Genomic DNA, 144179 nt, shown 5'->3' with positions numbered 1-144179 from the left:
ACACATCTCAGCCTATAATGTTTTCATATTTTGAGACTAGAACATCATCATCATCATTCAGTCCTAGAGAAAGCTTTACTTCTAGATTTTAAGTAGGAATAAATTGCCAGAAATGTTGAAACCAATCTGTAAATCAATAAACATCTTTCAGAAACATACCAAAAGCCGCAGTGAACAGTGGATTGTTGGAGCTGTACATACGTCAATCATTGTGCTGTTTAGTGAATCATCTGGAAATATGAAGTGTGTCTCTGCTACTCTAAGAAGGCCTTGGGGCAATCTGTGGTCAGGCAAAGCGAGGAAACAAGGGAGTCAACGTGAAACTCATTTTAATCAACCTTTTCTCCCCACACACAATAGGCTACATTTTGCTATCTAGTCCATCAGGATAACCACCTTTTGGTTTTCTCGTGCTGCAATCAGTTTGACTCTGTAAATCGCCTAACGCAGCACAAAGAAGTCTCTCGGAAGTGTGATAGAGAAGGAGGGTTCTGGAAGCAAGCCCATTTTGAATAAAATATGCTTGAAGATTAAAACCAGTTTTTGCCATTTAAAGGGGAAACAGGGCAGAATTTCAATCATCAAAGGTGCTCTTATGAATAGCAGTGTTAGCTTTGGATTGGAGGGTTTTTTTTTTCAGCCACTGAGGCAAATTAGAGAGATGCAGATGACATGCATCAAAGGCAGTCACTTATACTCAGGACTGTGTTGCAGTGTTGCCTGCCACACCGCCAGCAGCATCGAGAACAATTTCATTTCTTCATATTCTCCATCTCATCACTGTGAGAAAAGCTTGAAAATGTTACCAATCAAGGTAGTTCAAACATATCTCAGTCAATAAACCTGCCTTTAACGGTGAGCAAAGCAAACACAATTTCAGGGTTGTGAATCTCCCAGCCTGTTGTCTAATATTGACTCAATTGTGGGAATAAAGGGATAGAAGCAAATTGTCAAATCAGGTTTCTTACCCCTGTGATGGAGACTAACAGCAAACAAAACACATTCTCTCGTTAGTATTTAGCTGCGCTTCTGTGTTCAGAGTATTGGCTGCTTTTCCGAGCTCAAACCTGTAGCGACTGGCTGGATGCAGTCGGATCCTGAGCACAGCTGAGAGCTCTGTTCTATTTATAATGCACAGGGCACTTGCCTGTCCTCATGAATAAACCTTACTGGGATGAATGCTTCCCACTGGGACTACAAAATGGAAGCGAATGGGAGGGTAATATCCGTACTTTCATCACACCGAGGCAGAATACATCAACAACCTCAGCAAATAGGAAATACATTAATAGATCCACTCACAAGTGGTGGATATTGTCAGGTTTTATACTTTAGTGATAATATATCCTTGCTTAATGTTTAGGGTGGTTGTTGTCAACTAAAACAGAATAATCCAAAAGTAAAATGTAGTAGTGATAACCAAGAAAAATACTAGCTGCTGTAAAGTGGGTTAGGAGTCATTGCTAGTTTTGTAATGCTTCTTAGATGAACAGTGTTGTGTGTAATAATGGCTTGTCAACCAAAAATACATGGATTGTATGGTTCCGATCAATGCCTCTCAAACAATGAATAACTCTATTTATCTAGCCTACTTGTAGAGCTTAGAATAGTTAGCTAAAACAAATGAATAACAGTTTTTAATAGTCAGCTAAAATAATAAAATATTGGTTTGAAATAGTTTGCTAAAAACTATGGATAGCCAGTTTGAAATGGTTAACTTAATGGAGAGACATATCCTTATTTTCAGGTTCACACTATTATTCATATTGATGTATTTTTTTGTTTTTAGAATATTGCAAAAACACATTTAGTGCATGTCTCTTTAGGCCCCTCCTCCAGAAAACGGCTTTGATTGGCTCCCATGATAAAGATGGTTCACCTTTGTAAAGGTAGCTCTCAGATCAGGGGGTATATAGTCTATAACCCTGCCTAAACGTTGAGCTAAATGGATAACCTGAATAGTTTATTGGATCTCACTCCAGAGACCCAAATGTACGTGCACTGAAAAGTTTTCTTACCGTTTTTGTATTATGCCCCCTTTAAAGTAGTTGGTTAAATAGTTGAAATGTAAAGTTTCAGAATGAAAACAAACCTGACCAACCTTAACATGGACATTCAGATATATACAAAGACAGATTCAACAGTATTCACTTTTGCATAAAAGTGTTAAAGGGCCCCTATCATACTTTCCCTTTTCTTTAATGTGTTATTGGTTTTTGTACCTGTGGTCTGTACAATTAAAATACAATAATGAAACATGCATAATTTGGCCCCCTTTTAAATCTACTTCATTATTATTTTACAGAACATTTGGTGAAGAAAAACTTGAACTTCCTGACAGGGCTGTGAGGAACACCAGACAACATTTTTGGAACCACAGATTTTAAAGTATGAATCATTTAAAGCACTGCACTGCACTCAGTGTGGAGGCATTTTGTGTGTTAGAGTTCTTGGCTTTTTGACCTTAAGAGTGACTCTTTGCTGTATACTTTGTTCTATACAATTGTACTGCTGAGGATTGAGTGCAAGCAACAAGACACTGTTATGTGTTGTTTGTGATGAGGAACAAGCTCAGTGACCTCTAGATAGCAGCGTAGCAGAAAAGCATGCTCGCAGCATGATTCAGGAGGAAATTGTGACTTTAGCGATGGACTGAATATCCTGTTTTTGAATTGTAGGATATGTGTGTTTCTTAGACACAGAAAGTGTTCACCCTCAGGTGCACCCAGCATCCTGCTTAAATTACCCTGCATGCCTTATCTTTGAAAAATACTCTACAATAAATTACCAGGCTGGCTTCAAAATGTACTTTGAAAACAACAGAAAATTGCAGAATGATTGATTGATACAATGCTCCTTGTTGTTTGGACAAAGGAAAGGTCATATTTCACACACACATTATCTCTTTTTCATATTTAAAACCACAACGGCAGCCCCAATTTACTTTTGAATTCCCTCCGGCAAAGAACAAAACAGGAGGCTGACTTTGTAAACAACTGTCTCAGTTTTTTCCATCTCGGTGCTTTGATGTGACCCTAAGGTGATGCCGATAGGATTGACAACACGCTCCTGCAGGGCTTTCAGATTTGGAATAAATCACAGAGACAGGCCCTACCCTCTCGCTGAGGTGCTCCTGGACATTAATATATCTTCCATATAGCTCACTGCCCCAGTCAGTCCGTTCAGATGAGAAAAACGACAAGGTGCCTTGGGGGAAATAAATTGCATGCATGCAATTTACTAATACATGGGAGAAATAACACCTCATAAATGTCGGTAGGTAAGCGGAAGAAAGTGTAGATTTGACAGCGATTAATTTATTCTCAGCAACTCGCTGCTTTTAAATACAGAATGAAGGCGCGAGACATCACAAACCTAAATCAAGGATTACAGTGTCAGAACTGTAACAAATGAGAGACACATAAAATGGAGAGAGGAGACGTTTGATATAATACTTTTACATCAGAGAGTTTACAAATTGTAAAAGCACATAATAAGGTCAATGATAGCTGAAGCTCACACTGCGTTCCTCACATTGTCTGAAAGGAGGATAACTAGCAGTTATTATTTGATATCATTTTTCAATGTGGTTCTACTGACTTAAAACAGCTGAACAAATTCAAACATAAGCACCTCAAGCTCCTAATGTGATGTGGTTCTTCAGAAATAACCCTGAAATCTGTTGTCGATTTAGTTGTCATGCATAGGGAAAATGAACCTTTAATTTTTTTGTGTGTTATGTTTGATTAGGTTTTGCCAGAAACGGTCGCAGCAGGGGATTGAATATTGCTTTACACCCACATTAATGCAAAAACGGTTGGCAGATTATCCTATGGCTGCATCGCATCTTATTTCACGGGTAAATAAAGGATCAAGAACACATTAGAGACTACTCTGGTATTTAATCAAGTTACAGCTGAACACTATTTGCCTGACATGACATAATAAAGCTTTTCATTTCAAGTCGTTGTTAAGCATTTATGCCATAAATCACATGACCTCTCAAAATATCTCTTCCTTTTACATATTTTATGCTTCCTGCCTAATTTAAAAGAAGGAATTAGAGCATAAAATTACTTAGCTGTATGGGGGAGGAGCAGTGGACACACACATGACGTTACCCGTTTCCTCACCCCGAGCTGATGCCTACAAACGAGATGTTTCTTTTATTGCTGTGGAAAATGTTTCATTTAAAGCCTCCTTGACATTGTTGAAGTACGGTTTTCTTGAGGCAGATGTGGCAGTTTCCTTTCATGTGTTAACTTATTCAGCAGCAACAGATTCAAACGTTGGGGGATGAAGGATTACATGTAGCAGAATTAAAATAACGTGATTAATTCAGATGTAATCTGTTGCCAAAAAAGGATAGATTACAGTCATTGTGGAATATAAAATTCATTTGTAGATCATTTTAAAGACAGAAATGGAATTTTTAATTATATGAACACAAACAACGTTGTTCATGCTACACTTGTAATAAATTGTATTACGTTGTCCATCATATCTCAAATTTAAACTGACAACTACTTGACGCGGAATTGACAGAAATCAAATGATATGCTGATTTGAGTTGTCCTCTGAATTATGTATATCAATTGAAATAGACTGCACAGCCTCAAGTAAGATTAACTGCATCTGTGAGTCATTTTTAATACGCAATCAACAAAGAAATATGAAACCAACCATTAAAAACCAGGCTGCCTTTGAAAAATTGATTTGATAAATAGATAAAATGAGTTGCACCAATGTTTATTTGGCTGAAATAATGTGTTTACCGACAAAATAATTTGCGATAACATTTGTCAAGATATTTAGAATATTTGAAATCTAATAAAAGAGCTATAGGCCTATGTCAAAATAACTTAAAGCTTTGTAAGTGGAGAGATTTAAGGGTAATAACCGGAAAAGCATGACATGGGGCCTTTTAAAGATTACATTTTCACTAGCAGATGCATACTCCTCTGAGTCACAGTGCAGTGAACAACTCTCATGTTTAATTTTGTTTATTGTGCCCTTTGTTTAATTTAAAGTAAATGAATAACACTCCTTTGTGTGTGGTGCGTGGGGGAGGATGACAAACCAAGAACAGAAAGAAATATAAATTATTTAAGAGAGGCTGAATCATTTACAGGACATATCAACTGTAAAATATTTTCTTTTTTTAACATTACGGTTACTACTCACCAATATAACATGATGGGTCTCAGTTGAAACTAAGAGAAAATACATATTCGGGAGTGACCCCTCTGGCTTGAGAGAAATTATTATCTAACGGTTGACCAAGGATGAGTAGCCTGGAGTATCCTGAGAGCATTGCTTGTATAAAAATATATATATATCTATGACGCAGCCCACATTTAGACCAGGACTCAACTCCTGATAACAAGCAGCATTGTGTCTGCATAATTTCATTCACAGCATAAATAGCGATCTCAATGGAAGCAACATGTCGATGTGTTAAAAATACCACACAGGTGATAAATGTAACAAAGGGAAGAGTGTTTCCCCAAGCTGTGCTAGTGACAAAACAGCCAACCTAATTATTTTTGCTCTAAATAAAGGACTGTGATTTGATGTGGCTTGTCATTTCATTGCAAATTAAATATTGTTGTGTTTTTTAATCCTTATTCAACCAGACTTTAAATGAGGACGCTTCCCTTTTCAGTGCAAGGCCTGCTGGGGGAAAAGCAGAAGGGAATGCATTTGCACAGAAAGACCCACCGAGAAACACATATATATTTAACCACACGCACATACAGTATACACACAGCTTACAATAAAAGCCTCATATTCCCCAATGACAGGTTACACTTTGCTCCGTGATTTGCTGTAGCCCTGTAATCTTAATCTCTGTCTTTCAGATATATATAATGTCAGGACACGAGACTGCAGCTACACGAGGAAACACGCCTAATTTCTACCTTTTGTAAAGAAACCACAGGTTCAGTTCACTTCATCCACCGACACACACATGCTCCCAAGCAGGGTAGTATGTACGTTGAACCTTTTATATGTTAAAAAATTAGAGCAAATGGCATCGACCTCCGCAAGAGGAGTCACTTCTCAGCCTCCAGAGGTTCCAAAGACCAATCTCACAGCAGCATAACAGGATGTAAAACATGCATGAGTAGCTCGTAGCATCATGGGGAGTGTTAGCTAAGCCAGCCTTGACATCTCTTATATAATGCTAATGCAACTGTGGGATATAACCGGGCTTTTGCTGCGTCGTGGCGACTCCACCGCAGCTTTTTTCACAGGAAATATTCCATTTCCATGTTATTCCGCGTCATCTGGAATTATTCTTTTACTATCCTTCTTTTTTTCTCGCATAAATAAAATGAACGACCTGTGTGCCACAAATAGACTTAAATGCACTGCCTTGCTCCCAAAAGATTCATATGGTGCTCATTGCTCAGTCAGTCATTTCAAATGTGGAAAATTCATTACACACGCATCATTGATTTTAAGCTGCATTTGCATTGTGTGGAGCCTAAGGTGTTGACTGTGTTGGAGAAAAAACTGTTTCTATTAGCAAAGAAAACTCAAACTAAAGCAGACAATGAGCACTTTGTTTTGTAGCTTTTATGATAATATCTTTTTTGAGTTAACACAAGCAGGAGAAGATTCATAAAGATGACATTTCACACCATAGAGGCTTTGATTTTCTCAGGCCAGCTTGTTGAAGATTGATTGGTTTAATTCCAGATCTGGAGCACGACTGGCACAACAATTATAATGTTAATACTTTTGAAGAACTGTCACACAATGTGTCAGTTTCACTAATCAGGTTTTATTTGGTCTTTTTTCGAGCACTGCAGTGTTTTGTTTGGTGCATGCACTGCTGGATCAACACTGTCAGGTTGTGGGATTTAATGCAGTCGTTAAGAAGTCAAATGTGGCACAGCCTACAGCTGCACCCCTCAACCTGTCTGGCAACAAACCTCTAAACTTAAAGTGACAGACAGCTCTTTGGTGCAATGGAATGAATAAAGCCTTTACCTGGAAAAACTAAATTGCATCACAACCAGATGCAACACCAAATCTGGGCTATAATGGAGGGGCTCCCTCCCAAAACAGACTATAAAACCCCTTGTTGTTAAATACCAACTATGTGCAATATGTGCAATATATATATATATACAGGACTGTCTCAGAAAATTAGAATATTGTGATAAAGTTCTTTATTTTCTGTAATGCAATTAAAAAAACAAAAATGTCATACATTCTGGATTCATTACAAATCAACTGAAATATTGCAAGCCTTTTATTATTTTAATATTGCTGATTATGGCATACAGCTTAAGAAAACTCAAATATCCTATCTCTAAAGAATATCATGAAAAAGTATACTAGTAGGGTGTTCAACGAATCACTTGAATCGTCTAATTAACTCGAAACACCTGCAAGGGTTTCCTGAGCCTTGAAAAACACTCAGCTTGGTTCAGTAAACTAAATCACAAGTATGGGGAAGACTGCTGATCTGACTGCTGTCCAGAGGACCGTCATTGACACCCTCCATCAGGAGGGTAAGACACAAAAAGAAATTTCTCAAAGAGCAAGCTGTTCACAGAGTGCAGTTTCAAAGCACATCCACAAAAAGTCTGTTGGAAGGGGGAAATGTGGCAGGAAACGCTGCACAACCAAGAGAGATGACCGCAGCCTTAACAGCATTGTGAAGAAGAGTCGCTTCCAGAATTTGGGGGAGCTTCAAAGACAGTGGACTGAAGCTGGAGTCCAGGTATCAAAAGTCACTGTTCACAGACGTGTCCGGGAAATGGGCTACAATAGCCGTATTCCCATGGTCAAGCCACTTCTGAACTCAAGACAACGGAAGAGGCGTCTGACTTGGGCTAAGGAAAAGAAGCACTGGACAGTTGCACAGTGGTCCAAAGTCCTCTTTTCAGACGAAAGCAAGTTTTGTATTTCATTTGGAAGTCAAGGCGCCAGAGTCTGGAGAAAGGCTGGAGAGGAGCAAAATCCAAGTTGCTTGAAATCCAGTGTGAAGTTCCCACAGTCAGCGATGGTTTGGGGAGCCATGTCAGCTGCTGGTGTTGGTCCACTGTGTTTCATCAAGCCCAGAGTAAATGCAGCTGTGTACCAAGAGATTTTAGAGCACTACATGCTTCCGTCTGCTGAAAAGCTCTATGGAGATGAGGAATTCATTTTCCAGCATGATCTGGCACCTGCCCACAGTGCCAAAACCACCAGTAACTGGTGTACTGACCATGGCATTACTGTCCTCGATTGGCCTGCAAATTCCCCTGACCTGAACCCCATAGAGAATATGTGGGGTATTGTGAAGAAGAAGCTGAAAGACACCAGACCCAACAATGCTAATGAGCTAAAGGCCGCTATTGAAGCATCCTGGGCATCCATAACACCTCAGCAATGCCACAGGCTGATTGCCTCCATGCCACGCCGCATTGATGCAGTAATCCGTGCAAAAGGATTCCCAACCAAGTACTGAGTGCATTAATGGACATTTTCAAATGTTTGATTGTGTTTTGCTGTTATAAATCTTTTTTTTTTACTTGGTCTGAGGAACTATTCTAATTTTTTGAGATAGGATTTTTGAGTTTTCTTAAGCTGTATGCCATAATCAGCAATATTAAAATAATAAAAGGCTTGCAATATTTCGGTTGATTTGTAATGAATCCAGAATGTATGACATTTTTGTTTTTTTAAATTGCATTACAGAAAATAAAGAACTTTATCACAATATTCTAATTTTCTGAGACAGTCCTGTATATATATATATATGCAATAGCTCACGACAGGCCGTGGTATATGCTCATTATATCACAGCTAAGGGGCGTGGTTCGGCCCGACGCGAAGCTTTTCAGCTCAACTGTATACTGTTTTTCTCAGACGCGGAGGGATACTGACTTGTTGTGAAAAGTAATTTACAATTCTACCCGTGGTATACGCTCAGTATATCACGGCTAAGAACCAATCAGATTGCTTGATTTGACTTGTCCGTTTTATAAATATATACATATATGCATGCCGTAATAACTGTGCAATATATACCTCGCTGCTATGTCTTCAGAACTGTTACAGGATATGTATTTTGTAAATTGTGTAATAATTTTACTAATTTTTATATATTTTTTTATCTTTAATATTTTGTGTATGCATGCTTCTTAGTTAACATTAAACTGTCATTGACTCTTTTCTGCTGTAACAAATATGTCCCTCTGTAGGACAAATAAAGTTATTCGCACTACTTTCTGGGCCCTTTCTTGTATCACAACCATCCGCCGTAATTTAATCTCATCAACGCATCTGTGAAGTTTCCTTCCCATGGTGTAATCTATATCAGCGTTGTTGTCGCGGATCCTAAAGTTTCCGTGTATTTAACAAGAAAAAAACGTTCATTACCAAGATCTGACACACAATTAAAAGTGCGTATTTTACCAGGCTTCCCACTTTTTAAACTGCCTGTTTGTAAAATCACATTAATCAACGCTTGGTATTGAGATTAGAAGTTGGTGTTTTTAAACTTTAAATCACAATTTGCTAAAACGTCAGCTCTGATCAGCTGCTCAATACAGAACAGGAAGGAGGCTTAAATCATGGCGGTCGAAGTGTTATTATTTTCATGATTGACCCTCTGTTAGTGCTCTCCATTCTTGCATCAATTTAAGTCTCATTTCCTGATTGCATCCACATAAGATTTATTTGCATTTTGTTTACAGCAGGCATGGACAATTTCACTCCAGTGACCATGACATTGCCTCTCTGCAGGTTGGTGTAGTAGTGAGTTGGGAAACTGTCCAAAGAATTGGCTAAAGTAACCCGGCAACCTTCTAAAGTGCCCTTGAGCAAGACACTGCAACAGCTCCAGGCTCACTGCGGGAACAACACTGTGACCTCTATGGAAAAACTATTCCTCATTCAGGAATATGTGGTCTCTCATTCATCTAGGAAAAAAAAAAATTGAACTGAGCTCAACTCATGGGGAAATAATGTTCCTTACGTAAGAGAAAGGTTTTCAGTTAAAATGAGGAAATTGCCCTTGGTGGTTGCAATGATTAGTCTAAGTGCTAATCAATGTCATCCATAATTACTGAATGTTGCAATGTCTTTTGCTTTGTGGCTTGATAAACTGTTTTCCTATCTTGCCCCACTCCCATCACATTTTATTTTGTGTGTTGCTGGAGGACATAAAAACTGGGCTGTTCCTTCCCACAGGGAGAGGCCGGTCTCCAGGGAGAGTTATCAACAGGCAGCTGTGATTATCCTCCATCTGTTCAATTAACTGTCAGCTTTCTCAGAAATGAATGAAAAGGCTGAAAATATAAAGTACATTGATAAAGTCAGAAGACAAATTGAAATAGTAGCCTCATGCATTTAAAAGTGTGAAAAATGAAAATGGACACACAAAATGCAAACGGGGAAAGGAAAAGAAAGAAAGGATTTAGCTAATTTCCCGAGAAAAAATATGCATAATATCGATATCTCGCCTCTCTGACGAGCGATAAGGATAATGAGCTTTTCTTCCTCCTCTGCCGGGTTCAAGGAAAATCACATTCTCTATGTTACAGATGTAAGTCTCATTATCTGACCTGAGTTTATTCACTTCAATTCCCACAGTCTTTGCTCACTAAGCGCATCAGGCTGATTAAAGAACTTTTCCAGGGGACTAAGCCCGTTTTATGCGTGGGTCCAGCGTTATCACACCACAGCCCATGTGCTCTGGCAGTCAAACAGATAGTGTATCCCAAAGCTGGCTTTAACTCAGACAGCAGCTCATCACCTTCCTCCACTCCTCAGGTTTCCTCTTCTTCAAACAGAAATATACACACACACACACACACACACACACACACACACACACACACACACACACACACACACACACACACACACACACACACACACACACACACACACACACACACACACACACACACACACACACACACACACACACACACACACACACACACACACACACACACACACACACACACACACACACACACACACACACACACACCCATCAAAGCATCCATGCAGTGAAATGCACAACACGTTTGCAAAGCTATACCAAACTGAATCACACAGCAGCTCTCGGATGTCTGGTTTGCTTGTATTTTCACTCATATGTTTAAATATTTTCTCAAGAGGAGCAATAAATGGGTTTGTGCTGAAACCATAATAACTGTATCTCCATTCTGCAGACAGATAATACATTTTCCTAAGAAATTTGAATCAAATAATAACGCATTTGTCAAACTAAATTGCAAAATATTCGATGGTTCAAGTTTTTCAAATTTGAGCAATTGCTGCTTTTATCCCTTGAATATTAAAGAAAAAGGGAATCTTGGAACGACCATTTTAATTTGTATCCAAGCCAATGAAAGTAATCATGAATTAAAAAACAATGAATACAAAGACTATTCCATTTATACGTTAGGAACGTTTTTCCTCAGACAAACATTTTGAGAATGTTAATATTCTTGCAGTCAAAAAATGATGTGTATTAGGATATTTCTGATGCAATTATCCAATTACAAGTGATTTTCAGAAGAAAATTACTTTCAAAGGCTCTGGCATTTTGATGAAGACAACTCTTTGCACTACTGGGCTTGAACTCAATACAACAATTACACTTTGCAGGCAGTACACAAAGGGACTGTAGTTATGTAACTGAACGATGACACATGAAAATTACTACAAAGCAAGCACCCTTAAGGAAACTTTAAATATATATTTTATGTTTGTTGTCATAGAAACATAGCCAGTCACACAAGGCTGCCAGACGCTGATGGTCTGAGGCTCTTTTTGACGTTAAGCCGACCTGACAGTTTTTTCACTGTCCCAATGGAAGTAGGAAGAAGCCATCACACAGGCTCGATTAAACCGGATCTCCAAAACTATTTCACCAAGGAACACTGTCCTCTTTGGAAGTCAGAGACACATTTGCATAATGACATTTCCAACGAAAGAGGCCGCTGCAAGAGGATGTGTGTGATGTTTTGGATAACTACATTAAAGTATTAACCTCACTTTGGTGTTCAAAAACATTTGTTAAAATACACATTCTTATGAAACAAAATAGTTTTGCCAATATAGTGTTCATAACTTCACAAGAAATCTATGGATTTTTTTTGTTGGGTGTATTTGCAATAGCAATAATACTCAAAGAAATGCTAATTTTGCACTGGTTTGTCCAAAAATGTTGTATATAACAAACGTTAAAATACATACATACTTAAGAGATTGATCCTCATTGGACTATTGTGTGTATAAATAAAGGATGAAATGAATACATCACAGACACATAGACTACAACTTGTAAAAGAGGTGCCTTGGGAGTAGGTCTATTTAAGGCTAGACTATGTTTTGTATTTGATGAATAAATGCTGGAAAGATGATAAATGCAGCTATTGTTCATCTTCCCCACAAGGATTTCATTCCATCAATAGACAGAGTGATGTTTGTTTTGAGCAAAATCACTAAGTGCCCTATTATCATTCCAACTAGAGCAGTGCCCATGCAAAGCAGTTCAAGACAGGCATAATTATTGGTCTGTGTTATTGCTGCTCTCCTCAAGAACAGCTCATACAAATAACTTCATATTCGACCATGGGCTTCCTCCAGTCCTGTGCAATTCCCCTGCCATGACATAGTTGCATCACACTAGTCTTGGTTACTCACAGTCAGAAACAGAGATGAAATACACTCTGGTTCAGGGGAAAAACACACACACGAGTCACAGTTACTTACTTTACTGTCAGAAACAGCAGTGAAACACACCCAGTGAAACTAGTGATCAGAGCAAAACTTACACAATTTGAGTTGTATTGGCAGAGTGGTATTGTCCCTTAGGTTAACCGCTCCATGCTCGTTAATTTCAGGACGGCAAAGAAGAGTTCAGTTGGTGAATCGAACATCCATGTAGCGTTAGTGTTCCAACATCCATTTAACAAGAAGGTCCTGCATCAAGGTTAAAAGTTGATACAGGTTGAATATTGAGCTTGATGTGGGTATACCCTTTTGGCCTGACCAAGCACCGCTGTTGTTAATCACATTGACGATGGTGCCATTCGATTAAGAGTAGCAACCCATGTCAGTGAGTGAGCATGCACAGTAATAGAGTCCTGGTACTGGCTCACCTAAATGGAATGCAACCATCGTTAATGTTATTAATTTCACTATTAGATTGAATTCAACCAAACGGTAACCATACCCATAACGTTTGTAGTGGATCCGATGAATGTTTTCCGATATATCAAAGCATGGATGGACGAACAGACAGGCAGTTAGTAAGGTTTTTAGAGACCCATCTCTGCATCTGTTTACATTTTAAATGTTGCAGTTGCATATTCTGTTTATCATGAATATCAAAACGGCATTTTATTTCTTGGCTGGTTGGAAGGAGACATGGTGAATTAATCATTTGTGTGCAGATTGGTGGGACAGGCTTGGCTTCAGCTGGAGCTGTCTGGGATATGTAGGCAAGGCAAGGCAAGGCAATTTTATTTATATAGCACTTTTCAGCACGTGGCGATTCAAAGTGCTTTACAAAATAAAAACAAAATACATTTAAGAACAAATACAGCATAAACAACATTTATGGAGTGAGAGTGTGTTGGGTGGTAGTGTGCAGACCTATAATAACTGTTGTAATGTGACTGCTAAAATTCCGGTCTGAGTCCATCACTACACCCAGATTTCTCTCTTTGTGAGTTACTTTGTAGTCTGCCGACTGAAGCTCTGTGATTATGATGATTTTAATCGGTCCTTCTTTGCTCCGAAAAAAAAATGATCTCAGTCTCTTTTTTTTCAATTGGAGAAAGTTCTGAGTCATCCAGTCAGTGATTCGCTCAATGCACTTGCTCAGTGTTCTAATCAGAGAATAGTCTCCCGGTGTAATTTTGAAATAAATCTGGGTGTCGTCTGCATAGATGTGATAGCTTAGATCGCTCTTTTTAATAATTTCAGCCAGAGGTAGCATATAAAATATTAAAAAGCAAAGGTCCTAAGATGGAGCCTTGAGGAACCCCGCATGACATATTTATGAGGGTTGATTTGTAATTACCTATTGAGACAAAGTTTGTTCTGTCCTTTAAGTAGGAGCTAAACCCGTTTAGAGCTGTTGCTGAAACTCCCACCCAGTTTTCAAGACGGTCTAGTAATATGTTGTGGTCAACAGTATCAAAGTTAGCGCTGAGATCTAATAATACTAACACTGATATTAAGCCACCGTCTGTGTTCAAATGGATGTAATTTAAGGCCCTAACAAGAGAAGTCTCAGTGCTGTGGTTAGGTCGAAAGCCCGACTGAAACACATCAAAACCGTCAGTTAAAAACATGAAATTGCTCAACTGTTTAAAAACAGCTTTTTCAATCTATTTGCTTAAAAAGGGAAGCAAATTGTATGGGGAGAAGTGGACAGAAGTGTAACAACATTGGCCCTTTTTGTAATGTAGTATCTCAAGGACAGAGGGTGTCGTATTGTCATACTGATATTCTGTACAAACTGTGAAGTCCACTAAGACAAATGTAACATTTGTGATATTGGGCTATACTGTATAAATAAACGTTGATTGATTTTTAAGGAATTAATCACAACATCAAAGTTATAAATCGATGTTGGGATACAAGTCTAGCTTTTGTCTTCCTGGTTTTAATGGCTGCTCTAGCTGTTCTAACATTTTTCTTTACCCACTAAAGGTTTGTTGTAGCCACCTTATTGATCATTATTCAACATAACATTATTGTTTAAATATATTACGTGAGCACCAATGGTCAACCATATCGCTGCAATATGGATTTCGTAAAAGTATTGTGATATTAGATTTTTTCCATATGCCAGGGTGCTAACTTTGAACTCTGATAATACAATTATACCAAATACTTCCATTAATCATTTTTAGCGCTTCTTTCTAAATGCAAATGCATGTTTAGATAGAGATAAGCCATCTGAAATAGCAATTCAATAGCTAACTATGAATTGATCCCTGCTGTTAATTCACATTGTACATTCTGTGTGAGGTTGACTTTCCCTGTAGTTATGCTGTCTTCTAAGAGACTGAAAAATGTAATGCGATGGCTGGTTATCCCATGGACAATTATGAGGACTATTGTGAGACCGTTCAATTGTTTCAACGGGGGGATGCTTCGTCAGTCATTCTGTCCATAGATGCAAGCCCTAACCTGTAGAAGCTGTATTTGTATCGACTGCCAGATTGAGTCAGCCTCAGGGTTGAAGACTGAGCACCAGCGTCCCGATCATCACCAGCTTGTACACCATTTCTAGGTGGTTGGAAGCCCGGGGGGACGTGCAGGGAGCAGCAGGGGGTCTTGCCTCACTTCCCCTCTCCATATATGTCAGACACATGCAGGGAAATATGCCTCCAGTGTTGGATCAGTCAGGGGAAACCCCAGCACTCTCCTCATCTGGCTTTGGGGATCATAGAACATGAGTTAAAACGTGTAAGCACCACTTTTTTTGCATCCATGATAAATATTTAGAATGAACATTGAAAGGATTGCAGACAGCTGAGTTTTGTCAACTGGCCCTCAGCGCCCATCACGTCCCAAAAGTGTCCCTTGAACCACGCTTTTGATTATCATAGATACAGGATGTTACAAGTCAACATCCATTACTTTCTACTGTGCTGTTCAGTAGATTTTCGTTAGATCAGCAACATTCACATGCTGAGAAAAATTGGTTGAAATCAGTTTCAGCATCCTGAGGTCTTATCAGCTCCGGCAAGTCCCCTTTTTTTATTTTTTACTCTATCTCCGTATTGTTAAATGTTGCTACCTCTGCTAAAAAAATCCTACTTTTTCCCAACAACTTCATACTGGTTGTTACCGGGAGGTGAATGCTGATAACCCCATGGCATGCTCAGAGGGTATTATTCAAACTCACGCAGGCACACAGGCTTTAGAGATTGGCTGGCGGACTGTTGGTGTTTCAAACAGAAACCAACATGACAGGATCACATTTTTCTGATTGAGGCTGTGGATTTATTAATCTGTGGCTGTTGACTGGGTTTTATTTTCTGTCAGATGACTTATATTCCTGCAGCACGCCTGCTCGCTTTGAATCAGATTGCACCTTATCAGAAGGAACAGACTGCACCGTGCTATCTTAAGATACTGCGGCAGGCTGAGCTCTCGATCCAACACGCCGCTCGATAGGCACATTAGCCACATCATTATTGCAGGCCCAGTGACACTGCTGCTACTTTGAGGTAACCCCCTGTTGTCGGGCTTGCTAAATATCTAATTGAAAACCAGATGTTTCTCTCACATAAGCATTAAAGAGGATTGATCTGGAGCTGATGCCTTGCCCCCACTGTGATAATACCAACATAAACAAGTCCTCCAGATACAAACAGATTTCCATCTCTATCTCTCTCAAACAGAATGTTTCTCTTCATCGTGTACGAAACAAAATGTTGCACCTACTTGTAATACACCCTTCTGAGGTTTTACAACAGCAGAGAAATGATAATCCTATAAATTCCATGACTTATTTTACTAATGCTTCAGCCATGATTAAATATTATATTGAAAATTGCTGCTGCCCACAGCTAGAATGTATTCAGACAGAGTAATTTTATCCTGTGTGCACCTTCAAAATGGTCCCTTGTGATGAGCCCTGTGTCACTGCCCACCCATTTGCTGATAGCCCACTGGTCACTCACCAACTCTCTCATTTTCTCTCTGCAGTCTTTTGAAGCCCAAGACTGAAATTAAAGATCTCCAGATATACTCTCTGGGTTCTTCTTTCCTCTTCTTGCTCAGCAATTTAGCTCCTCAGACGCACAGTGACTTTTTTTGAAAAGGTAGGTAACTTAAATGCTATTATTTATTTAGCTGCATAATCTATGAATCTATGAATAATACATTCATTTATTTATGCTTTCAAAATGAGTCACAAAGTATTTCACAAGAAAATAAAAGCAGATGAATTAAGCAAAATTAGAAACAAAAAGAATATCACACAACATATCAATCACAGTAAAATGGTAAAGAGATGAGAACAAATGTATGCAGAAAAATGTGTATAAACATAGCATACACATAATACATAAATGTACTGATACATCACCACACAAACCGTATATAAATCAACATATAGAAAGATGGATAACCTTGGGAACATGTACAAATGCTATCGAAAAGCTTTTGTAAAATAATCTGCATTACTTGATGCTAGTATTTGTTTGTTTTTTGCTTGAATTCCCATTCAGTTAACCTTTTCTCCCTATTTTCAATAAAAATAACGCAATTGCAATCATAGTTGCTTTTTTTTATTTTGCTCTTTATAACAAATAACTATATCATGTGGTAATGTGCAATTAAGTGCAGTGTATATTGCATTTCAATGGTTTGAACGGTGATATATTCTTTTTGGTCAAATATCCCTTTTTTAAATACAATAATTATAAGGCAGGCAAAAGATAATTTCAAAATTAAGTTAATATAATAATGTTCAGGTTTCATATTTATATTTGCTTAGCTGGCCGGCTCTGTTGTGATTGATCAGGTACAATGTGTTTGACTGCTAGCCAATAGAAGCGCAGGTTATTACATAGTGGTGAAACTATGTAACAAAAGCAAAACAAAGGAGTCCAATCGAGGCGTTTCCCGCATGGAGGGATTGTGTTGGAGAGAATTTTTGCTTTTGCAGACCATTTACATGCACACAAACCTATAAAACAAACTACTGGAAAGGGAAAACCCCCAAAACATAAAATAGCCTCTTTAACTTATCATAGCTAAAACTAGGAGATCATTAACAGAAGTTAACAAGTCCAGGAAGGAGCAGTCAGGGTCAGAGTGGGCAGATCAGATAAACAGATTAACACATTAATAAATGACTAAAAATGTGTCGAGCTGACAGTAACACACAAGAGGATCTGGCAGGAACTAAGTGAAAGTGAACTGCTGAGGCGCTAATGAGGGAATGAGTAGCAGGTGAGGGGTATGAGCAGATTGCAAGTGTCGAAAGGAAGCCTGATCTTAAATGACCGGATAGTTAGAGATAAGGCCAATGCAGATGATAGCAAACTAAAAGTGGGTAGAATCCATGACAAGCAGAGAGAAAAAAAAGTTACATATTCCTAAAACTTTTTTCATGTGGTGAGATTGTAGCCGCCAACTACAGATAATAATCCCACTCAAATGACAGAATAAAATATATCTCCTGCCTGCAGTGCATTTCCTGAGAGCTTAACATAACAGCTATTGATTGCATTTGGGTGCACATCTGATGGCTTTTATAATTGTTAATATTGATGGCACTGCAGAATAATACAATGAAATTTACAAGAACACAAGCAGGGAAATTACGTTCTGTCTGCAGCCATGCTGTTAAAAGCATTAAAGTGTATTCATGGAGTGCAGACATGTCTGTCTACCTTATTACGAGAATAAATCAGCAGACCATAAAACAGTCAAATCATGTCCTTCCCTTACATCCAACACCGATTGATTCACCTTCCTACTCTGATAATATTATCCTCGTAAAATGAGACAAATTAAAGGAAATTGTATTTTTGCTTTGATGAGCAGCTATGGGAAATGCATCTTATGTAAAGTGCAATCCGTAACAGTCAGGAACAAAGAGTCTCCTCATGTAATCCATTTATAAATTGGAAGCTTTTAAATGACTGCACATCTCTTCATCTCGTTTAAATCGATAAATACATTACACAATCCTGTACCATGCCAACACATATGGCACTACTGTTTTCAGGTACTATGCACCTTTTAAATGGAATGAAAGGCAAACTTTCCCCAAAGTATGGTATTCCATTCAACTTGAAGATTTGTAATAACTATTTGTAATTCCTTATTTATTTTGTAGTTGTGTTTCTGTTTTGATGATTGTGTTCTTGTGCATGTGTCTTGCTCTTTAAAATCGTTACACTGGTTTACCGCTGCTGGTTTATAAAGCACTGAATGGTTTGGGGCCCAAAAACACATTTGATCTTCTGCTTCATTATGGACCATCCAGAACCTTCAGGTGTTATGGGTCAGGTCTGCTTTCTGTCCTCAGAGTCAGAACTAAAGAAGTAGCAATCAGTTATCATGCTCAATATATCTGGAACAAAGTACCGGAAAACTGCTGGTCCTTTTATAATGTGTTTCTGCTGCACTCTATCTTAATACTCTTAATGTTTTTCATTTTTTGTATAGCACTTTGAAAAATGCCTTGTGTTGAAAGATGCTTTTTAAATAAAAATATGCCTTGCCTCTGAGGTCTTTACGAAAAACAGATTTTAATCTGAAATATAATGCCTGAATAAATAATCATCAAATAAAATAAATCATATGAGCAGACTTTGAACACATAGTTAGTGCGCAATGTGACATCTGTTCTCTGATCTCTACTACATTTTGGAGCATTGTGTTGACCAGCTTAAAAATAAAGTCTCATACTTTGTTCTTACTTTGAACCGCCAGCCTATTCAATAATTTTTGTTTGTTTGTTTTTGCAGTCTGGCCTTTTGTGTCTCCCCTTCCAGATAAATATATGCTAATAATCCGTATGGTAAATAAATCAAGAAATAGAAATAGAAGTTAAAAGGCACCAGCGAAAAGCATGTGTCTCTCTGAAAACACTTTTAATGATGTATTCCTTTGAAATAAAGAAATCAAATCACCCGCCTCGGGCAATAGTCTGGAGTAGCGTGAGCATGATTGCAGAAAGCTTTTCAAAATGTCCAATCTAGGTTTTGGTACATTTACTTTGCATCAATTTACATTGTCCAAAGAGGAACAAGATTTTCTTTAAATCCATTTATTTTTCTGTCATCACCCAATTTCTGTTTGTTTGTCTGTTTGGATTATTTGCAGTCAAAAGCACAGACATGGCAATCTGTAATAAGTATGGGAGTAAACAAACCCCCCTTTTGCAATGACTGATATGTGTTGCTTACAAACAGCACATTGGGGGTGCAGCAATCTGGAAACATTCACTCAACAAGGGGTTTGGTTTAATGAGCGTGTCGTAGTTCACACAGCAGATGATAGACAATATTATTATAAACAAGCAGTTTGGTTAATAATGAGTCATCAAGCATCCCAACTGAAGGATCGAGACTTGTACAGTACCACAGGGGCAGAGCAGCTGTGTCACCTTCAGGTGTCCTACCCAGTCAGACAGAAGGATATTTTCTTCCCCGTTATTACTCTGTGAAATCGCTGAATTATGTTAACAACATTGAGGAAGTTCTTTCCACATTGCTTTTTGACCTTGTAGATATTTGCATCAACTCTACCCACTAGAGATGTGGTTTGTGGGCGTAGCTGATTTTAAATATTCCTGTGGTGTCTAAAGCCAAGGTAATGGACATTCTTTACTTTCTACTAGGCGTTCCTGGGTTCTTTTCCAGCATGCTGAATCCTTGTCCTAGGAAGGATGTCAATTATATTAGGCCTTTTATCAGGCTTTACAGGCTTGCCACATTTTTTGCAAATGTGTGAAGCACATGTGCTTAAACCCTGACTTTGAATGCTGACACAAAGCTGGATTCAATCCATTCTCCATTCAGCAATCAATTCAGCAAAATGGATATTCTTTCAAATTCAAAAAAGGGAAAAGCTTTTGGCATGACAACTATTATATAGAACCAGGAGATATCTGAGAGAGTACTGAACCATTAGCAAATGAGGCAGTTTCTATTTACAATTTGAATTGATTGGATTGAAAGCAAATCAACCCCGGCTGGCACATGTGGACATCAGTGACAGTAACCTGCCTTCCACAGCTTAAGAAGGAACAGCTATTCTAAACTACGCCTATTTTTAGCCCTGATGAGTGAAATAAATATGGCTTAATGCCATCACGAAGGTACTGTGATTATGAAACCTTGAGTGATTTAGGGGTGGCTGATAGCACCCTCTGAATAATAATTCATCTTCATGTGGGGATATTTAGTTGCTTCTGTATGACAGTGGAGACATCCACATTTTTAACAAGGCAGCCAGTCAAAGTGGAGACTGCATTGGTAGGCTATAGGATGTCAAAGTAGCTTGAAAATGAGCCTGTTGAAAGATAGTTAAAACCATGTAACTTAGCAAGTGCTGCCATGCATGTAATCCATCTCATTATCCTCAGAGCAGAGATGTTATCCTGCTGTCGCTGCAAAAGCGCCTCCTTGATGAGATGTAGCTGTTGGATCCACAGTTTGCAAAGATAGTGATCATAACACTTCGGCACATTTAAACTAGAGCTGAGAGTCGCAAAAAGCCAAGGGTGAATGGATGAATGTAGCTTTGAATATTGGAAAATATAGAAATCTGAAAAAAATGTGTGTCTAGAAATTGACACATTTTAATTAGGATTTTGATACTAGATGAAGCTCTAATTTCAGAAAATCATATAATAATAATAATTCATTTTAATAAGGAGCATTTACAAGTGGACAAGACAAATAACAAAATATACATGGAGACAAAAAAATAAAACAAAAACTGTGTGTGTGTGTGTGTGTGTGTGTGTGTGTGTGTGTGTGTGTGTGTGTGTGTGTGTGTGTGTGTGTGTGTGTGTGTGTGTGTGTGTGTGTGTGTGTGGGATGTGGCAGTCCAGCAAAAGAGAAAGGTTGTCGGTGATGTTATGCCAGAATTGCTTAACTGGTGTGCATTCCCATGTGGCATGCATGTAGGCAGGGCCGCCCCTCCCTACAGGCCGCCAATCACGCAGGCTGCATGGGGCCCCGCGTTGCGCAGGGGGCCCCGCCCAGAGGGCCTCAGCTGCTGTGCGCAGTTCTCCGCTCAGTTCTCCGCGCACCCCCTGCGAGAGTGAGGCCCATTCCCAAACCGCCCCCTACAATCTACCCCTACACCCTACCCCTCCGTTTGCGCGTTCACGCGGAGGGTCCGCCATATTGAGGGCTGTTCCAAAGCAACGAGTGTGGAGCGGTGTGGAGGGGGAGTGGGCTATCAAGCCCTCAAACAGCGAGGCCGTTTCTCAATCGCGAGGATACTGGCTTGATAGTCGCATACTTCCAAGTCACTTCCTTCAGAAACGAAGCAAGTATACTTCCAAGCCACGGCTTCGGAAAACAAAGAATAATGGAACAGGCTAACAAGTGTGCCACTCTCTCTAACGGTTTCAACATAAACTGTACCGAAAATAAATACCTCACGATGTGTATCTAATTATGAACTTGGTTTACTTTCACGAAACACATTTTTGGTGATAACAAATGCAACAAAGTAACATATTTACATGTTCTACGCCACTACATACTTACATTTAAATGTGTGCTGTGCTGCGTCGGTTCAGCCATTCTCCGCAATATCTCCGCTTATCTCACAATGTTGGGGCCCCAAGTTGGCCTTGTTGGCATTATTTTTGTTAAAAAACTAAATACAGGGAAATTACACGTTTTTGTATGGTTTTTAAGTATGTAAATAGGTTGATTTGTTTTGTGGAGAAGGAGAATCTATGGGAGACCACAGATACCATTTAAAGTGGACCTATCATGCTATATTTGAATAATATATTGTAGGGTCATACCTATATAAAACATGTCTGTGAAATCTTTTTTTCAAAATACCAAACAGATCATGAATTTTAGCCATGCCTCATTTCGCTCTATTTGCTCTATTCCAGCCCTGTCTTCACAAGGGCTGATTCTGTGGCAAATGAGCTGCAGCTGACCACGCCCCCCCCTGCAAAGGAGGGGGGCGAGGCACGAGCGTCATGTTACAATGCTGTTACCATGATGTTACCATGCTGTTACCATGCCACGGCAACCTCTCATTCCCCTGAAAGGTGGATAATTGCCCATATAGGCGGAGCTCCCCGTTTCTGACGTCAGAACAATTTCAAATCTGTATCAATCTGTATCAGCTCCATTGCAGCCCCGTTTTTAGAGATTTGGGTATGGAGGAAAGAGAGAGGGTTGTGTTTTCTGACACTTGGTGAGTTCACACCGGTAAGTTCACACCGGGGATGCATATTCATGTATAAAAGACGTACAAAAGTGCATTTTGCATGATAGGTCCCCTTTAAACAACTTCAGATCAGCTACAATTGTGCCTTGAAAGCTGCTAAGTAATAAACCCCAATTTTGTTCTGCAATACTGTTTGGTAGGACATTGTGAGTCACTATATCTTATTTTTAAAAGTACGCTTCGGTAACCCCAAATTCCTAATTTCTAAAAAGCTTCCAACTACATACAGTATCAGCATCCACAATGTTTTTTTAACTTGCAGAAATAATATATTGATAGCAGCGTGTAGGCTTCGTTCATGTCCCTGCTCCCATTGATTTTCGTTGAGATCTGCTGGACTATCCAGTTCAATAAAGTTATTTTTAACTACATCTCTAAACTGAATTTCAGAATGAGGGCCATTACCCCTGGATACCTGTTGCAACTTCACAAAAGGGGAAATGGTATAGATTTTGAGGACCTCTGCGACTACAAAAATATATCCAATCTTCCCTTCCTGGCAAAAATGTTAGGATGCACAATTTCTGGGCAGCTCAGGTATTATCCCTCGACACGCTCAGTCATTTCATCCTACTCAATGTTCTGGACATATCAGGAACTGCACTGAGGCGGTTTATATCGAACCTGAAGGTTATGTGTTGGGCCCACTTGTTTTCTGTATCACTGAAATGTTTTTTATCCCCATTGTATTAAATGCATATTAAGCGAACAACTTCAAACTATTAACAAATACTCCAGTATCTCAATTGTCTTGAGTATGACAACTTAGTGTCATGTTTAACATCCATGTATTGTCTTTATTATATATAACTCCATTGCAAAGATTAGCATTCTTCTTGTCACCACCTAATGGTGAAAAGTTGGCTAATGCCCTTGTTGCCTCGAAATGTTATTACTGGAAGGCTTTGTTCTTCATCCTTCCATCAACTAGTAGACGTCCCTCTTTTCCAACTTTTTTGCCCATATTCTCAAACATGTCCAACCAAACAAAAAATAAAGTGTACCACCAACCTTACTCTGGTTTCTGTTCTCTTTCGCCTTTGGAACAAAATCATAACACCGACATACAAAGTTGTTCACCACTCTGCACTACATTATCTCTGTGACCCTATTCATACTCAAAATACCACCCAGTTTGCTGAAGACATTATTCACCAACAATGCTGCAATCTGAAAACTACAGACGACGGATCCCCAACTGTGCTCTGCATGAAGAGCTCGGAATGCACTCTGTCTCCTTAGTGTTAAATAACTTCTTAAAACGCACCTTTTAAAACGTGTTTTTAGCAGCACTTGCTTTTAAGCATAACATTGTTTGTTTTGTGTATCACTGTCTCTACCTACATTGTTGTGTGTTTTTAAGCTTAGTGTTCTCATTTTGTAATGTACTTCATGCCTAGTTTCATTGTTTGTGCTTTTGTGCATGATGTTTTTCGTTTTTTATATCCTGTCTGGTGCTGGGGTCTAAAAACTAGATTTTGAACAAAATGTATGAATATTAATTATTGTTCATTCTTTGATATTGGACAGGTCAAAGAATTCCGTTAAATATGCGACATAAAACATAGAATATATGATTCATTTCATGAGAGCCCAGTGCAGATGTTCTCATTTGTATTTTCTCCTTTTGAAGTGCAGAATGTGGGCAGAGGTCAGGTAGGTATGTATATTAAAATACCGTTGTCCGCACTAGATACCTCATAAACCATTTATCTTTGGCCACAGAGGTATTTTACCTCCAATTTGTCCAACACTGAGGCACCAGAGGTGAGAGGGGCACCTATGACTTGTCATATTATCTTTTCTGGGATTTTCTTAGAACCCACTGACAGTTAAACTCTTTATACTTCCTCCTTTTTTATTTCGGTGATTTTAGAGCACTTGGTGCTACACTTGGTGCTACACTTGGTGCCAATGCCAGAAAACCAACATATTTGATTAGTCTCTGGAGAAAGAAATAATGCTTTGAAGAAATCAGCTGCCTCAACCATTGCAGTATTGGATTTTTTTTCTCGATGATGTGTGTGTCTGGGGCCATGACTGTGTCACCAAATGTCTAAATGGTATTTCAGTTGAGTCCCTTTTTTTTTAGCATGTCTTTTATATTTATATTCATTGTCTATACGGGTGGCAGGGGCACCGGAAGCAGGGAGGCAAAGGAGCCATTGCTCTAAAGTTGCATCTAAAATGAACGCGATCTGATCTAGCTGTGTATATTTTGTTATTTTTGCAAATTGATTGGGATGATAAGACAATTTCATTAGCTACAGGCAGCGATAGAGGCTATACATTGCATTAGGTACAATAAGCAGCACACATAACAGGAAGAGTTATATTTTAATCCAATCAAAGAGGACATTGTCACACCATTCAAATGTATCTATGTACATTACAACCAATACAAAAGCTTAGATTTGTTTCTTTGTTACGTTGTTCTTTGTCAGCCTTGATATCGCAAACATGTCAGAAGAACCAGCGCTTAATTTAATAAAATACAGTCAAGCAAAACTGAACTTCAACAACTTCAATGTCACATCCCTGACATCCACAACTCTGGAGTGGCCCTTCAACCCTAGAACCAGCGCAGCCAGATGAACCCCAAAGCAGCAGCTCTGCGACCGCTGAGACTGTCAAAACCGCCGGCATCGTTGAACAGAAACAGGCTGGTTCCGACTGCGTGGAGGTTTGTTGTCGGGACATTGAGACGGGTAAAGCTGCACAGCTAATTGTAGAAAAAAAGAAGACCGCTAGATCGTTTGGGAAAAGAGAAAGGTGCTTCAATGCAGAATGGTACAGAAACAGAGAGTAGTTAATTATTTGCAAAGCCACTAAATGAGCCTTCAGTGAAATATGCAGATTTGCTGCGGCTTGTAACTTTCCTCCAAATGTGGAGATGACAGCTTTGTAAATTCCGGACTTAATAACTGGAAAGAGTGCTCAAGCCTCCTGGACAGCCACGAAAAGTCTCATTTTCAAAGAGTGTGTTCAAAAAAAGTGCTCAAGTGCATAAATTGTTGTCTTCTTCTGTTTGCTTTAATACAGGCTACGTAGTTATGCAGCGCCCCCACTGCCAGTGAACGGAACTACTACAAGGAACCTTGTGTGCAGTTATTTCACAACTTTTATTATACACCTTGAAAAAATTACCGAGGTCCGGACCTCTGTGACCTCAATGGTGGACACTGGACTCGACTTTTGGTGGACACCGTTTGCAGCGTGATCGCATCATACAAACAGTCCTCTGTGTTTCTGAAAGAGAACAACGTGCAGACCGGGGGTAATGCTGCGGGAAAGGCAGCGTTACCCCCGACGAGGCATTTGAGTCCTGCAGGATTTCCACGTTAATATCAGTGTCTCGAAAACACATGTTGGCGACTGAAAGACATCCAGTGTTTGGTCCTTTTCCGGAAGCATCATACAGTGTCTCAACTGAAAAAGGACCACAAACATACACAAAATATAATGCAATTTTGAGATTTGGGGATATTTATCTCCCATTCTTTCACTTTTTCTGACATTTTCAACACCAAACATGTCTTTAATGTGTTTAGTGAACTACAGCAATCTGAAAGCCCGAAAGATATTTCGCTCTGTGCAAACCTTTGACTCTAATATGTCAACAACATGAAACAAGAATATGAACCTGGCTTTATCCAATGTACACACAAGAGTTCTACATCCTGACACATCCTTCATCTACACTGTCTCAACTGAAAAAGGGCCAGAAACACATTAAAAATATAATAACATTTGGAGACTTTGGGATATTTATCTCCCATTCTTTTACTTTTCGGGCATTTTACAGACCAGACATGTCGTTGATGTCACTGTTTACCAAACTACCGCTTTTTCTGAAAAATGCATAAAATTATGTAATAAATGTTAAATACATGGTTTATACATGTAATTACTGGGGTTCCATTTCTTCTGATTACCTCATTTGGGAGTGCACATTTTCAACGCGTGTAAGGTCTTAGCGATAGTATCCTGTTAGCTGTTGTGTTTTAGTGTTTTGTATATCTGTCTTTTGATGTTAATTAATCGACTCTCTTTCTCCAGGTGTCGGCACTTCCTGTCCGTGTGGCACCTGCTAGAGTGATTGTTGTTCCCACCCCTGATTGTGTCCACCTGTGCCCCATTGCCTAATTTGTATATTTAGTCCTTCTCTCCCTTTGTCTGGTGTCGGTTCGTCTTGTGATGTTGTTATCTCTATGCCTGTTTACCAGAGATTCATGTTACATTACCTAGTTGAACCTAGTGATTATATGGAGAATCCTAGTAGAGCCTAGGAGTCATTATGGATAGCTTTGTTTTTCTTAACAATAAAGAAGATTACCACGCAACGGAATTGAGCATCTGAGTTCTTACGAGGTCATCGTATCAGAACGAACCGACCAAACAAGATGGACTCAGCCGATTCCACAACGCTAAGAACGACCCTGCAGGTGCAGGGTAAACTCCTTCACCAACATGAGGAACAGCTGTCAGCAATTAACCAAGGGGTCCAGGGCTTAAATGTTCGTCAGGACAACTTTCAAGCTACTGTGTCCACGGAAATAAACCTACTGGCTGAGAAGATGTGGGAAGTACTCACTCACCTCGTGGCAAATCCTGGTGTTCCTGCGGCAGAGCTTTCCGGTCCAGCGGGGGTCGGGTCTGTCGATATTCCCATTCAAGTACCTGTGCATTCGCCTACGATCCGCCTCGCTTCGCCAGAGAAATTCTCCGGAGAATCTGGAAACTGTCGTCCTTTCCTGGTGCAGTGCGATCTCCACTTCAAACACCAGCCCGCAGCATTTCCCACCGATCAAGCTAAGGTAGCTTTTATTTTTTCTCATCTGACGGGGAGAGCGGAAGCCTGGGCAACAGCGGAGTGGTCCCGGTCCTCGCCTGTTTGTCAGTAGTTAAGACTGTTCGTGGATACCATGAGCAAGATTTTTGATCTGACATCACCCGGGAGAGAGTCAGCGAGAGCCCTGATGAACATTAAGCAGCGGCAGAGGAGAGTGGCAGATTATGCAATCGATTTCCGTACTTTGGCAGTGGAGAGTGGGTGGAACTCAGCGGCTCTCTTTGATGCTTTCCTGCATGGATTAGCGGATCCCATAAAGGATCAATTGGCTCCATTACAGCTGCCTGAAGATGTGGACTCACTCATCGCCATGGCTATCCGGGTTGATCAACATCTAGCTGAAAGAGAGCGGGAAAAAGGAGGGAATACAGAATCCACTCCACCTTTCAGACAGGAATTACCAAGGGAATACTACGTTTGGCAGAGGAATTCCCAGTCTTCATCTTCAGAGCGACAAGCGCCCCCTATCGCCGTGGAGGAACAGATGCAGCTCGGTAGAGCCAGACTCACTCAGGAGGAACGTCAGCGCCGTCTACGGGAGCAGCGGTGCTTCTACTGCGGTCAGCAGGGTCATGTTTCGGCAGCCTGTTCGACAAAAGATCAGGCTCCTCAGCGGGAAGGAAGACGTGGGTGAGCCGAGTGACTTCCTTCGACTCTCCGCTCAGAAGATTAATGCAGGTACAAATCAAACTTGGTGATAATACTATGACTCAGGATGCATTAGTCGATTCTGGGGCTGATGAGAGCTTGTTAGACTGGGAGTTGGCTAAAAGTTTAAACTTAAAGGTTGTTCTTTTAGATCAGCCCTTAGAGGCTATTGCTTTAGACGGCCGCCTTTTATGTACTATTACTCATCGCACTGAGCCCATGGTATTAGTCATAGATCAGGAACATTGTGAGCAAATAAGTTTTCATTTATTTAACTCTGCTCAACATCCTCTCATTTTGGGGTACCCTTGGCTTGTTAAACACAACCCTCACGTTGACTGGCAGACAGGAAGGGTTAAAGAGTGGGGGGATGAGTGCTCTCGTTCCTGTTCAACCAGTAAAACAGGGTTGTGTAATTTGCACAGATCAAGTAACTTTAAGCAGGGATCAGGCAATAACAGTGACATTTTTTCTAAGCCTTCTGACTTTCCTGATTTGGCTAAAGTCCTGGTGTGTTATTTAGACATCAAGGAGGTGTTTAATAAAACATGAGCTACTTCTTTGCCACCCCATAGACCGTACGATTGTCCCATAGACCTTCTGTCGGGCTCTACTATTCCCAAGGGACGGTTGTACTCACTTTCTGGGCCAGAAAGAAAGGCCATGAAGGAATATATCGATTCTTCACTTAACGCTGGTTTGATTCGGACGTCTTCATCCCCAGCAGCGGCAGGTTTCTTTTTCGTGGGGAAAAAGGACGGGACATTGAGGCCCTATATTGACTACAGTCCGCTAAATCAGATCACAGTTAAGAACAGATATCCCCTTCCACTCATCTCTACGGCATTCAAACTGTTACAGGGAGCCAAGATATTCACCAAGCTCGACTTAAGGAATGCTTATCACCTTGTGCGCATCCGGGAGGGGGATGAGTGGAAACAGGTTTCAATACGCCTCCAGGACATTACGAATATTTGGTGATGCCTTTTGGACTTTGTAATGCACCTGCTGTTTTCCAAGCCCTCATTAATGATGTGTTAAGAGATTTCCTGAATGTTTTCTGTTTTGTGTATCTCGATGATATTCTCATCTTTTCTCCAGATAAGAATACTCATGTTAACCATGTTCACCTTGTTCTGCAGAGACTCCTGACTAACCATTTGTTTGTGAAAGCTGAAAAATGTGAGTTTCATGTGAACACTGTGGCATTTTTGGGCTATGTGATTTCCCCTAACAAGGTGGAAATGGACCCAGCTAAGGTCAGTGACGTGGCTAATTGGCCAACGCCAGACACTAGAAAGAAAGTTCAGCAATTCTTGGGGTTTGCTAACTTTTACAGACGTTTCATACGTAATTTCAGTGCTGTTGCCTCTCCTCTCCATGCCCTTACCTCTCCCCATGTTCAGTTTGTGTGGAATCCAAAGGCAGATAAATCTTTCCTGGAACTGAAGAGGAGGTTCACCACAGCTCCCATCCTGACTGTACCTGATCGCCACCGACAGTTTGTGGTGGAAGTAGACGCCTCCAACGACGGCGTTGGAGCTATTACTGTCCCAGAAATCAGCGGGGGACAACAAAATTCATCCGTGTGCATATCTCTCCCGTAAGCTATCTTCTGCTGAGAGGAATTACGACGTGGGAAATCGGGAACTGTTGGTGGTGAAGATGGCTTTGGAGAAGTGGCGGTACTGGTTGGAGGGAGCGGAGCAGGATTTCCTGGTCTGGACGGATCACAAAAACCTGCAATACATCAGGAAGGTCAAACGCCTGAACTCTAGACAGGCCAGATGGGCTTTGTTCTTTAATAGATTTAGGTTCACTCTGTCATATCGACCTGGCTCGCAGAATGGAAAGCCGGATGCACTCTCCAGAATGTATGATCCTGAGCCAGTCCCCAAGAGTCCAGACCCCATTCTGCGGCCAGACCGAGTGATAGGGAGTGTGAGCTGGCCCATTGAAGCCAAGGTCAAACAGGCAAACAGCGGGAATCGTGTCAATAAAGGGTGTCCTCAGAATCGCCTGTTGGTTCCAGGGACACTTCGTTCTCAGGTGATTCATTGGGCCCATACATCTGTTCTTTCCTGCCATCCTGGAACCAAGAGGACCCTCTTTATGGTGAAACACAGATTCTGGTGGCCTGCTATTGGGAAGGATGTGGCAGAATATGTGTTAGCATTTCCTGTGTGTGCTAGGAACAAGACTTCTCGTCAAGCTGCGGCAGGTCTTCTCTGCCCATTCCCAACAGACCATGCATGGTCTGTTGGGAATGGGCAGAGAAGACCTGCCGCAGCTTGACGTAATTGGCCAACGCCAGACACTAGAAAGAAAGTTCAGCAATTCTTGGGGTTTGGTAACTTTTACAGACGTTTCATACGTAATTTCAGTGCTGTTGCCTCTCCTCTCCATGCCCTTACCTCTCCCCATGTTCAGTTTGTGTGGAATCCAAAGGCAGATAAATCTTTCCTGGAACTGAAGAGGAGGTTCACCACAGCTCCCATCCTGACTGTACCTGATCGCCACCGACAGTTTGTCACATTGCGTTGGACTTTGTGACAGGATTTCCACCTTCGGCAGGTTACACCACAGTACTCACAGTCATTGATCGTTTTTCCAAGATGGTATATCTCATCCCCATGTCCAAATTGCCTTCTGCCAGAGAAACATCACAGGCCATGTTGTCCCATGTTTTTCGTATCCATGGTTTCCCAAGCGATGTCGTTTCAGACCGAGGACCACAATTCGTTTCACGTTTCTGGAGGGAGTTTTGTCACCTGATCCAAGCCACTGTGAGCCTGACCTCCGGATACCATCCCCAGTCAAACGGCCAAGCGGAGAGGATGAATCAAGAAATGGAGACCTGTTTGAGATGTCTGGTGTCCCAGAAACCTACCACCTGGAGCAAACATCTGATTTAGGTTGAGTATGCACACAATACCTTACCCACATCAGCCACCGGAATCTCTCCTTTCCAATGTGTCCATGGATACCAGCCTCCATTGTTCCCGGGGCTCGAGCAGGAAGTTATTGTACCATCAGCACATGCTTTGGTTCGCTGCTGTCGCCGGGTATGGAAGGGAGTTCGCCAGATGTTGCAGAGAAGTCCGACCTGCATGAAAAGTTTGGCTGACCGAAAACGACGTCCATCTCATAAATACAAGGTCGGTCAACGAGTGTGGTTGTCCACTAAGGATCTTCCTCTTCACGTCGCCTCCAGGAAACTGGCTCCCCGGTTCGTTGGTCCATTTCCCATTTCAAAAGTTATTAACCCTGTTGCTCTTCGCCTATGTCTCCCAAAGTCCCTCAAGGTCCACCCCGCGTTCCATGTCAGCAAGCTGAAACCAGTTGTAGAGAGCAGACTGACACCACCTCCACCCCCCCGGGTCATCGACGGAGGTATCATCTATACAGTGAAAAAATACTGCCAGAAAGAAAGCGGGGTAAAGGGAGACGGTTCCTGGTTGACTGGGTAGGGTTTGGACCAGAGGAAAGATGCTGGATCCCGGGCAGCTTTATTGTCGACAAGTCCCTAATCACGGATTTTGACAGACTACGGTCTCAGGCTTCAAGGACGTCTGGAGTCGTCCGTAAAAGGGGGGGTACTGTAAGGTTTTAGCGATAGTATCCTGTTAGCTGTTGTGTTTTAGTGTTTTGTATATCTGTCTTTTGATGTTAATTAATCGACTCTCTCTCTCCAGGTGTCGGCACTTCCTGTCCGTGTGGCACCTGCTAGACTGATTGTTGTTCCCAGCCCTGATTGTGTCCACCTGTGCCCCATCGCCTAATGTGTATATTTAGTCCTTCTCTCCCTTTGTCTGGTGTCGGTTCGTCTTGTGATGTCGTTATCTCTATGCCTGTTTAACAGAGATTCATGTTACACCTAGTTGAATCTAGTGATTATATGGAGAATCCTAGTAGAGCCTAGGAGTCATTATGGATAGCTTTGCTTTTCTTAACAATAAAGAAGATTACCGAGCAACAGAATTGAGCATCTGAGTTCTTACGAGGCCATCGTATCAACGCCCAAACCTACCTCTTTTGGATTTGGAAAGGTTGGCATGTATGGCAACCGAAGCTAAACTGACCATCTTGACTACTTGTTGTTGCTATCCTATTGTGGCATAAGCCGTTTTCTACAGGCACATTTTACCGGCATATTTTTCATTATGATTCTACTTGTGATAGTCGGACATGACAACCTGTGCAGCCCATGTATTGATTCCATCCGATAGCTGCTCTCTACAATGATCAACAGCGAAGGGATGGTCAAAGTAAGGTACAAATAAACAGAATCACACAAAGCCTGGTTAGTGTTGCCTGAGTTTATAAAGTGTGTTTTTTTTTTTACAAGTGTCTGTGGTTGCGTTCTAGTCCCTTTGCTCAGCGCTACTGCTTGTTACAACTTTTATTTGCTGTACTCACCTTTAACTGTTAGCTCAGGTTAATCTCGCCCCCTCGACGTAAGCGTGACGTATGCGGTTCTTGCTTCTAGACCAACAATGTTTTGGTGCTTGAAACAAACCGGATTCTGGAGCTTAGAGGCGGCTCCGCAGCGGTGGGAACAGGAAAAAACTGTGCTTTTCAGGCTCTAGCTCCGAACCGGCCCTGGAAACACGTTGATGTGAAAGCCCCATCAGTTAGAATCAGGGTCTTGTTTAGGTTGGAGCTACTGGCCTTAACATTGTTATTCCTGTAATAGTACTTCAATCTACAAATCATATATGATAACGTCTTTAAAATGTGACTTTAAAATTAACCATTTGCTAATCCTCAATAAGTGTTTGCCTTTCAGAAAAGGAGACATTACCAGTCTATGTTTTGTGGATGAAACAATTACCATCCATTGCATCAAGTCAATACATTTGAGTGGTTTGCAACCATATAATTGCAATGTAACAAATTATTAGGCGAATTAGGTAAATCGGCCTAGCAGGGATGTACTGTATGTTAATTCAAGATGTGAATATGAGAATTATGCTTTATAAAATATGTACAATGTGAAGTAAGAATATAATTTGTTCTAACATTATCAGATATTATATACAGTAACATTGATGATCTATTTCAGTTCAAAACAAACACAGTTTCTGAGGAGACAGATTTTTCTGTCACTGTGCATTCATGCCAGGGGAAGTAATAGTTTGGATCAAAAGAGTTGTCTGCTCTCCAGGGAGAAAGACTTGGGTCTGGCCCAATGCAGATGTCATGCTACTCTGGACTGCTAAATCCTGGATTGCGTTTTTCTCATCAGCACTTTGCCAAACTACTTCCATTCTTTTTCTGCTCAATATTGACAGCTCATATTAGGTCACAGAAACCACAGATGCCATTTTTTATATTTAAGTCAGTTTTTGCATCACTGACAGAGGTGATGACAGAATGTGCGACTTAAGCAAATTAGGCTCACACCCTGTGCAACAGCAGTTATTGATATATGTTATGTGATGTAACTTAATTTAGTTGTTTTTCTACATGGTTCGTGTTTATAAAATGTGCCTTTTGAGTTTCATGAGATTGATATGAATTCAATTGTAATTGTGTTCCTATGTATCAATTGTGAATCGGATTGGAGAACATTGTGTTTGTCCAAAAAATATCACATGCTATCTGTGATCATTTTCACAGGTAGGACTGAAGTCTGATTCGACTGAATAGTCTATTTGTCTATTTGCTGTGGAAACTAAAAGTAAGTACATATAAGTGCTACTATATTTCTTAATTAATGCATTAGTAATACTATCATCAGCAAAATATCAGTAACTTTTCTCTCTGCAGTAAAATAAATGCAGCATCACCATTTAGTCGTAAGTGATGTGTTAATCAGTGAAACCCCTCATCTGTTACTTTCATTTATTCATTTATTTATGCATCTACAAAATGACTATGCAGAACCGTTCCTACATCTCCACAGTGGCTCTGTCCCGGCCTAGAGCACTGGCAAAATATCAAATGTTATCAGCTAGCCTGTAAATCAATCATAACCCCAGACACTCAATAAAGAGGGCATCAGAGATAATGAGTCAAAGGCAAGGGGCAAATATGGAGTTTTTTTTTGCCATTATGTATCACAGGAAGGGGATGGAAGCTTTTTGTGACAATATTTAGAGTAAAAAAACTTCAAACCCTTGGTGTGTGAAACAACTGCTGATCAGTGGGCTCCTGCAACTGGATTGCTACTTGTTAAGTGCCTTGCTCAAGCGTACATTTAAGGCAGTTGTCTTTAAAGGAGTGCATTTCCCTTCCTCCCAAATTGCCCATATCTCAAATCAGATTTAAATTACTACCTCATTGCTGCTGCGCTGACCTTTAAAGCTTTTTTTAAGTGATTATCTTCTCAAAGATAAATACGTATTATAACATCGAAATTGTAGATTCATAATGTGTATTTTATTCATAATCCTAGATACTCATGCTTCCTTATGGGATACCATGAATGTCTCTTTTTCCATGTTTGCCTGTTTCAGCTGCACACTAGCACATTCAGTTAACACGATTCCATTTGTCTAAAACCACCACTTTGGGATAAGCATGCAGAATTTCAAGTAGCAGTGGTTTCATTTTTCTTCGCAGATTTTTATCTGGCAAAATGTGAAGTCTTACAGTTTATCTTTATGCTCCATGTTTGACTGCCCTATTCTGGTTTGTATTGTGTTTAACAGGATTGTAGGCATGTTTATTAACCACACATCCTTCACTTAGATAGAGTATGTCTCATGTGGTATTCCACTTTACGCAGCATGATTTATGTTGCCGTGCCCCAATCACTATACTGACCCTAATAACCAATTGGCCCAGCGCAGTGCTCATTTTGTCATGCCAGATAATTTCTCTTGTTGTTCAGCAAATAATTCCGTGGTCCTGATAGTGAATTACAGCTAAAGACAGGATTTTGACCACGTGCGAGCAAGCAAGATGGTCTTGGCATGCTGTAATTATCTGAACTATTGTCCACAAGAGGGAAGTGTTATCACATTCATCCTCCCATTCATTACAGGCAGTACCTGCAAAGGCCTGATCCTGTTTGGTTGTTTCTGGAGAAATTGATGAACTAGCTTGGGAGTGAGGAGGAAGGAAGGAAGGATGGAAATATGGGGGTTAGTTACTGTTTGCCAACTCCATCGCCCATGCACATGCATACACACATACATAATTTAAAAAGTAAGAACATTCCCTTCAAAAGCACCATCCAGTTATTCTTCCCCTATTTTTAATTGACAACGTTACTTCACTGTCAGAACATGTAAGGATGGATCATATTTTAGCTTTCAGTGCCCCACCCTGACATGCTCGTCAGACTTGTGGTTCACATGAGGTCTGGGGTGCTGCAGGGGTCATACAGGGTATCCCTGATGTTTCTTTGCTTATGACAAATACAACACTTTCTTGCTTGATGAAGTAATGTAAAGGTTATGGCATAATAATTGGCACATGTAGGTGTTTTATTTCGAGTACAAATTGAGGCTTAAAAATATGAGATAATCCATAATCTTCAGTGTGGTTAGCTATGAATCTTCCTGTGCAACAGTACAGTATGCCCACAGAAACTGCAGAACACTGGTGCTTTGGGAAGACTCAAATGATTTAATTCCCATTTAAAATCAAGAGACTAAATACGAACATTGTGTGTGTGTGTGTCACCTTGGATAAGAGTCCAAACAACTCACAGACACACAGGCCAGGGCGCTGACAGGGCGCCCTTTGAGCATCAGATCTGACGACGCTGATTGGCGGAAATTATGTTTCGGCGGCATAGTTTACACAGAGTTTACAGATAGCAACAGTCAGCTTGTTGGCTGCTGCTGCTCTGGCTGAGGGCTCCTTTCTACCGCCCGGACGAGAGGGTGATGATACACGCTGCGGCCAGCCAGGAAACATGTGACTTATCAGTAACTTTAGACTGTAGATTATACATTTTACTGATACCAACTATATAATATTTACTTTGTTCTTTAAAAATAAAAATAAAATAAAATAAAAATATTTTTTTGAAATATTTTTTTTATTTATTTGTAATTGTTAATGACAATCAAACATGTGGGAAGAGGGGGGCGGCGCCCCTAGCGCCCCTATGGGCCGGCCGCCACTGCCTCTGTCAGTTTTGGTTTTGTTTCTCGTTTCCCTTCAGTCTCACTGAATTTCAGGATTTAGTCATATGAACCGTATTTCACAATGCATTATTTCCCTTCTGCATGACCGTACACGCTGCTGTTGTCCTGTTCCCACATTTCCACCCCGTACCTTCGATGGATCTATTTTAATCCTCCTATACTTGTTTTTCCATTTACGGACAATGTTATCACCTTCTGTTACAGATGGAGTCATTTTGACCTGCTAAAAAAGTTTGGGATTCACTTATTTAGGGGGGCTACCAAGGCTGATGTGTTTCTTTCAGACGATGCATTTGCTTTTTTCGCAGTACAATCCAGGCTCCTCCCTTGCACAACGTCACCCGATCCCGATCTCTCCGAAAGCGTCAGCGATAGTCAGGAACACACTGTAGTGGCACATCAGCGGGGCGGTGCGCATAGCAGGATAAAGCTACACTGTATTTTATCCACATAAAAAAAACGACTGAGGAAAGGGGGGTACATCCCACAATTTTCCAGAGTTACAACAACTTCACCGGCCTGCAGTGTCTGATCACTCCGACTGTCCGTGTCTGCAGACAACCGGGAACTTAAGGAACTAAAACAGGGACGGTGCCAGCAGAATATCTGTTAGGTGCTCTGTCAATATCAAACAGGGAAGATCGAGGCGACATTTCCCCAGAGGAACTCTTCCAAGTGTTGGAAACTTCCCAGCGCAGCATCGATCGAGGACCTCCCGCCCACTTTACCTCTGATCCACAATCCTGAAAGGAGAGAGAGAGAGAGTCCTGCAGCCGCTGCAGTGGATGGAGCAACAAAGGCTAGAGCTAGATGGTTAAACTGCTTTGATAAGAACACTCAACACAAGGCTCCATCACCTTATCGCCAAATCTGCAGCTGTAATTGGATCTCATTTTTTGGGAGATCCGGCCAGGTTCCACTTAGTGCAAACTCTGCTTCAGCCAACCACAAAAAAAGGAAGTCGCCGCAGACGTGAAATTGATGCTTTGTTACGGAGAAGCGCAACACCGATCCTCTAGTTTTGCGAAAGTCTCATACTGATCAGTGAGGGACTAGTTCGAGCCGTAGTGGGATTTGCAGAAGTTGCATGCTTGGTCTTTGTCGTCTCGAGTGAGCCTCTTTCACCCACTCTCGGCTTATCAGACCGGATCCGGATAGTTGAGGTGCCATGGCGATGTGTGTGGGGATGTGGATACTCCTGCTAGCCCTGCACGTCCAAGGTAAGCCGCATAATTTAAACAGGGAATCATTCGAGGCATATGTGCATTATTATACCATCCCCTCCCTGCTTCTCGGTGTGTGTGTGTGTGTGTGTGTGTGTGTGTTCGCGCGCGTGCATGTGCAGCCCTGCATGAATTGGTGGATCGATGTAATCTGGTCTAGTTTGCAACAACAGTGGGAAAATAAATGAGAAAATTGGAAAGTGTGCAGATTGAAAGCCACTCAAAAAAGCACTGCAGAATACTTATTTGGCTGCTATACAATGAAGTAACCCCGGCAGCAGGCAGATGGCGATATGCGAACCGTGTACTCTCCAAGTTTTCCAATATCTTATTGTGATGGCAAGTCAGAGTGGTTATGGATGACAATTGAAACTTGTGTCCTGTTATCATATGTTCTTCTCTCTCAGATTTATACTCCAAACTATTATAATTTAAGTTGATGATGTCCAATTCATTCATGTGAGAAACTGAGAATCAAATCCTAAGGCCTTTGCTGTTTGTTTTTAAATTCAATATTGATATTGTCTGTGACTCATAATGTGGTGACATTTGTCTTTCCAGTTCTCTACTTTGCCCTGAATACATAATAGATTATAGCAGACGGAGAGAGATGGAGTGTGTGTCTTTTGGGGGCGCAGGATGAGATGTTGAGGGAAGCACTGGTGGTTGATAAATGGAGTGATAATTTGACATTGATCCTCCTGACATTAAAGCTTCCTCGAGTGGGCCTAATTATTTAAACACATGCTCAGGAGGAGTATTTGACTGTTATCAGAAGAATAGCCATTATTCTTGTTAAATTGGACATCCTTCAAATTGGAAAACACAACAAGCTAACAGTAAAACATCATGCATACGCCCAACTGTGTTTGTGTGTGGGTGTGTGTTGTTTGTCATTCATTATCCAGAGGCGTTTACAGGCTTACTCTAAAGTTTACTCATTTGTTTACATCATGGACAAGTATACTCGGTCTGGCGCCTCTATTTTAAGAAAGAAATGGAAGAGGGTCAAGTGTGGTCAAGACATGTTTTGTATGTTACTGATGTCCTCATTTTCTCTGACAGGCTGCAGCTTGTACATGTTAACTCAATCTTACATATTGGTGATTTTTTTCTAGTCGAAAAACTGTTTTCTAGGACAAATGTTTTTCGTCACATCTCGGTTGTTTTGTTCCCCAACTCTTATGAGCCGGAGAACAAACCAAGATGTTAACCTTGTTCGCGGCGAGGCTCCTTGTGGCGTCATGTGTTTAAGACCGATTGATCAAAAGCCCTGTCTGATTTACATTGAGATGATCCCTTTGCTTGTGGAGAAGATCAGGATTAACTGGTTCCCTTGGGATTCATAGTGGAAATCTTTTGAAGCTGTTCAATCAAGGGAGTGGAAAAATATTTCAAAAATGGCTCTTAAAGCGTCCTGGAAATGTCTTATTTGAGCAAAGCAGGAGGTATTTTTTAAGCCTAATTAGACATTGCATGAATAACTTTGCTCTTCTTTTTTTTATGGCTGAGGGTTATTTCAAACCTAAAAGGACTGCACAATTCATGCTTTCAGGCATCTTCTTTAAGGGAAGGGCTTGGAAAACGATTTTATTGCAGCATTTGGTTTGGACCAATTTCTTTTGTGATGCAAAAACAAGAATCTGGTATTTCACCCTGAGGTTAAAGGGCGTTGCCATAAATGCCCACTGTCTTTGATGGCCTAATTGATATACAGCATGTTCCAGACTCTTCCCTCATTACAAATGCACAAACAAGTGGTAAAATGGCACTAACAAATGGAAGTAGCAACACAACCCTGTTGCAGCTATCCATCAGGGAAATCCATTTGTGCTTGTCGTGGCAATAACCATTTGTAGAAAAACACAAGAGTGCCAAATTCATAAACAGAAAATATCCCAAGCTTCTCGCCAAATAGATGATCAAATAAAGGGAACGTTGAGAATAATGGATCTGTGAATAGTAACAGCCGCTCTGCTTTCTTACATTAGCACTCGGCCTCCCCAGTTCTCCAGTCTGATATTTAATTGAGTGCGAATTGAGTTTGGAACCAGGTGGTTGTTTATGGCATGGCTCCATCCTGGGGTCCTGGTGCTGTGCGAGCACATATAGATATCACTATCAGCGGTGGGATGAAGAGATTTTCCAGCTCTAATTCCTAATTTGAGTTGAATTAAACATTTGGGAAATGAATGCTGAATGGTGGAGAGCATTAACTTTGAATGTAGTCTGTTCTTCAGGAAGGGAAATTATGCAGTTGTGTATTATAATCTTTGTAATGACTTGGCAGGCGTAACTCATTCGCCTGGAGACCCCTGTTGTTCAGTTCTGTCAGTCACTCAATGCAGTCTCTCATATGCGTTTTTTTTACAACACAGCTGCATTTATTTGAATCTTTAGGGTTAATTGCGCAGCTAACTGCCTGATTTCTATGCACAAGCTTGTCACTGTAAGCCTGACGCACATGAGTTCATTTTGACTTATGACAACCGGCATTCACATGGTGTGCTGCCCCAGTGTGTATTTGTTGTTCAGACTCCTTTTAGCAGCACTGAAGTCTACCTTTGTGTATGAAATGTCACGTACTTCGCCAGCATTGATTGAACAGTCAGGGGGTCCGAGCACAATGGTTGGCATGTTCATAAATCGTCCTGAAATAGATGTTTGATGTTGAACATTGAAACAGGCAGGAAAATGTTTCCTCCAATTGGGCATGGAGCGATGACCGCCAGACTATTGTAATTATCATTTGGACTTTCTCTCTTTTGAAGAAAAACTGTAATTGCCGGTCCATGGTATTTCACATTTCCTTTGGATGACAGTTGTGATATAGTGAAATAGAAAGAGTCACTGTGGGATTTGTTGGGCCTTGATGTTTTGAGTGTGAATGCAAATTGCTCTGATCCTCGTGCCTTTGGGGAGTCTCCCTTTGGTCCCTGTTGAGGTGATGGATGGGAGAGAGAGCCCCCGAGTCCTGGGAGACTAGCTTGAGGGGAGCTGACAGGAGATTAAGCTTCGCCTTCGCCGTAGAAACTAATGGAGCCACTTGGCCACTAAAACTTCATCTCTTTGAGCATTTAGCTCATTGTGGTTCTGCTGTCAGCTCTTTAGCAAATCCTCCCCCGAACACTGCATGAAATGTCTCTGCAAAGTGAAGTGGCTCTTTTTTTTGGAAATTGCCCTTCATTATTTTCACTGATTTCTTTGGCAACATTTTTAAAAGAGCTACGTGTTGTTGTGGTTGATCCAAAAGACACATTTTCAGCTCTCTTCGTGTGTTCACAGTCCTCATTTTAAGCCCCTTTGGTCCCTGCATAAAGGCTGCGTATTACAAAAAAGACATAAAACATAAGCACTGAACCTAAATAATGGAAAGGTTATGACAAAATGGAGTGTTCTCTGCATGAATAAGACTGCACAAATACTATTCAATGAGTGGCCTTGAGTGAGGTGCTTACGGTATGTCTCTGTGTTGATGAAATAGTTTGGATCTCTGAATAAAGACTATTTTAGGGGATATGAACAGATAGCCAAATATCAAAGTACTGTTGGTCCCAGACACTGGCTGTCTAGGGTTACAGGATATCTTGTTTTGTCAGAACATGCAGTTCAGTATCATATGTTTCCATTGGGTTATTATTTTGTCGTATAGTGTCTGTTAGGTGTCCTCTCCTTCTCCTCTGCTTTCCTCACACTACACTGTCCCCATGTTGGATCAGGATGGAAAACACGTTTATCAGGAAGCGGCAGCTGCAATTTTCTGCTTTTAAATCCCTGAAATTTGTCTCTGTTTCAAGTCGAAATGCAGGAACAGCTAAGTAAGGAACAAGGAAATCAATAACAGGGCTCATATCTCGCCATGAGCTTTTCTGATTTGGCATTAATCTGTCGGGTCGGTTTCTTTCTATTTAGCCGACCCTTGTCAAGGGATTAAATGGTTAAATTCTTGTTCTGCTCTTGAGAATGAGAATGTCATAGACTGAATACACCTTGTTCTGTATTTTCCTTGCAGTTTGTCAGATAGCTGTTCCAACATTGGAGGATAGGTTTATTATGGTTCCTGATTCAATGTAAATCTTCCTTGAAGAAAAAGTAAATAATCTCACATATCGGAGGGATTCTGACAGTCTGCACAGTTTCCATGTGACTGCGTCTTGGCTTGCCAATAGCTTTTTGAGTTTATTTGCACTATTCCTCCCCTGGAGCTCCGTTACTATAGTTTCTACTTGCATAAGTCATATCAGATAAAGACATATCATAATTATTTCTTTACAGCAACTGCATACATATCTGTGTCTTCCCGAGCCGTTAAGCTGCTTTTTTAATGCATCATTTAGACATTTATATGCAGTCGTCTTGTATTTTCTGCTTCACCGGTTTAAAATAAGAAATCTTTTGGGAATAGCATGCTTTGTGTCTGGGTTTACAACTGGGGCATTTAGTCACGGGTGGATCTGGGATTGAGAGAGTGAATAATTCCTTGTCTCTTCACTTAGGGAGTTTGCCTTTAAAATAAAGCAGATCTGATCAGTGCAACTCCCACCCCCCTGTGTGACTGCCTGAACAAGTCAATTTATAACAGGCAGCTGGGCTGATGGGCATGCATAAAACAGTAAAGGAGTCCTGAACTTTTCTGTGAACCACAAACTGAGGATGATGGTGGAAAATGTATCCTATGGTGTAGAAATAAAGTAGGTAGGTAGCCACATTTTCATCCAATACTAATGCTACCACCTTTAAGCAGGTTCAAATGTATATTGTATTCCTGTCACCTTATTGGCTTAATTCCTGTTACATTGGCTGCTCCTCTCTTGCTCTCTTGGCTCTACCTTGTGAACCAGTTGACATGGATTAGTTTTAAAAACTTGATGGACTAGTCCAAGCTGTTGCCATGTTTTCTGACTCAGTTGAATTTTGTGCTGACTTGTGCAGCCTTTTGACAAGAGCTGGCCTGCAGCTGCCTCTTACTGTCCTGGGTCGGAATCATTTATCAGCTGCCAGAGGTATTGGGCCAATAAAGGCCTTGAATTAAACATGTAATGGCGGTTTCTCCCTGACAACTCTGTCGATCTGATGTTCTTTGCCACTTTTATATAGATAAATATTATCAAAGTCAAATACAGTTTCGAAAGACAATAAAGTATTTAAAAACAATGTTTTATTGTCCGTTTATCTTGAGATCTCTGGAACTTTTGACACTCGACTGCTGAATAAACGGCTTTCCCATACTATAAAATAAACTTCTGCTGAAATGTCGGACTTTGTGACCGATCTAAGAAGGCATTCTAAACTGCCTCCAACCGAGAACCTCCGTGCCGCCTTCACAAAACATATCTGTCTGTCAATCCCATTACATGCCTTCCAGCTCACCCACATGCCATCCAACGACAGATATCCTCCAGGGTGAGGCTTAAATGGAATATTAGCTTGCAGAACACATTTGAATGAAAATATCGAGCAATTCTATAATGTAGCAGCGGTTTCAATCATGTGTTGCGGAAATGTTCAGAATCAAAGTCTTATCAGAATTTCCGTCACTGTTACAGAGCACCCAGGGTTTCGCGAGGCTCAGGGCTGATCTCTTGGCAGAACTTTACATTTTTCCCCTTTTACTTTATACCAGCTTGAGTGAATCCCCCAGCATCCCCTCCCGCTCTATCTCTCCTCTCCCCTTCCCTTCTTCTCCTGTCTCCTCGCTCTACCTTTGAGGACGCTGAGAGTCGGCTTGCTTAGCACTTGATACAAAGGGGGGTTTGTTTCATGAAATGTTTCCCTTTTTAATGAGTGATGGTTTTCACTCATTTAATATTCCGCACTGATATCTCTCCGGGAGCTGACTCTGCTTCAAAGCAACAGCGTGGTTGTAAATGGGAGTAGGAGAAGGGGGGGTTGGCTGCAACAGAGGTGGTGTGGGTGATATAAAGGGGAGGGGGGGTGCTTGGAAAACAAAAACACAGGTTTATTTATTCTCTCTGACATATAGCTAAGCTTTCCATGTGCTGCAGCTTGGTGCAAAGCTCCTTAGTGCCCTCATTCTGTGCAGACAGACGAGCAAAAGATGACTGATAGCAGGTCAGCTCGTTGTCTGTCATATTCTCCTCTGTGTGCGTCTTTCATTCATGCCTGCTCCTTTCGCCCGCTGCGATCGACTTTAAAGATAATTGCTCAATTCAAAGGGATCTCAATTGCTCAGGTGTAAACATTTCAGAGAATATTTCAGCCATTATATGTCACTCCACATGTGCCACAGCTGGCACCATAGTTTCCCGGTGCTTGCATTATACTGAGATTGAGGTCAACCAACAGGAGTGGTAGACATTCTCAATTTTTCACAGTGTTTGTTAGTGCACATGGTTCAACTCTGCTGTGAAAGGGATGCATATGAACAGAGATCGACTGAGGTTTGGCATTGATCCTTTCCGTTTTGTTTGTGGCGTCTATTGCCAAAGCAACTAATGTAGTCTGCTATTGATTCCCGAGTTTCAAGCCTGGCTGAATTTGACTTCAATTTTGCATTGTTTTCAGAAAATTAGCTGTTCCAAATGGCCTTCTCCTCCTTCCTGTATGCCCAGTTTGTAAAAAAGTTGGACGAGTGAGTAATGAAACAACTAGTCCCACCTCTTTGCGGGGAAAGGGTTTCTGTTTATCCTATTTATCTCGAGCTGTAACACACTGAATCTGCGTCAGCACTGCCCCTATTTGAACTATTGACTCATGCTACAAGCAGAGCTGTAGGGTATGGTTGTGCTGCGCTTAAACTACATTTACTCCTCTAAATGCAGTGCACTTATCAGATATACACTATCCTATATGCCAGGAAAGAGAAAGAAACAAGGAGAACATGCAGTAAGTTCACATAGAGAGTGCTCCTGCAGCATCCCTAATGTATTTTATCAGTGACAGGCAACGTCATGACCACCTGCTGCGGTACCAGTCTGACCTTTACAGTCCTTTTTATATTCTAGACCCAGTCCAATGTACGGTCCAAATGTGTATTTATAATATGTAAAATAAATTAGTATAACGTCAGCTGAAATATCTTGTTTTCTTATGAACAAAGGCAACGTTATGTCAAATTAGTTGCAATATTGATGTGACTAAGGCAGGATATGTTACAGTATAGAAGGAGTTAGATTAACGTTGGTATCCAATATGAGATAATAGTAGATTTTGGATTGCAAACCATAACACATTTATGTAAAATTACAAATATTCGAAAATGACAAAATACAGGTCATGATTTGTTATATTATTGCAGTTTATGTTAATTTGCAACGGTTTTGCATGAATCCAATTTCCTAGTGTTCTTTAAAGTACCAGACAGAATGATCCAACTTTCCAGAATTACAAAATGTTCAGTATTAAACATTGTATTATGTCCCTGTCATTGCAGCTCAAATTGTAGGTGTAGGGTTAGTGTTACAATTATTACATTACATGCTACTTGTTAGACGCTTTTATCCAAAGCGACTTACATACTCAATACTGTGGCCAATCCCCACAGGAGCAATTTGGGGTGAAGTGTCTCAGGGACACAACGACATGCTGACTGCAGTGGGGTTTGAACCTGTGCTCCCCTGATCCGAACACCAGGGCACCAGCCACTGCGCCACAGCTTCCCAATTATAATAAAAATGTATGTTATATTAACATCAGAAAAACAAAAAACCTTTGCCTAAGGTTATGGAATGACCTGACTTGGCATTGATGTTTTGTCGGTGTTACTTTTTCATATAAATACAAAAGTTGCCTATAAATGTCAAGCGAACCCCACCCATCTCTCTCCTCCTCGCTTCTTTGTGTTTCTTGCTGCTGAATAACTTTTGCCAGGGGTTTCCACATGAGAGCTCCCACTCTGGCAGCACACGTCCTGCTTGGGCTGCCGGCAGCGTTTCTGCCAGGGGGGCGTCTTGCCGTCATTTGACGCCCTTATTCAGCCCGGGACGAAAAAATATTAATAATTCGAGAGAAGATCGAGAGTTTTTATCGCTTGAAAAAAGGAAAAGGAAAAAGGACAAGGACATCCCTCTGTTGGAGGGGCAAAGGAGTCTGGTGGGATTCTTTTCGGAGTATTGAAGATCGTTTCCCCGACATCGGCGGTGCCTGCTACAGGACAACACGGAATGTGCACGATTTGGACGTGATGAGCGGTGCTAGTGGACCGCGCGTGAGCTGCGAGCACCAGAGCCTCGCAGCGGCAAAACTGAGGCTCCGTGGTAAACTGTGTTAACATGAAGAGCCGTTTGGGAGCCGAAACAGCCGGCGCTTTAAGAGAGCCGAGCCAAATGATCCGGCTCACTAACGTAAAAAGGCAGTATCTATAAGGGACGGCTCAAGTCAAAATCCAAGCACCCCCCCCGGTCTGGAAGGGGAATTAACCAGTCAGGAATCTGGAAAGGGCTTTGATACCAGTATAGGAATCACGCAGGGCCATTTTGTAGTTCACAGCATTTGTCAGTTGAGGCACGAAGATGCCAAATGTCACGTCAGGCCAGAGAAACAGAAGGTTGGAGGGTCAAGGGTCCCCCCCTCTCACGCCCACATGTCAAGCATGTGAGTTACACCATTTATACGATAATAAGTTATGCAGATATAAGTGGCAACAAGAACACCCACTCACTGACCCTGCACCCACGTACTGTAGCTCAGACTCTCACCCACCGAGTGTGAAAAGTGCAGTTTCCTGCCTTTATTGATGTATCTGAGTAAGACATCTCCTGCTTAAACCATATGTTCTCGGAGAATGGTAATATTTACCTGGGAACGGGAACTGGCATCTGTTCCCGGCACTGTGAATCTTCTTTGTCAGCATTAGAAAACTCAAAATAGAAGGTAAAGAGGTACAAATGTTGGAATGAGAAACTTGATATACAGTCTGTTTAATACCGCAGCAAAACCCTTAAAATACTTTCCCTCTTCTGGCCAGCAGACTCGTATACCTCAGGATGCCAAGCTTCAAATTGTTCTGCAGAATGGATTTAAGGATCCTACTTTCCTTCCTAAGTCGTGGAAGAACATTTGCAAGGGAAAGTAAAAGACTAAATGTAAAGAGGAAATGGATATTTACATGTAGACCATGAGGGGGGACGGGAGTTTGCTGAGGGTCATGCTGAATGAGGCTATGTTCTTGGGGTGGGGGGGCTTGTAGTTTGCCTTCAACTATTGTTCTTGGCACTGAAGTTCTATTTAGGCACATTGGGTCTGGTTGCTAGAAGAAAAGACTTGTGCAAATAAGAGTTCATTCAATTCTTTCCGGCTCGTTAGGCCTTTTTTCTTCTCCTATGCGGGAAGCCGGTGGACCCCCCTACACCAATTTATATTCTCCATTAAAGCTATCTTCAAACAAGCGCGTTGCCGGTTGCATAATTGAAGAATATTATGACACATAAAACAGTAAATTAAATTAAAAGCTCCGTAATGTGGCAAAGATCATATTGTCCTCGGAATTAGTTTAATTAAAGCTTTCTAAATTTGAGTAATGAGTGATTCAGAAGCTCAATCAGATCTTTCAAAGCATTGGGGTTCAAGTCAACATTGAATTGAAGTTCCTTTTTCAATAGACTGCTCAGTATGGGATAATAGTAGTGGCAAATTAATCTGATTGGATTTGCCCTTCGTCGCCAGGAATGCTTCAACCCTGCTGATGGTAACATGTTGGTGAAGCGAAAAGAAAAAAGAAGAAGCAATTCCTTCCAGATTGAGTGGCACTCGAGTGGAAGTAATTCTAAATAACAGGGGGCTGACTCTGTATGTCGTTATATGGGATTTGAAGAGTTAATCCTATTGATTGGGTGGTGGGATTTGTCAATGTAATTCTGGGGGGAAGTTATTCTGACTTCTCACTATGGAAGAGATTCATTGTGTGAGTTTCGAGGGCAATCCCCTGTCGCCCTAACCCCTCTTTTCATTCCCACACGGCTGACGCTTGGTTACTGGCGTGGGGTGGGTATTTGTTTTTGCTCCGAAGACTCTGGAAGGAGTTCACTGAGGCATGAACACACGTGTGTGTATGTGTGCGTGTATTGCAGAGTGCACACATGCATGTGTCCGTGCGCAGGCCCAAGGCAGAGGCAGCTTCACGTTGCCTGCCCTGCTCCCCCCTGATCCTGACCCACTTTCTTTCCCCCCGCTCCACGCTCCCTCTTTAATTGCCGTGCGGCACACTGAGGCCATCTGCTCGACTGAGGCCCGTCGCCATGGAGATGCAGGGAGGCTTTTCGGATTTGCTCTAGACTGACCAACAGGGAAATAGAGGTCAGGGAATGGGGGTAGGGTGTGGGACAGTCATCGGGGCACCAGAACTGTCTGACAGAGACTCATCTGACAGTACAAAAGTACAACTGTATTATTAAAATGAAGCAGTCAAATTAAGATTTTCTTAAAAAAGCATATTGTTATCGGGCAAAATGAACTTTTCAGGAAGTGTGATCCAATGTAATAAATGGCATGAGAAGTCTCCTAAAATGCAGGGGCTTAAAATATTAGATTTAAGCCTGACACCAATTTGAGTTATAATGTCCTAAACATAAAACATGAACTTCTTCACATGTATACAATTGTATTACTAAGAGTCGAGAGTGGGAAACAAACTTTACTGAGTACTGCAAATTACATTTTCATTCAATTTTGCCGTGTTAAGATTACTGTGTTGTCTCAGTCAGATGTGTATTTAGCATCGTCTCATCTGCCTGATTCGATCATACTGAGCTGTGTTCCTTCATCCTTGTGAGTGTCTTTGTATATTTTGATGCCCGTGCTTATTTCCTTCCCAATGACACGCCTCAGTGATGAAGCATTTGTGCTGTGTTTCCAATTAACACTCAGGCCTTTTTCAGAGCCGTGGTCTGCACGGCTAGGCCGCCTCTTTCTCCTTCGACTGTCAGCTGCACTTGGATCAAGACCGCTTTGCTGTGTGTTGTTTCAACATTCAGATATTCCATGCCTGTTCCACAGGATCATTTGGCCAAATAGCTAAATGTGGCCTTTTATTCCAGGAGAATGTTTTACTTAAATGGCTCTGATGGAGTCGTGCTTTGACCTCTGGCACATGCAAAGTGTCGAGCTTTGGGAGAAACTCTTTATATTTACTCCTCTTTTAAAGGTCAATATTGGTAGCTGTCATTTCTGAAGTGCCATTTATAGGTCAATAGCTCATTAGTATTCGGCAGAGTCAAATGCAGCTGCTGTCTTGTCTAAAACCAATTCCACTTTCAAGTTCAGAGCAAAGCCACAGGATTCAGATACACTGACCCAGGGCCCCGATACGATTAATATCACTTGGAAAATCTGGGCTTATAATACTCCAAAACTGTAACTAATGATTATTTCCCCAATGTTCCATTATAGCTAAATTGGCTGATCTTCCATTATATATTTATTTAGCTATAAAACTGAAAGAAATAATGAAAACTCCAAATTGGAAACACCATTTTTGGTATTTCTTCATGATCACCCAATGTGTGTCAGTTAATTTTCAGTGCTTAATTTTAAATAAATTGGCACATTGCTTCATCACTATAACATGAAGTACGCTACAGGAATTTCGGTTGCTGCAGGAGAGCTTTAGTTGGTGCTAATCACACCAGTAATGCGTGTTTGTCTGTCGTGACAGACAAGCTATGGAGGCAAGTGTACGCCCCCTCCATGAAATTCTACTTCATGGTGGTGTCTGAGTTACAGTGTGTTTCTACCAGATTGCTTAACAAGAGTCAGACCTCCTACGAAGGCTGTCAGAATCCACAGAATTTGAAGTCCTCACTATCTGCATAGATGCCTCACTCACACCTCTGACAGCTTATTTTGCTCCTCCATCACCTGCCAGTGACAGAGTAACACAGGAGGCTGTGACAGCGGGAAAGGTAGCTCTGTCAATTTAAACCCCAGCGAAGGCTTGATCTCTGAGGTGCCCAAATGTACAGTCGAACAAGACAATGTGCCTGTAATTGGACCAGTTCTTTTTCAGCAGTGTGAAAAGATAGAGACACCGTCAGTCAGCCTAATGCTCTCCAGTCAAGGTCACAATGTCGAGGGCTGAATGTGTTGTATTTGCTTCCATGCCCTTCGTCCTATCACAGCTTATGCAGCTGCTGCTGTGCAGGGTTGGGGTGGGAACGTGTGCGCTCTGCACCGTAGATTATCTGCTTTGAGAGATTAATCAAATCGTATGATGTTATGCTATGAAAGACTGACGAGTAAAGTTTCATCCAACCAGTCTTGACCACATTTGCCCTTTAAGCTGCGTTGAATGTCGCTGTGTTCGTCTGCTCGAGGGAAATAGATTTATAGTATGACATGAACGCTTGCAATGATGAGAAATAAACTGTCTTTCCAAAGGATTATGTCATGGCCGAGCACCGTGGATGGACCTAGTTAGTTGGAGTGTTTTTCATAGTCCTTGTTGTGCCAAACTCCTGATTGCAGCTTGAATGGAGGCCACGCTAAAGGAGGAGTCTAATTACTCTCCTGCTGACTACACAGTGGTGTCTTTTTGATTTGATTAACAAGGGTCTGTTTCCTGCTCGGTCCTCATTTGAACTGAGTTTATGGTATCATCCAACAGCGGACTCTGTACTCTGTAGCCAAGGCTGTTTATGCTCAGGATGCATATACTAAAACTATTTGTATTCCCTCTTTATAGACAGCAAGGGCAAGAAAGGTGATTCACAATTCACCAGAATGTCATCCCCTCCACCACTCAGCAGAATATTTATCTATTTCCCCCCCTCGATGCCATTTTGGTCTGCAAAATCCCTGGAGAGAAAAAATGCATTAAGCCACTCACTGTATTTACTTGTGTTGGATTGATGCCGATGTGTGAGGGCAAGCCAGAGAATGGAGGATGGGAAATTGATCATCAGTGAAGGACTGTCAGGGGAATGTTGACATCCACAACTGCTTTTCACACTTTGAGCTTGGAGAACCCATCAAGCAGAACCTCCATGCAATCTGAGAATACATCTACTTACCAAATAGATTAAGATGTTGCTGTTTATTCAGTCATACACACTTCAGTCTTGATTGTATGGAATCATTAACTCCCTCCCGGTTGTTCTAGTAAACCCAAGCAATTATACCTGGTTACTGAGCCCTGGTACACTTGTTAGTCGTGTCTCCTCTTGCTTGTTAGAGGTGCCAAAATTGTCATGCAGAGGGACAATCTTTTTTTCCCGAAAAGTATTTATTTGTGAAATATTTGGATGGATTGCAAACTTATAGTACCTCTAGGAGTGGAGTGTATGGCATTGATTTGGAAACACACAGAGAGAATAAACAAAGAAATCCCACAATTCAGCCGTATTGGCTCCAGTCATTACACATCCTAATGGTTTGCAGCAGTAGCATTTGCATGTGTCCATGTGTATAGAAGATTTTCCTAATTCCACTGCAACATATCAACTCCAAATCAACAGAACATTGACGTTTGGCTTGTTTCGTTCAAGGATAAAGATCGAAATTTCTCGGTGAGTCGCACAATTACAATCACCACAAGATACAAATAATCACGACAATCATAGGAGGAGGAAATATATAGTTACAGCTGGCTCTATGGATGGCCACATTGGTATTATTGAAGGAAATTAGGCTGAAGACTATATTACCTTAGAAAAAGGACGTGTGAAAAGTGATGGGTGGATTCGTTTTTTTACTCTTATCAAAGAGCGCTTTACAAAATACTCAATTGCTCATTGTGGAGTATGGGAATGGCGCATTTGCAAGGTAATCCCTGAAGCAGAGGTCTGGTTTATTTAACATTAACACAAAGAGCGTTTCAAAACTAAGCACAGCTAAGAGTCTGTATTCTTCAAAATACAGTTTGAATAATGAATGATATCCTTTTAAAATTCCCTGCGAGATAAACAAAAGCCAGGCATGAAAGGCTTATCTGTGTGCCTTTGAGGTCTGCCTTCCCACACACCTTGAAGAGGGTTCTCATCTGACAAATCTTTTTTATTCTCATTTTTTAATTTGAAATGGCCTGCATGCATTTAAGAGGTGAGCCAATGAAAACTACCATTAAAGGCTGCGTTATATTTTGAATTAAGGCATTTCAAGGTTGGGTAGGAGGATCTCCCAGGAATGAATAAGCCCTTTGTTCTGAATGTGTAGACTCATTTGTTTAGCTCATCTAGATGCAGACGGTACTGATTTTCACGCGGTAGATGAGAAATTAGACTTTACGAGGGGATTATAGGCATTACTGTTGCATGATGATACAAGTTTGTTTGAATGCACATAATTGTTGATTATGTCTCAATGTTTGCGGGAGTCCAAAACTTGCTCCCACAGGTTTGATGCCTGGATATTCAGGCTTCAATTTGGCAAGTCATTATTGTAAGTGAAATTGTGTTCTCAGATGAATTCCCTGGTTCAACAATCGTTTAAAAAAAAAAAAAAAACGAGAAATGCTGAGACTGAATTGGGTACACATTTTGATGCAGTCACTTTTAAAGTTAGGACGTTAGGAGACGACATCCTGCACTAGTTAATTCAGAGGATTAATTACATTTTCCCAATTAATATTCTTGACTGGTTATGTCTTTCAGATTATTCACCACCATGACTTAAATCTTAGATGTATCATTAATATTTATAGGAGATAGTCAGGAGCTGTCAGCTTCCTGTGAATCAAAAAGCTTCCAAAACTCAGGAACCGGTTGATGTGCAATAAATCAAAGAGTGATCTAGGAAAGAAATCCCACCCAGATGAAAAAAAAACATCCATTTAGAAATGTGTAACCTTCCTGCAGAGATACTTACTCTGTGATTTATTAGCACTGGGAGGTTGGCTCCTCCTCTTTCTATTATATGTTTTAAGTATTGGGGGAAATGAATATGTCTAAAAGACTGAATGAGCTCAGGCAGCATGGCCGCAACTCATGCATCACAATGGAGTGTGTGTGTGCAAGCTTTTTTTCTCATGCGTAGTCCCCCACACACACACAGAGCGCTGAGGTACTACTATACAATCCAGTCCCCCAGAGCTTGCTTGCATGTGTGGAAGTATTTTTAGTAACATGCACATACAGCGCTCCATGTTTCCAACGCGATGTGTCAGGACGGCATCATGTTAAGGATTCAGTCAGATGGTCCTTAACGTTTCGCCCAGAGCTCTGCAGAAGGGATGTGTTTGTACCCAGCGCTGGAGGCGGGTCACGTGCTGACCTCATTGTGTGCAAGAGTAAGTGCACTCTGCAACATCAGTGCGCAGCTCCCTTCCACATAATGAGAAAAGTGACTTATTTCTTATAGCTAATAGATTGATTTGCTTGCCACGAATATCCTAGACGTTTTTTTAAGAAGTCGGTGAGAGGCAGGAGGGAAAAATGAAAATGGACCTCTTCTCTGTAATATATAATTTTGTCATCCCTAGAAAGGAACTGACACGCTGTATTACTCTTCGCCTCACCACTCCCAACCATCCCTCACAGAGAGCTACAGTAGTGCTGCCCGGCTATGGAAAAGCACTTTGCAATGGAAAAAACACATTGCTCCTTCGTAAACACAGAGGTTAATGTCTTATTTACAGGTTGCACCCCCCACGGTTGACATGTTGGCACAGATGTTTCCCCGCCTACTTTGAAACAACACTGGCAAAGGTGATCCTAGACAGGCAGATCCATCTTCCGCCCTATCTCAGTGTTTTGGCCTAACGGAAGTCCCATATCCTCCTTCCTGGACCTTTTTAAAGATTGCAGCTGGCCTGCTTTCTTCACCGGTACATTAACTTCTGCAGCCTGCGTTGCTTCACTGGAGCAGATGCAGCCAGAAGAAAACAAAGCTGGCAGGCCAGGGGGTTAATCACACTCATTTTGAGGTCTGGCACGTTGTTGCCAGGTGTGTCACACTCAAAATACACTTGGCTTTTGCTTTTGTTGCTGCTCTTTGACCTCTGCATTTGACACCAAGTGCAGTATGTTTTTGTGGGCATGTAAAACAGGATCTATTCAAGATGGATTTTGTTACAGCCCGTATGTCAAATTTACATACAAGTCCTGCAAAATGGGCAGAAAGTGAGTCAAGAGAAGTTGTTTTGGAAAAAAAGTGAAACATTATACTGTTGAAAAGTAAACACATACAGTGGTCACAAGACACTCGGATATTTCGTCTCTGGATTTGACTGGAGATCATCAAATGGGCCCCCCTATAATTCTACACTCCGAGGGCCCAGTTGTGAAACAACAAAATACAGCAGTAACTGAATTGTATTGTAAGACGATTGACAAAACACCTTGAATTTGTTTCAGATATGCTTCTTATTACTTTGTGGGAACAGTTGCAGTTCTTTTTTGGGATAATGTTTTCTGTTACAACTTTATATGACATTTGATTTCACATAGTGTACCAGCGAGTATCCATCTTAGATTGTTATACAATACACCAGGGCTGCCTACATACACAAATATGTCTCCCTTCTCATTCACTGATTTGTGACATTCATATTGTATCTCAGAAAGTATTTCTTGTGACAGATTGTATATGAGTAAGGCCTGAGTTATACATCAATATGCCAGTGAGATCTTCTATCCATATCCACTCTCTGCAGCATATTTACTTTGTTTGCAAATGTAACCAGCAGGGAACAGACTTATTTCTTAAAAAAACGAATCGTAAACAACTACTTCTGGCATATTCAAGTCATTTGAGAATGTGATTGATACCTAGTAGGGAACATTAAGGTTGTCTTGTGGCCTTGTATTGTCACAACACAAAATGCGGAATGTTCCGAGCGGGCGATGCCGCAGTTAAATTGTTGTTAAATCTGTTACACGCTTATCGTTTCTCTCAGTTCCCAGTGATGCATGTGTGTGGTAAAATGCCAATTCGCTCATTTGAATGCCTGTCCTAAGACACAGCTGCCTACTTAGATAGCCAATGGCTGTGTTTTGTGCTGCAGCGTAGTGAGCCGAGTGTGGCGCCATGGAATTTGTTCTGACCGCCCAAGGCCTGGTCTGTCATGGTGTATCAGGCCAGCCAGTGGCCATGACTCACACATGAACCCCTGTGGGTGCTGAAGCTCACAGAGAGAAGACACAGGAGTTTAATGTTCAGCGCCCGGAAATACATTTGTCGTATTTTGGGCAAGGGGAGGAGGGGGAGTCAGGGCAGTGCTGATGCGGAGGTGTTGGTGAATATTTTCTTATCACAACAGCCGGTCCTGCACAGGTTTTTTCCAGAGAGTTATAGGTGCTCTTGTTTTCTCCGGGCATCCCAATCTCCAGAACCATCATGATGTTCCTCTGCATTTGGCAGAATTCCCCCTCTGAGCAAACAGCATGTCCAGCTCTGCTCTCTTTGGAATCTGCTTCTTTGGATTTTATGTTGATTTAGCTAATGTGTTTAGGCATTGGCCTTTTCTTTGTCTGCTCAGTCAGTGCTGTTCATAAAAAAACGCCATCTCTCTTGATTATTTTTAACAAATGTTCTGCTATTGCTAATTATACTGTGTCTCTTCTGTCCTTTTTCTGTGAAGTGGCCTTCAGCACAGCAAGTATAAAAGTTTCACAACCTGCCTGGCTTTTGTATTTTACAATCTAAAGATAGAGAACTGCAGAGAAATGTTCTTCGGATAATTACTTAAACCTGGACCTCTGAGACGTTTGCTGATATTCTTCCTGTTTTCATTCCCTTTGCCTGCTTTTCTGCTTCCTCTGATGGCTTCATCTCACACACTATTTTCAGAATCATATCCATCAATTGCGGCTCCCTGTTCACTGACAAAAACAGTGGCCGTTGTATAACATCATCTATCATCCCAGGGCCTTTGTTCAGCATCCTGTCTCATACGGGGGCTAGCAGCCAGTGTGAGGGTGGCATTCTATTTGACAGGCCAGTGCAGATGCTAAATGACAGTGACACAAAGAGGGGGCCCACCACGCATGTCCTGACAGGGCTGTTTTCCATAGAGATGAGGCTTGACTTGACTTAAAGGCCCAACCCAAAATCAGATTACTCCACCGCTCTTGTCACCTCTTTGGCCTGGTTTTGATGTTTGTCATTTCCCTCAATAGGAAACACTTTTCATGTGACTTCTGAATGTCAGATTAAACGTTTCTTTGAAGCTCACGCTGATTTCTTCCTCTTTGTGTTGCTTGAAAAATGATATTCATCAAGAGCACTTATGATGGAAATGGGTTAATAGAAATGTCATATCAGCTAGTCACCTTTTTGTTTTGAAAATTGGGCATAAACCATTAACTTGACACCATTACACTGCAAAGTATCCAACATGTAACATCAACTGTTTGTCCTGTTGAAGTGTCCTCGAGCTAGAAACTCAACCATTGTCTGTTTTCTTAGTCACCCTGGATTTGAGCGTTTGCCTCAAGAGTAAATGTAATGGTAATATTCATTATGGTGTTTCGGGTTTCCCTTGTAACCATTCTCTCTGACGCCCTGCAGGAGAACTGCTGCTCCGGAACCTATTGTTTAACTGAGAATATAAAACATCTGCAGTCACATCTATTGTTAGGATTTGGATACATAGATTTGTTTTACCACTGTATTCAGATTACACAGTCTTGCCATTTTCAAAGTTGTCTTTCTTGCTTAGGTGTGTCGTGCTGGTTTTGGATTCACATCAGCTTTGTTTGTGCTTGTGCAGTTACTGTATGAGCCGAGGGCTGTAATCTTGCTGGATTAGTGCTTTTTAAAGCTTTGTTGTCTCCAAAAATTCCATGTCATGTGACATTGGCTTCTATTTCTCCAAAATCTAATGCAAAACGTTTACATTTGGATGTCTGTCGAATGCTAATGAAGAACAGGTTGTTTTGCACGATCAAAAATGTCCAAATTTACCATCACAATGTGTTGCAAATATTTATCCAGCACCAGAAAGAGAATCATTACATTAATGGGCTCATTTCAAAGCTCTTTTTAGGCAACTTTGATGTCCAGTCAGACTCATTGTGTGGCATCCATTACAGAAAAGCAAAGCTTGCCTTGATTGGCCTCCTAGTGAAATATATGGAATATAAATGCAGGGTATTTATAGATCTGAGGGGTCCCTGTGAGGATGTGCCGCTTTGAACCTGACAGTGATGAGAACACAGATAAAAGCAGATGACACGCAGTGTTACATATGTGAATGATTTTCCACCTGGAACAAACACGTTGATACTTGCGTAACACTCATTGACGGTTGTTACTCATGTTTGTGTTTTCTGTGGTGGTTCTTCAGGGCTGAAGTCATTTTGTGTATTGCATCTAGGTTCAATCCAGGGATTATCTAAATATAAAAGATCCACTGCAAGACGTTTTGGAAATGTTCTCAAGAACATCCACCCTTGTTGGAAAGATAGTATCAGTAAAGCCTTGATTTCATTTCATTTCAAACCTTTTTTTATCCAGATTGGTCCCTTTGAGATCATAGATCTCTTTTTCAAGGGATACCTGCCTACCTTGATGAAGATATGGGCCGAGTTCTGGGAAGCATTACGTAATATACAACCTTTATTTACTTAAAGCAAGATCCAAATAGAGGAATAACAACATCACCAATACCTTGTGTTTTCTCTGGAACTTTCCCTCTTCACCTTTCCGGCAGCACACAAATAAAAACAGAATTGAGACACCTGAAATGTTGGATCTTTAACTTAAACATCTTCAACAGAACCATGCTTAAAATAAATTGGGAGAATGCTGTGTTTAAACTGCTTCGCCCTTTATTTTGTGGCCTTGCTTGCAACTAAGGGATTGGTCTTGTTTTTTTCCAAGAGTTGAACTAGCCTTTAATGAAAGGGGGCTAAAATGGTTGAGGCAATTGTCCACCTGTTTAGTCCCTGAGTAACCACTTTTATGACCTAGAGAGCCAAAAAGCTTTTGTTAGGGAGTAGCACTGAGCTTTTGAAGCTGAATTTCCCAACAGACAATGCATAGACACTGATGCCTTATAAAGCTGTCATTATCTAAATGGTTAAAGCGACACTGTGAAGGTGAGGGGTCTGCTTTCACAGAACATGTTGTTTTAGCTCAGCACAGAAAGAAGGACACCTTTTACTTGGTTTTGAATGGTGGAATATCAGACTTCTTTGTCTTTTTTTCTCTAAAGAGGAAATAAAAAGCTTCCTACACTTTTTAACGGCAGTATTTCAGACTCTTTGGGTATGACACCACATTCTCCTTTTAAAATGTACTCCACACTTGCCATTATGAAAATATATTTGATTCGCCGTGAACATAAAAATAAGCCTCAGTAGAACTGCCAACAATTCCTAATGTCTGCTTTAGCTTTTCGTAGCGCCTGACATTTGTTCCAGCATTAGCCATTTCTGTGTCGACTATGGAGATAATGCACCCAGAGAGTAGGATGATACAGGTCCTGCCTTGATGCGCACTTTCTATAGAAATGTTGCAAAACTAAACTAAACGCTGTTCATATCCTGCTTACTACAGGGTAGGCTGACTCATCAGAATGAGGGCTCAGTTTTCTCCTCCGGGTAGACGTTAACTATTCTTTGTACGTCCAGCCTTCTGTCGTTTATTTATAGTTATAACCCGAGGAGACTCTTTCAGAAGTCCAGCTTTGTGTCAGTCTGCATCACCCGATCCTTTAATGTAACAGCATCCCTCACTACTCCGCGCCATTCTTTGCTGCAGAGCTGAAATTCCACCCTGATCACTTTTTTTGTACATGCCACTGCACACTTCTGTTTGAAGAGGAAAACTAACAGCAATGACACAACAATCTTTTGATAGAATACCATAAAGCTTGTTTTTTGGTTTTCAGGAAATAAGGATTTTGAAAATGTCAGTTGTAACACTCTAATGGGAGACAGGTGAGAAGCATCTGAAAAGCCTGCTGCAGAATGCAAGCTGTTTCCTGTGACAGCTTCATCTGCGAAACCATATTCTCCAAGGGCTCAAAGCCTGCCCAGGGATCACTGGGACCGTTTAAGATTACATGTCTGCTGGCAGGGAGCAGCAGATAGGTGAAAATAATTGGCTTTGTCACCATCCGCCCCTACACCTCCCCTCCCCCTTTTACTCCATGCCGTGACGGCAAACAGAGTGACACGGCGAGGCAAGAGGAGCCAACCTCCCAACACCACCTGAGCTGCAAGTGCAGTCTGCAACGATGCTGCTGTGGCATATAATCAAGAGAGGGAAACCTTCTGCCCCTCTATGATTGGGTGTAAAAGAGGTTGCAGACCTAGTTTCATGCAATTAGTGGAGGGATGCCAGACACTAATGAAACCCAGAAGTGTTGGCAAAGCATTATGATGAGATTGTTGGGGCACAGGAACTACAAAAAAAATAGACTTTCCCAAAGGAAGGGTAGCACTGTACAGTATTTGAAACAATAAACTGGAATGGACGTGGGGGAAATTATCCACACAAAGCAGGCTTCTGGGTCTGGGGCTTATTAAGGAGGGGCATTGTGGGAAAGTGAGGCTGCTCAGTATAACATGATAACTATTATTGAAGTGTTGCAGATGGTTGGGCGCAGGGGAGCACTCTTGTGGGGAAACAATAGTGAATAGGAATTGCTGTAATAATTAAGCTCTAATTTGTGTTGACGGTGTTGATGCTTTAGCAAGACGCTCGGCCAAATCTGATAGGTGACAGCAGAGAGGAGGAGACCTTTTGTGTTGACACAAAGCCTCTCAGAGGGGGAGGGGGGCTGAACATCGCAATTTAGGGATTTATTACGGCTGCTTTAAATGTCACATTTTGAATATGAAGACCGCAAAAATGGCCATGCATAAGAAAGGCTGTATGCTAACGCTGTATTTCAAACAGGACTCTTAACAAGATCTGGCGGGTTTCCAAGTCGTGTAAAACTAGTGCTGGAACAGTCATGTGCAAGTAATTTGGCTTGTTTATGTACTTTAGCATTAACAAGGCACCCTGTTGAGTCGGTAGAGCAGTCACGTTGGTATGTGTTTCAGTTCACTTTTAGTTGAATTTAAAATAATAAAACAAGAGCGGCAACTCATTCTCAATTAATGTATTGATTAATCCGTCAACAGTTTGTGTGGTAAGTGGATTAATAGTTTATCCATAACATGCCTTGCCTTTGATATGTTTTGTTTGGTTGAGTCAACAGTCAAACAATCAAATATATTCAGTTTCCAGTGATGACATTTAAAAAGGAAAGAGCTAGATCCATCAAATGTTTTCCATTTTTGCTTTGCTTCAAGGATACATTGATTTACAATATTTTTTCAGCCCTAACCTAAACCTCAAAATAAGTAGAGGGATTTCAGAGAGCTGACAGAAAGCCATGTTTCAGTGTGATTGTAAAAAGTGATATTTGTCCGTAAGGTTGATACATTCTCAAATCTCCAATGTTTTATTCATGTCATGTTTATTAACATGGAGTCGTGCAATGAGCAGGCGTTGCAGAAAAGAAGGTGCAGCATGGGGCAGAAGTGTAACTCTGCTAGTTCAGCAGTACTTGGGTAGAGGTATAAGCCTTGGTTGTCTCAGAGCGGGGGTTTCTCTGTTAGCGAACCAATTAGAAGACACAAACTATCAACGGTCACGTACAGCCAGAAAACATAAATTGGGAAATGTCTGTAAGTGTAGCAGATGCTCCGAGTTACAGGGGACTTTAATGTCCCCCCCCCCCCTCACTCTGCAGCTATAGGCAGATCTGAACAATATCTCCGGTAGTCTCTTGAGTATTCTTTTTTTTCTTTGTTTGCACTTCCCCCTTAAGAATGCTGTGCTGCCAAAGTGTCACTGGGGGTTTTAAATAAATGATCACGATATGCACTTATCAGATGACAGCTCTGCATTCTCTGCACAAGCCACACTCCTCTCCTGGAAGTTCAGGTTTGAGCGGTGACAGGAAGGACAAGTCCCAGCCTGCACCAACAACGCCAAACCAACCGTCTCTGTCGAAACAATTACTCATAATACCAGGGGCTCAGCCCACTGAATAGGGCTCTTGTTTAGCTGTTGCCATGTAAATATCCCTCACATGAATCACTCTCGATACTCCTGGACCTGTACTCTACACAGACCGTAACATCTGTTCACTGTCAGCGAATAGATAGTGAAGGTAATATCCAACTAAACTGTGACCTTGAAGGCCCTAAAAATAACTCATAGTAAATCCATTTGCTCTTGAAAAAAAGGAAATGGATGCAGGAGCGAAGGAAGGCAAAGGTCCCTTCATAGTAAGGCTCTATTCTTGAATGTGCTGTTCATTCCCCAGAGGCACAGTGTCCTTGTAAAGATTTTGGGATTTAATGTGTGGTTAGAGCTTTAGCTTTTCTGACACGCTGCTCGTAATGGACAGTGGCAGTGGATGGGCTGTCAAACCTTGAAGCTTGTTTGCACAAAGCAGAGACTGAGGCGTGTTCGCCTGGCAGCGGCGAGCACTGGGGTTTTCAAGCGTCTCATATTGGCCATGTTCCTGGTTAGTGAAATGTGTAGAAATTATACGTGACTCTGGCCAGAGAGTAAGCTGCGGCAGAGGCAGCCACACCCGGCTCACCCACACGTCTGCGACAAACCGGAAAAAAAAAAAGAAGGAAAAGAGAAGCATGGGTGACATCAGCTGTGTACCAAGCTGTTTAACCGGTCTGTGGAAGGGAGTCATAATCTAGAAAAGCCGTTAAACTCACCCTCAGGTGGTTTGGACTGGTGTGTGTAAATGTGTACATTTGTTAAAGAGGGAGTGTATGTTCCATTAGGGATTTGTTTGAGTTTGGGAGCGTGTTGACTGTGTTATTTAGACACTATGAACGCTGGGGATTAGTCTGGTCAAGTTTGCACAAGTGGACCCGGCCATTGCTAAATATGGGTCAAATTCTTAGTATTGTGCAGGGGTAGTGATACATCTGTATTTCATGTCATGCTTGGAAGCAAGTGCTTTGAATAGAAAGCCTGAAGTATGTTCTTAGGATAATCCCAGGTGGATAAGAGAACAAAAAAGAGGATTTTGCGAAACAAAAATATCCTAACAAGTCAAGCCTTTTCTCTGTTTTTCTTAACAATGTGATTGACATGTGCACATTTCAGTGACTTCATGTATTTATGTGGGTAAAACCTGCTTCCACTTGCATACAGGCAGTGATCCGCTGCAGAAGTGACAGTGAGTGTACCCTAGAGGTCTAAAATGTGCTCACTTTCAACCAAATTTAGCAGAGTTTAAACCTAGACGTCGACACTTCTTTTGACCTGCCAATCATCACGGATTTCTGGGTTTCCTCTCATACTCCCATCTGAGTCGCTGGCTTCCAAATCTGCGACATGCAGCTTTGATTAAACAAGAAACATTACCCATTTACCCTATTTAAGAAGAGCTACAATTATTATTTTATATGTCTGACACCAATAACAACAATGTTTTTTTCTCAAGCTTACAGGGCTGTGTCAATGCCAGGTTGACTGCTGTGAGTGTGAACAAACATGTCTTAATATGGGAGGAGGAGGAGGAGGATCAGGGCCAACAGATTTTAATATAACTGTTAAAGTAGAGCTAAAGATACATTAATTCACTCTCATTATACCTAGTTTCACTGCTGATATGTTTACCTAAAACAAACATTACGTAAATGTGAAAACACAATGCTTTTCCTTCCAGTTTAAAAGGCATTCGGTCAGTAAACACTTTTATTCATCTAGTATTGTATTACTGTTATTAATTATTTGACTTCTGTCAAACAGAAAAACGAGTCATCCTCAAATAAATGTTTAAAATAAACTATCTCAGAACTCCAACGCTTACTGGCAATTTCACTTTCAAATAATATGGCTTTTGAAAGCAGGATCAGTTCTGAGTTATATTACCTCACCATTCTGAAATATTATAATTTCACACTACAGACCATGAAACAGCCTTATCTCACCAACCAGCCCTCGGGTCTGCTGAGGTGTTCACTGCTCTCTCCTGTCTCGTTCATAGTCCAATTATTATACAACACTTTACATTTACTGACCCTCATTTACATTTAATGTATCATATTTTCTATACTATGTGTCCTGGGTTCCTGCTCTATAGCCTTTTTCTCTGTCAACTAGCCAACAGTGTATTGCTTTATTGACCTAAACTAAACCAAAGGCTACCTCGCCTCTGAGTTATTGAACAAGGAGAAGATATAAAAAGAGTTCACATGCCTCCTTTGTTGTTGTCTTTTTGCTGTCCACGCATTTTATCCGACAACGTTTCCAAACAGCCTGCCCACAATAAAATAAAATAGTTTCATGAATATTGTTATCCCGTGGGCTGCTTACTCATCCTTTTACACCCACTTTAAACACCGCTATTTCTTCTCAATGGCACATCTGCTAACTGCATCTGTGAAGCGCGAGCCAAGGCTGGAAACCAGGTGTGCCACCAAACAAGACCCGAGTACACTGAGACTCCTTAATTCATATATTTTGTACAGGATTTATGTTTTCCTTTCAAACTCCAGCAAAGACAGCCTTTTCAAATAGCGTGACAAAAGCTTGTCAGATGTCAGTCTTGTCTTTTTTTTGTTTTTTATTTGCATTTTTTCCTTTTTAAAACAGGCGCATCCTTTTACTTTCTTATTTTATGCAAAAGCACTCTGCACCATATTTTTCTAGATGCAAGTAAAGGCAACAAAAAGAGACTTTTGAGATCCATATTAGCCACTATAAAAACAGTTTGAAGCTTAGAGGTATGTTACAGTGAACGGTAAAGGGAATACATATTTGCATTACATAAGTGTTCCCTCGCCATTTTCTTTTCCACAAACATTTAAAACATCCTCAAAGACATACCCAGGGTCCCACGTATATGCCTGTGACTTCAGATTGTATTTACAATCAACAACACCTCCAGTCCTGACACGTTGCTAGTTCTTTTAACAATGATCTCCACAGAGAGCCCACATTTACTCAACATAGAAGTATAAACAGCAAATATTGTTGGAATAAGGTTCTCACTTCATACTCTGCTTAGACATATTGAAGTGTCCTTCGCTTAGTAATGTGCATAGAAATGAATGGATTTAAGTATATTTTGAAATATAATGTGGCACATTTCAGAATAATTGAATGCACACTACAATATAAATGCACATTTTGCTTGATGGCCCTTCACTGTGCTTTTAATTAGCTTAATTCAATCATTCAGCTGGGTTCTCATCATGGTCTATAAGTAATTCACATTTTTATTCAGCTGTTCCTCAAGGATATTTTCTGCTGCTTTGGTTCCATAATGCAGTTCTAAGCTGTGCACTGATGCTCATATGAAAATGTGATGCACTACACGCTTGGTTCTCCCTCATCGCATCGCTGGGGCAAAACAATCCCATCCCTCTCTCACTGATCTGGCAACCCAGCTGTTTCTCTGCTCTCTGTCCTCTACATCCTGGTTCCACTTTCCCTTTTCTCCATGTCGCTTTAAATGTGGGGGAAAAAAAGCAAAAATCTTGAGCCTCTTTGACATCGGTGCGGTATTTCCTTCTAGATTTCAAAAGAGGCCAGTAAGAAGCTTTTGTGTCCTCTTCATGAAAAATGCAGTAACCTTGACTGACCTTTGGTATGTCAGGAAGTGCAGGAGCAGAGCAACATGGATTCTGGGTGCTTTTAAGAACTACCCAGGGGAAACTGCAGCACTGTCCTAGAATGCACTTAGATGCGAAGCTTGGTCTTTTTTGCTTCATGTTAAGCATTGATTTCAAGAGGCAAAATAGAATGGAATAAATGCATTTCTTCCTTATATGGTCTGAAACTATATTATATCCCTCTTAAACCAACAGTACGTTTCCTTTAAGGATCATCCTCTATGAAAGATATTGTCGACTAACTCTCGTACAATTTTGTTGACTGATCAATACGTTTATTTAATTGAATAATTTGTCTCTATGGTCTGATTGACTAGGATTTATTTAATCAATTTGCCTTTTTTCATGCTGGTTAATTATTTCCAAGAAACATGTAAGCACATCTCAGGTAAACACACACTTTAAAGTAGTGCTATTGCACAGCTATTTGTGGAGAAACACGGTTTTGTCAATATCAATTAAATCCCCTAACGGATGCATGGGTGTAAGTCGCCTCAGAATTTCCTTATTCAAGGACAGTCGATCCTTCTATCCCTCTCATTCCACTCTGCCAAACACAGATTCTTTCATCAGGAACTTCTCTGTTTACAGAGTGGGCGTCGCAAAAGTGCAGTATCTTGCTAAACACATAAAACGAGACAAAGGAGACACAGCGAATAGAAGCGCTGCCTGATGAAATGAATCTCCGAGGAATGAAAGTGCTCATCTCGGTCTTTCTTATCCCGCCGTTTGTCTATTTGTGTGTATCCCCATGTCTTTCTTGCAAATCTCCTCTGACTTCTTTCTTTGTGCTACTACTGTATGATACAGTCGAAGGATTCCTCGTACCCTTAGATGTGACATTGTTTTGGATGTGTGAATGAAAAATTAAAACAAAGATTTTCTTCTCTGTCAGTTATTGGGTTTTTCAACTGTTGGAGAAGGCCTTTTATTTTCATGTATCTGTTTCTGGATCTCCTGTCAGTCCTCCTCACAGGGTCTGCTACTTGACTCAGGCCATATAGTGTAAACATGTCAGAGTAAAAGCTCAGGGTGAGCAAGGTCAAAGAAGGACAGTGTGGCCTCAAGGAGAGGACACACACACAACCCGCAATATTGCTGAACTGCTATTTTATTCATGCTCTAGGTTGAGCATATTGAATAATTTGCCAAGATGAACTATAATACATCCCCTGCCCGTTATTTGTATTCATTAGAGGCCCCGTGTTTAGAAGCAGTCCATTTCGGGTCAATTCATTGTAAATAGAGTTGGACCCTATTTTCCCAACTTGCATCCATCCTGAAGTTGTTTGAATCTAAATGACTCTTTTACCGAATCATGAACTACATGTAAAACATTCTACTAATTTCAGAATGATGTGCAAAACTCTGGGAAGTATTTCCTGTGATCCATAATCTTGAAAAGTCTGCATTAATGTGGCGGTTTTTTTCTGGAAGCAGCTGGTTCAAGGGCATCTCTGCTAGATCTTTGAAGACAAACTACAACAGCTCTCCAGGAAAGAATAGAAAGAATAATCAGTTATTGGCAGACTGTTATGATAAGGAAGAAATATGGACAAATGTTAAAGGCATTAACCAAGTGACAGCTACATGTCCGATTACTTAAACCGTCAGTGTGGCCAAAATATAAATGTCAGCTCAGTCTGTGTCAAATTGTTGCCTATGATGCGTCGTCAGTGCCAAGCGCTGTAGATTTATATAATTCATGGCACAGTTTCAGAACTTGTATTACTTATAGTGACAAGTATTGAGCTAAACAGAGACCATTGTTGCAACTGCATGTCCTAAATTGACTTGTTAAACTGCTCGTGTCCTCCTCCTCGAAAAAGTATTCCGACTTGGCTCACTAACTCAGGATCCCCATCACTTAGGGACACACCAAGGCCCAGTTGATTAAAAGGCCATCATTCTTTTTGACATTGTAATCATCAGTATAGCATTCCATACGAAACACTTTCATACGTTATGACCAGGGATATCATTATATTCTTGCAAGTTCATTTATCTCTCTTGGTATTTGGAGACTGTAGAAAATGTAGATTTAAGCTGCTTTTCAAAATCAAAGCAACCATTTATTTTCATTTTGCATAATTACTTTTTTATATTCAGTAGCCTTCAACAACATATTACATTTCTATGTGTATTTTATTTTCACTTGGATTTTCTAGTTTTGAGTAGGCAGTGTTTCTTTCCATTGGCAGCTAAACATTTCGTATATATCCAACGCCAACAGTCAAGGAAAAATAAAGTAGGACATTGTTGTGTTTTCCAGCAATGAGTAAATATGCAACTCACAGCTGCTATGATTTACAATACTGCACAATAATTGATATTTATGGATATCAAATGATAAAAAAAAGTCATTTTTGCATCAATTTCCAGCCAGCTGGACCAGACCTGTGCAGACTTTTATTACACACTTATTGCACAAGTCCGGGAAAATACATTGACAATTTATGAACAGGAAGGTGCTACTCCAACTCCATGTATTAAAGCCAGCCTATCTAATACTTCTGAATAATGGTCACTAAAGCCACAAGTGACACTTATAGGGTAATGGTAAAGGATTAAATGTAATGTTTCAGTAGTTCAAGAGTCATAAATCAGCAAATTGACTACAAAACATCACTTTAATTGCAATATCTGTCTAAAGTTGGCTACTATTGCTACCAGAAAGCACTGGTCTTACCAGAAAAAGTGAGTTTGTACCACTTTTGGAAAAGCAGCTTACCTGACAATTATGACAATTGTCATTTTTATTTCAGTCGAAAGAAATCGAAATGTATTTATTTCAACATTAACAAATTAATTTAATCTACAACCTCTCTACCATTATCACACAAATGAACAGGCTCCTCTTTTTGTACGCAGATAGCAGCCGTCCAGCTGTTATCCAATTATACCGCCATCTACCCTACGGCTAATAAAAGTTTTTAATTCTCTCATGGTGCCTCATTTTGTAATTGGTTTATGTAGTGAAACCAACAGACAGTGCACATCTAGACTAGTAATCCCCTGACAGCCACACATGCTGAGTTTGCTAAATTAGCTCTTAACAAATAAACAACAACAACTTCAGAAAAAGTTTTTAGGTAACCTCTCTTTTTAGTTAGATGTAGGAAACCATAAGAGAACTGCCGAGTATTTGGAGAGGAGTGCGGTAACTGTGAGGGATGAATTGCTTAGCTTGAAGAACGATTATACAGTAAAACAGTAGATTGCAACATAATTGTGTTACTTGGTGCTTTTGCTACCACAACCTACCATCACAGAGAAATTATTACTTCTCTTTGTTTTGAAGTGAAAAAAGCGATAATGTTAGTTATTTGCATTTCTTTCATTTTACGACATAACTGCTTGCTTGCTTTCAGTCAGTTGAACGCCGAATGTGCGAAATGTTTGAAATTTGACTTCTTTGAGATTGGGAATGGATCTACTGTTTTGGAGCTGATCCCAGTGGTTGGCTTTTTACAGTCTACCTGGCTTGTTAGATTGCAATAATAACACAGTGGTTGTCAAAAAGGTATTGGATCTACTGTAACTACTAGGTGTGTTACTTATCCCTATAAAAAGTTAAAATCAAAAACAATAAAGTGAGAAGGTTGCGTACAGTTTACTTCAAGAAGCAGTGGTTCGAAATATGTTCTCCGTGCCGTAACATGAACAAGAATTCATCTTGTGGGAATTCATCGCAGCATTTTAAGAGGCCTCTTTGTTTGAAAAGCATGCAGAGGTTTTGGCTCTCCCACTATGGGGTTTTGTCGAGCTCCCTGCTAAAATGTACAACGGCCTCACTGATTGCTATTGTAGCAGCCGCTCCATGACCTCTGGCAGGTCGAGCATTTACAGTGCTGCTGGGTTCCTTTTCAGCAAAAGTTAAGGAGATCTTGAAAGTATAGTGACTTGTTTCTGACTTGCTGATAGCTGAAAAAGCGGCACAAAATAAGAAAACCTCTCTAGCACACAGGAACACCTTTTCAGTTGTGTAGAGAGAATAGCCACCAAGAAAAAACTGTTTAAGGCTAATTTTGGTTTGAAAGTCAAGTTATATTGGCTTATAAGTGATGGGAACGGTTTGAAAAGTATATAAATCTCTTCACACAAATTCACTCACAACCTTTGTTAGATTTGACCCGTGACACCAGTTCCCAGGTAGTTCAAGCGGTCTGTTTTCCTGCAATCACAGGACTGACTCATTCTGAGTTGTGTAAGGTAATGCATGTCGGGGCAGGTTTGTGACGTTGTTTACGCTCTTCTTCTTGTATCACCAGCAGCTGGCTGTACAACCGGCGACTCTTACATCCTGACAGTGTGGATCTTTCAGGTGTTCAGCGGAGTGTGTCAGCCGAGCCAGCTGATACGAAGGTTGAGAGCCATCAGCAGAGTTTAACAATGTTTCACACTCCTGCTTTGACTGGCCTGCCTTCTGGTAAAATAAAAAGAAACACAAACAACCTTGGAGTTGTGTCCCGTCACAGTTCATCAGCCAAGCAAAGGCAAGCCGGCTGAGCTGTGGGAAAGATAGGGAGCGTCACCTCGGCCTGTCGGGGCCTGCTCACCCTGCAGGGGAGTGGCAGCACATTAACAAAAGGAGCCTCCTGCAACGAAGAGCGAAGGGTCTGTCCTTCACGTAATAAGCCAAGGCGTAGGACACAGACCTGGCTGCCCTGCTAACAAACTGCATTCCCGTGCTAAATATTATTCTCGATGTGGCCCTTTCTGCTTGGCTAGTCTCAGGGAGAGCGGGCGAGCTTTGTCATGTGGCATTCTTCTAACTAGGTCACAACAAGTTTCATTTTAGTGCAGCCGAGCGAGATCTGCTCGTAGCTAGAAAATGGATATATAAATATTAAACAGTTTTTTTTTGTCTCTTCCAACAATAACAGGATAAAAAAAAAAGACATTTGTATTCATAAAGTAAAGTGCATTTCAAAACTATAGCAAAACTATGCCGTGCGTAATAATTGCTAACTGTTTGGGGAATAGGAATTCAACACACTGTTAATTGCTGCGCAGCATCCATGTTCCCACCTCTCAGGAAACAAATGTCTTTGATCATTGCTGGAATACATAAAGAAGTGCACTTAAATCTAAATGTATCTGCTATTAATGCTAATTTGTTGGTTAATCCCCCTTTGTTAGAAACAATAAGCTGACATTTTAATAACCTGCTTTTGTTATGAAGTCTCACAGTAACTCCATTGTCAAAAAATGGTTTATAGATATGCATTTTTAATATATTTGTTGCTAGAAATGCAAGCCTCACCTCAGCAGCAACCATTTAGATACACTATTAGCCTTCATTATGTTACATCCATCCACAAAAATGGTATCATCCTTGCGACAACATTAGCATGATACATATGAACAGTGTCGCTGGGAGAGGCGACTGATTAGTATGAACTGCATTCTAGCTTGATAAAACATTGGGATACAAAAAAAAAAAGTATTTCTTGTCTCTGCCCTGCACCAACACATGGCCTCTAGATTCTGCATCTCCATGGACACCAACACATCTATTATGTATGAAGGGTCCGATGTGTCACTATAGCTTGTGAGCATGCGTTGCAGCAAGCAGGAACAGATAAAAGCAGCTTTAAGAGCCACTATTGAAATCCTTCAGCCTTCATCATTCACCCATTTATTGGATTGTATTCCAAGGCAGTGACAGTGTGTGATGGGTTCACTTATATTTTACTGCTGTGAAAGGTTTTTATTTTATCACCATCCGTTGTGTAAAATATTTCTTTATTTCTATTAACTTTCTTCCTTGCTGTTTTAGCTTGGAATAGCAAAGTGACATGTCTTTCAGTTGTTTTATTGTAGTAGCCTTTATAGCTATCCAAACTGTCATAATAGCTCAAGTGGACCCAGAGATAAAATGATTAATGTGAATATTTGCCTTGTTTTCTTTTGTACTCTAAACCTATCCATCATTCTGAAATGAGTAGTAGCTGTAATTAGCACCCTGATATGCATGACAGATTAACGCACAACAAAGTGTAACATTGTAAATAACTTTAAACAAGAACAAACCAAGGATTATTCCTACATGGAATACCTCTGTCACAGCTCACTGCCCTTTATTTTACCCTGGCCTGCTTTGTCAAGCCTCATTCCAGCATCCATTCACAACATTTATATGTATATTGCAGCAACTTGCACAAATGCAGTTTTGTCAATTGTCAAGACACTTTGTGCTCAAATGTTTTCTACCAGCTCGGTGAGGCTGGGATTGCAGGTGAGTGAGTTTGGGAGCACAGGGTACACTTGCAATCTGTGAAGGGCACAGAGAAGATAAGATATTTTCAGCCAAGATACTGTCATTTGCAGGCAACAGATATGTGCACTAGTGCTGAACACACTGGCATTTATAATACTGGTGGCAGTAAGTGCTCCCTGGGTGGCTATAAACTTACCCAGGCTGCAGGGGAAAGGTGTGATCCTTAACTCATGACAAATTATTGTTGCTTCTATTCTTCCAATTGTCACTATAGGAGACAATAATTAAAGGTAATGCTACAAATAACAGTGTACAGGGAATTACAAGTAACACAAAAAACATAGTAGACACAACAATGATTTTACAGCATTATGTTCTTGTAACAATTTATTTCTTCTTCATTTTGCAAAATGTCAAAACTGCAGAACTGGTAAAAACAGAATGATTCATGTTTATTCATTATATAAAATGTTGTTCAAAAAGCTTTATATTTGGCAAAAAATATGCACAATTATTGTTTGAATCAGTAAATATATGTAGAAAACCATTAACAATCTTACTTTACATTGAATGTAATGTTAACGCTACCTATATAAGTACTATTTCAGTACGTAGATAAGCCAAACTCGTCCTATAATGTCCTTAAAACAGATCCCACACATTCAATTAGAGTATTGCCACGCTTCAGGACATTGCACCACATCTCCACTCCTGTCCTTTCTGACCTTGTTTGAAACCAACTCCTATGAATAACAAGAAAAAATGCATACATGGGAAGGGACCAAGGAGGAGCTGGAGATAAGATTTAGCACTTCACCAACACTTCACCCTTTTCCTCCTGCAAACCCACCTTCACACTTACTTAAAACCACGGCTGGAGAAGTGTGAACTCGCTTCTTTCACCATATGCTTGTGCTACATCGGCTCTAAGTATCGACATTTGAAATAAGTGGAATATTGAAAAAAGAAATGAAAAAGTATATAAATAACCCCAAACTGCTTTATAGTCTATCTTTTGAAGCAAACACTGAAGTGTTTAAATTAAATCTAAATGCATGATTGAGAATTGAACTATCTATCTTTTGCAGTCATTACTGAAACGATGAGCGATATTATGACATGTACAGTATTGTAAGAGTAATGATTTCCTTCAGTTTTTTTGATAATGCTTGATGTGCAAACCATGTTAGTCTGCTACTTGATTTTCAGAAACAGGATTACAAACCATATTACATGATAAAAGCTGCAACACAATGCACCTCTGTGTTTAGCCACTGAATCATATCAAGATAGACCTGCTAGGTGACTGTATGGAGGAGGGATCCAGAAACTGCCGAAGCTGGAAACACTGTGGAGATGAGAGTATTGATGAGTGGTTTGTGGGACACGCTTCGAGATACCTTTTGGTGAAAGTCAACCATCCCTTAAAGTCCTAAGCCATGGTATTAGGTATCATTTTATAGATTATTGTGGGATTCAATGTTAGAAGAAGAAAATGTTGTCCTCTGTGAAGCTCTGAGTGGAAAGCCTACCATGGGGGATGAAATTGGAAAGGTATCCATAGGAGCAGGTATCTTTATTCTCCATCATCCAAGCTCGGGCTGAAGTAAATTGAAATGTCCATTTCTGGATTATGACTCCAAAGAGCATGACCAGCTGTTGCGGTTTCTGAGACCCTCCATTTTTTTTTTTTTTTTTTAAAGATTACAGCAAGAGAGAGGGAGAGAACGTGGCAGAGGCACAATAAACTGTGATTCAAGTAACTTATTTGGAGAGACTTCAAGTGGACTTCAAATATCTCTTTAATGATCTGTAATCCTTTGGCAAATCTTCAGTGAGCAGCCGAGCTTTCAAAGTTATTTTTACCAGGATGTGGAAATCCATGATGAAATTAAGTCTGAAGCTGGATGCAGAATACATTCTGTGTGCTTGTCTCTCTACATGTTATTCCCCAATTTTTGACGCCCTTAGTAGTACAAACATATAGTCATCCCCTCCTGAGAACAACACTTTCCCTTTTTTGATATGGCGACAAGCAGAAGGAAGTAAAAAGAGGAAGAGCCAGGTGAAAGGTTCTTTGCAAGCCAAAGTAGCGCTTTCAGAAAAAAAGAAAAAGTAAACCTTGGGTCTTAATGGAGCCATTGATCGTGCGCCAATGGAGGACACACCCAGTGGGGGACTGGCTCACAGCGAGGAGACAGGTGTTCGCTCGATATGTGTCCCACTTCTTTGACCTTAAAGCTTTTAATCAGCTCTGCCAGGGAGCTTGTCAATCCTGTCAAACAATGAGCAGCCCACAGTATAGACACAGTAAGGGAGGACAACTTGAGGGTAAGAGCTCCGAATAATACTCCTGCAGCCCTGAGCAAAAAAAAAAGCCTTACATGCAGTGCACGGCGATTTTGTTTGGACTCCCAATGGACAGACCCCGGTGTCAGCTACAGCGGGAGTCTAACCCATGTCAGCAGATTTCAAAGGCTATTAATGTCAATGCGAGTGATTTTATGTGGGATATAAGTGTTTTGGGGGCTACAAAAAGCTTTGGGTGGACTCCAAAATAAACACAAATACAGCGTAATTGAGTTGTTGAATCACCCTGTGTGACTGCCTACTTCACTTTCCCTGGTTCTGATCAATTGTAATACACTATTAGTATTTGTCACCTATACTTTATTTCTTCATTTTATCAAAGCCCTCCGTACTCCCATGCTCATTTCAATGCATCCTTCTGCATTACGAGGCCGAATTGGCACGTTGTGAAGTTTAACTACAGCATATCTTTTTTAACACGGAGGGTAATTACGGCTCTGGCGTGATTACAGTTAATAGCGCAAGCTGTCAACCGAGCAGTCACAGAGTCACAATTTGACCACACTGAAATGACATTGAACCGTGTAACTATCTGCAGTCACTGGCAGTTCTCTTAACTATTGTTCATTTGTACTGGATGCTTCTTAGTATTACTTTCTAACTTAAATATTGAGATTAGAAGCAAGTGATTGTTGATCCCACTGCTTAGAGTCTGGGTTCAGTTTTATTCAACGCTTAATATGTGGCTTAACGCATTCAATCCCAATCCTTGATTTTCAAGAGCAGCAGCAACACTTAAAAAAAAAAAAAGCTGTGAGTTAATTTCCTGACTTTTTTTTCATTCCACAAACCCACAGCCCACCCAGTGCTCCAGCGTTTTTTTAGATGAAACTGAGAGATACCCAGATTGATTTTGTGATCACCACCCCCATTCTTTCTCTTTACAGTTGCATTTTAGATGGGCCTGTCTTATTTTTGTAGGTACACCTTTGAAAAATATACCACATCTCTATGTCAATACACATTGTTTGGCATCCACCAACCAGAGGAGACTTGAGTAACTCACACCACCCGCCTCGGCTTCCAGGCTGTTCCTTTCTGCTTGCTGTGGCTTTGTGGTTCTTTACTTATGTCTCCATGCCAGTTGCTTTTCTCCTGAAAGGCCAGTTTCAAAATGTGCAGACCTTTAAGTGCTTGTATTCTTTTAAAGCTTTCCATCAAAAATAATGTCACATATGAAGAATGAAAGGCCCAGATGCCAGAAAAAAAAGGGTCCTGGAAATTGACTCCCCTGATTTTCTTGTTAAGTCTTTAAAAGCAGCTCCATTGACCAATATTGCTCATTCTTTCCATGCTGTAGGCATACCAGATAAAAGGGCAAGGTGTCAGCATGACATATAAGCTGGGGTTCAAGATATATCATAATATCCCACATGCATGTACTGGAAGATACCATATGGAAACATACTGAGCTGTGAGAAAGTACTGTGTATATAGTAAGGCTAGGGGACGTGTGGGAAAGACAATACTGCATCACAGCTGGAAAGCACATGCAGCAGAATATGAACATGGTCCTGAGATGTGGTGAGCATTCCAACGGTTATATGTATGTGGAACATGGAGCCTTACTCGCCTTGGAAAGATAGGCTGTGGTCGTGGTTTAGGAAATGGTTCAGTCCGGGTCTCGGAGTTCTGCCGAGAACCGCTGGATTTCATAGAGGTTTATGATCAAAACACACATGAAATAGGGGAATTTGGCAAAGGCCAGAAGCCAATTTCTGCTTAAACGTTGCGTGTTCAGCCATCCCTACCACATGTTGGCATCAATCAATGTTGTTTTGTTTACATGTCATACTTGCTGTTGATGCTTCTACTGTAACTTTTGTGTCACATTTTACACAGCTTTAGAGTCAAGGTTACAGAGAAACTCAGCAAAATGATCCTGAACAAAAAGCCCGGTGACCGTGCAGATGCCCCATTTTAACTGAAGCAAGGAATGACTGTTAAATATGCACATGCATTACCAAGGTGAAACATGATTTACATAACAAGATAAGATAACATGTCCAGGCAGGGATAGAATAAATGTACCATATCTAACTTTATCAGTAACTGTGCACATTCGTCCTCCGGTGGTGAAACCAGGATGCTAATCCATGCCTAAATGATGTGACTGCAGGGCAAAAATCATAATCGTGTTTATTTGTACTTAATTCCTTCAACGCGTGTATATACATGACCGGTTTGTCACAGTATTAGGTAGATGCTACTGGTGAGTTGATTTTACAGCTTTCAGTTGCATGAGATATTGTTGCATGTGATACCGGGGCTGGTAATCCGCTAAAGATCCGCTATTGTGACATGACTTGTTTGTAGGAAATGCACGGCATTTGTCAGAGTCCCATGGTGATCATGAGTCAGACACATACTAAGTGTGCTTGTTAATTGATAGCAGACTGGGGCTCCTGCCCACTGCCCACTCCAGCTGGAGTGTGAATTCCCTCTCCTATATGTTAATGGTCTCGCTGTATAAATGGCCTGTGCCGGCAATGCTCGGGAAGAATAGCTTGGTGCAACACGGAAACAAGCAGAGCCGTGCGCACATTGCCCCTGCTGTCCTGTTTAGGTCCCAACCACGATTAGAAATGCACTTTGATGACAGCCAGTTCTTTTATTTTCTTCCCTCGTGTCTTTAAAAATGTATGATATGCACAACATTCGTTTCGTTCAAGACATCTTTGGAGCCCGCTCCAATCTAACGCAGAGTGTAAATGTCACACATCACAAGTGGCTCTAATCAAATATTGATTGAATGTTCTCTTTTTCTTGGTTTAATAAACCTATGGTCATGCTACAACGCTTCTCGCTATACTTATACCGGACCTATTAACCCCCCCCCCCCAGGCTTCCCTCTGCATGCCTGTATGATATTAGCTGGCCTTTGTCAAAAGAGGCAGAAAAACTCCAGTAAAGGTCGACACAGGTCGGATGCAAAAAATGATATTCTATGCTTTCACTGAGAGTTTCGAAAGGTCATCTTTATGGGGTGTATGGATTCCCACCAATTTCCACTGAGCATGCAGAATCTCTCCACCCCATTTCTCCTTATGATTGATCGTCCCATTTCAGCCTCGTCTGATTTCTGAAATCTCAATGTTTTATAATGTATCCAACACAGTGCTTGGCATGATCACATGGAAGTATTCAGTGTTTGTACTCCATGCAAGACTTATCTTTACTTGTGGACAATGGAACAGATGGTGTGAGAGAAGGATTTGTCATGCATGGTTGTCCGGGGCCAGACTCTTTCTCAGCACTTTTTGGCAGCATTTTATATGCATTTCATGCTGTATTTGCTGAGTGCTTAACAGAGGTATAGGGTGCTTCTGTGGTGCTGGCTCAGACTGATCCAGCCCCATCCTATACATCCCACTCCAAAAGCATTCTTATAGATAATCCTGTGTGCTGCATTGTCCATTGCATATTCAGGAAGAATGTTTGTGGTTTGTAGTTTGATAAGCGGCATTAATAGTGACTCATGCATGCAAAGTGGGCAAACAGCAGGGATGAGGAGCTGCAACAAATTATTATTTTTATCACCAATTATTCTGTCACTTCCTTTTTCTGCAAATTCTTTAATCTGTGAAATGTCAGAAAAAAGTAGAAAACGTTCAGAGGGACCAAGAGGATGGATTCAAACTGCATTTTTTCCAAAGAGTCCAAAACCAAAATACATCAAAGGGTTTAAAAAGCCATAAATCCTGTCAATGTGGTGGTGGGCCAAAACATTTCTGACATTTTTACTTCATATGTGTTTTAAACCAACGATAGACATTTAAAAATAGATGTTTGATTTATTTCAATTTTTTGGCCATTGATTATCACAGCAGATTTGAGATTACGTAAACTCATCAGTTTAATTTGTTCAACATTTCAAACTCAAAGAGATCTTTTTCAGGTAGTCACAAAATAAATAAAAAGGTGTGCATCCAAACTTAATATACATGGTTTGTTGGTCCTTTCAGGTGACATGTCAGATGAGCTTAGGGGAACCTTTATGTCAAACTAATGTAGATCAATATTCATTTTCATTGTACTAAACCATTAAGGAGACTTTCATTCAGATCCTCTCTGACCTTTCCCAAGAGAGTTGCATAACACACAAGCATCTTGAGGAGCTTGTGTTATTGTAGCCGACTGTTTGAAAGAAATGTGGACGTAGCCTCAGTGTCACCCTGCGTTAATACGGATATTTCCGAGGGAGGTGTGTCGCATACAGCATCGTCTCTCCTCCACTTTAATATCCTGAGTGCTATAATCTGCTCACAGCGTCCGACCCACTGCGTGTCACTCTCATTGCTTACCCTCCCACGTAACTCTCCAAAATCCTCTACATCACATTTATCCAACCCCACCCCAGCCCTCAACTCATCCGTGCTTTTCGAGCCAATACCTGCAGCCGCCGGGGCTCTAGCTGTCTGAGACCATAATGCATCACCTTGCAGCGCGCCTGCCCCTGCGGCCCCCTTTTTATTTATTGATCAGCTCTCTCCTATTAAGACGTCCAACAGCTGCCCTGGTTTGAAAGCCCAGGAACACTTTTGCATTATTGAAAAAATAACCAGGGCGCATCATGGTGCGCACTGAGCCCATTTTGTGGAGGAGATGCTCTGTTGACTAATTGTCTGGGCAGTGAAAGTGCTCCCCAGTGTCTTGGCTTCAGATCTGTTTCATAAAGCATGTTATTATCTAGCTGTTATTGCTCTCGCACCACAACATCTCATTTCTGATCCCACACTTTGACGTTCGCAGTACCTGGATTTGTTCCCTGTTTTGCCCCCTTTTAGTTTCGCTGCAAGGCTTGCAGTTATTCATTTACCAGACAGGGGAACTCCCCCCCCACTGTTAACTTGTACCCGGGGCCTTTTGTTTACTGACAGTTGCTTGCTATCTGGTATCAGGGGGTGATGTCATCTCGCCATTTGGTCAGGTAACGTCAGTGTTGTTTATTTTATGTCGTAGAACCGAAACTGTGGTGGCCTTGTTTGGTTAAGCTGCAGGAGGAGGAAGGAGGGAGGAGGGAGGAGGGTCAGAGCTCTCTGATTCTGTGTTTACACTCGATACGTGCCATACTCTCTCCCTCTCCCTTTCCCTCACCCTCTCCTAGGGCCAAATCCTTTTTTTATTTTTGGCCCAGCTTTATTTGTCATTGCCGCAGTCAAAGACAACTAAAATCCCAGATTACTTCTATTATATTTCCTAATAGACCAGAATAAAAAAGCTCTAATTACAGGAAATCCACAGGCAATGTTACCCACACTGTATGTATTAAATAAAAAACATGATAGGAAGCTGATACCAAAAAAAGAAGCCTCTGTGCCATCTTTGTTTGGTTTCTTTGAAATAGTCTGATAACAAAATGGAGGTGCGTCGTTTCCCTTTGTTTCTTTCATGGATGAATCATGATTATGCTGATATAAGATGAGAAGCTCCGTTGTAGGCAAACTGATGGATCCCCTTGACATTTGAAACGCCTTAGAGCTGCTGGAGGGGCTCACGTGTGTGGGCTTGTGCTTCTTAAACTCGCTCTGCCTCAGAAAACTATGGATGCATCTGCGTTAGGTGAGAATTGATGCGCACAGTTGACTGGCCCATGCTACGCACCGCTAACCTGGCAGTTGTAATTTTCCAACCCATGTGGAAAACTCACGACTGCTGTGCTACTTCTACCCCAAAACAAACGGCCGATGGGAATAGTTAAAATGAAATGAACAGCGCCTTTCATAGAGCAATCCCCAGATTGGGAAGTTGCCTAGCATAATAATATTCCCGATAATCATTAACATTTACAGCGCAGCAGATGTTACATTGTGCTCAATGAACGAGTGTGTTGTATAAAAGACTATTTCAAATTTGAACCAGATAGTGGAAAATTAGGAACAGGTCTACTAACCATCTGTTCCCGTTTCGCTTGCCTCTGCAGTCAAATGTTTGCTCGAGAGGAAGAGGTTAAAGAGAGCTGGTTTGGCAGGTACACCATTGTTTACCCAAGAGACCCAGCTGATGCACCATCAAACAGTGTCTGAGTGTAGATTATAACAAATTGTCTGCCACATACTGCTCCATCTCAGAGAGCTGAATGGCCACGCTCAACAAAGAGCAGCACAGAACACGGCTGCTGCTGCTAAATGAAGTATCCTATCTGGATGTATTAAAACCTCCATCAGAGGGAGATAGCTAGCAGTTATCCTGGATAGTAACACCATCGTTTATTGTATAAAGCATTTGAAAAGCACTCTGTTGATAACGACAACAAATTGCCACTGATTGATCTCCAAAATACTGACATAAAAAAGAGTAAAAATGTTCCTCCCTAAACAAGCAGCTAATAGATGTTTGTTGTGTGTGTATGAGACAGAAGATTTGGACTCCCCTCTTTGAACGCCCCCATGTGTGGTCATGATTATGAATAGGGGAACACAGAGGCCTGTACCATCGCCGTGGGAACTAGGACTACGTTAAACAGTCATTATCAAGTGGCTCAAGCCAATGTAAGTAACAATAGTTAGGTAACAATGGATAACCAAAGCATATCAAGCTTGAGGGGATGATGTGTATTGTTGTGATGGGCTTTAAATATGCATTTGGTAAGATGTTTACACCAAAATACGCTTGATGTTCCAGCTTGAATCACAACGTGGAGCTGCAGTAGCATCTATACAAACAGAGATGTCATAGATTTGACCTATTTGCCTGAGTTAAATATACGTGTTGGGGTCGAACAGAAGCAGAACATATTCCCTTTCTTCCCAGTTTAATGACATCACAGTTCACTTTTTTCTGGGTTTTGAAGTTTTCAAACTTCAAACGGGGACGACTCGCTGCCATTTGGGACTGACAGTGTTCCAAGTTGCTCGCTGCAGCTTTAAATAGATGACATTAATGAGTGCCTCTTCTAAAATATGCATTGAGTCCTATTTAATCTTTGCCTTCTCACATTGAAGTGGCTCGAGGTGATTATTCTGAACTTTACTTGACTGAGGCACAAATGGATTTCTCTTGGATGAGCTTTGCCCGAGTAATGCTAAATGAGCCAATCATTGTCTTTTGAAATATTGTTGGTCGCGGGCCAGTTCAGCTCAAGAAAAAAAAGGAACAATAGTGTTACATATCCATTACGGGATGAGCTGCCAAGTAGCAGTTGTTTTATGGGAAAGGAGCTTCCTAGGCTTTAGGGGAGGCACCCTGGTATTCAATTTAGGGCTTTAAAGTGATGTTATTGTTTTACATGTAAAGCAAACCCCAGTTTAACATTGTGCTGAAGAATATATGGGATTAAAGGGATGGATGAATCCAGTGTTTTCGGTGTTGAAACTTTAATTTGATATGTTTCTCTCTCTGCTTCAGACACGATAAGCAAATATAAAATGTCAATGTCATGTTCCTCATCCATTTTTGATATTTTACAGAATCATTTAATCTGTTATTCACTTACTGTGTTGTTTTCCCTTGCGGGTAATACAATCTATGATTGATTTATTCTGTCCTTAGCTCTTTTACAGTAATCAACTCTTTGCAGTGAAGTTTCCATTGAAGGTTTATATTTTGTGGTGCATTGTCCACACACTAAACGCAGCACATTTGACTGAAGGCTGTTATTTAGTGCATGACATTGTCCACAATGCCATATGCAAACAACACAAAGCACATTTTATTTCCTTTCTGCCACATCTTATTACAGTTGACTGTTGTGTGAACGGCTCTGTGCCTCGGCCATGGGAGCCTCGTCCTATCAGAGGGCCAGACGCTGCAGCAGCTGTTTTAATAGAACCCCTTATGCCTCCCTTGATCCAAGTCAGCTCACCTGGTGTGAATCAAGCCACTTGGCCATACTTTGTTTGTTTGTGTGTCCTATTGCCTTTCCTTCCAGAAATAGGACTCCTCTTTCTCTCAACTCTCAAGGCAATGTCTAGCCCCAGGTGTATTAAAGCATGACTGCCCCCCCTCTTGTCAGGGTTAGAACAAAGCAGCAGCACAAGCGACAAAACCCGCCAGCCCCAGACCCTCAGCACACCTACAAATCTCCCTAATTCTCCGCCTTCCTCTCTGGCTGTTTTGCATCTGACTATTTGTCCTTCTCTTCTCTCTATTTCTGCATCACTGGCTTTCACAGCCCCTCACAGAATCTACCTTATTGCATGTATGTGTCTCTGCCCTTCTATGGCTTTGCCGCTCTGTGGTGTAGTCTGTAATTACAGCTTTATTCTGTGAGCTCAGCCAAGGACTCCTTGGTTCTTGAGTGAAAGGGGTCCCTGTGGGCGCCTGGGGTCCTTCACGGAGGGGATTTAGGCTCTGTGGCTGTGTAATTATGCCTATTCCTCTGGTTTCCATTTGCCTGAGCTGCTGTTTATTTGGTTCAATCTGAGTGGGGAGCATCTGACTCAAAGGAGGAAGGGCAGAGGAAAGGAAAGAGGGAGGGAGAACGGGAGAGGCTGGAGCTTTTCACAAAGCCAGCCCTATTGTTTGAGCATTCAAGTGGGGGAGGTCTGGCCAGGTACATATTTATGAGTTTTTACGGCCGCCTCCCACCCCCACTTCTATCCAACTCAAGATTAAACTTTAACTAGTGTCGCCGCACAGTAAATTGTGTTTGCTATTTCAACAAATATCACAGTACAGCTGCCACGACTGGTAATCTAAGCTGTGATAAAATAGAGGGAAGAATTGCCCTGCGGTGCACGAGGACACAGGTGTTCCTCAAGGTACACATGACAAGGTTGCCAGTCCTCCCTGTCAAACTGTATTAGTAAATCAATCTGTCATCGTCAAATGCCCCCCAAGTTTAAATCTCTATAGAGAGGGTCTCGCTGATGTGGTCCGAAGGAAATGAAAGATGATGTGAACTCAGTAACTTCAAAAGGTTGTCAGGTCTTTTTTTTTATATCATTTGATGTAGGCAGTGAAGGCTGTGCTTGAGTTGAGGCTTTAACTGTGTGTAGAAATGCCCTTTCTCTTGTAATGCTCTGCTTTTGAGAGTCGTGCTCCTTGCCGTGAAAGTTTGAAAGAAATACATTGTTCAACAGTACTTAATAATAGGAAACAAAATATTTCCTCTCTTTTGTGCATGCAAGTTTCCTTCAGATGGCTACCTACAGTTTTTATAGGAAACATTTTCATTACAATCGCTGCCGCCCCCCGTCTGTCTGCTTAAGATTCATGTAAAGTTGAAGAAAGACTACATCTGATACTGAATTATGTGGGTGTACACATAAATGGATCCCTCTCATGTATTCTTACACATTTTAAAGCCCCCTGTGGAAGGTTTATCTCTGAACACAGCGATTATCCATCATTTTGATGCAGTTACTCAGCGTTAGAGAGCCTCTCTGTTTGTGAGCCATGTGTGTAGGTCCCAGTCCTCCACTTGAGGCCACAACATAGTTTCTCCCTGTTTATGACTTTATTCACTGTTGGCTTTATGAGTCCAGTGTGATGAACGGAAGAATTTCTGTCTTTCTTCCTGTGGGTCCTAGTCTATCCATAGGAGATAATTATAGTGGTGACTGGTTGTAAGTAAAAGCCTAGCCAAGGGTTGTCCGACCTGGGAATGAGACATCATCAGCCCTCACCTGGAAAGAAACATAAATCAGAGGCTGAGGTAAAAAAGATGTGAGGAAGACAACAGGATGCTGCAGTCCAATGACACATCTGTTCAGATTGCTATCAGTTAAGACCGTGGGCCAGGTGGAAGTGGAGGTGTTTTTCTGCAGACTCAGAATAAAGGAACAACAAATGTTTTTTGTCAATATTCATTTCAATGGTCATACTAATCAATATTAAAAGAAAAACATAGAAAACAACAGATCCTCAATTTTGAGAGACTAAAAGCAGCAAATGTTTAGTATATTTGCTTAACAGATAACAAAGAATGATTATCATCATTTTATATTCTGCCAATTAGTGAATCACTAGATAAAGGCAGGCAGATTGAAAGGGACAGCTAATGCCTGCATGTAGACACACAATGCATCAAGACAAAAAGCCAAGGGGCATGAGAAACAGAGGTTTACTCTAGAGTTTAGTTAAAGGTCCAGATATGCATAAAGACTAAACCACAGGCGGGATTAAAGAAGGTCCATCCTTGCTAATTGACCCTTTTTTCTACCAAACCCCCTACAGGCTCGGGTAGCTGGGGAGAGGGGCATAATTGCTAGTTTTTTTTATATGTAGCTAAAGTGTGTGTTCTCATTGTTTTGATTGCTTACTCTTGCATTGTTTCTTTAATAGCAGCTCCAGGCACTCATTGAAGTATTTGTGAGTAAAAAGTAATTAAAATTACAATGGGCTAGCCAGGGTTTTGCGGGGTAGGTGGCAGGGCGTCGCAGCACACGATGACTTGGCTCCAACTCACTGCCCTTGTACTCATTCATTACGGATGCATTGGTTCTCGCTCGGTCCTTCCATCTCATCAGTTACAGTACCCCCATGGACAAAGACAGGGTTGTAAAGAAGTGCCCATTATATTAATAACCCCCTGAGTTTTTACATGCAACCTCCATGTACCAACCCTTTACAATGATGTAAAGGGTGCAGACGTTGCTTTTGTAGCATACTGGGGATTGTGTAGCTCAATCCATGAGTTTGACTGTGCGTGCATGGACTACCTAGGAGGCTGAATTGACTCCTTGACTTTCAGTGCATGTACTTGCTATTGACTAGAGTGCTCTGCTTGGTCTTGGACACTTGTTAATTGTAATTAAATGTTTTTTTTTTCTGTCTTTTTCTTCTACTTCTAGCTGGCGACGGGCAGATGGTGCAGATGGACTCCAGTAAGTCTGGCTTTGTGGGATCACAAGTTGAACTGCGCTGCATCTTCATCAACAGCAACCCTCCCGTCAAGATCTCTCAAGTCACCTGGCAGAAGCTCCTCAACGGCACCAAACAGAACGTTGCCATAGCCAACCCGGCCCTCGGCGTGTCAGTCCTGCCGCCCTTTAAGGAGCGCGTTACCTTCAAGCAGGCGGCCGTTCGCCACCGCACGCCCTCGCTGGAAGACACCACCATCGTGTTCTCCAGCCTGCAGCTGTCTGATGAAGCTGCCTACATCTGCGAGTACACCACGTTTCCAGCAGGAAACAGGGAAAACACGGTCAATCTCACTGTATTTGGTAAGCAATGGTGTTGAATATGTTACAATAATAGCAGTTACCTGAAAGGCAAAACTGGCAGGAAAATATATTTTAGAGAAGAACAATGCCTCCTTCAAGGGTGGACATGTTTACTCTGTACATGAGAAGAGACCGTGTTAATATTCCAATACCCTACCAGTGGTGTTCCCATGATTTAAACGCTTTCGTATGGTTTGCTACAACTTCCCATTTCGTAGAAGCAAGCTGGCAAGTTTTGTTTTAACAAAAGATATCAAAAGTCCCTCTGCATAGATTTGAAGTTTATTAATCTAATCTCAGTTCTTCTTTAGCTATATTGTATTTGTCTTCATTGACACAATAGTTGCACATTCAGCACAGGTTTTTGAATGTGCGTTTGTGGGTGAATATAAATGCCCGCCCTATCAAACAAATAAGTTACAAACTGTGTGAATAGCATGTTTTTCCAAAAGAGGGGATAAGAAAACCACCCTTTTCAGCCTTCTGATGATGATAGTTTGTTAGTGTGCTTTTTGTGTTATTTAGCTTGAAAAGTAGGAGAATTGTCTCAATGACTGTTACGGCTGCTGCCTTCCTGATCGTTTGAGTGTTTTCAGCTGTGTGTTCTATGTAAATGAGCTGTGCGGTTGCCCTCCCGGTATTGGCTCCTGAAGATTGCGATTGGAGCACGCCGGGCCCGACGCACTCCAATCGCAGCGCACAGCCGGCGCACACCTGCTGGAGATGACTACAAAGCTTGGGGACAATCCTCATTCTGGAGGCTCTGTAGGTGGACAGATGCCTCTCGCTACTTGCTCTTTGTTCTGGGGTTAAAACTTGTGTGATTAGTTAGAGTGTAGAGTAGCTTAGTTAGTGTTTAGAGTATAGTTAGGATTTGTGACTGTTGCCTGTAGTTTAGCTGTGTTTCTGTATAGATTATTTGTGTTAGTTGTACCACTTTTAGAGTGAGGTTTTGTTTCGTTCCTTATTTAGTATATTAGTATGTATTTTCCCTGTATGTCTTAAGACTCCCTTTTTGAGTCCTCCTTTAGTTGGTTATTTGTCAACCTGTGCCCTTTTGGCGCCTTTGTTTGTTTCAGGCTGCTTGCCTGCCATTTTGTTCACAGCTGTTTTAAATAAACACTTATAATTAATACCAATTCCATACTGGTGTGTGTTGCATTCCTCCTCCCCTAGTTGGGACGTAACATACATGGGGGCTCGTCCGGGATATTAACTACTTTCCTGGGGTTATAAGTGGTTGTGTGTAGCTAAAAACAATTTGGTAAGGTTTGATTGCAGTTTTAGCTGAGTATGGCAACTTTTGATTTGGAGTCGTTTTTGGTCTGTCCTTCTCATGAGCAGTTAGTTCAGTGTCGTAGAAACGACTTATATGAGATAGCGCAACATTTCGGTCTCCCAGTGGCAAAACAATTGTTAAAAAAAGAGTTAAAGGCTCTGGTGGTGGATGAGTTGGTGGAAAGGGGTTTTCTGGTGCTGCCTGCACAAGCTGAGCTCACTGTGCCAAATGGCCGTGCTAAAGGAGAGGGTAGTGACCGCGAGGGGAGCGAGCAGTGTAAAGCACCGCCTGCGCCGCCTCGCTATAGTCCACCGTCTCCTGGTAGTCCTGATTCCCGGGAAGGGAAGAAACTTAGAGTCCGCCTCGCCCGACTTCAGTTGGAAGCAAAAGACAGGCAACTTGAGTTAGAGGCAAAAGACAGGGAGCAAGACAGGCAGTTTCAGTTGGAAATAAAAAAAATTGAAGCAGATAAGAAAGTCCGGATGCGGCAGATGGAGCTAGACTCCCAACTGCGCGCATCCGGTGCTTTTGACTCTGCCGGAAGAAACTTGCCATCTCCACCTCCTCCACCTGCCTTTGACGTGAGTAACAACATTTCGCTAGTGCCAACATTCTGTGAGACTGAGGTGGATGCCTATTTTAGCGCATTCGAGAGCATTGCTACAGCATTGCGCTGGCCGGTTGAAGTTTGGGCTCTGATGGTAACGTGCAAATTACATGGAAAAGCTCGGGAAGCAGTTGTGGCTCTCACGTTAGAGGACAGCCTGCAGTATGACTCAGTAAAAGGTGCCATCCTCAGAGTGTATGAGTTAGTTCCTGAAGCTTACCGGCAAAAGTTTAGACACGATAGGAAGAGTCCTGATCAAACGCACGTAGAGTTCGCTAGGAAAAAGGGAATGTGTTTTGCTAAGTGGATTGCTTCATGTAATGCTACGGATTATTCTTCTCTGAGAGAATTGATCATGTTGGAGGAGTTTAAGAAGTGTTTGCCTGATCGCATTGCGGAGTACGTGAACAAACAAAGGGTAAACTCTCTCTCTGCTGCCGCTGTGTTAGCTGATGAGTATGTGCTGATGCATAAAACTGTGTTTTCCCCTGTCTCTACGGAGAGATCCCGCCGTGTGTCAGCCGCACCATTTACTCAGCCAGCAAATGCGTGTAACGTGAACAGAGAAGAGAGGGAATGTTTTTACTGTCATAAACCTGGACATGTCATCGCCAATTGTGCAGCTCTGAAACGCAAGAAACAGCGGCAGAATATATCCCCGCCTAAAGGCATTGGCCTGGCTACACGCGCACGCGCACAGGCAAGTAAATGTGACCCTGATGTTTCATTAGCTGATCCTGTGATTGTGCCTGTGCCTTCAGATGAAGCTGTGTCCGAGGAGAAGCCAGAAATTGTGGCTCCCCCTCCTCCTCGTGAGGATGTCGCGAGACTGGCGCAACACGCCGGCTCAGACAAGCCTCTAGACTTCTCGACACTCCCGGTAACCCAAGAGAGTCAGCTCGTGTATCGGATCTTAGTGTTAGTGTTGGCTCTACAACATGCTAATATTGATGTTGGACCCAGCCTTTGGCCAATTGTGATGTGTACATGTTACGATCCATTCATATTCTGCCCTAGCGTGTCCACGCACAATCAGCGTCTCCTGCAATGGGCTCGGATTGTGCGGGACTACAGCAGTAGACACCCGTCATTAAAGGGTTCAGAGAATGTGTTGGCCGATGCTTGTCCAGGTTGAGTTTGTGATGTTAGTGTGTCAGGTTGAGTTTGTGATGAATGTGTGTTATTAGGAATTTCGTTAGAGTGCTTAGGTTCACAAAACCTGTGGGTTTGTGTCTTAAGGGGGGGAGTGTTACGGCTGCTGCCTTCCTGATCGTTTGAGTGTTTTCAGCTGTGTGTTCTATGTAAATGAGCTGTGCGGTTGCCCTCCCGGTATTGGCTCCCATCTCCTGGTCCGCCTCCTGAAGATTGCGATTGGAGCACGCCGGGCCCGACGCACTCCAATCGCAGCGCACAGCCGGCGCACACCTGCTGGAGATGACTACAAAGCTTGGGGACAATCCTCATTCTGGAGGCTCTGTAGGTGGACAGATGCCTCTCGCTACTTGCTCTTTGTTCTGGGGTTAAAACTTGTGTGATTAGTTAGAGTGAAGAGTAGCTTAGTTAGTGTTTAGAGTATAGTTAGGATTTGTGACTGTTGCCTGTAGTTTAGCTGTGTTTCTGTATAGATTATTTGTGTTAGTTGTACCACTTTTAGAGTGAGGTTTTGTTTCGTTCCTTATTTAGTATATTAGTATGTATTTTCCCTGTATGTCTTAAGACTCCCTTTTTGAGTCCTCCTTTAGTTGGTTATTTGTCAACCTGTGCCCTTTTGGCGCCTTTGTTTGTTTCAGGCTGCTTGCCTGCCATTTTGTTCACAGCTGTTTTAAATAAACACTTATAATTAATACCAATTCCATACTGGTGTGTGTTGCATTCCTCTTCCCCTAGTTGGGACGTAACAATGACTAACTTAATTAAGAATGTTTGCCACCAAACATCTTTAAAAATGATCGAAATTTGTAGGTGCACTGTTTTCAGTAAAATAACTAAAATGTAACCACATTCAATACCACAACCTTTTAATGTTGGTAACCAGGGTTTTTATGTGCCTTAGTCAGCAACTAGTAATTGTAAAGCTTCCACATGAGGAAAACACATTTGGGAAGTGAAAAGCAGATATCATCACATTTCAAGCCAAAAAAGAGAAGACAAAACAGGTTGTGCACCCTAGCCAAGGAGTTACTTCCTTGTAATTCTTATTGTTGGCGTGATAAGAAGTCAGAGGGATATAAAAGCTGTCACCTAAATTTGGTTTATCTTCAACTTGAGGCACAAAAAGAAAAATGTTCTGAATCAGATAACACAGGGTCAAACTAACTCCTTCCCTTATAGTGAAAGCCAAAAAGAAAACACCTTCACAGCTCTGCTCTTCAGTGTGACATCGCCACAGGCAGTGTTGTAAAGTAGGTTGAGTTTCTTTGGAAAAACAAAAAACCAGATGCTGCTCTGGAGCTGCTGCTAAAATCAAGTTGTTTACAGTTAATACCATTCCCACCCAACACGTCTCTATCCGTTGAGGACCTTGTTGTGTATACATGTTCATTGTTGGGGTGTCATTTAACACCAGTCCCAGATTGGCTCATGTGGCTTTTATAAAATAGGATACCGCTGAAGAGAGCAGTCAATAAAAATGGCAGGTGAGACGGAAATCAATAAGGCCACTTCAGAGTGTGTCATTGGGCTTGAATAATCTCATCTAGTGGGAAACAGAGGAGCGTCTGGGACTTAGTTTACTTTGGCAAGAGGCAGCTTTGAAAAGGTTGTACACTGACTTTGATTAGGGATCTAATTAGAAATTAAGTGTTGCTGTGTTTTCCATTAAATCCCAGTAAAAGAAAAAGCACTTGGCTTAAGTAGTCCCTGTTGCCGGGGCTTCTTGTCAGCTCTGAGTCCCCGTTTTGTGTCACTGAGCCTCCCAGGTCTTTTTAGGCTTCCGTGGCTCAGTGAATGTGAGGAACCTGTGTGTTGATAACCAACCGGCAGCGTTCAAAGAGGCCTCTTCATGGCTTATCTTTTCAGTTGTGCATTCGTTCAAGCTCAAGCCTGCCTTTTGATGTACCAAGAGTAGATTGCTAATTGGCAACTTACAAAGGATTTCAAATTGGATGATTGTGCATTTCGGGTGAAAGTGGGTTCTACATCTGTGAGAGCTTTGACAACTGCTTCTGCTTTGAAAAGGCAAGAGGCAAAACATTGCTGTTTTGATTTACAGCACTGTTTTCATCTCTCATTCCCTTAGTTAGTTTTACTCTGAGTTCAAAAGGCTGATAGTAGACAAAATTAGACACTTTAATGAGATGGAAACTGAAGGAAAAAGCACAAAATATTTGTTTAATGAGCTTGACTTCAATTGATTTTGATTGTTTAATCCTTTTCTTCTCGATAGCCCGGCCTACGACACGTATGACCCTGACAACCCCCACGATTGTGGCCAGATCCACGAAGCGCAAGATGACTGTCGCCACTTGTATATCGGCCAATGGGAAGCCCCCAAGTGTGATCAAATGGGACACCAGGTTGAAGGGTGAAGCCACTTTCCAGGAGACTCGCAACCAAAATGGCACTGTGACGGTGAAGAGCAACTACGTGGTGGTGCCGAGCCGCGAGACCCACAAACAGAAGCTGACGTGTATCGTGACGTACCGGAGTGAAAGGATCGCAGAGAGCGTGGTGCTCAACGTGCAGTGTAAGAATCTGCTCCTTTAAAACTGCCCTATTGAGAATGTTTTAGGTTTGTTTTTTACAGTTAAAAAAAAAAAAAAGTCCTTTAAATGAGCAGGTTGGTTATCTTCACCTGGATTTCATGTTCTTATGAAATTATGTTTTTGGTTTCCTGCTGTGTAAACCGCTCACCATTGTTTACAGTAAACAAGACCCTTTTCCAGTTAGACAAGTCAAGAAAACAAATAAACATGTGCTGCTAAGTATGCAGTACTAAGAACATGTTGGGATACTTTTTATATAAGTTTTACAAAAAGATTTCCCCTTTTTTGTTCCTAATTATTCACACAATAAAATGTAAAAATGATTAAGAAAAATAATGGAACAATTGTTGTGTTGACATTTTGGAGGACTTTTATATCAAATGTCATTCTCCTATGCACCACAGGTTAGAATATTATGTTGTCTTTTTATAAATATTTACCTCTAAGTACAGCAATGCAAAGTAAAACGTTTTCGTGCGTGGGGAAATTGTTTAAAAGTGTAAACACTAGTTAAGTTGCTGTGACAGCGGTGCAATGATGCAACAGTTCTTTGGGATTATGTTGTAAGGTGCTGACCTGACTGTGGTGTGCCTTCCTTGCAGATGAACCCGAGGTGACGATCGAGGGCTTTGATGCAAACTGGTACCTGAACCGTCCGAATGTTCAGCTGACCTGCAAGGCCGAGGCTAACCCCCCTGTCACCATCTACCAGTGGAAACTGTGAGTCTCACTAAACCCTAACAAAACCCCTTAAGGCTTAGAAATCAAGACAGCATTGCTACGAGTTGTTTCACTCACAATAAAATAAAGTGTTTATATGGAGTGCTTAGAAAGGCAATTTTATAGAATGGTCTAGTCGAATGTAGTCTGCTCTTTTCCGACATTTGTTTCAAGGCAAATATAGATATACATACAAGAAAGTAATCTCTAAAGATAAAAACACTCCAGAAATGTTTCCCCGTTTATTTATTTGTTTTAAAATGTGTAATGAAGATAAGCTTTTCAACCTGAGGCAGAGCTCAGTGGTCCTATTACGTCTGCAACACACACCCCTATCTGCCTGATGGTCACAGATACTGGAAGATGAATGGGAGCAGAACTCGCTTTGCTTCGCTTTTGAGGTTTTGCTTTGAAGTGTGAGGACCAGCATGCAGGTAGAGGGCTAAGAAAGCGCAATTGTTAATGCATTTGTGCTCATGAGGGCAGCGGTTTATCCCTGACACACAGAGAAGAGGGCTGAAACTGAAAACCGGAGTATGAGCCGTGGATTAGGCCAGCATTCCGCAGGGCTGACATCAGTCCTTTTGCCTGACTGTGAATACATGAGCAAGAAGAGATGCATGTTTTCAAGGCCTCTGGGAATCTCCCAGAGGCCCCGGTTTGATCTGTTTTTAGTAATTGCATGAAAGTCGGTCACGCAGAAATTATGTAGTTTACATATGAGCACCGACACATGGAAGGAATACATCCAAAATGTAGATTTGTTACACAATCATTGGCCCTGATCAAACACCATGATTGGTTTTGGTTGTCGGGTGCAAAATGAAATGTTAAGTTAATGCAGCTTTTGGGATACAAAGCAACTATTGTGAGTGTATCACGGTTTAAAATAAATGTTTTATATGGTCAAATTGAGAGATAAATGTAGCAATTTGTCGTGTAATTGCTCCGTGAACGCTGGGTTGAGAAATATGTCACTGGACTTGAGTGGATGTGGATTAATAGACCATTGTGCCCTCATTGTATCTACTCTACAGCCCGCTGTTGGATTTGAATGAGGCATGGGGAGTTTTTTCCCCCCTTATACATAGATTCAGCTCTCGGGGCAGACACACTGATACACACAGCAGCTAAAGAATAGGGAAGCTTTGACCTGCTCGGGGTATTTTTTCCCTTTATCAGAGGCAAAGGGAGATTTAAGGAGATAGGGGAGGCTATCGAAGGAATAGGAGGAGGCTGAAGAGATGTGATCTAGAAAGACGAGGGCACTGTGCTGACAGATAGGAGGGGACGGCCATTGCTGCACTGAAAATGAGATGCCAAATCTGTTGTGAAGGTTCCCCTGGGCTCCTGTGTGGAGGTCAGCGCAATGCTGTGACGGAAGGATCTGGAGCAGGCTGGCAGGATTGCGTCACACTACACCACATAAACACACACACGAGAGGTGTAGCCAAATCTAGTAAATACTAATATATCTGTGAGGAGGCCCACATTATTTTTACTGCTAAATGAAATGTAAATATGATTTATCTTATTGAATAGATAATAATAAAGGTTAAAGGTTCATCTATTTTGTAATTCATTGGGTTCATATGGCAGCTATTTGTTTTTCTGTTTCCACACTTGCTTTGTTTCCCTGCATTGTATGAAGAAAAAAAAAACTGAGAATCTTTGAATTTCTTTGTTTTTGTAATAGAACAATGCCAGGGCTATTTCTCTAAATGGGTTAATTGGGAGCTGCACAGAACTAATAACGGAGACTCTACAAAACAAAGGACACACCCTATTTGAACTTTATTGTTTGTTTTTTTGAAATGTTTGCTCGTAGGGCATTCTTCACTCACCACGCTCATTTATTGAGTCTGTTTCAAGTGCATACATCAGTTTCCAGTGTGCCTAATGAATACTAAGTAGGGGTAGTGTTGTTTTATCATCAAAAATAACTATTACTTGTGTGCTAGGATTTCTTCTTTTTTGTTCTTCCTGAAAAGCCATATTCACACACACACACACACACACACACACACACACACACACACACACACACACACACACACACACACACACACACACACACACACACACACACACACACACACACACACATGGGGCTCTATAAATAAGAAAGCAGTGTTATTCTTATCACTGCGTTTTGCGGTGTGATTACTTCTAACTCCACTCTAATTAGCTGGCTTACTTATCTCCATTGTAAAAATGTGATTCTATTATTCATGTCGATTAAAGGCCACAGTAAGGGAACTGTTGGTGCGATTCACCAATGGCTGTGGATAAAACGCACAGATCACTTAATATCCCTTTAAGGCAAGTTTATTGCCCCTTTTATTTACCATAAGCAATTAGTAAGTATTGCTAATGCTTTCTTAGTCTCATCAAAGACAATGAAACTGCACGCTCGACACGAATACACAAACACATTTAGGCTGATTAAACGGATGTATGTTTGATTAAAGACGTCCTTTATCGCTATTTGTTTGTTTGTTCCATGTCCAGAAAGTATTAACTTGTTTTCTTTGATGAAGATTATAATTTCCTGTAATCAGGCCTCTGTTTCCAATGTAAACAATCTTATTTTGAGACCTATAAACTAGATTAAACAGACTATGAATAACAAGAGCATTTTAATTGTAGGCATCTAAGCATACACAGACTGTTTTATTTTCAGTATTGAAGTTCAAAGCCACCTCCACACAATGCGGGTTGTAGTAGCATGGTGGGATGATGGATGGACTGTCCTTGATATTCACACACACACACATTCAGATGTCTTCGTATAAATTCTCAGGTCGCCGCAGAATCTGTGGTGAATAGCATTTAGCCACCTTTCCCATTCTGCAACAAATCAATTGAGCTTTGCAAGACTCAGCATTCGATAGAGGCTCACAGGGTAACTGATTATTGAATCGTGGCACACTGTACTGTGGGTTGTTTGCAACTCTCTTGTACAATGTCGCCAAGGTGGCCAATGAAAAACAGCTCCACCACAGCTCTTTCTATTACCCTTTTGTTCCCAGCTATGGACACTTTATCATTGAAAAATGTAACACTTCATATGAAGGTCATATCTGTAAAGCAGTTTAGCAAGCCTAATTCACATTTTAATGCATATAGGGCTAATTCAAATTATGTATACATACTATAATCATTCATGAATATGTACATGACACGATTTATATACTATGAAAAAGTGGCTGACATATTATATTGTAAGTTCAGCATTCATTGTGCTTTATATGCTTTTTTTGCGATTTAAGTATTGTATACCCTCTCTTATTATGTATACCACTTTAAATACTGATGAATATGCTTGCAATGCCTGAAGACATGACATTTCTTATAATATATATTAAAAAAAAAATCTCCAAGCTTTTCATACTGACTTCTGAAAATCTGCTCCATAGTCAGAATTGAACCACATATGGATAGGCCGTTTCTAAGTGACATGTTATTACCATGCCACTGTGTCTTTCCCCATGTCGCTGAAGAGCCTTGTTGAAAGCCTGTTTAGTGCAGCTCAAGTGCTTGATGTTTGGCCTTTGTTAGCATGAGACCTTATTTAGTTTCCTCTCTTATATTACATTTATTTATTTTTTTCTGGCTGTAATCAATAGAGCTTTACATATACAAAGTGTGGGGTGTAACCTCTTTTGCGGAATCCTTAAAAAAACAGCGTCACCCACACCCAGCATCCCCACACAGTCACAGCTATCTGATTCTATCACAGTCTGTAGCTCCACTTGAGTAGGATCCATTCACAGCAGCTGATGAAGCTCATCGAGGGGAAGCTAACAGGAAACGTCTTATTGTCGCACAATTTAATACCTTTTTTCAAGCCTCCGGGCGCCACAAAAAGGGTCCAGATAATAGAAAGGAGGTTTAGTTAGCTCGTGATCCCTGACCTCAGAGTGTGCTGACCTGATCAAAGGACATGAGCAAGCCTGAACGCGGGAGAGAAAGTGGACCATGAAGACAAACACCTCAGGCAGGGAGACAGGCTCCACTTCTCATTGACAGCCCAGCATTTGGTAGATTCTACATTTATCGCTTGATCAGCTGCCTCTCTTGACAGGCCCCCTGAGTCTTCAATCCAGCCATGTGAGCGGTGCCGTAGTTGAGCAAAGAAGCCCCCGCCCTCCACCCCCCACCCTTCCTCCTACCACTGTCTGTTTTGTATTCCACCTGCCAAAAAAGCCTGTGTCCTCAGGCATCAACTATGTCTTGCCTGTTTGGACCTGCTGGGATTCCCTGTCCTCATAATTTAGTTTGGACTTGATGGATGATGGCTGAAATATAGCGCTGTCAAATATTTCTGGTATTTATCTTACCCTCGCACACACATCCAGGTTTGTTTTTGCACTAGAGACTGTATTTTGCATGCGCCTTCAATTGCTTTTGCTGCTCCTAGCGGAGGGTTTTTTTTTTTTACATAGCAGGGCCTAGCTGCTGTAATTCTGCCTTTTTATATTGTCTTTATTACCGCCTCTTTCTCTCCCCACAGCTTGAACGGCTCCCTGCCCAGTAATGTGGAGATCAAGAACAACACCCTGTTCTTCAAGGGACCTGTGACCTCCGACCTGGCCGGCACCTACGTCTGCGACGCGACCAACGGCATCGGGACTCGAACTGGCATTGTGGACGTCAACATCACAGGTAGGTTGACACAAGCGCTCGCTTCCGTTCTCTGTCTCTTAAGTAACTCCGGCATGGCTTGCGTCAATACAGTACCCTGCTAAAGAGAACCATCAAACCCCCTATTCAAGCAAACATTCACACACACATGATGGAAGATGATAGTCTGGGGTTTCTCGATGCTACTCCCACCTGGCCTGGCTGTGTGGCCCCCCCACTGCACTTTGAGGAAGGTGAGATGAGCTTAAAAAAAAGCCTCTGTGTTTTGTGTATCATCGCTACTCACACACACTGTGAGAACACAACAGCCGCCCCCTCTCACCCTGTCCTGTTACGCACCCAGGCGCATGTGTGGGAGCGATATAAAGCAGGTCTATTATCAGCGCCTAAAATAACATGAAGGAATATGGGGGTTTGAGGTGAAGGTACTGTATTGATCATAGTTTGCTCGCATCACGCTCCCATTTCTCCGAACAGCCCGTGCCTCTTTTGTAGTGGAGCTCTGCCTTCGTTCTTTTGTCTCTTCTGTCTTCTGGGGAAAACAAAATGCTGAACAAAACTGATTCAGTTCCTTTGCCTTCCACATAATCGCTGGCACACACGCACAGTGGTTCCTCTGGGTTTTCATCCATAGGAGACATATTTTGCACTAAAAGCCCTTGCTATACCAGATTTCACTATATGAACTGTTAATGTGGGAATCTTTTTCTATTGCTAGCAGCTGTGTGTGTGGTATTGGGAGACTGTGACAGTTTTGCTCTGGTCGGACTGGAAGGACTTTTTCCCTTCAGTCTTTGTTCTACTTTTTTTCTGGGAAGCGGGGGTGTTCTAACTTGCATTGCTTTGCATGTTGACTCATGTTGTGTCTCTGGGAACGCTGGGCTTGGTGTGAAGTGAACAGCTGTGCCTTACAGTATCATTGGATACCTTTTTTTTTCCTGTTTCCTCTTTTTCACTGTGTTATTCTCTACTGCTTAGGGGTAAAGCTAGGAGGAGAAAGCAGCTCTGTATGGTATGATGCCATTACCTGCGTTGTGAGAAGTTGTCAAAGGAGAATGAATAGCCCCATACTTATCAAGCAGGAAAGTGAGGAAGTAATCTACAGTCTGGAAATCACCCAGCACCAGCTTGTGTTGAGTAATTGTGTTCCAAAGACATTGTACTCTTTGATACTGTATCCCTTTAGAGTAGGCAAAACAAAGGCACCAAAGTAATTTTCTATTTCAGCTTTTTCATTGATTGCTTAAATTAACAAACAACACTGGCTTTGTCCCTGTGGTCTTTCTGTTTATTCTCCTCATTTATGTGTTTAATTGTGCTAAGTGACTGCGGTGAATAGCGCGTGGGTGCATCATTTGAGCACAATCAATATACATTTGAATGTATACATATGTAAAGCCAAGCAAAGGTTTGCAGGGTGTTGAGCAGGTTAAAGGAAATGTAATGCTTGAATTTGAAGTTGTGAAAACACTCTTTGCTCTCAGCGAGAGCTAGCTTTTACTCCCTGCTACTCTGCATGTTTACCGTAATTAAAACCCTTTAGTTATTACATGTAACCTAGAGACCTAGTATTATGTCAATGAAAGGTTTTTACATTTTTTCTTGAGCTAAAAGAACCAAATCTTTGATATCTTGAGATTTACTAGATATGTAGGGTCTCCTGTGTGTCTTTGCTGCTGCATGTTTGTCTTGCTTATAGCTTAACTTAGTCGATCTTGTTTAAACTCTTGGTCACAGCAGTTACTTCACGTTGTGCATCTAATCACAGGAGCATTTCAAGAACTCATAATCCTCCTTCGATTAACGACGCAGTCTTTTGGCTTTGCTAATGGTAGCTACCATAGCTTGATAGCTAACGATGATAGCTAACGATAGCTCTCCTCCCTCCCTATGATGCTATCTCCTGTTCTATGTGCCTCATGTTGGGTTATTTTGCCTGCCTCCTTTACTGGTAACGGTACATGTGTTGCATAGTTGCAAGGTTGGAGGCGGGAATTGTGGCGATAGACAACCCAGTCTCACTCGTGTTTAATCTATTGATTCGTGTTCACCAACACGATTTTCCCCTTTTTTTCGTGTCACACAGAACGATTTTAAAAGCAATGTATTTCTATTGGAAGTGTGTTTCGTGCCTGCAACACTACTTTTTGTCCGGTCGGTTCTTGGAAGACCGGAAGCTGTGTGGTTAATAAAAACATGTTCTTTATATATACAGTCTATGGTTCTTACTCAATATCAAGCCACGATTATTGTCTTTATTTTAAATCGTATAATGTCAGACTTTTTTTGCCGCCTGTGAGGAAAAGAAATGGGGCTCAGAGCCTTTTAATCTTTTTTTCCTTCTAATTTGTTATTATTTTCTAAATAACACACTGTTATTTACTCAACAATAACATACAATTATCCTTGTTTTTATTTATTTGTTTGATTCCATAATCTCTGGCTTTTTTGCCGTCCGTCAGGAACTGAATTTCAAAATAAAATAACCGAAAACAGATAAATAGCCACTGAACTGATTACCCAAGATCCTCAGCTATGGTTTAAGCTCGGTGATTGGATTATTTAGCAGCAATGCACGTTGGGATATGATGTTTATGCGATATGAAATCCGAAAAACATTTAAAAATAAAAATAATACTTTATTCCGAGTGTGCTTGCATTTCCGCCACTTGAAAAAAATAAAATCCCCATGAAAAGTCATAATTATGAGATAGAAAGTCATAATAATGAGATAAAAAGTCATAATTATGAGATAAGAAAGTCGAAATTATGAGATAAAAAGTCATAATTATGAGATAAAAAATTTAATTAACTTTTTACTTTTAAATTAAAACTAGAGGCAGTGACAGTACTTCCACCTTTTCTGTAGAATGACCCAACTGCATTGTTGTAGTTTAGCTGCAACATAGGCTATATGTAACATCTAACATTTACAAAAGTCACCTGTAATAGTTACCTTATTTAGGACTAGATGCCGTTTGCATGGTGGAGAGCAGCAAGGTGATGAAGGGACCTTTGCAGACAGCGCCACTATAGCGCATGCGCACTTCTTATCTCATTATTTCGACTTTCTTATCTCATAATTACATAATTATGACTTTCTTATCTCATAATTATGACTTTTTATCTCATTATTTCGACTTTCTTATCTCATAACTATGACTTTTTATCTCATAATTATGACTTTTTATCTCATTATTTCGACTTTCTTATCTCATAACTATGACTTTTTATCTCATAATTATGACTTTTTATCTCATTATTTCGACTTTCTTATCTCATAACTATGACTTTCTTATCTCATTATTTCGACTTTCTTATCTCATAACTATGACTTTTTATCTCATTATTTCGACTTTCTTATCTCATAACTATGACTTTTTATCTGATTATTATGACTTTTTATCTCATAATTATGACTCTTTCTCTCATTATTAAGACTTTTTATCTCATAATTTCGACTTTTTTATCTCATAATTATGACTCTTTCTCTCATTACTATGACTTTTTATCTCATAATTTCGACTTTTTTTATCTCATAATTATGACTTTTCATGGGGATTTTATTTTTTTCAAGTGGCGGAAATGGGCTTCCATAGTTATACATACATAAATGTCCTACACTAATAATAAAAAGTTATTATGGCTGTGTGTACCTTGTGTGCACCGCCTAGTGGTTAAAGCACTTTTTTAAATTATTGTTTTAATGTGTTATATTTGATGAAAAAAATATTAAGAGTACATACTTTCATAGGGGGAAAGTAGAAGGTCAATGATATAAATATAAAATATCAAGAAGATACTGTAAGTGATCTCTACAATAACACAGTTTAGTGCAGGATGTACAAAGATATTAATAGGAGGATGTGCAAAACAGAAAAACTAATTCACCTTTATTCAAACATTAAATAATACTTTAGATTAAGGTCTTCTTTTAAATAAGAAAAAAGCTTTGGGGGTATCTATCTACAGTACAGATAAATATTAAGCCTGACAAAGTACCATCTAATATATTGCTTTCCTGCAATGTTAACTATGTTGAAGCACTTATTTTAACTGATATTATACATATGAGTTATACTCTTATGTATGTAGATAGTATAAGAAATGTGCAGAATATGACTAATGAATTAATGGTGGAGGTATACACACATATTGATAGATGTCTTTGATGATGCTGCACTGTTGATGAACCTGCGACCCAAGTTTTTCATTCATTGCATACAGTAACTACACCATAGTTGTGTATATTATATGTCAATAAACCTTAGAAAATCTTGAAATCTTGAAAGAGATGTGCAACATACAGTCTTTAATTAACTATTAGTGCAGCATAAAATAGAGAGATTTAATATCACATTAACAGAGCACTGCAGAGCACTGATACTTACCATGCTGTGCGGAAATCTTTCAAATGTAGCCTAAGAACCTTTGCTTTAAAATAAAACATCTCTCTGTATAACAAACTGGCTGGATGCTAGCTGAAAGTGAGATTCTATGTTGTTAGATTGGCAAAAGTCAAGATTTTTTTAGAGAACATCCCCTAAAGGTCCCATACAAGCCTTAAAAAAATATATTTTTGCCAGTTCCCATAGTAACAGTGACAAGTCAAAGGGAGAGGAGCCACCCTCGTGAAACACAGTTCAACATGGCACCCAGTCAAATCGCTGGTCACAAACAGCTAGAGTAAACTGTCAAACATTAGTATGGTTAAGGTTGCAGAGTGCAGAAGCAGCATGTTCAAACAGGGGCCGAGCTGTCCCTGCGTCTCATGCAGGTCCAACATGGATACATTACAGTGGGTCGGCGCATGTGATCTCTGCTGATATTGTGAAATGCTAGCCCGTCTTGAGCAAGCTTGTCAGCATAATCTCCCGCACTATCAAAGAACATCATTACGTTTCAAGGATGTAAGAAATGTACCTTTTTAGAAGACATTTCTGTGAATGTAATGTTAGACACTGCATCCGTTATGAAGACATAAAAGAGTCTTAGAGGTGAACTTGAGGATGGGCACGGCGTTTCCTTCTAATTCTTTTTGAAGTCTTCTATGCAGTCTTGACATTGGCTGAGCTTAATGACCCGGTGGTGGAGTTAAAGAAGTATGCTGATGCTTCATTAACTTCAAAGAGCATCTTTGTGCCTCCCTACAGCCTGAGACAGGCCTGGCTGAGACGTGGCAGGTGAGAGAGCCCACTGCTGGCTGCTGTTCAAGGCTGCACCAGGGGGCCTCAGTAATGCTAGCTAAGTGTTCTCCCTTTGCAGAAAGGGAAGGTGACCAAGCCGTTAGCTGCAGGACATGCTCAGCAGAGCGACCAGAGCTGAACCTTTCTAGACTAGTGCCAAGCATGAGTATTTCATTTCCTTGTTATAGCACATTGCAATGTTTTTTGGACTAAGAGGCCATCCAGAGTGTTTCTACCGTCAATAAATCTTCGCTAAACCGTATCTGAGCAATGACAACATCTATCAAGCACTTTATGCCACTATCACACAGTGTTGTCACTATAGAGACCTAGATGTATCCCAATGCACTACTACTAGCTGTATAATGCATGGGATTGGCAGCAAAGCTTTTTATTTTCATTTTGAAGTTGATTTTTAGATTGACACGGCAATATACACCTGCCATGGGAGGCAACCGCATGCTTCCAGTGTCACGAAGATAAAATATCCGTGACAACTTGTTTGTATCACAGAAAAGCTATTTCCTCACGGTTGGAAACAGCACTGATGGAGCACTTAAAGAAGGCACATTTTAATCAAGCTCCTCAGTTTTCACGGACAGATTTGTGGGAGCCGCATAACTGTCACCTCGGCAGATAGCGGGGCCACGGAGCACCTTGTTTCAATTAGTTTGGGGATAGTGTTTGCGGGGGAAATGGCATTGCCTACGGTGAGGCACATGGGCGAAGACGGCTTCTCCAAGGACATGTGTTCTGCAGATATGGTGTCGCTTGTCTGAATCTAATGAGCCACTCTCCTGTTTTAATCAATCCTCGCTCTCAGGTAAAAAAGAGGTGAAAGAGGAAATCTGAAGGAAATCGTCAGGTCTGATTAATCAGCTAATTACTAACAGGCATGAGAGGACATGTTCAAAAATGTAGATGATTAAACAGCCTCACAATGAAAGATATTTTTGACGATTGATTCTTAGCAGCTTTTCAACCCGCCTGATAGGAAAACATTTAAATATTGCAGCTGACAAAGCCGCAGGAAAAGAGCTGAATAATGCAGTTTAACCTCAAAGAGCCTCCCCAACTTAAGAGACTCAAATCAGTCTTTCATTAAGATAATCAGCTTTCCCACCATCACTCTCGATACAGTTCCAAGCTGCCATCTTTTCCAGCTCATAATGATGAATGGCGGTTTTGTCAGGATGGCCTTGCAATTATGTAATTATCACCCCTGAGAAAGAGGATGTGTGTTTCTTTTCTCTCAACAGCTATGTGACTTGTGGGAACATTCCTCTCAGTGGAGCAGCACATTGACCGCAGAATTAATTTGTTTACTCACTTGAATAATCTTTTGAACTTGATAAGATATTTTTTAACCTTGACTATTCCACACAACAGCGCTAATCTTTGCGAGTTGGGGCCGGAGTGAGTCAAAGACAATGCATAATTCTCGCCACATTAGTAGGATCAGCTGTGAAGGATAATATCAAATCAGCTCGGGGTCAGCCAGTATGTGATCCTTTCAGCCATTCCACTTACCGCCCAGCAGCGCTAAGTTTCATCCCCTTTTGTCGAGGCTGTGGCGCAGAGTTGCTTTAGAGAGCAGAGGTGCAGTCAGCTTTGCTATAGGGCTTTACCACTCGGGTTAAGCTGGATGGAGTGAGAGCATTCTCATCAATTTAGCTGGAAAGTGTGAGGATGGATCCTCCTGTAAGCACCGGTGCCGAGATCTGTTCACGCTTGCATGAACCTGTGTTAGAAAATGAAGTTGAGAGGGACCACACAGTGAAAATGAAATGAATAAAGCATAGGCAGTCCAATGGATTTATAAATAAATAACTAGATCCATGTGACAGAAGGACATGCTTCAGTGGTTCGGATTTTTGGGGAATAATTTTGATTCCAAAAATGGACTCCAAAGCAAACAGGAACTAGAATTGTTGTAAAGGTGTGAGTATGTAAAGGTCAGTGTTAAAGACAGTGATACACAGTGGTAGTGAAATGTTTTACACATTGTGGGGGAAACTTCTGAAGCAATTGGAAACAGGACTCCGAGAGACACGAGGAGAGCTGGAGCTTTGATGGCAAACACTGATGGTTTATTTGGAGCTTCGGCCGAAGAAATCACAAGACATATCACGGGCCACGATCTGTCCACACGGCTGAGATGCCAAATCAATTCTGAAGCACCCTTCTGTAGTTCGAGGTTTTAACTAGTTCAGAGTGTAATAATCAACATTCTTCAATAGATAGACTAAACAGCTGAAGACACTGAATCACATTTGTTGTCGCTTATGGCTCGGGGTAATCTAAACCCCGAGAAGGATGTGTTCCAGGTGTCCCACAACAATAACTATCTCTGACCGAGAGTTGCCCGGTCATAAACTGATAACAACAACAAAATGCTAGGGCAGCCTGTCCTTAAGGGAGATAGTGGCTGCCTGTTGGGGCATCTGCATCAGAGGGCGAAGCAGGACATGCAGGGCAAATTATTCCTTGACACACATAGTCTTTTTTTTAAACGTATTTACTAATTTCACTTGAATTTATTCCTTTGGGCTGCTGATTATTTCAATTCCAATAGGAGCATAAGATGCAAGAACGGATTTGAATTTGAGAGACAATAAAGTATACAACTTGCTTGTTTGAGTGGCCAGTTGACAAGCTAATGTTACGCTAGTCAGATAATATCCTATGGCTGCTGGGATTGCATTTTTCCCAATAATGTCTGCCATTTTGTTCCCCAAACTGACTGTTAACCTGCCTTCAACAGAAGCCTGCTAAAATGCAATTGGTCAATGGAACTTGGACATCAACCAGAAACCAGAATGTTTAAAGTGCCGAAATGGTGTCCCCTTGCCTCAAATATATACATTCTCTAAAGTTTAGTTCCTAACTGTCTTGTTTCAACAAGAAATACATTTTCATGATTTTTGAAGAGAGACTCTGTGACAAGAAGTCTACCGTTGTAATACTCTAAGCTTCATCTGGTCCACCGGGGCTGCCAAACACCAAAAGCAATACAAAACTGCAGTTAGTGGCTTTAAAAAGAAACTAGCAAACTGTAAATAACATTGGTTGTTGATGGCATGGTTCACTTTTATCAGCTGCAAAACAGACTTGTAGCTCTGTCTGTCACCGTGACCAAGGTGATTGCTTCGCGTGATAAAACTCGTGAAACCGCGACGGGAACATCCTTGAATAAAACAAGTATCGCACCATATATTACTGACATCTAACAGCAGAGCTGCTCCACACCGCCATTTGTCTCCTTTCTTTCCTCTGACAGAGACAAGAGACATTATGATGTCAGATCTGCACAGGCTCCTCCAGCAATGTGAAATGTGTTTGTCTCCGCCTGTCATGGTGGAGTCTGTCTAAATTGCTGCTATAGCTGGAGCACATTGCAGTGTCGCTTTTGTGCATTATTCATAGATTCAAAGGCCACACGCGTATATCTTGTATATCATTGCACCCTCACTTCAAGTACATGCATGCTGGCAGCTCAGGAACTCATCCAGTGTCTCGGTCCAATGCTCTTAATTCTAACTTCTCATCACCCTTGAACCATCTGATCCAGCATCTACAAACCAAGATGGATTTCAGGTCTGCAGGCTGATAGAGGGACTGCGTAGCCCCCGACATCCTCTCTACAGGAGGGACTGCTTTCTGCTCAGATCCTGCCAAGAATACACCTCATTATCCAAATGAGACATTAGCAAGAGCCGCTCCCGTGCTTGCGCACTATAGGCCGCCCCATAAAGCCTCCGCTGTGTTTTGCTCTGCCAGTGAGAGCACTGAGGGGGAAGATATTGTGGCTGCAGCTCATTTTGCATAAAATGGAGGAGGGGGATGCTTACTGTGTAAAGGGGGCCACTTTTTTTTTTTTTGTTGAGGAGAAGAGATAGCCCGGCTGTGAGAGTGAAATGGAAATGTCACAAGGGGAGAGCATGGGAGAGCAGAGCAGTTGAGATCGTAGTGATTTATCTTAACATTTGTTTCTGCATGGCTTGCTGTTTCTGCTCTCCGGAGGATATGCAGAGGAGAGGGATGTGGCAGACAGATGGAGCAGGGGGATTGGCTAGGACCCTTCGGACCAGCTCTGCTTCTCTTCCTCCTCCCTCCTCCTCCGATTCCTCACCGTCCACCCATGTGGTGTTGGATCTGTCACGCCTCCCTTACAGCCTGATGAAGTAGGTCAGACGCTGTCCCAGGGTCTGACCACTGGCTCCAGAGCTGCTGTGTGGTGATTCACTCATTACACACACAGCTCCAAAATAACAACAAGGAGATTGAAAAAAAAAACGACAAGGAAAAAAACCAACAGAGGGTGGTGCAGGGAACAAACATGGCCCAACCTCAGCTGGCTTAACGCGTTCTAACATGCAGATTTGTTTACTGCATGTTTGATGACCCAATAAGGTTTCCTTACAATACTTAGCACTGAAGCCACATAAAGGCTAGCAGGGAAATATAGAGATGGATTCATAATGGTGCCTTTTCTGCAAAAGAGCATTGGTGTTTAATCGTTTTAATATTCATTGCTCATTAAAAGCTCATTTGTGTTGAGTGTTTGTTAGGATAGAATTACAATATGAATGTGCACCAGAAAGGGCACAAACATACTTTCCTAAAGGAAACAAGTATGTTTCAGTATCTTAAGCCACAGTAGCGGTGTTGAATATATTTGTTTGTGATCTTAGTCATGCTTATCCCTATAAACTACCGAAAGGGTAACACAAACATTGTCAAAGTTGAGAATCCTTAGTCACCAAATAAATAAAAAAGTCAGAGATAGCTGCTTCTGCTTTAAAGAGATGAAAACATGAAGCGTTTCCTGTTTCTCCGACTGGACTGTCCTGCAAGTCGTTGCATGTTCGCAACCCACCAAGGATGATGTCACGAGCATTTTGATGCGTTATCTCCTTCAGCACATCCCATGCCTGCTATCCTTTGACTGTTTTGTGGGGAATCACATTTGAATTACTAATCTGAAGTTGTTACGGCATTGAGCTTCCAGTGAGGCAAGCTCATGTCTATCAGTGATAGAAAATATATATATGTACAAATGGGAATAAATGGCAGATATTGGAAGGCGTGTGTGTGATGGGGTGAAAAAGAGCTTTGCCTTCTCCTCTGCTTCCCGGCAGCATATTAAATTCTTGTCAGTGATGAGCTTTTATTCGTTGTGGCAGCATTACATTTCCATGACTTCACAACCACTGGCAAATTCAGACAAGGGAGTAATGAGGATCGTTGAAACCACTGAATAAATGCGTCTTCCCCGTTTGTCCCCTTCTTTCCTCACTCATTACGCCATTCTTTATTTGCCGTTGTCACTCCTCCGCCTCTCAGAGGCACTCGTCCCATCTTCCTTTTTCCTCCTTGTTGCCACTCGTCAAACTCTTAGAGTAGCCCTCTGTTTTCTTTTCATCTTCTGTTGTCTGCGGCGTGTTCCTCATTTACTCGTATTTAAACACCACTCCCTGCGCAGCCCTTTGAAATCCTCTCCCAACCTCTCAGTGTCTCTGTCATAACACCTTGTCCGAGTGATTACTCTCAGACTCAGGAATGTTTGTACCTGTCTAGTACTCCTTTTCTTCATGTGCAGACATGACTGGAGCACACCCAGGAACAGTACCTGCAGGACAGAGTTGGGATACCGTTTCTCTCCCTTTTTAAAGCCCCCTATGAACAGTGTGCTGCTGGCTTGTTTTGTGCTCTATCCTACATTAGAATTACAAAACCCTGCTCTGAATGTGTGTTGTTTTCTGAAGCCACAAATCTGGCAAGATCCAGAGTGTGCATCATTTTGTTTACCATGTGTTTCTCTTAAAGACTCCCTCCTGTTTTACACAAATGAGTCAGAGTGAGAGCACTTATCAGAATGCAAAGGAAACAGATTTTGTCAATGAAAATGGTCCGGGGTTGTAAATCATCCACTCGATCAAGTTAAATGTGAGTGTTCAAAATAGTATGATTAATGCAAGACAAAACAGCATGGTTGCAGCACCTAAACGGCCGCAGTATTTCATGTTGTTCATTACCTGTATACATCTATCATGCTTTTGGATTGAATTATAGTCTTTCATAGCACATCCTGGCATCTATTAATCTCAATAGTACATTTTAGTCATAGCAACTCAAGGTTACCCTCCTATCTGCGTTTTTTCTGCGTGGTTTTAATAGACACTGCCTGTTGTTGCCTGGAACAGTATCAGGGCTGTTGTTGTGCTGCTTTGAGGTATTTTTTTATCTACGTGTTGGCAGGTGTTGCCTGGAGCGATGGCGTGCTGGTGGAACGCCTCTTCCCTTCTACGTACTCCAACCATTTCAAAATGTGTTATGTTATTAGCGTTTCTGTAACGTTCGCACCATAGCTACTTTTATTTCACATTATCATAGTATGTACGTAGTAACAAAGGCACAGCGCTGGTGAAATTGATAAATACTTCCTTATCTTCTCTCATACAAGGCCAAGGAGGCTGAATGGGAGGTTGCTATGTGACCTTGCCGATAGATAAGTACATAGCAGAAGTGAGCCGGATAACGCCGTGAGAACAGGCACTCTTCATCGCCAATACACCTCTTTGAGTTGCAAAACAAAATCAGCATGTTCCTTCACTGCACTGAAGTGGTCTGATGAGCACTTCGTGGCATTTCTTAGCTTCTTTCTTCTGCTTTTCAAGTACCTTCAATACAGAGGTAGAGCCACCTGAACATTCTATCCTCCATGATATTCCTTTAGCAACACGTCTTAATGGCTCCATTTCTAAATTCCTGCATCTTCCGAGACCTCCTTGGAGGTGGGTGAGATGGTCAAAGAGTAATTCAAATACCTGCATGTTTACATCTGCTTTCATGTCTGTATTTTGTATGGACTATAACCCATTCTTATTAGCTTTGACATGCACATTCTTTGAAATATCGGTGTCAGGAGGTGCTGTCACCTGATCCTTTATAGAAATGGAGGTGATGGGTAGCACCTTTGAAGGCTCACTGCATCTTCTTTTACTGCCTCTGTTCTGTAGTTTTTATGATCCCGCCTTGTGTTTCGCACCTCTAAGTAGTCCATTTCGAGGCAACTATAGAAATGTAAAGACAGGAAGCTGCCTAATTACCGATGAGAGGGAAGACATAGCCTAGCATTAGAAGGCAGTTGCTGGTAGAGGAGAGGATTATGGGAGAATATTTTTTTCTCTGTCATCCTCTAGATTTTCACCCCGTCTTTGAGCTTGCTGGAAGGATGTGTTCTCGAGCAGGGGTGACCTGGCCCTGCTCTCTCATTCATGTGTGTAATGAAGGCCTCTGTCTGAATAATCCCATTAGGTAGTGAGATTAAAACCTGAGCTGATATTTGAGACTGTGCCCAGCACCGCTTTAGAAATTGGAGAGCTTTGCTGCCGGCCCTGGGAGAGAGGGGGCCGAGGAAGAGCAACCGAGGAGAGTGTCTGTGTTCGGGAGGTCGACGTTCCTTTGGACTGATAGGGTGCCATTGTAATTAAAGGAGAGGGGATGGCTCCAAAGCTTCTCTCATCTTCGCCCAAGTCCATCCCTTTCTTCCAGAGTTATGCAGAGATTAATCTTTTCCACTTAAAAGCAGTTCTAATTGAGTATAATGGTTTTGATCTAACCAATAAGGGCAGTCATTTAAAAAATCATTCTCTGCTTATAAGGGAATTTGTCTTTTTGGTTGTGCTTGATGAGTAGCAGAGGTTTTCAGATTGGCTGGTTGTTTTTGCCGTAATGCTCTGATTCAACTATATAAGACTTTCTGCAAGGCAGCAGAGAGAGTTGTATATCTCTAAGGAACGTTTAAGATTGATCAACACAAACCTTTCATTCTGCATCACTTATGATTAGTTTCCAATCCCAGAAAGACATTTCCACATCACCGAACCATAATTGACTATATTAAACAGTTTCTTGATTAGGGCCATACTGAGGAAAACGTGCTGTCTGACGTTTGTTGCCTTTACATATTGACATCTTCGTAAATCATTTGTGCAGTTTAGGAATGGGAAGATGATCGATGCGTTTTAAGAATCAATGATTCTTATCTTTAAGAAACTTAATTGATAAGCAACTAAAAACCTGGATAATGCTACGGATGAAAATAAATCCTACACAAAATTGTCTCAAGTGGAATGCTGTATAGCTCAGTTGGTTGAGCTGGCGGTCCATGTACTGTGGCTTGGTCGCCAAGCAATGGACCCCGGTCTGAATCCGGCTCGGGGCCATTTGTTTCATCCCCTCAGTCTACCCGTTTTAAGCCTGTCTCTACAATGAAGACACTGGTTGCCCAAAACAAAGGAAATTGTGTCAAACATTTTTGTGTGATCGGTAAAAAAAAACACTATACGCTATTCCTTTTAGAATTTGCACATTTGTATACTAAAAAAGCTGCTTGCCTACCAACTGTAACAAGAATAATTAGGATATTTTTTGTATGAACTTGCTATTCTTTCAGAAATGATGAACAAATGTTTTTGAAGTGTTTCTTTGTTCAGGTTACATTTTGTCTTAGATTTGCAGTTGTATGTTTATATTATTTCAATCGCTTTTTTAAATATAGAAACTCCATAATCTTAAACACACACTTATACTCACACATGAATACTTATACTTAGATTTAATGCCATACGTTTCCATATAGCGTACATCGAATTGTATAAGAACACGAATACAGTATGCACATTTTCTAAGATGTGTTACATTTTAGGCTGTGACATGATGATGTTTATTAATGTAAATGTAAGTCATGGTGGATCAAGAATGAACATGATGTCTTTGTCAGTCAAATCTGCTTCCTGAGAATTGCAGAACCTGTTTGATCTGATCCTTCTTTTTTTCATCTGATGAACATAGATAATATATGCTTACTAGATTATGTGTCATAACAGGATGGTAATAAACCGGTACAACAGAAGGCAAAAATAGCATCATGGCAGTATCGCCTCTTTATCTCATCTGACTGTGTCATGCCTTGTTGCATACCAAGTCTGTAGTTTGCCCTGCGTGAGCTGGGCTCTCCCTCCTTTCTTCCTCGCTGTTTCCATCTCCTTTGTCTTCAGTCCTCTCCCACACCATTTCTTCAGTATCTTCTTTTTGTTGTGTCTTTTCCAGCTCACTGTTGAGGACTTGAAGTTAAATGTGCCTATGCTGTGCAGGTTTAGACAAGCGCTACCTGTGCGCCTCGAGGCTTTGATTACGTTTCATAAAGACGTATTTTTTGTCTGTGCTTCAAAGGGCTCTGCATTTTTATATTTGTTAAGTGAAGATGCGTATGTAAGGGACATAGCTTTCAGCGCTTTGATTCACTGTAAGCTACAGCTGTGCTTGTTGTGAGCGTTGTTCCCTTCCCGTGAGGAGGCTCTAAAATGGTGGAATGAATGTAATATTTCAGTTTAGCTCCAGATATGGTATGACGCTGCCAGTTCTGAATTTAAAACAATGTCTTTTTTTGAATTTGCAAGGCTAAATCTTAGCTGTTACTCTCTTGCATCTTGGGTATTGTTTGTCTCTTGCAGGCAATTATTCATAGTCACTCTGTTGTCTTTATAAGAGCACGTCTTTGACTCATTTGATACTTTTCTCTTTACTGAATAATGTATATTTTTCTGTGCTGTCTGCTCTGCTGCCTGACTGCAGGAGCTTCATGTTTATCAGCTCTCTTGCTGCATCATGGCTGTGTTTGCTTGGCTACTAATAATCATCTCTGCAAGTGTTCTTCCATTTCATTACTGCTACAGTGATGATGAAGATGCTTATATGTCATGATGCACTCTTTCATGCTGGACTGTACTAAAATATATCATTATATGTACTACTAACCGACTAAGCTGAATGTATTAACTGAAAAGACTTGTGAATTAATCCTCAGTTTTTTTATTAAATGGTTTCATTTTCTTCCACCTTCAAAGAGAAGAGAAGAAACTATGGTTGATGCATGTTGACAAACTTCATCCACTTTTATCTCTTCAGCTGTTTACTCTCTGTTTGAACTGGCTCTTTATTTCATCTCTAACACTGCATGTGCCTGTTACCGACGGAGCCTTGCCACACTCGGTGAGGCCTCCTTTTGGATTTGGGGGGTTGTCATGGCGCCGGGGGTCCTTCCTTTTCCCTTTGCTTTTCCGTCCTTGTCTCCCTTACTTCATAAAAAAAAAAATCTGCACCTGCACAAATGCACCTCCTCCCACCAGAGCACTGACACACTCCCTTCCATCTGTCTTTTCCTACCCAGAACTCCCTAACAACCCGCCAACCAGGCTCCCTGATGTCAAGACGAGCCAGCACAATGTAGGCGCCGTCATCGGGTGTGCTGTGTCGGGAGTCGCCCTGTTGGGGGTGGCGGCCACACTGCTCTTCGTATTCCTCCGCCGCCGCCAGCGCACCTTCAAAGGAGACTACAGCACTAAGAAACACGTGTTCGGTAACGGGTACAGCAAGGCCGGCGGTCTGCCCGCACACCCTCCGATCCCCAAGAACCTCCAGTACCCGGACGACTCAGACGACGAGAAGAAACCCGCCCAGATCAGCGGCCCCGCTGGGTTTGAGGCGAGCGTGCCCGATTTTGACCCAGAGCAAGAGGACCTGAAGAGGCCCTATTTCACTGTGGACGAAGGGGAGAGCCGAGATTATGATGAGCGGACTCTGAATTTCCAGTATGATCGTGAACCTGAGATAGCCGATGATATGATCTCTCAAACCGACGGCTCTGTCATTTCTAAGAAAGAGTGGTATGTTTAGTGGCATGCTACAACCAAACCCTTTGGTCCCCCTCACCTGCATTCCACTGCACCCTTCACCTCCATCACCACCCCACCCTCCCATTCGTCAAGCTGCCCCCTACACAGCCCACTATCCTCAACCTAGTACCCCCCCTCCCCCCTTGACTCGCCCCCCCCCCATATCAGACCCCATCTAAACTAATCTCAATTAGAAAATCAAGCGTCTATTTAAAGTGCTAGCAAAACATCAACTTCTCATTATGACAGCATTGGTATCAGTTCCATCAGGTGAATGGGCAAAGAGTACAAACTAAGGTATGTAAACGGACTTGAGTACGAGTCCAGACAGGTGATTGGTTGATTAATACTGGTGTAATATTCTTTTTGTGTATTTTTTCCATGTTATAAATGTATTACATGTATTAAAAGAGACTGCAGGTTGAGGTTTTGCTGAGCACACTTGTGAAAGTCCTACACTGGATGTGCGGATTTATTTCTGTTTTTTTATTGCCATTGCCATTTTTGTTATTTTTATAAAGTCTTTTTCTATAATTTTTAAGTGAGCAGAGATATGAGAGTTAAATGTTCGACATAATTACAGGTGGAGTTCTATGTGTTTGTAATTGTGTGGTCAAATGTTTCAGAGAAAAACAAAAAAAACGCCATACAGCACCTGTGTCATTTCTGTTTCTCACTGGGGTTAGCGTCCATGAAACTCATGTTTGTACAGCATTTACAGCAGATGTGTTATGTGCTGTGTTCCAAAGACATGCTTAGTATTTCTTGCTCCCCCCTGTGTGTATAGGCTTGGTTTAACTTAACTGAGAGGGAAATGGCCTACTGAGCCATGTGGCAGATACAAATTGAGTATTTTCAATAATTTTCCCCTTAAATTTTAATAACGCTAAGAATGTTTCCACATCAGTGAATAAGAGTACAGCAGAGAGAAGGGCTGCAAAAATGTCTACTTTTCATTGGTGCATCACAACCACGTCCAAATAAGGTTTGGTGAGTCTCGGAGTCATAAAAACACCTTCAATAATGCTCTGAAATATCATGATTGTCACTTGACTTTAACAGGTTGACGAGCTCTTGATCTTACCACTATAATGAAATGTCTGTTTTTTTTTCTATGTTGAGTTGTCATAATTGTGTTGTTATAACCCTTCTTTTATCAAATGGATGTCAGAGAAAAGTGTCTGAGGAATTTCCCAAATATGACTCTGCCTCTCCTTATAATATGTGACTGTGTGCTGAAAGAATTGGCTGAAGCCCTTACACCAACAGCATGAGGAGATGTCCATGGACACAAAGGACACAGATAGGAGAGAAATGTCAACAGATGCTTACATTTGTGACTTTGAGAGAGCATTTATCATGTAAAGGGAATTGAAAAATGAATGGTGGCCATGCTGGAGTATAAAAAGTCACCTGCTGCTTTCATTGGGTTTATTTTCCATCTGTTTATTTGTTTTCTTTCTAAAATGAAATTCTGTATGGGGGATTTTAAATGAGTGAATGGTTGTCCTTTTCTTAATAATCTGAATCTGCCAATAGGGCTGTCAGAAGGCGTTATATATGCTGTATCTGGCTTTTTTTTAAATCACTGTTAATAAGTGCCAGATGGAGTGCAAAATGCATTTCCTTGGAACAAAAAAAAAGTTCAATGTGAAATATCCGATAAAACCGATGCAAAAGAGTAAATCGGTGGATATGGGCATCACATCTGACTCGCTCTGAACAATATAAATACGTTATTAAGCCTTATTTTATGCATGTTTTGTGTTGGAGTGGATGTGCGTACGTTTGAAATGTCGTTTCGGTATAAAATCCAGTGTGTTTGTCCTCATTCGCAGCTCGAAAGAAGACACTTTGTCAGTGCTGTCGTTAACAACAAAGGTATGGGTACCCAGGAACAATATTGCAGTTAAACACTAAAAAAAAGTATATAAATATATAAATAAAGATGAAAAAAGAACATCTCCCTGGGAGCAGATCGCTGGAGATGTGAATGTTCTACAGTCCATGCTTGTCTACTGTACTTTTTTAGATGAGCATGTTAAATCATGAGCCTCAATTTCTATTGTATTTTCAACACAAGATTAACATTACAAAAATGGGAGATAAAAAGGTCTTATCAAAAGCCTGTTGATTTCAGTTAAGATTCATTTTCTACTGCCTTATTTTTGTTTTTGTTCGGTGTATCCACTAGAGATTGAGAACATACATGGTGGCTTACAGGTTTTAGCGAGAGAACTAAACAACAGCGTCTGGGTTGCTACCTTCCAAGCGCAAAAGCAAGTTCCAATTATATTGCCTTTATTTTATCGTTCACTTGATAAAAGGTGAAAGGCTTTGCTGAAACTTCTTCTTTTAAATTCTACAGACATATCACAGCATAATAGACACAAAACGTTTTTATCTTTTTGTGCATTCAGTGCCTATCAAAGACAGGAGACAGATGCTGCTCCAGCGTTTTAAGTTATTCATGCAGAAGAATAACATAAAGAGTAATATTGAAATATGACACAGACTGCAAACCTCTTAAAATCAGACAAATGATCGTTCTTAACTTGCAGTGAATTGTAGTTAGTATAGTGGGGATGTTATTCCCCCCCGAGCTCCAATTTGATACTAACAATGTGTCTTGATCTCAAAATCAATTCATCTCTTGGAAGCCCTTTTAACGTTTAATGATTGCTTCACGGTAACACAGCACTTTTTCTCTATCAATAAAGACCCTAAAGAGATCAAACTTTGTCACATATCGCTGACTTTTCAAAGCACAACAATTGAAACATGAAATCTAGTGAAAAAAGATTGAAATCCAATTTTAAAAAAGCAACTTTGGCCCCAAGTAGAGATCAGACCGACTCCTTTTAAAGCACAACTTTAGGTTTTTTTTTCTGCATCCATTAGAAAGCCACTGCCACACTTGCTTCTAAAACGGTCGAGAAAGAAAAACAATTTGGAGTGGACATTCTGTATACTGGTAGATGTTAACATTGTCTTCATGTTGTCAGGGTGTTATGAGTTTCTATTTTGTAATACTGACTGTAACTTCATTCCATCCTAATCTACTTTTTGTATTCAGTATGTTCAACATTCCACTGTAAATATTGTACATACGGTTGAGATTATAGTTGGGATTTATTTAGGGACAACTGCGTAGGGACCCTGTCATGTAAAATATACCTATTTTGACTGCAAACATAGAGACTTGGTGATGGATAGATGAAGTCGATGGATAGCTTATTTCCAAAGTCCAACCCTAGAAATGCTCCTCTGGTACGTTTTTTTTTAAAATGCCACTAGCAGCTTCACTGTCATACAAAAGGGGTGACGCATACAGTTTGTCGATGTAATGTTATTGAAAGAAAATCAGAAGAGAGAAAGTGTCTGTATGCAGCCATGTGAATGTATATTTCTGAGGGTGTTACAAATATGAAAAAAAAAAATCTATTGTTCAATTGTGATGACCCAGTGAAGTAACTTGTATTTGTTTTAAGCATTAAATGAGTTCAATAGTCAACAATGTTCTGTCCAAGTTCACTGATAGATGTACCGAATATGGTTCACGTCTGCAACACATTTATTATCCCTGTGTATTGATTTTGGTAATTGCAGCTCTTGTATCCCTGTCGCCTCATGCAGGTGCTTATTTGGATTTATTTGTCAGCGAAATCACCTTCTGTGAGCCTTAAGTGTAAAACATAAAAAGGTTTGTTCTTCAAATAAATGTTCCTCTGGTTTGGCAATTCAACACATTGTGAGGCCAACATATAAACCCATATGTCGCTCTGCTCCTATCCAGCTATGAGACAGAGTCACGTGGCGTATTCCACTTGCATTGCTGTTCCAGTTTTCAGAATCAAAATCAACTTGGGATGCATCCACGCTACCCTCCATTGTTTGCTCTACTTTTAAAGCCTGAGTGCGAGAATAGTCAAATCATTAAAAAAAAAAAGCCAATACAATCAGTCATGGTTAGGAAATGTCCTTAATTCAGACACAATTTCTTAAAGGTATTGACAAAACTGCTTTTGTCAAAGAAAAGGTCAGTAGTGTAGTATCAAGATGATCATTTTAGTCACGCTAATACATTAATATAATAAAGGATGCATATAATCTAATGCAAAATGTCTCCAGTGGTTATAACTGTACCTTTTAAGTGTTTTTCCCTTTTAATTGGAGAGCAAAAACCGCCAGGCAGATGTTGGTATTGAGTTCAGCGCTTAATGAAGCTGCAATGATATGATGAGAGAGGCTCAGTGTAGAGCCAGACAGATCTGTCTCAGACTGTGGGACTCAAGTGCAGACATCTGCACCGTGCACATTAAGAACAGCCCAGAGTTTGCAGCTGCTGCCATCCATTTGCTAAAAGAGCCCTTTGTAGCCCAAGGGGCTTTGATGGCGCATAGGCTTTTAACATGCATGGCCATCAGTTTCCCCCCCCCCCCTCCTGACAGAGCTGCGAGTGGAATTGTACATATCCTCTATCAAAGTACTCTTAAGATGAAATATGGCTAGATTTTTGTTTTAAAATATGTTTCTCATGGGCCGTAAATTCAAAAGTGAATGTGTAAGAGCACCTCATAGTGATGCTACTCCATTCAGCGCTGTAACAGCGTAACTTCACAGAATACTAACTACAGCTGGGCCGTATTAAAGGAAGTGGGGACAAGTGAAAAGTGAGACGGCTGTGCCCGCCGTGATTTTATGTGTAGCTCACATGTTTGGATTATACTTCTTAAACTTTATGGTGCTCATCATTTCAGACTAGCATTGAATTTGAAGCCGAACAGTGGTTCTGACAAAGCAGCCCCAGTTCCTTCACACTTTTTGGTGAAACACATTAGCATTCAATTTTCGTTAAGCAGTCAGTTTGATTTATAAGCCACAATAACTCTCTAAACTTGGGAAAGAAAGATTGGTAGCTTACGTTGCAAGATACTATTGGCTTCTGTGAACCGTTGAGCTACCGATAAGCTAAGAAGTGGAGAAAAATATATCAATATGAAAGACTTTAGGAAAGCCAGTACCACAAGTCGTTAAACTACAGTGATTAAATGGTTAATTACTATTTTGTATGCGTTAGCAATTTCTTCAGGCTGGATACAGGAGGGAAGTTTTACATATTGATCAGTAAGTTGGCTTTTTGCTGCACTTTGTTGCTTTGAGGCCAGTTTGTAAACATCTCTAAATACTGATATAAGACATCTGATCTCTTCACAGGACTGCTGTTTCAATTCAAGACTCATATTCAGTGGACTCATCTGTGTAAGCAACATAAAACGTTCTCTCAGTTGTTGTCACAAGAGACCCAACAACATGTGTCACAGCCTGCAGAGACATGCATGTAATGTAAAAATACCCATGATGTGTTAATGCATAATTATTTCTTGGATCATCATTGTTCATGGCTTCCAGAAATATGTTGGGTTTTGCTCTTTCTTTCTGTTTTCAATGTGTACAGTCACATGAAGTTGTCCATAATAAAGATGTATTACTGTAAATGACACTATTACTCTGTACAATTCTCAAAGATCCAATGGCAGAAATGTCAAATGTACACTTTGCCATGGTAACGTTACAGTAATATAATGCCTTCAGCCTTTGAAAGTATGAAGATTTCATCAGCTACACCCTTAGGAAAATGTTTCAAAGGTTTCATAATGACATTTAAGTGGTCTCAAAGGCTCATGTACTGAAGATATGTTGAAAGAGAACATCTATACTTAAGGGATATGATAAATGCTAATGTGCTCTAAAGTGTCTTGTTAAATGACAAGATTGTATTGTATTTTGACACAACTGTCATGTGTCACAAGTTATAAGTCAAAACCTACTTAAAGTACTTTTATAGTTAGGTTTTCAGCCACTGCTGGACATTGTATCTGTATGTCACTGAGGCAGTGGCGTTTCTACAGGGTGGCACGGGGTGGCAGCTGCCACCTCAGAAAAATGCCTTGCCACCCCAGCTGCCACCCCAGTTGGCAGCTTTTGTTTTGAAAGAAAAGTTGTGGCTCATCGAACATTTATGAGAGAAAAGCTCTAATGTCCGAGTGCAAGTGAATGCAGCACAAGACGCGCCTTGTAACCCCTCCCCCGGCCCTGGCGCGAGCCTGGAAATATGATTGGCGGCGATTTCCTTTTGAACGGGGGGACAGCGCAAAACAATCATTTCGGATCCAAGTAGACGGAAGGAATGAGGTATTTGCGGTCTGGAATGACAGAGAAGAGACTGTCAAGTTTGGCTGTAAGGCAAGGCAAGGCAAGTTTATTTATATAGCACTTTTCTGTACGCGACAATTCAAAGTGCTTTACAAAACAAATTAAAATACTTTTTAGGAATACATACAGTAAAAACACATATATAATGGCATTTTACAACAGACATTACAAAGCAAAGATAATAAAATAATACAAATAAACACCACAGGTATAAAATACATGTTTAAAAGGCATACTGTAGTGCGAATATGAGCAGCTCAATTAAAAGCAGCTGCAAAGAGATATGTTTTTAGTCTCGATTTAAAAATAGTAAGCGTTTCTGCGGACGTGCATGATTTGGGTAGCTTGTTCCAGATTGTCGGGGCATAATAGCTAAATGGTGCCTCTCCTTGTTTTGTTTTTACTCTCGGAACCGATAGCAGACCCGTCCCAGAAGACCTGAGGCACCTTGATGGCTCGTAATTAGGCAGGAGTTCAACAATATACTTTGGTCCTAAACCATGTAATGATTTAAAAACTAGCAATAGTACTTTAAAATCAATTCGTTGGCCGACTGGAAGCCAGTGTAAAGATTTCAGAACCGGACTGATGTGATCCACTCTTTTAATGTTAGTGAGGACACGTGCAGCAGCGTTCTGGATCAGCTGCAGTTTTCTGATGGATTTTTTTGTCAGCCCTGTGTATACACTATTGCAGTAGTCGAGTCTACTAAAGATAAAAGCATGGACAAGCTTTTCTAAGTCCTGTTGTGACATTAGTTTTTTAATCCTCGATATGTTCTTCAGGCTGTACTCGGCATTGAATCAAAACGCACCATAGCTTTAAATCTGAATAAGTTTGTGAGGCGTTTTGCTGATCAAGATGGTAATCGCCACATGCCAACTTGATGCTCTGCTCACGGATGACTCGATGAGCATAATAAACTGTTAAGATAATGACCTTACGTTTGTAAATATTATTTTTTTCTGTTTTAAGTCCTGAGAAAGTCAAATAAGACGGTGTGTAAAACTTCACTGCCCAGCCAAAAAAAAGTAACCACTTTGATTTAACTAGGCCAGTAGGTAAGGACTTTCCACTGGAAAATAACTTACTGCAGCGATGTTTATGTTTGAGCTGAATACACGTTTTTTAACCCTAACTGATGCAGTTAGTCACTTCTTTAATGTTTGTTCTTTCTAATGTAAAGTCCAGGTTGTAACTGTTTGCAATGAAGTTGTGTTTACTTGTCTTTCAAATTGGAAGGAGGGTGAGCAAGCATCTTGTGGAACATTCATCATTAACTCCTCCAAAAATTTTAGTTTTTTTAAATAATAACACTGAATATGTGAATCATAACACTGATTGACAGCTAATATAATATTAATTTAGACAAACATCGACGAGACAGTTCATTAATATACTTATTGCAGCAGTCTGCATAGATTTGGTACCCCTGCTGGTCTAAGAGTGAGACAAACTCATTCAGTTATTGTTCAGTTAAAATTCATTAAAACCCTCTATGGTACGCACTATGATAAAAATGTTTGGAGTGTTTTTTTGTCATATAATAGACCAAATAAACATAATCTAAAGACATTTCAAATAAATAATTATTTGGGGGTACTTTTTGGGGTGCGTTGCCTTGAGACACTGTACCATAATAGTAAGTTATGAAAAAAGAGAGTTATTCTTTCAAATTTGAACAAAATGTATTTAAAAACACATGGAAAATACTAAATAGCCTCAACAGGTTAAATTGCATGCCAATTAAAATGTGAAAATCGTTATTTTTTATATTTTAACAAGATTACATGTCTGAATGTTGCCTGCAGGCGACATTGTACCATTGTGAAACAACCTTTAGGAATAAATACGCAAAGAGCCTAAGCATCTTTCATCAAACTTCATTGAGCCATTTGACAAAATAGACTCACTATTGTGGAAGTTCATGAAGCAGTTATTGTCAGCAGTGAAGCACAGGTACGTGACACACTTTGATCACTGCACTTTCGCCCTTACAGCCAGGGTATTTGCACCGGCCCTTTTTCTCCACCCACACAGGCCAATGGTCAGTGTGGTCATGATGCACATGTGTTGATGGCACTGATGAGGAAGAACCTCTGTGCTTCTTCTCAGCCAGGTCTCTGTCAACATTATGAGATGGTCTCCCCCTCTTCTTCAAAACTTTCCTCTCGTTGCAAAGGCAACTTGCAACTTCAGCTTTGAATTTAAGCAGGCTGTACACTTCTTTCTTGGGGATGCCACAGTCCTTTCAGTCCCTGGGGTACAAGAGCCACGTATTCACTAGAGTGAAATCCATCATGTGCAACACGATCTTGTGATGCCACTTCCTTGACCTGATCTTTGTTCTGTGGATCAATCAGCGAGTCTAGAAGATCCACTCCTCCCATACTTTTATTGTATGCAAAGAAAACATTGCAGGTTACCTGCAATGTTTTCTTATCCCATCTTTGCACAGATCGTTGGGTTGGCTTTAACATCAAATGTATCTTGGTTAAATTGTAGAGATCAATGATGAATGGTATGCTTTTGAACAGTTTATACCTAAACACACAATACCACAATATCATGGTAAATCCATAATGGTACGGTGTTGCCTCAAGGCAACATTTACAATTGACCATAATGGTACGATGTTGTCTCCAGGCAACATTTGCATTTTAAAAAGTTTCCATTACCTAATTAGCAAATTAAGTATATTAAAATATTAGAAATTAAGGTTTACTCACCTATTATTGTGAATACATTTTTTTCCAGAGAAGAAATGCGCAGGAAATTACGTTTTTATACACATTTCTTGGAGAGAAATGGCTGAGCTGATCCTTGTGGGAAAGGCAGCAAACAGGGTCTTCAAATTGGCCGCCAGAGAGTCATGGGACAAATTCAAACACTACTATTGGTTCCTTATGGTCCGGCCTCTTTTTTTTAATTATTGCATTATAATTTGAGATGTATTGTGTGAATGCAAAAGGCAAAAAATGGGTATGTTGCCTGGAGGCAACATCATACCATAGAGGGTTAAATTAATTCTGCCACCTTATATACAGTATTTATATTTAAGGCTTTACTGATGTGCCACAATAATTTCACCAAATGTTATTGAGTTAAAATAAATATTGTGACTTTCCAAGTTAACATTACAGTAATTGATATGACTGCGATTAAATCAGCATATACTTCTGCCAGGGGATGCCACCCCGGAAATTCTCCTGCCACCCTCTTGCCACCCCAGGAATATTTGTCTAGATCCGCCCCTGCACTGAGGTCACCTGACACTTAATTTCTTAGCTGAGTGACTTGTCCTTTTTCTTGGAAAAGGTATTGTCAGCTATTCCATACTGTTACAGTATTTTTTTACTAATCTTGATGTTACTCCAGAAAAAACTGTAGCTCTGTGATAATGATCAGTGAAGAGTTTGCCCACTTAAGCTGCAGATATTGTCCTCCTCACTTGTGGTATTTTCTTTGGTTGTCTGACCAAAGATGTCCTGAAACTACATTTTCTACATTTCATCTCGTTTTTTCTTTTTATTCGTGCCTTCTCAGATTTTGCCTCTCAGGCAACAACTAGCGCGACTAAAGTTGACACATGTTTCACTTGGAGCGCCACCCAAAACCCAAGACACATAATTAGGGAAAATATTCCTGCCATGATCAAACCAGTAAAATATACAGAAAAACTCACATTTACATCCATCCCTTTATTCTCATAACTGGGCTGTTTTTGCTCGGTTATGTTGCAGCTGACTGAATGTTCAAACACCAGTATGGACGAGTAGATCACAAGTGTTGTTGAAACACTGCGCTGACACCTGGCTGTGTTGTTGACATGATTATATCTCATTAGTTATTTGCCATCCATGTAGGCCTTTTTCAATGCCTGGGTTTATGCTTTACAACACTCTGTGACTACAGCTGTGTACACTTGATACTTTAGCCCGAGAAATGTAATGTATTAAAGGTCACCTATTATGCAAAATCCACTTTTCCATGTCTTTCATACATCAACACGTGTCCCCTCTGTTTAAGAGATTCTGAAAGTTTCAGGAAAAAAGATTAGCTCATATTTTGTCCTGATCCATTTATATAAAAACCTGTCTAAAAATGAGCTGATCAGATTTTGGCCACTTTATGATGTCATAACGTTTTTTTGGCTTGTGTAACCATTAGCCAGTAACCAACCAAGCTAACCCCCGCCCACCTTATCACCTGAATCTCCTCCTAGAGCACCTTTATGTTCTTTTTAACCAAATATCTCTCAGAGGGGCGTGGGGAGTGGCGCCTTATAAAATAACAGAAAGAGAATCATCACTTTTGAAACAGGGCTTATGGGATGCTGCAGGGCTTATGGGATGCTGCAATGCACGTTCTGTTTGGTATTTTGAGCCAAACACTTCAGAGTCATGTTTTGTATATAACTAAGAACTATAATATATTGATGAAAAACAGTAAAATAGGGGACCTTTAAATGATACACACAAGGCATTTGTCTTCTCTATCACACTTTTTATTTGGATTGTTTATCCATCAGCCTGTCCGTTTATCTGTCGGTTCCATTCTCGTGTCTGTGATATCTCAGAAATCCTATGAATTTCTCCAGATGTTGCACACACATCATGGACTGAAGGATAAACGTGTTACATTATGAAGGACACTGTGAACTCACATCTGTCAAATTATTGCGAAAGGGATTCTTCAGGAACCTCTTGCAGGAACTTAACCCAGGTCCAAGAAATGTTTCACCCCTAAAGTCTCCACAGTGATGCACCATCCTTGGGATCTTAAAATAAAGAGCACAGTCCGCTTTTATATCACTCCAGAGAAAAGAAGAACTGAATCAAAGGCGGTAAAAAAAAAAAACTTCAGTGTTTAGATGATAATCCGGTGGGCATTATGGCTGCAGGCTACTTTGGAAAAACCAACAGGGGTAAAATAGATTTTAAAAGTATCCAAACAGAAAAAGTCCAGAGTTCTCCAGAGTCATTCCCCCGAAACATATGACTACTAGCTGACTACGGCTGGAGCGTTGGAGAATGAAAACAGCACATCTTAGCCATGGCCAGAAGTATTCAACTACCCTTATGTCCCCTTCAAGTGTGAAGAAAACAGATTATCCAAAATAACATGGCAATTGTTTGTACTAATTGCTGTTGACCTAGCATGGTAGTATTGGAAAATTGTATTGACTTAGCCTTGCGGAAGACTTGGGTCATGCGCAAAGATTGCCAAATTATACGGTTGGACAGGCTTATTATAGTCCTGACACAGCCTCAGTGTCCAGGATGTATTGATTGCTTTTGGGGCGTAAAGGGATTTATCGACAAATGGTAAAAACAAAAACAAAACATTAACCCTAGCTTTAACCTTGACAATACATTACGCTCTCTCTTTTTGGCCAGTAACCAACACCATATTAATCAACCTTAGCTGATTTCAAAACCATATACAGCTATACATGTCAACAAAAACATCATGTCACAATGTATTGTTTTCTTCAGTAGGACTTTACCTAAAATAAATAAATCAGACTGACATTTCATCACAAATGTTAAGGAACATGTAAGTCGATTCATTTGAGTCAAACAGCATTTATATACATCACATATTGCTCATATTTTTGCATCATAGGATAAAAGCAATATAAATAAAGAGTTTAGTAAGATAAGCAAAGATCTACACACTGCTTTTCTCTTCTGTCAAAACTGAGTATGTACTAAATTATTTGCTACTTGCGTCATCAAAGAGTCATAAAGCACAAATCTAAAACCCACCAGACTCTATTGATCATCTACAAACTAAAAGTAAGTTGTTTGTAGAGAGAATATCAAAATGATTTGTTCCCACACAAGGTTTTTATGTTGTGTATCGACTTGTCCTGACACACTGTTATGTTTTTTATTATTTTCAGACTTTAGAGGCTTCTCTCTGGATTTAAATGTGATACAATCATGCAGTGTAGTAGTTATCCATTTAGTTTTCCATTCTGAAAAATAGTTTCTGACATTGTTTGCTCAGTTTCGCCTTTGTTTGAAAAAAACATGTTTTTCACATTACCTGATCGATTAGGCATGCAGTTTACACCCCACTCATAGACAAAACAAGGCAATTCTATTTCCAGAGAATGTGAAGTTATAATGAATTGGCAATTATTTGGATTAACCCAGGATCAATCTGCTGAAATTATTATTGGCTTATTATTTTGTAAATGAGACGGCCCATAAACAAAAGGCCCCGATCCCATGAATACATTTGGTGGCATCTTGAGGAATCCCTGCAGTATGGCATTGCTGTGGACACACACACACACAGCAGCCCCTGCTTTCACACCCTCCCATTTTCAGAGCCGGTCATGGCATGAGCAGCTCTGCTATCCAGCTGCGCATTAGCGTTCTCCAATTAAACTCAGCCATCCCAGAGCAGAACGAAAGCTCTAAACCCTCTGGTGAGAAAAGTGCTGACAACCCTCATCTACAAAGTCCTGCTGGGAATACTGTGTCCCTGCGACCATTTACCCAGCGTCAAATAAGTTGTGTGTGTGTGAGTATGTCTGTGTGTGGGTGTAGGAGGGGCAGAGTTAGTGTGCATACCCTTCATCCGTTTGTTGACCGATGCTTTTTCAGCACTGAGCCCGAGTGACCTTAGACACACAATCACTTTTAATGAAACTAAAACCACATATTTATGATTCCAGTGAGAACAAGTGTGGAGGAATTTGAGATATTTGCCGTGCATATTTGTGGTGAAAATCTGCTGAAAATTGTTTGTCGAAGGCAAAGTCCTGTCTTGTCACAAAATTAAAACCTCTTTGAATATTAATTCCCTCTGGGAGCGGGATGATGAAAGAGATTATAACTGACATTATCCCTGAGATCCTCAATTACATAGGCACTGGGCGTGGCCACAAGAACAGAAAGATAGATGGCAAGGACATGATTTATAGCAAGCACATGATGTGAATGCATATACAGTCACAATGTTCATCCTGTGCCCTCTTTAGAACAGCTACAGATTTTTGTTTCATAAAAAAATAGGATAAAAGATTAATACAATTAATTATATCAAATATATTCTTCTTGTTTTGGTCGGGTTTACTGTTTACATGTTGTCTGTTTTCTCTGAGTTTTACTTCAAAACACTATTTATGAACATAAAACTGTGCTAGAAATACAAAATCTTCCTACATTGACATTTGAATTAAAGTATATGAATATTGATCAGTACTGTATGAATACAAATGTTTACAGGCTGATACATCTGTAATGCAAGGCTCCACACTGCTTAATGAGGTTTCTACAGATTTGTGAAAGTATGAGGTGTAAGTATAAAAAGGCTTTGTTATATTTTAGAAATAACATATATTTAGGTAAAATGTGACTTTAAAATGTGACGTTTGACTGCCTTTCTTCAAATGATATCGCATGACTCATCGCGCATCTGGGTTTGTAGGAAGCTTACCATTTCTACTTTCAGCAATACCTAAAGATATTGTAAACTGAAGATGTTTTTGTAACTTCACCACAGGGCTGAAGCTGGTGGCTGGGTTTGTCAGACTTAATGTAGCAAGCACACACATTTTTTTCAATTTAGCTTCCTTATTTCCTGTGCTGATTTATTACATTTGCCTGAGCATTAGTTCACATTTACATATATTAACAGTTCTCATTTAACAATTGTTAGAATGAAATATGAAGTTACTTTTACTGTTTAATACTATTGGCCATATTTTTATATAAAATACTGATTTCAGTGTAGTGCAGTTTGGAAAGAGGATTTTTAGACATATGAACATGGTTCCTCCAGGAGTGCAATTGTTTAACCCTTAAATGGGAAATCATATATCACAGCTTTTTGGAAAATACATTATTGCCATTCTCTAAATAAAACCCATATGGCATTGTTGTTACACCCATATTACACATTAAAACCCCTATTAATGCCCTATTATACCAATATTACACCCATATTGCACCGTAATTACACTGTTACTGCACCCATTTTACAAATGGACACAGTCTGTCAAATGACTGTATCCCCAAGGATACAGAAACCCTTTAAGGTGTTAAATAATGTAATAAGAAATTGATATTTGTTTTATTCAACAAAAGGAGCAACTGTACAGTATAGACAAGGTTTATTTGCAATCTGTATTGACATGTTTCTATAGGACTTATACCATCCTAAAGCCACATTAGCCAGTGTCCTTGGTGATCATCATGCACGAATCTGCTTCTCTCACTGGGAGAGAAAATGCATCACAGAGTCAAATCTCCCTCAGCATCATTATGTCAGTTGAAATAAAAACGTCTATAGTCCTCAATTTAGCTTGCCAATAAATGAACCTTCACCTGTTAGGAATCACCATCTGTAAGGAAAGCTCTCCCGTTGTGACAATGTGAGTTCCCGCGCCTGACAAATGGGACAAAGGGGTTAAATTAAGAAACCACTGTCCCCCCCTCCCCCAACCCTCGCTTCTCTGGCTATTGACTCTCACAGCTTTATCAGTGTACATTAGTGTCAGTGCCAGTCTACATTTAGACTAACAGTGCCAGAGGAGGCAGCCCATCAGCACATACAGGCATGTCTGTCGTCATGCACAGCCAATGACCCTTTGTCACAAACAATTCCCATCAGCGGAGCCACCAGGCCGAGGCTGTGAGACTGTCCTCTGCTCAGAACAAATAATATTAAAGGCTAGTGTATACATTCAAACTGTAGAGCTGCACTAGGCAGGATACTTTTTCCCAAATACACCTTTATTATTGGTCAAATTCATGAAAAAGACTCCCTAATTGAGTAAACGCCCAAATTAAAGTGGACGTTGGGAAGACAGGATACGCCATTGCGAGATTCATAAAAACTAAAAGTCTAAAACAAAAATATATAAATTATCTACTTAAAGGTTGGTTTTTGCCTCATTGACCAACACAGTCTCACTCTCTGATAGTCCAATAGCGACGCTTGGACAGGGTCCTTTGGCGTGCAGTTGTGACGCGCCGAGGCTCCTTCAGCTTCATAAACGGACGCAAAGAGCTTTCAACTGATTGCAATGTATTCCCATCGGCGGCGGTATTTGACGCTCAGGGAAGCACCACATCGGTCCATGTCGGCGGCAGTTAAAGGAAATGTGAGTGTCCATTCCGATTGGATAGCGGAGGATTTTACCGGAAGTAAGTATTCTCCTTACTGTCGATTGATTTTACAGTGATATCTGCACTACTCATCAACTCAAAAGCACCAGATTATCCTTGTTGATTACACAACATTGATTGGTTTAAATTATGTACAATGCAGTGGCGAGACGTCAGGGCCCTCTAGGCCCTCTGTGAGGGCCTAAGATATTATACAAAAATAATATTTAAAAACATTTTTTTTTTAAATGATTTTCTTTTAATATATTTTTTTAGTTATATTTTTCATTAGTTTTACCAAAATAACTTGATTTAATTGTATTTAAAATAACATTTCCAAAGAAATAAATCCTTCAAATCTGCCTATTCAGTTTCTGTTGGAATTCGAAGGGTTACATGAAAGAAGCTCGTCTCTGCGAGTTACTGTGAAGAGAGGAGCTGTTGGACGTCCAGGCGGTCCAGCTATGAATTCATAGAGGGCCCAGCTATAGTAACTGAACGAGAGAGTAATGTCAAATGACAGTACAATTGACCAATCATATCTTCCCTCTAAATGGGTGGGTGCAGCGCCGTATAGATAGAAGAGTTACGACAGCGGAAGTCCAAAAACGGTTATCGTCACGTGGTTCATGCAGACGAGAATCGTTCCCCGGAAGTTCATGGCGGGCAATGTGAATGCATTGATAACAGGAGATAGAACTTCGACTTTTGGTAATTATTAGTGAATAAAGGTTTTGATTTGCAATATTTATACAACAAATCGATATGTGTATGTATTTACATCAATATGTTTTAAAAAATAAAATAGAATTTGCTAATATTAAGTGATAATATTAGGATTAGTGTGAACAACTAGTTCACATGTTAGGCTAACAGTGCCTTGGTTAAAGAGCCTGTTGCTGTTTATTTATAGCTTTGAATTCTTTCAAACCAATATTATCTTCTTAAACTTGTATCGTAGTCAGGAGCATCACTTTCTAATGTTTATTGATATATTTAGAGGGAGGGGATCTAAAGGAATGCTTCAAAATTCAGATTAGATTAATTTCTACCATTTTCTTAAATTCATGGTAGTTTCAGTAATCCCATGGTAATTGAGGACACAAGTTATCTAAATGACTAATGTCATCTTTATGGCTTTCAGAAAGGACAGGAGACCGACAGGTGACTATCAAAGGACTAGCAGCAGCAGCAGCAGCAGCAGCAGCATGATGATGATGATGATGTTAAATGTGTTGTTTTAGGAACATCCATTGCAAATACATGGAATTCAATAAACATTGAATAGCATATCATGCAGTTTGTCTGTGCCTTTTCCTCCGTGTTGTCCTGGTTTGCTGTGCTGCCTCCTAGTCGCCACCATGGTTTGCTGTGCTGCCTGGGGATGCTCAAATCGCTCTGAGAAAGGAGTACGAATGTACGGCTTCCCCACTGACAACAGAGCGGAGGAAAAAATGGCTGGCACAAGTCAGCAGGAGCAATTTCATGACCAACAGCAAAAAAATATGTGAGGTTAGGTTATTGTATACAAACACTGCATTTGCACTTTTTCACAAAACGAAAACCACACCATTGGGAAAGCTTAATGTTTTGTTTAATACAAAAAAACAGGGAAAGGCTTGAAAAACACTGAGAGTTGAGACTCAGGGTGCAGGGTGAGGGTCTCAGTGCAGGTATTCAGGCTCCATTGAATCCCCCTCTGGTTCTTGTGCTGAAAGAGGGAGTAACAGACAGGACAAAGGGTTATACACACCTATATAGCACACCTATTGGATGGGAAATTGCCTTGGGGAGATAAGGTGTGGTCTTTGTTCCCAACTGAAGTTATGGAACTTTATTATTTGTGAGTTTAACAAAGTATGACAAATGGCATCAGTAACAGATGTGATATGAATTTCTATAAAGTTGTCTCACATTCTTGGTCATATTTTATATACAGTATATAATGAGTATAACATGTCCAGTAAGTATAAAGTGTTTTCTAATACTGTGTATTCAACCACTATGGTATAGTGTATGGTACTATGGTATGGTATCCTAGCTTAATCTGTTATCTGTAAACGTTCCCTAAATCTACTAATTTAGGGATAATCCACTGACATCCTTTAATACACATGTTCATTTGAATCAGATGTACTGATAATATCCGCAATATAAATCTTTAAGCTTCTTCTTACCTTTAAAAGTCCGTCACGAACGGTCTATTATGCTGCAACTCTACAGCTCTGCTAGCCTTGGCGCTAACTTCCGGGGAACGATTGAGAGGCTCCACGATCCGCCATTGCTGTAAAAAAGTGGTCCATTGGAGTGAACGGAGATGACATAACTCTCAGTCTATACGGCGCTGGGTGGGTGTTATTATCGCGGACTTTATGACAAGTTCCGCCCGCTGTGAAACTTTTCTTGTTTCCATAACAACAATAACTTCCTGTCAACGGCGTTAACTCGCCTTCAAAATAAAAGCATGCCAAATTACACTTAAGACATACAACTGCAACGAAAGTAACAAACACAATGCAATATCCTTTTCAATTTCAAAGAACACAAATAGGGTTATTTACAGGTGTTGTTTTGTGTGGTAGAGGGTCGCTTTCATTGAAGCGTTTTGCACCCCGGGCCATTGTTTTGATATTCCGCTGAAGTATACGCTGTGACGTAATAACTTGAGGGAAGGGGTGGGGGTCAGAGGGCCTAGGTATAAAAGTCACGGCTCGCCACTGGTACAATGCTTTTGTATTTCCCCCCTTCGATTCGGAGAAACAAATATTTTTGCGGAGTTTAGGATGGCAGAAGACATTACACTACCCAGAATCCTCAGCTATCATTTGGGACTACACCATGTGCTTTGCTTGACAAACCCTGTGATTAGTCCTCAATCTCTGTGATTGGATGTTGGAGTGGCAGTGCACAAAGTTTAAAAACTTGGGTCACAGGTTCCTCAACAGTGCATTACAAGACATCTATCAATATGTGGGTATACTTCCACCATTAAACTGTCGTATTCTGCACATTTCTTATTATGCCTACATACATCTTATAAGAGTATAATAAATATGTATAATATTGGTTAAAATAAGTGCTTCAACATAGTTAACATTGCAGGAAAGTTGATTGTCAAGTTCCAAAACAAACCATGCAATATATTAGACTTTAAATACTTTGTCAGGCTTAATATTTATCTGTAGATGCCCCCGAAGCTTTTTTCTTATTTAAAGAGCAACTTCCAGGTTTTTTTTTTTACTACATTTATGCTTAACCTTACCTGAAAATTACAATTAAAAAAAGTTATTGCTGGATTCGATATGTTTTACAAGACATAAGGGCGGGAATTCAGAGGGAAAGGAGCCGTTTTGAGCTCTGCTACTAAAAATTGCTTTTTTTTTAACGTCATACGTCAAACGTGTCATATTACGTCACATGGGGGAGCAACTTTCTCGGACTCGTTCTCTGCCCAATCCGCGGTCGTAGTTCGTAGTTGGTTTGAGCGGTTGTGATTTAGTGAGCTGGTATTTTTTCGGTAATTTTACATTGCCTTTCACCATTTGTAATCATGGTGAGCTGGTGTTTGTGCAGGTTGCACAAACTCCAGCCTGTCAGGACATCGAGTCCACAGTTTCCCTCACAGGGAAAGGACCGGAGCTAGCGTTCAAATATATATTTTCAACCTCTTCTGTTCTGTGTCAAAACTAGCATTCTGATCCATGTTTATTCATACCTTAGACCGGCCGCTCACCCCCATGTTACGTCACACGCGGGAGGTCACGTGGGGAGGCTTTTTTTATGCAGAAGTAAAAATGTCTTTCAAAAACGACGCCAGATGTCACTGTGTGTATATAGTGTATATTTCTGTATATTTTTTTTGAAAATCTAGTGTATTCATCATTTTCCTACATTTATTCACTGGTGTGTCTAACCTGCAAGTTGCTCTTTAAAAGAAGACCTTAACCAAAAGTATTCTTTAATGTTTAAATAAAGCCTTATTAGTTTGTCTGTTTTGCACATCCTCCTATCAGGCACTAAACTGTTTTATAGAGATCACTTACAGTATCTTCTTGATATTTTCTATTCTATGTATCATTGACCTTCTACTTTCCCACTATTTGGTATGTAATCTTAATATTTAAATGTTTTCATCAAATATAACACATTCAAAAGTGCTTTACAAAACTGAAAGACATTAACAAAAAGGCATTTTAAAACAGTCATTAAAAAGCAACACAATCTTCCTGCATTGCAATTACTCTATAGAGGTTTCTCAATACTCAAATTTCCCCTCCTCGACTCCTCGGTCCTCCGGTAGTGACCCGGAAATGAATTTCAGCGCACCATTTTGAAGGACATTTAATTTCTCTAAATGCACTTCGAGGACCGAGCATCGAGCGTCGAGGAGGCTCTCTGGAGGAGCTCTAACCGAGGAGACACTGATGGGTCCTCCACGGTGGAGGCGTGACGCACGGCCGGACTTATCTCAGCCAATCACAGCTCTGCATGCATCCCCTGGATATTATTTTATTAACTGCTTTCATCGCGACGTTTACAGAGAGAACAGCTGTGAGGTCCGTGCAGAAAGCAGAGCAGTGTGTATAATATATATCACTCAGTATAACAGGCCTACTCTCTTTATTTGCTTTAGTTTATATCTACAAACAAAGAGTCCATATTTTTCTAAGACCATTTAGTGCTTCACATAATAAAATACACAACGGCTGTTGCCTGATTATATTCTTTAGGAGCTGTAGGCATGGGCGTAATTTCCACTGGGGACAGGGGGGACATGTCCCCCCCACTTTTCAAAATCCTGTCTGTGTCCCCCCCACTTTTCAATTTTTTGGTTGTTGTTTCTTTACGCAAGTGTTCATCGTCACGGAGGAGCGTCTGTGTGTGTGTGTGGCAGGAGCGCATTTTGTGTGTGTGAGAGAGAGAGAGAGAGAAAGAGAGAGAGAGAGAGATACAGGGGGTTGTTGTTAGCATCCGGTGCTAGCTCGGAGATTAGATTATAAAGCTGTTTCAACAATAAGGAGAGGGAGAGTCCTCTCCTTTCGGACTGAGAGGCTGAGATAACATCAGCTCAGGGAGGTAAAGGACTCGCTGAGTGATTATATTGTAAACTTTAGTCTAAGTCAGCGGTTTTCAAAGTGTGAGGCGCGCCTCCCCTGGGGGGCGCCAGAGAGCTTCGGGGGAGGCGCAGCGTGAGACACAAAAGAACGAGAAAAAGACGAGTAAAGTGACACTTGCCCACTTGGGGCTGTCTGTGGAGACCGAGTTCCCCCATCTCGCCAAAAAGGCTGTAAAAGTGCTCATTCCCTTCACCTCCACCTACCTGTGTGAGTGCAGGTTTTCCGCATTGACTTTGATGAAAAGCAAGTACCGGTCAAGGCTGAAGCCAGAGTATGATCTGCGTTTATTCCTGTGTGCATCAAAGACGCAGACTCATTGTTCCCACTAAAGTAGGGGTGAGTGTAATAATAATAATAATAATAGATTTAATTTGTTAGCGCTTTTACAGGTGCTCGAAGACGCTTTAAAGATAATAGTGAAGAGAAAAGAAAAGAGAAGAAAGGAACAACAAATAAATATATAGTTAAAGTTAAAGTCAAATAATACAAAAACAATCACACATGAAAAGCCAGATTGAAGAGGTGAGTTTTTGTGAGGTTTTGTGTTTTTGTAATAAGGAGGCAAAGTTGACGTTCAGTGTGTTACCGGAAGCATATAAGGATTTATCCACCATGTTGAAAATGTTAAAAAAAATATGTCTTGAGAACACGGCGTGCGGAAATATACGGGTCGTGCTGCAGCTAGATGTGCCTGTCCTCTGTAAGAAGGTGTCGGCGACTGACATGCAAGGAAGAACGGCTGTCCACAGGCTGTTCCGACTTTAACAACTGTATTAACTTCCAGGGTAGTGAATTGAACATGCAATTGTAATTGGGTGTGTGGTATATTTTCATGCACGGACACGCATGTTCCACAACACACAAACTGAACAACACTCAATTTTCCGATCGCTACCAGTGTCCTTGCGATCTTGTTATAATAACAAGTGCACGTTACTGATGCAATATGGTTGAGACCATTCGGGCTTATTCTAGAGGGGTGCAAGGAATAGTCCAAGTAGTGGGGGAGTTTTATACAATATGTTTAAAACATAAAAATAAAAAGGTTTAAAAAAGTTATTGTTTAATGTTTTAAGGAGGTGAGGCTACTCAGCCAATCAAATCGGTGCAGTCAGCACGATAGATTCAAACACACACACACAGAGACGAGACAAGAGGAGAGAAACAGTCGGAGTAATTTCAAATGGCGGAAGGTAGACAGCGAAAACAGAGCATTTAATTACATTTTCTCTTACTGGACCTCTTTGAAATGCAATTGAATACCCGTGCATTATAGTAACAACAACAATAATAATAATAATAATAATAACAGCAATAATAATTGGGAGGGGGGGCGCGGCTGTTCTTATGTTCTCTGAGGGGAGGCTCACCTACCCACACTTTGAAAACCCCTGGTCTAAGTTATCTCAGTGGGTCTCAAACAGTTTGGTCTAAACAAATATTTCCATCTATTTAATATAGTTGTTCAAAATAAGTTAAAAAGTAATTCCAATGTCAGTAAAAAGTTAAAAACACAGTTTGAAAAGGAAGTGATTAGTAAAATATGCATAAATAAAAAGAAAGAATGCAGACTAGGTAAGATAAAGATAGGAGAGAGGAGTATATCAATGATGTGTTATTGGTTGTGAGCATATTCTAATGGTTTTTGAGTATTGAAATATATACAGTTCTGTTCCATATGAGTGTTGAGAGAGCTGTATCCATAAATCTCTTAATTTGTGCACCAGATTGATGCCTTTAACTTCAATTTAAAGAAACAAATCTTACCGGAGGTGCATGCCCCCGGACCCCCCTATAGGATGTGAGGTCATCACAAATAAAACAGGTTCATGGATAGATAAGTTTGCACACTCATTATACACACTACACATTTTTATTGGATTAGTTAACACCATAGTCCCTAATATATATTTGTAGAAAGGCAGGAAATGGAATTAAATCGAGAACAATGTTTCATTGCAGAGGACCCCCTGTTTTCTGTCCCCCCCACTTCTCAAACCAAAGTTATACCCTTGGCTGTAGGTGTGTGTGGTGTGTAGGTGTGTGTGTGGGACAGTGTGTAGGTGTGTGTTGTACAGTGCGTAGATGCGGCGGACAGACGGGTCTCAGTTAGTTTGGTGTCCTCTGCTTACTTTTAATACTTGTACAACTTTTGGCCCGTAATTTATTTCAATTCCCCATTTCAGCGACCAGAGAGAGGGGGGGTGGGTGGGGATATATCCAGTCTCTGATTGTGTTACGTTATTATGAGAGTGCTCTCATACTTGTTTGATTCTGAAATTGTATATATTTAATATAAATATATGTCTGTGTGTGTATATGTCCGCATCTGTAGCCTGTTATTGTCTCATTATACCGCACTGTGAATGAATTAAAAGTAAATATATAAGTGGTCATGAACACATCTGTCCATCAGACAGAGGGCTGCTGTGCCCCCTGTCATCATTAATGGACGTCTCTTTAAAATGACCGCTCAGAGGAGAGGAGTTCTCATTTCTCTAACCGCCTGCTGCTTCGACTCCTCTCTCCTCGGTTTCCCTCCTCACTCCTCCGCTCGCATCTCCTGTGGGCGGCACCAAGTCTTGAGGAGAGGAGTCGAGGATAGGAGTCGAGGAGGGGAAATTTGAGTATTGAGAAACCTCTAATGTGTAATAATGTGCTTTAATCAGAAGGTGGTTTGGGTTAAAAAGCTTTCAAGTTTACAGTGTTAACAAAATAAAATATACTGCTGTTTCTGGTTTAGTTTACGACGAATATATTTTGTTATTCTTTTGATATTTGTAACACAAAAGCGATGGAAAAAACCCACAGTAACACAGAAAAGATGGTATTAACATGACCCAGCGGTCTAGTAGTTAATAAAAAACAATAATATCAAAACAAATTATTACTACTAACTTTATTGTGAAATTAAAACAGAACGGTAAAAGAATAGTTTCCGGTCTATTCTGAGGCCCGATCTCTGTAGATAAATAAAGAACTACGAGAGGTGTGTAATATATTTAATGCAGCCAAACCATTTATTACAATGCATTCATGTGATGACTTTCAAAGAGTAAAGCAAGCATTGCTGAATAAAGTATGATTTTATCTTTTACGAAACGTTTTTTTTCATATGGAATGCAGTTGGAGGTCAACCAATCACAGAGCTTGAGGACTAATCACAGGGTTTGTGAAGCAAAGCACATGGTGTAGTCCCAAACAATAGCTGAGGATTCTGGGTAGTGTAGTGTCTTCGGCCATCCTAAACTCTGAAAAAATATGTGTTTCTCCGAATCGAAGGGGAAAAATACAAAAGCATTGTACACAATTCAAACCTATCAATGTTGTGTAATTAACAAGGATAATCTGGTGTTTTTGAGTTGATGAGTAGTGCAGATATCACTGTAAATTCAATCGACAGTAAGGAGAATACTTACTTCCGGGTGTTAAAGTCCTCCGGTATCCAATTGGAATTGCCTTTAACTGCCGCCGACATGGACCGATGCGGTGCTTACCTGAGCGTCAAATACCGCCGCCGATGGGAATACATTTCAAGTGCTACTCAACTGGCTTTAGATAACCCAGTCCTTTATTAGTATATAAGTGCTTTGTTAATAGTTCTATAGCTCGAAGTGGAGTCGAAAGCAATGAGTTTTCAGTCTGCGCCGGAAGATGTGTAAGCTTTCTGTTGTCCTGATGTCAATGGTGAGCTCATTCCACCATTTTGGAGCAAGGATAGCAAACCCACGTGTTTTTGCTGATGGGAACTTGGGTCCCCCTCGCAGTGCGGGTGCAGCGAACTGTTTGGCTGATGCAGAGCGGAGTGCACGTGCTGGGGTGTACGGTTTAATCATTTCCTGGGTGTAGGAAGGGCCAGATCCTTTCGCAGCATGGTACGCAAGTACCATTGACTTGAAGTGGATTCTAGCAGTTACCGGAAGCCAGTGAAGGGAGCGGAGGAGCGGCGTGGTGTGGGAGAATTTAGGAAGGTTGAAGACCAAACGAGCCGCTGCATTCTGGATGAGCTGCAGAGGTCGGATGGCACATGCAGGTAGACCAGCCAGGAGGGAGTTGCAGTAGTCTAGGCGAGAGATGACAAAAGCCTGGACCAGAACCTGCGTCGCTTTCTGGGTCAGCTGGGGACGTATTCTCCTGATGTTGTAAAGGGTGTATCTGCAGCAGCGGGTTGTAGCAGCTATATTTGCAGTGAAGTACAGTTTGTTATCTAGGGTCACACCCAGATTCCTTGCAGTCTGAGTCGGTGAAACAATCGAGGTGCCGATGTTGATTGTTAGGTCAAGAGTGGGACAATCGTTTCCCGGAAAGAAAAGCAGTTCAGTCTTGTCAAGGTTGAGCTTGAGGTGGTGAGCAGACATCGACTGAGAGATGTCTGCTAGACAAGCAGAGATGCGTGCGACGACCTGGGTCTCAGAGCGGGGAAAGGACAGAATTAATTGGGTGTCGTCAGCGTAGCAGCGGTATGAAAAACCATGCGGGCTAATGACTGATCCAAGCGAGTTTGTGTACAAGGAGAAGAGGAGGGGACCAAGAACAGAGCCCTGAGGGACCCCTGTAGTTAATTGACAAGGGTCGGACTCGGACCCTCTCCAAGTTACCCTGTAGGTGCAGTCTTTGAGGTATGAGGTGAGGAGGGAAAGTGCAGAGCCTGAAATTCCAAGTTCTTGGAGAGTGCGAAGGAGGATCTGATGATTCACCGTCACTGTCGAATGCAGCAGACAGGTCCAAAAGGATGATGACAGAGGAGAGGGAGGCTGCTTTAGCCATGTGCAGTTCCTCAGTGACAGCAAGGAGGGCAGTTTCTGTTGAGTGACCTGCCTTGAAACCAGACTGGTGTGGATCCAGAAGGTTGTTCTGATGGAGATAACAGGCGAGTTGTTTAAAGACAGCGCGTTCAAGTGTTTTAGACAGGAACGGGAGGAGAGAGACAGGCCTGTAGTTTATAACATCAGATGGGTTGAGAGTGGGTTTCTTTAGGAGAGGGTTTACTCTTGCCTCCTTGAGACTGTTTGGAAAGTGACCAGAAGTTAGAGAAGTGTTGATGAAATGGGTGAGAAACGGTAGAATATCAGGAGCGATAGTCTGAAGGAGGTTAGAGGGGATAGGGTCCAGAGGACAGGTGGTAGGACGGGCAGAGGTAATGAGGGTAAGAACCTCACTTGGAGAGAGAGGGGAGAAGGAGGTTAGTGTGTGGGTGAAAGGTGGATCTGGTGACCCAGCGGTGAGTAAAGGTGAGTCAGAAAAAGAAGAGCGAATATCATCAACCTTTTTTTCAAAGTGGTTAACAAAGTCGCTTGACAGAAGGGAGGATGGGGAAGGGGCTTTCGGGGGGTCCAAGAGGGTGGAGAAGATGGAAAATAGTTTTTTGGGATTGGAATAGGAAGATTGGATCTTATCTTGAAAGAAAGTGCTTTTTGCCTGAGAGATGGAAGCAGAGAAAGAGGAGAGGAGAACCTGATAGGTTAGGAGGTCGTCATGGTGTTTGGATTTCCACCATTTCCGCTCTGCTGCCCGAAGGATGGTTCTTTTAGCACGCAGTGTGTCATTTAGCCAGGGAGCTGGAGGAGACTGACGAGCCTGCCGAGATGTGAGAGGACAGAGAGAGTCCAGAGAGGATGAGAGAGTAGAGAGGAGGGTTTCTGCAGCAGAGTTTGGAGGCAGGAGTTGGAACGAATCAGAGGAAGGGAGGGCTGAGAGCACCGATGAGGCAAAGGTAGAGGGGAAGAGGGAACGGAGGTTACGGCGGACAGGCGCAGAATTAGAAGAGATTAGTTTGTTATGTTTGGAAAGGGGTAGAGAGAATGAAATGAAGAAGTGATCGGACTTGTGAAGCGGGTTTACAGTGAGGTTGGAAGTAGTGCAGTTCCTTGAGAATATGAGATCAAGGACATTGCCAGCGTTATGAGTTGGTGGGGATGGAGACAGTGAGAAAGCAAAGGCGGTTAAAAGAGATGTTAGTTCAGCTATCTTCCCTGTCTGGAGGTTGAAGTCTCCGAGAAGTACAGCGGGAGGGCCAGTTTCAGGGATGTGTGAGAGGAGATTATCTAATTCCTCCAAGAAGTCCCCCAAGGCGCCTGGTGGACGGTAGAGAACAACAATGGTTAATTGTATAGGATGGGTTATTGTGACGGCATGAAATTCAAAGGTGGAAGGAGTGAAGTTAGGTAACTTGAAGAGGGAAAAGCTCCATTTGGGAGAGAGCAGGAGACCAGTGCCACCTCCTCTGCCAGAGGGTCTGGGTGTTTGGGAGAAGGAATATGCTGTGGAGAGAGCTGCTGGGGTGGATGTGTTGGATGGAGTAATCCAGGTCTCAGTGAGAGCAAGGAAATCCAGAGACTGCAGGGAAGCGTAGCCAGAAATGAAGTCAGCCTTAGGAACAGCTGACTGGCAGTTCCACAGGCCCCCTGAAACTAGATGTTGGATCTCAGTGGAGCATGTTGGATAGACGAGAGCAGGCCGGTTATATCGATTAGGAGATACACGGGGCCAGTGATAATTGCGCGAAGACACATAATTATATGATTATAGCATGAACAAATAAATGAACAGTAAAATAAAATACTAGAGATACTTAGCTCAATCAAAGTAGGATTTGCCTCCTCTTTTCCTCCCTCGTGACTCCAACAGGACTCTAATGTCTTTGTCAGTCTTCGTATGTCTGACACTGGAGCTGACGCTCCAGGAAAGTGCTGCCTAAAATGGACACCTGATTGCTGAGTTCTCTGAGCTGTGGGGGCACGCCCCTTTAATTAGTTAGCTCTCTCCAGCTGGTGGCCCTCAAAAGGAAATCTAGACTGGCTTCCTCCTGAGTTGTTATTGTATTTTCAGTGTCACAATGGTTTTCCAATTACATTAAACCCTAAGTTATAAAGTTATGAGTTTAACCCTTAATACAGTTACACCTACTCAATAAAGCTCTTAGTATTGTTTCAATCAAAGTTTAACCCTAGCAGTCAGTTAGTTCAGTTTTAAGGTTTCAGTCAAATTACTTGTCCCAAGTTTCTGCCTGACAGATACTGTAGCGGTTTTGAGATTTAAAATCACAATTTCAGTCAGATCAACTACAGAGCATTTATACAGAGTACACACACTGAAACAGAGAAGTCTAAAAACAGAATGTTACTCACACAATTCTATAAGTCACCAGTTGTTATTCTGTCAAAATCGAGTTGCACACTGTACTTCTTCTGTGGCACTCGATGACGTAGTATGCTTGAAATAGTGGCTCTGGAGCAGCTTTACTCGAGATTGAGAAACAACCACTGTGTTGCATTGACACTTGTTGTTAAAATGGACACTTTTGAGGTCTGAAAAATGCTCATAATCACCTTTACTATTTCACACTCCAGGTTACAGTCACTAAAAGGTATGAGCTGTGGCAATTACATTATACATTTGATTAGTTCTTAAAAGAGTTACATTACTTATATATATTATATATATATACTTATATATCATACTTCAACAATTGGAAATTAAACAGCGATGTGAAGACATTGGAGAAAAATAAGCATTGGGATGTGATTATACGCCATGAGGGACACACAGGTAGCTGCAGCAGCAGCAGTCTTAACAACTCAATTATTTTGGGGCACCAGAGGTCATCAGAGAATATTTAATTGAGTCCAAAGTTCTACATCTTACACTGCTTCACTTCTCCGGAAATGTGTAGATGTCAAGTTATGGGCTTTGACCCCCAAACTCTGGTCTTTGAAGGTTTTGCATTAGTGCTAACTTGAATACATCTCCTAAATCAGCCACAAATGCAGATGCAGAGCCAGCCATTGATTATATTACAGCCTTATTTGCAACTCCATCTTTGAACAGCTGATCCATGCAAAAATGCAAACAAACTAACTTATCCTCAGAACACAGCCAGTCGGGACTAATTCCCCTGAAGTCTTATGGCCGGTTGCCATGACGAGTCACAACCAATTAGCGCTCACAGGAGGATTGGCTTTCTGCAGCAGTAGGTTTCAGTACCCAGGCCTGAGGTCAGTCACAGAGCTAACATCATGCTGAGGTTGCTATGTGCCCTGAATGACAATGGTATTTAATGCTACATCTGAGAAGGTAAGCCTGTCGAATGGATATGTTTCAGATATACAATCTGTAAGGTGCATTGCTATGTTTACAAAAAAAGCGATCTTTTCCTTATGTACAAAAAGGATACAGAAATAACTAATTTCACAATTTTCTGATTCGCCGACTCGAATGTTTTAGGTTGGGTAGGGTTAAGGCAACCAAACGCACAGGGTTAGTTGAAAGAAACCAATGTTGACTAATTTATATGAAGTGGCACATGAACTGTGTCATGTGCTCAGTTAAGAGAGAAACCATAAATGTTAATGAATGGCTTTATAAGTGATACACCACCCTGTGATGGTGACTTATTACTTATGAAACAGAGCGTCGTACACACATAGGTGTTTCCAAATTTCTCTCAGCATTTAATTAAAAAAACGCTCCCAGTGCTCTTTCAATGTTTCTAGGTTTAGCGTTACTCATTGCGAGGAAGGAAGACGATAGAGCTCAAACACATATTGTGTCTACCTGGTAGATTTGCTTCACAAAACGAGCTTTTCCGTCTTTATGTGAGCTTTCATCAGACCGACAAGGCCAAAAACAAGCTTTCTATTCAATATTCACAGGCAGCATTTTTCTGAACAGTTTAATATTTTCAACACAAAGCACGTTCTTAGGAATCAATTGAAAAAATAAGCTTTCGTTTAAAAATGTGTTAGTGGTCATGGGCCCTTTAATCTATTAAGTATTTCCCCTCATGTTGTAGTTGAGAATGCCATAAAATCACTACGTAATGTACTGTGCCATGAATTTCTGTCATTTCTTTTGAAAATGGTATGATACTTTAACCTTATGCCAAACTTCATCATCCATGTTGCAGTTGTTTTGCTACTGTAACCATTTGGTTAATGGAGGAAATAAACATGATTACCAGGCACATACTGTATATAGAGATAAAATATATCTGCTTTCTGCCTGATATTTGATTTAATTTGCCAATCAAAGTTGTAAATGCATTATCATAATTATCATTAATACTCAATGACTGATGACATGTTTATTTATGTGTTCCTCCCTGACATCGATGAAGGCGTACAAGCGGATGATCACTGGGGCCTTTTTATCTGAACAGCTTTGTCATCTTGTTTTGCTGAGAAGTTGGCAGCAGCCGAGCCTTCAGAGGAATTCCTGATTACTTTTACAACTTGTTGATCTCTGTTCATTACTTGAATTGTGTATATTGTGGCGGTTGCGTTGTATTAGCCACACTCTGTCTACTCAATCATTAAATTGCTTTTAGTGCTATTGTTGCTTTGCCATTACGTGACTCTTAGGGTTTGAATTGCCATAGAGTCGACTCATTTAAATCTGTAAGTAGTTTATCCAATACTTTCTGCAAGACTTGTTTTCCAACAGTTTTATTGTTTACATTTTACATGCAGTCATTAGCATAGCGAGTCCGTACAATACTTGTTGGTCACCTACACATCTGCGTTGGGGCTTGGTGATCTATCACACAGTGAGGAATGACGAATGAATGGGAATCGACGCAAAGACTTCCTGTCATGAAGCATCTTGTTGAAAGGAAATATGATACACGAGTTGATTTAACAGGTTTCCTTTCTTCTAATGAAAAGCCTTGTGTGGTAAAAGCTTCCTGTTTGAATGGAAGGTATTTAGCAACGGCATGAGGATACCTGGCTGAATTCTTAATGGGCCACTTGGCAAGAAAATACACAGAAAAATGTCCACTTTAAACCCCAATGTAAACATTTCCACCCAACACATTCAGGTTGTTTCACATCATTGCCAACTGTGTCAGATAATTAACTAGTCCTTGTTCTAATATAGTGAATGTAGTATTCTCAAAAAGAAAATAACTACCTCAGCTAACACGAAATGTGTATGAAATGTGCCATACAAATACATTTGCCTTGACTTGACTTTTAGTGTGCACATGTTTAAGCATGTACCTTTTCAATGAATGAATGTTTTCCTGAGTGACCCTGGGGCAAAACATGTGCTCACGCCACTGAAAAATGTGTAAGTACAACCCCAACAAATCCCATCTATCAGCTGGCTGCAGTGCAAAAGAAGTACCACACACAACTCACATGGCCTTGATTTTTTTTTCATGTGAAAATCACAGATGACTGATCACCAAGGCGACCGCTCACAGTGTTTTTACTGGAGGGCTGCTATTACACATCATGTTACTATTACAGAATATGTGCACAAAGAGTTTGGATAAAGCTTGAACAAAGATGATGGAAGTAATTCAGTTTATATAAAATGATCCCTCTAGTTTTATAAATCGTTCTAATAATTTATTAAATTATCTCCGTATTTAGCAGAAATAATATAAAATAGCATTCTGTGTAGTGTCATAACTGAACCTCCTGCCATCTCCAACATTGTTTTGATCAAATACATTAAAATAATAGTTCATCATGGTGGATGAATATGCTGGTTTTGAGAGAATAAGTTAAATGTATGTCTTCTAATCTTCTAATTTAACTCCATGAAAGTAAACAGCTATTTCCAGAACTGTCGTAGTATTCCCTTAAACTGTTTTTTTTCTCTCCCTAAAAAACTAGATATGGTCAAAGAATGATTTCACACTGACATATATTAGATACACAGGAACAAACAAGGAGAAGTTGTCTATATTGCAAATTCCAGCAAATAGAGAAAAACATTTGAGTTCAATAAGTGTTATTCACTCCCCCCAGGCACAGAAACGAACACGACTTTACAGTAACACAACGCTGCCTCAGCTGTACACCATACACCAGATCCTGATACATAAAAACTATACCCTCTAGTGCAGCAATAAACATGGTGTTGTGGGATGTTAAGAAAAGGAGTTCAGTTACATTTATTGTTGTTAAATGGAGTTTCAGCACTTGGGAGTGTTGTTATAGAACAAAACATGGGGCAATGTTGTTGTTTTTCTTTTTAGTGCTGATTTAATTGCTATATCTGATTCAATGCTTGTACTGTATGTTGTAGCACAGAAAAAACAGGGAAAGTGATATTGGTTTCCTACCTTGCTATTGAACGATACATGAAACCAGTGTTGTAGTAATAGTGCTTTTTTGTGTGGGTGTGGGTGTGCTTTGAACATTGTGAAAGTTGTTGAATTGAAGATCCTGCTTGGTAACTTTATTTGTGCTGGAATTATTCAGACGACAAATGACATTTATAAGACTTTCCAGATGACCCCGGATAGGCAAGTTATTGTAGGACTCACACTGAAATTCCTGCGTTTTTGCAACATCATCAACGTCCCTCACCTGTGCTGATTGACAGAAGTCAAACCCATCCTTAGTCCTGTGTACACAGTCGTGTTATTTCTAAATACCTCACAAGCTTTTAACTTGCTCAAAGGTCAAACAATTTAACCAAGTACTTTCACCTTAGAGGGTTTTGCCCCTCAGCCACCAGAAGGCCAATTGACTTAAGTAAAGAGCTGTCAAATATCACCAGTACCAGGATGACAAACATGACAGCAAAACTGCAGTGGCAGCAGACAAGGAAGTAAAATATAATTACACTTCAAATGTTAGAAGACCCAGAGTAGTGTATTTAATAATTTGTGAAGGTTGTGTAGAGGCACATTGTCAGACATTTGACTACCTGAACAGAGAGAAGCTAATTCAGTACTCGACACTTTCTAACAGGAGTTTGTGAAATGTATTTAATAAAGCCTTGGTGGTGTGCTTTCATTAAAATAAAAACCATGCTGCTCTATTCAGTTTTAAAATAATGATAACACAAACTTCAGTGACAGCTCATGAACAGAGCTGCAGGGCAGGCTGAAAATACCTGCAGGGCTCACAAAGAGACGCTTCACGAGAGAAGAGAACCAAAACAACTGGATACAAAGAAATGAAAACACAGGAATAAAGAGCATACACACACACACACACACACACACACACACACACACACACACACACACACACACACACACACACACACACACACACACACACAGCTCTTAGGTATGATTTAAATTGCACATTTCCTATTCAATGTGGTAAACTATTCAGTTTTTCTTCTTTTTTTTTAAAGACTATGCAATTTGGTCCTTTGGCTTTTGAAGTTGATTTAGTCTTGGCATCTTCTCAGGAAACTGACATCTGTCTCCGAAGTGGCAAGAGGAAATTGCAAGCAAAGGAGGACTTCAAACTGGCAGACAATTGCATGTCATGATGATCTAAAAAAGTATATATACATGTATATCAAAAGAATACCTACATTTTTTCTTTTCATTAAATGTGTTGGCTGCTGATGCCACCAAACAAAATTGCTTTTTTGTCTAATATAAATTTACAATATTAAGGTACAGAGCCTAATTAAGAGAAATGTTGGGCAATCGAATCAACATATCATAAACCTCTATTCCTTCCAGGTTTTAAAAACCCTTTTAAACCTTGAAAATATCTTTACATTACTTAGAGGAACGGAATAGGAGATCACATGCTGTAGTACTTGTGTGAAAAGTCCATGGTTTTCACTAATAACCTTGTGAATTAAGTTTTCTAAAAAACAAACAAACATATCAAGGTGATGAAGAATAATAATTTACATAGAAACACTAACAAATATGTCTACATTTTGAGAATTCAAAGCTCTTCTGTACTTCTATATGTATAACCATAACCGTCTGAAAAAAATGCACGTCATGTTGAAAACAGTTTCACAGTCATATTAGATTGCATATTTTTGTAACATTTACTCATGTTACTGTGTCCACATTCTTTAACCTGTTAAACCCGGAGGCCCCCGCGGGCTTCTTAACATTTAAAAACCTATTAGTGTGTCCTACCCATTTAACGGGAAGAAACTC

General features: G+C 40.8%; 1 protein-coding gene and 1 long non-coding RNA gene across 4 annotated transcripts; one reads left to right on the top strand and one right to left on the bottom strand.

Annotated features, from left to right (window-relative positions):
- The first annotated feature begins 36798 nt into the window (after positions 1-36798).
- LOC307035829 (nectin 1b-like) lies at positions 36799-114355 on the top strand. Of its 3 annotated transcripts, XM_079675588.1 has the most exons (6): positions 36799-37763; positions 83582-83953; positions 89225-89524; positions 90146-90263; positions 94780-94931; positions 110334-114355. In XM_079675588.1, exons 1-6 carry the CDS (start codon positions 37712-37714, stop codon positions 110837-110839), a joined length of 1500 nt encoding a protein of 499 aa, XP_079531714.1. In that variant the 5' UTR covers positions 36799-37711; the 3' UTR covers positions 110840-114355. The 3 variants fall into 3 exon arrangements, with proteins under 3 accessions (XP_079531714.1, XP_079531715.1, XP_079531713.1); XM_079675589.1 differs by lacking the exons at positions 36799-37763; positions 89225-89524; positions 90146-90263; positions 94780-94931; positions 110334-114355 and adding exons at positions 84550-86719; positions 87128-87689 and having other exon boundaries at positions 83815-83953; XM_079675587.1 differs by lacking the exons at positions 36799-37763; positions 89225-89524; positions 90146-90263; positions 94780-94931; positions 110334-114355 and adding an exon at positions 84550-87689 and having other exon boundaries at positions 83815-83953.
- A 13404-nt stretch (positions 114356-127759) lies between these two features.
- LOC307038007 lies at positions 127760-128880 on the bottom strand. The gene is made up of 2 exons (XR_013807849.1): positions 128360-128880; positions 127760-127893 (listed from the first exon to the last, which is right to left on the bottom strand). It is a non-coding gene; the product is annotated as an uncharacterized lncRNA (long non-coding RNA).
- Between the last annotated feature and the right edge of the window lie 15299 nt (positions 128881-144179).

The sequence above is a fragment of the Notothenia rossii genome, assembly GCF_949606895.1.
Source record: "Notothenia rossii genome assembly, chromosome: 4".
NCBI lineage: Eukaryota > Metazoa > Chordata > Actinopteri > Perciformes > Nototheniidae > Notothenia > Notothenia rossii.
This window is presented reverse-complemented; position numbering and strand designations above follow the sequence as displayed.

Bases quoted from the DNA above. Each gene is read 5' to 3' on its own strand.
- LOC307035829 (XM_079675587.1), top strand. From the start codon at position 85,247: ATGGCAACTTTTGATTTGGAGTCGTTTTTGGTCTGTCCTTCTCATGAG.